At 39.8% G+C, this 144,179-nt stretch overlaps 6 protein-coding genes across 8 annotated transcripts in view; 2 read left to right on the forward strand and 4 right to left on the reverse strand.

Annotated features, from left to right (window-relative positions):
• Positions 1 to 15,128: 15,128 nt before the first annotated feature.
• Positions 15,129 to 30,674, reverse strand: bckdk (branched chain ketoacid dehydrogenase kinase). Its single transcript, XM_071505931.1, has 11 exons — positions 30,289 to 30,674; positions 28,132 to 28,200; positions 27,918 to 28,028; positions 25,563 to 25,610; positions 23,690 to 23,809; positions 23,253 to 23,351; positions 22,749 to 22,822; positions 21,751 to 21,879; positions 20,041 to 20,130; positions 19,683 to 19,838; positions 15,129 to 18,531 (listed from the first exon to the last, which is right to left on the reverse strand). The coding sequence occupies exons 1-11, from the start codon at positions 30,532 to 30,534 to the stop codon at positions 18,387 to 18,389; spliced, it is 1,287 nt and encodes a 428-aa protein (XP_071362032.1). The 5' UTR covers positions 30,535 to 30,674; the 3' UTR covers positions 15,129 to 18,386.
• Positions 30,675 to 31,565: 891 nt separating this feature from the next.
• lrwd1 (leucine-rich repeats and WD repeat domain containing 1) lies at positions 31,566 to 43,894 on the reverse strand. The gene is made up of 16 exons (XM_071505930.1): positions 43,817 to 43,894; positions 41,940 to 42,026; positions 41,319 to 41,553; positions 40,284 to 40,403; positions 39,910 to 40,056; positions 39,729 to 39,821; positions 39,026 to 39,412; positions 38,007 to 38,121; positions 37,725 to 37,831; positions 37,054 to 37,264; positions 36,386 to 36,458; positions 35,936 to 36,079; positions 35,236 to 35,342; positions 34,906 to 35,067; positions 33,769 to 33,878; positions 31,566 to 33,441 (listed from the first exon to the last, which is right to left on the reverse strand). The coding sequence occupies exons 2-16, from the start codon at positions 42,017 to 42,019 to the stop codon at positions 33,289 to 33,291; spliced, it is 2,244 nt and encodes a 747-aa protein (XP_071362031.1). The 5' UTR covers positions 42,020 to 42,026; positions 43,817 to 43,894; the 3' UTR covers positions 31,566 to 33,288.
• Positions 43,895 to 44,434: 540 nt separating this feature from the next.
• Positions 44,435 to 47,967, forward strand: alkbh4 (alkB homolog 4, lysine demthylase). Of its 2 annotated transcripts, none has more exons than XM_071505861.1 (3): positions 44,435 to 44,591; positions 45,773 to 45,961; positions 46,210 to 47,967. In XM_071505861.1, the coding sequence occupies exons 1-3, from the start codon at positions 44,478 to 44,480 to the stop codon at positions 46,729 to 46,731; spliced, it is 825 nt and encodes a 274-aa protein (XP_071361962.1). In that variant the 5' UTR covers positions 44,435 to 44,477; the 3' UTR covers positions 46,732 to 47,967. The 2 variants fall into 2 exon arrangements, with proteins under 2 accessions (XP_071361962.1, XP_071361963.1); XM_071505862.1 differs by having other exon boundaries at positions 44,448 to 44,558; positions 46,210 to 46,876.
• A 1,091-nt stretch (positions 47,968 to 49,058) lies between these two features.
• Positions 49,059 to 63,396, forward strand: LOC139637281 (E3 ubiquitin-protein ligase CBL-like). The gene is made up of 15 exons (XM_071505858.1): positions 49,059 to 49,630; positions 51,501 to 51,748; positions 53,350 to 53,496; positions 53,831 to 53,987; positions 54,902 to 55,023; positions 55,246 to 55,383; positions 56,671 to 56,758; positions 57,092 to 57,223; positions 58,149 to 58,358; positions 58,609 to 58,725; positions 58,856 to 59,145; positions 59,721 to 59,888; positions 60,707 to 60,813; positions 61,285 to 61,464; positions 61,721 to 63,396. Exons 1-15 carry the CDS (start codon positions 49,487 to 49,489, stop codon positions 62,065 to 62,067), a joined length of 2,595 nt encoding a protein of 864 aa, XP_071361959.1. The 5' UTR covers positions 49,059 to 49,486; the 3' UTR covers positions 62,068 to 63,396.
• Positions 63,397 to 66,852: 3,456 nt separating this feature from the next.
• mcama (melanoma cell adhesion molecule a) lies at positions 66,853 to 118,172 on the reverse strand. The gene is made up of 16 exons (XM_071505860.1): positions 118,013 to 118,172; positions 86,812 to 86,945; positions 85,814 to 86,042; positions 85,617 to 85,687; positions 85,401 to 85,488; positions 84,732 to 84,911; positions 82,926 to 83,053; positions 80,246 to 80,390; positions 79,809 to 79,924; positions 79,443 to 79,584; positions 78,459 to 78,589; positions 77,392 to 77,533; positions 75,881 to 75,916; positions 70,820 to 70,949; positions 69,514 to 69,631; positions 66,853 to 69,382 (listed from the first exon to the last, which is right to left on the reverse strand). The coding sequence occupies exons 1-16, from the start codon at positions 118,077 to 118,079 to the stop codon at positions 69,380 to 69,382; spliced, it is 1,860 nt and encodes a 619-aa protein (XP_071361961.1). The 5' UTR covers positions 118,080 to 118,172; the 3' UTR covers positions 66,853 to 69,379.
• Positions 118,173 to 143,081: 24,909 nt separating this feature from the next.
• tmem120aa (transmembrane protein 120Aa) overlaps positions 143,082 to 144,179 on the reverse strand; it is a 7,148-nt gene continuing 6,050 nt past the window's right edge. For both annotated transcript variants that reach the window (XM_071506362.1, XM_071506363.1), the window contains exons 10-12: positions 144,087 to 144,151; positions 143,891 to 143,959; positions 143,082 to 143,631 (exon numbers count right to left, since the gene is read on the reverse strand). In XM_071506362.1, the coding sequence (XP_071362463.1) occupies positions 143,518 to 143,631; positions 143,891 to 143,959; positions 144,087 to 144,151 (248 nt within the window). In that variant the 3' untranslated portion in view covers positions 143,082 to 143,517. The remainder of the gene's footprint in view (positions 143,632 to 143,890; positions 143,960 to 144,086; positions 144,152 to 144,179) is intronic.

Consider the following 144,179-nt stretch of genomic DNA (forward strand, 5'->3'; position numbering starts at 1 on the left):
GACTAAAACAAAACAAAAAAATTTAAACATTTCATGTCACAATTCCTCCTTTATGAAAATGTATTTGCACAACAGACATGAAATAATGGGACTATTTTTCACTGCTGCAAAACTGGCTGCTAAACTATAGATGGGTGACAATTTTTTTTTAATGAAAAAAAGGAGAATCACACTGAATGCAGATGCTTCCACAGAGGACAAAAATGTCCACTGAATGTTTAGATGAGTCTAAAATGATAATGAATCTGCTATGGCCTTCATCATTACCAATTCTCAATCTAACTGAGCAAGACTGTGGGCAACGTGCTCCTCCATCAGACTTCCAGAGACTTATGTGAAGGAGCATTAAAGCTGTTCTGGAGGCTGGTGGCTCAACACATTACCAAGACACTTTATTTTGGTTTTTAATTTAATTTGTTACCCACCTGTAACTTGCAAGGGCGCACTGTGGATTTGCAGACAGACAAATCAGACCGTAAACATGTGCCATGCTGCTCAGACATTTAGTTGGACAGATAGCAGGCCTGCACACTCTACAGTCTGAGACCTTTTATTATGGAGACGGCTCAGTTCTGTAGTGTAGCAAACTATTTACTTTAGTGTGGTAAGAGTGTAAAAATGAGCTGGGAGCTATGGGATAAAAGGACCATAAGTAACTGAGTGAGATAGATGATCTAAAGGGAGAGAAAGAGATTAAAAAAGAGAGACACATTACAAAGATAAAAGGTTTGAATGTGACATGAATGCAGCAGCGAGGGAATATGAGAACAAGGTGTGTGAGGACCACAAGGGAAAGGCAGGGATGGCGTGACAGTGAAAGATGGAGGGAGAGTTTGAAACAAAGAGGAGAGAAACTTACAGGGAAGGGTACTAATTATTTCCAGGGCACTGATGTGAACGCACAACGGGCTCAATGTTCTCGTGATGCAGACGTGAACATGCATATCAAGCACCTTGATAGTGTGACAGTTCAGAAGAATACATGAGGTTCGTAGTGAATGTTTCACAGTTCACACAATTTGAGGAAACTGGGATTTGATTCATCTTTATAGACTAGAGTGTAGGCAGAGAATACATCTGCCTCTACATTGTTTCCAGGTGCTGACAAAGAGAGAAATAAAGGTCTTTGGCCATCATGACAAAAAGATTAACACTTGAAAGAGCATTAGTGGAAAGATACTGATTTTATACTAGTTTATACTTGATACTTCTATGTCACAACATTTTAGGAGACAATATAGTACATTTTTCTTTGCTACATTTATTTAACATATCATAAGTTTATACAATGTGATGCAATGAAACAAATTTAATAAGTCTTGTCATGCATCAGATACTTCAGATGGTTTCATCTGAATAACTGTTTAAATGGGAACAAATGGATTTACATATCAAACAGCAGAGTATATAAAGTCGTTAAAAAGAGCTACAACAGTAAAATGCTGTTTTCACATTAGTGCATCTTTATTAACTCACAATGTCATGTACATGTCATTCAGAGACAAGGAGAATGACATGCAGTAAACAGTCGCTGCCAGGACTTGTCTGCTTGGTGTATTAGCGTCTACATGGTGTGCTCCTAACCACTCAGCTATTGGATCACCCCTCTGTTAGATTTGATCCCTTGGTCCATTTGTCATGGAGAGGAGGACGTTTCTGTGGATAATTCAGCTGCCTGTAAAAACATCCTGAGCGTCTGGTTCATAAGTTATCAAAGAAACAAAGATAAGGAGTCTCAGTTTCCAGCCATTCCAAGACGTCACGTGTCCACCAAGAAGCATCGGTGAATCACTGATTTTTAAAGTGACACAGCTTTATTCTGTGTTTCTACTGGTTTTAATCCACTGGTCCATTTGTTTCGAGAGGACATCTCTGCGGATAACTCGGCTGCCGGTAAAATCCTCCTGATCGTCTGATTCATAAATTCCCAGTTAGTTAGTTAGATTAGGAGTATAAATGCCCACGCCTTCCCTGATGTCCTGTGTCCGCCCATCAGCATTGCTGAAACACTGACTTTAAATGTGAAACTGGTTTCAGTGCTTTTAAAGGTTATAATCACCATCATACAGCTGCAGTGCTGTACATAAATAAAGTTCCTGCTCTGAGCAAGCATTGCCAGGTAACATAACCCAGGGAGCAATATCATTTAACTGCAAAATGTAAGTTAGTTGTATATAATTCCAAATATAGATAGTTGTACATCCCCCTGATCCTCAATTGCAACAATCACCAGAAAAAAATTCCTTGTATGTGAAAACATACTTGGCAATAAAACTGATTCTGATTCTGATTCTGATAAACATAAACACATAAACATTTTAGAAACCCTCAGTTTAATAAGGACCTCATTAAAATCTTAGTTTCTTACTTACACCATTGTATGTAGATAAAATATGATGGCTGAATAAAACTCATGACGAGTTTCAGCATTTTAAAATAAATGATGTGTGCGATTGCCTGCCTGTGTGCAGTCCACTAATGAGATATTGACTCCATGGTGAGTGTGGTACATTGTTTATCCCGCTTATTTATTTATGAACATTTGATGTGTACGTTCAGCTGAGTTCTTACAAACACACGCGGTGACTGAGCGAGGCAGAGACACAGAGAGATCAATATGCAACATTAACACAGGACTGTCTTTAATGTTATTTTCATTTGGAAAACACAGATCCACTGTTTATTTCCATTTCCACAACCCTCATTCTCCTATGATTGATGCCAGCAGTACTCCTTACCTCTTGGTGTAGCCCCCCCCCATCCAAACACGCACACATCACACCCCACCCGGCCGTCTCTTTTCTCTGTCTTTCTCTCTCTGGCTGTGTCAGCAGCAGCACCAGCAGTACTTGGGTCTTTGTGTCTCCTTCATATCATCTTGTTAAAAATTAAAGTGATTCTACATCCCTCCATCGTTTTCTGTCTCTCTCTCTCTCTCTCATGCTAATCTGTTCCCTGTTGGACCAGTATGCAGATGAGACGCAAATACGGCGCAGTCTGATGAATAGTGATGAGGCTACAACACATATATACACATAGACGCACATACACACACACACACACACACCTGAGCAGCCTTGGTATGCCCTGTGGTTTACCTGTCTGTCTGTCAATCAAACCAGTGACCGAGTGAAGGAAGGTTTGAGTGTGTCTGTGAGCGAATCCTTAAAATCAGTCCTCCAACTGTGAAATTAAAGTGAATTAATGATCCGAAAAGAGTAATTTTTTCAATATATATAATTTTATTATGGCCTGTGCTCTTTGGCTTAAGAGTGTGTTTCATCTACAAATGAAAAAGTGTTGCAAGTATTGTTTTACCATAAGATTTAGTCTGAATGTCTTTGTCTTTAAAAGACACTTTACATATGGTGCAGATTACTGGACACATGAACTAGCTGTTTAAACAGACTTATTAGTCATTTCATATGAAAATCTGTTAACCATGAACCCCATTAATGTGTTTTTCCTCTAAACATTTCTTCTCTCCCTGAATATCTTGAACTGAGTAGGAGGGAAATCCCCTTCGCCCTACTGGTAGATGTATGGTTTCCTGCATGACTGACCGGGGTTTGGGTCTATTACATAGAAAGACTGAGAAATGCCTACAGAGTCAACATGTGCCAGAATCTCAACCGATGATAGTAAAATTATTACGTTTATTCACAACCAACATTGTCTCCTGAGCTGGGGGCCCCTACAGTACAGGCAGAATATGCATTAAACTAAACATAAATATATTCGATGTATGCAGTGCAAGCCAAAGAGTTGTTGTAGTGTAGCAGCAGCAATTAGGTGGTATTAGTCATGACTTAATTACTGAGTGTCTGTCAGTGACATAATGTGCTGTGGGATGTCAACTATGAGCTGGTGAATGAAGGTACTTGAAACACATGGGTCATGTGGGTGCACAAAGAATCACAGATATGCAGAGAGCAACTAATATGATCATTTAGAAGACAATGCTCAAATGGCAAATGTGCAAAGGGGAGCAAAGAGCACCTGAACATCTTAGAAATAAATCTAAAAATCAATAATCACATCTACATGGAGACCAGTGAATAAAGGATCTGTTATAACATCAAGTCTTATTTTAAATAAGAGTCAGCAGCCACATTAACAGCTCTGTGTGACTGTATTTAAGCTAAATGCCAACACGGTATTGCACAAATTACAGTTTTTACCTGGTGAACCTGAATAGGGATCATTAAAAATGATCATGTTAATATGACATTTCACAAAAGCACTGAGACATTTCACTGAAAAAATAAAAGTGTCAAATTGGCAGTCAGTCACATGAATCATCTGGGAACCATGTCTGTCTAAACAACATCTTGTGCCAAATCATCCAAGCAGATGTTGAGATAAGCAAAACCTCTGACCTGCTGGTGGCGCTAAAGGTAAAGTCAGAGGATTACATAAGTCATTAGGATTCATCCTCTGGATCAAGGATATCTGTACAAAATGTCATGGAAATCCATCCAGTTGCTGAGTTATTTCAGTCTGTACCAAAGTGGTGGACTGACAAACACTGCCTGTCCTAGGAAAAAAAAGAAAAGTTACTTCAAGCAAGGGCATACTTTAGTTTGGTAGTTTTTCCTATTTCCTACCTCAAAAATCTTCTCACAACCCATTGTCAGTGCCCAAGTTTTCTCTTTATACTTTAAAATGTTCCAATATTCATTAGATTTGTGTGCAGTTAATCTTTTGCAAGATTGTGGATTTCATTTTTTCAAATGATGGATATGGTACTTTGGAACAAAACCCATCAAATAAAAAATTAAAGATAAATGCCATAAATATTTGTTTAAGAGCAGCAGCCAGTTCTCCTCCAGTCTTGTATAAATAAATCAGGTGAAGAGACAATGAGAGAGATACTTAACGTTTTTAGTTGCAGCAGTGTATAGTGCCACCTAGTTCACTTGACTGTTACTGCATTCCTCTAATTCCTCTTCTGTATATAAGGTGCAAACTGAACACACATATAAGTACACACACACACACACACACACACACACACACACACACACACACACACACAGCTGCAGAGTGGGCTGTTTCCTGTATACCGTTCTCAGTGTGTCCACATTACTGTTCCATCTGCACAGGCATTTCCTGTCCGACCTTGAAATCAGGCCTTCACCCACCACCGCCATCACTTAACACACATACACACATTTTCTCTATTTCCCCAAATGTTCTGTGCATTTTGAAGAAAATACATTCTTTTTACACAACATGCACACATGTGTTCACAGGCTCTTCCACTGGCCAAACACGCAACACCCACATAGTTCACTCAAGCACTGACAAATGTCCAAATTAAGAAATGGACTTGGCAAAAACAATCACCAGTGGAAGAGAAATACGTAAATGCCTCAAACCTGTAATTATCAGTTATGAAAAATAAACTCCTATGGGAGAAGATCATGGCATTGTTTTCATGACCAGAAGCTAAAATACAGCACAAACTCCAACTTTACAAGCGCCCACAGTTACTCGAATCTGCCACTTTCACACCGGGGAGCTGTGATGTCATCAATCAGTAACCCAGTGTTCGAACGGCGTCCAGCCTTCCCCGATTCGGCCACATGTGTTTCTATTCAGGAGGAAAGTTATGGCAGAAAAGGTTAGGTCACAGATAGTTTACAATAATATTATTCATGTAAAGGAAAGTGGAAACGATCCCTGCATGTGACTTCACTCTATTTACACAAGCATGCCCTCAATACATTGATATCGCCAGCCAGTAAAACTCACCATGAACTGGATTTCATGAGCTGATGGAGAGGAACCAAGCCAAAGTCTAACAATTAGCAAAGATTTAAAATAACAACTGAGGGCCTGAGGCGTAGTGTTAAAGCAGAGAAGACATAATGAGAGTCAGAGTTATGATTCCAACTCACAGGAGAAACAGAGACACTGTTGTAGTGCTCACATATCCAATGCCAAGCGGTTACAGCTCTCGGATTAGCTCTGTGGTTGTATTTAATACTGACTTGATGAGGAAAATATTAATTAACACACGGCCCATTAAATTTGTGGACTCTGCATTTTGTAATTGAATGCTGTTGGCCATGTTTTAAGACCAGGGGCAGGAAAAACTAATGATCGGACCCAAACGAAAACTATAAACTATGAGTATTTTGGCTTCACAAAAACTTGTCTAAGTGATAGTGTGTGTTTATTGTACATTTAAGATTATGTAATCACATTGCAGGTACATAAATCTCTCACATAGTCACATCAGGCCCAGTTCTAGGGGGGATATTAAGAGATGTTGACTGGTCACTAACTGCCAGACTTCAAGACTTGTTACTGGGGTACTCACTGTTTTATTTTATCTAAAACTAAAGCCAAGGAATCTAATAATGCATAAACCTGTAATGTATTTAATTTTAGACCAACCTCCACCCCCCCAACCCCCCTCAAGGAGGACTTCATTTATATCTAATTATCTATTTTTACATGGACTATATTTAAAGTAAGCCATCTACCTTAATCCAGAATATTTTTCTAGTGTACTAATGTATTTCCTATTTAAATGGGACATTATGATGTAATTGGCAATGTCAGTTTTGAATAGCAATAATAATACATTTTTAAAAAAGGAAATTCTCACTGGAGTCCAGTCAAGTGTGAGCAAAGTAGGCTGGTAACCACAGTAAGCAACTGAGTAGTGATGAAGTGAAATGATAGTAAAGTAACTGCTCTCCCTGCTGTATCCAGTTTACATAAGGCCAGACAAACCAATCACATATAAATAAACTTTAATTGTTTGTATGTGGCGTGTTTGTGATTGGTCAAATCAACAAGGACAAAATAAAATATTTTTCAGATATTTTTTGAATTTTGGGATGAATGGGGACGATTTGGTGAGACAGTCATGGGACATGGGACAGTCATGGATAGTCATGGGACAGTCATGCCCAGAGACTGGCCCGAGTGACATTATGATTCTTCGGTTAAAGGTTAAGGTATGTCTCCAGAGGAATCATGCAGTTCATCACCTCCTGAGCAACAAAAAGCTGATTTTGTATGTTACAGTCATTGTTTCTGTGTAAAAAGAGGACTCATCATCAGAGAAACAGGACAGAGCACCAGTCTTCCCATGGGAGAATACAGCACATAGCAAGAGAATAAGAGAAGTGGTCAAGACTCTAAACAACATTCACTTGGCTGTTGGCTGAAATAAATGGTCAAAACCATGTGTCAGAAAAAATTCCTTCAGCCCTGTTTCAGGTTTGACTAATTTTTACCATTTCCTTCCTTCTTAATTGTGCTGAAATCGTTTATCCATGTGTTTCCCCATGGACAGATATTTTAATAAGGTTTGCAAACATCTGTAGAAAACACTAGTAAATATCAATTCAATCAACTGATCATTATGCGAATAACTCTATCTGTCTTTAGAACTTAAAGCTGCTATACTCAATAATAAATGTGTTAACACTGGATCACATGATTAACTTTTATACATTGTACAACTCATTTGCAAAAGCTCTGGATTCAAGCTCTGGATGATATGTCAGTGTTGTGTTTACATTCAGTTTCCTCTGCCTCCATTTGGCCTAATAAATCATTTACAGGAGGTTTAACATCAGTTTTTTTTTGTTTGTTTTTTTTTCCCCACTGGAAATAAAACAATCAATATTCTGTCGTGCTCTGCAGAGATGTATAACTAAATCAGTCAGTTTTAAAAACCAAGCAGAACACAAATGAGGGCCTCTCATTAGCAGTTACCGCGGGTAACAGGAGTGTTAGCTTTATCGCTCATCCCAACACCAGACCTCCTTTGTCCAACTCGAACTTTGCAGACTCACGTCTATCACCGTTCAGCTTCCTTCAGCTGGCCAGACTTTCTTTTAAACACGGAAGACACCAATAAACCCATAAACACACCCATTTCCATAAAAGATCGACCTCATGTCATCTTCCCAGTGGACTGCAGCATCTGCAGCAAATCAGCCTCACTTTCCCCTCACCTCGCTCTGTTCTCTCTGTCTCCCACTCACTTCCCCTCCTCTTCCTCTAATTTTCCCTCTATGCATTTTTCTGTTATTAGGACCAAGTTAAAGTTGCCAAAAACTTCCTTCCTGCCTATCTCTGGAACACACACACACACTGGCTGGCTTCTAATGCATGTTTGCTGTCGTGCACAGGTGCTTGTCTTCAGCCTGTCTGATCTCATCAGTCACACAGATGCAACAAGACTCCAGAAAGGAAAGGAAAATGAAAAAGTGAACTTCCCGTGCTCTCTTCAGAGCTTAACTCGTTCGGTTGCATCATAACGTGGTATTACTGTAATCCCTGTCACCCACTGTTTCTGTGTGTTAAATTGTACGTTTTCCTTGACATTTGTTCTTGAGATGTCACCTCACTGATGCCAAATATGCAGGCGTCTCATTGTTTCCTCATAAACTGTTAGTTTTTATCTAACCATTAAAAAACTGATGCTTTTGGGTCTGTTGCACAGGAACAGTAAAAGTGTGTTATTTATGTGTTTGTGGGAAAGAGAGAGCTACACATAAGTAACTTGACTGGTTGGCAGTAGTATTGGCAGAAACTCCATTTATACTCTATGTACTGACTTTTTGGTCACTCCTACTGTTTAAGTTCCTAGTTCACACAGTGGAAGTCCCCCCCCCCCCCCCCCCCGTGCGTGCAGTTAATGACCGGACCTGTCTATGCAGTGCAGGGATACATCTACTCACTGGAATTTCCCATGGCTGATCATCATCTATCGTCACAGACACCTTCCACCCCCGACATCTCGCCCACTCTGCGTCCCAGCGCAACAAAGAGGGAAAACAAATCAAACATTTCACAGTTTCCCATTATTCTCTCCATCTGTCAACATGTGGTTCCAATCAGCAGTGTGTGTTTGTGTGTGTGTGTGTGTGCGTGTGTGTGAGAGAGAAAGAGAGACACCATGTGAATGTCTTTATTTTCCATACATTTTCTTCTCAGATACAAAGCTCTTTGTCCACACTCTTTCTTCATCTCTTTGGCTCCTCCTTCCTCTCACGCCCTCTCCATCTTCCATCTCTCTCACTCTTTCTCTCTCTCTCTCTCCTTCCCCCTCTATTTTAGTCTTGCTTTTCTTGGCTGCTGGTCAGACCTCAGACAGACCTAGAGGTCTTTTTCCCAAGCGATCTCCAGGGTGGACTCCAGGGAACAGAGCGCATACACACACACACACACACACACACAAACACAAACACAGACCCTCCCCTCACATGCTCTGTCCATTTCCTTCTCTGTTTCTGCTCTTATCCCATATCTTTCTCTGTCTGCACCTCCTTGTTGACTCATACAATATTGCTGCATTACTTCTGAACTATGTTGCAGTCACAGTTTATTGGAAAAACTGAGAACACAATGTTCAAAATCAAGTATTGTGTTCTGGGCCCAGCTGAACTCTCTGTTCCACGTACACCCATTTGAACATTGCACACTTGGTGGGTGTTTTCAGGCTTTATTTATCCAGGTTAGTACCACTGGGATTAGGGATCTCATTTACAAGGAAGACCTGGTCAAGACTGCAGCACATTTCAGTTACAGCCAGAACAACCGCAAATACAAATGCACCCAGAAGGTTGATTCTGCACTGTAGCTTCTCAGTGAATGAAATACTGAATATTGATTAACACAATATGCAAGACCTGTGAAAATTGTGTTTCTAATGTGAGTTTCTGTGAAAATTACACTAAATGAAATTATCTTAGCATTAAAATTGGCCCCAACTCATTTAAAATAGCAATAATAATCTGCAGGCAGTGGTGGAAGAAGAGCTCAGATCTTTTGATCAAAATAAAAGCAGCAACACCACAATAGAGGAATACTGTTACATTAAAAATTTTACTGAAGCACATAAGAATTACCACTAAATGACAAAGAGTCCTCACAATGCAGACTGAGCCATTTCAGAATAAAATGTATCACTTATTGGGATTATAATTAAGGATGCATTAATGTGTAGGCTGGTAGGTGGGGCCAACTGTGACTACTTTACAGTGTGTTGGGTAGTGTAATGTATAATAATTGTAATTTGTAACTAAAGCTGTGGAGTAATACAATATTTGTATTTTATTTTTAAAGTACTGTATTTTTTTTTGCACCACCTTCTGCAAACCATAATTGGTAAGCGTGTTTCAACCAGATATAAAACATGTTATAGTGGATCTACTGTTGATAACCGTAATGGCTGGAGTCAGGAAAGCAGGCTGTGTTTTCTGTGAAAATATTTTGTGTTTCAGAAAGGTTTCAAAACTGCTGCCCAAACAGACAATCCTTCTCTGGTCCTAATGTGACATAACCCTGACACCTACTGTACATGAGAGCACAGCTCACCAACCAATAATGGCAACAGCAGGATTACAGTGCTATCTAGTGGTGAGGCAGGGTAAAGTGCTACACGTGCTGCAGGAGTTGTATGATTTGGCCATTAGCAGGGAGTTACTGGTGCTGTCTCCACTGTGTGGACTGTTTGGTTAGATGTGACAGATCTTTTAAAGATGTTTTTTTTAATTTTCCTATTTCTAACTCAGCCCAGTAGATGTCAAACCCTTAACATAAAGCAGCAAAAAAATCTTTTCTAGAACCAATCTGCTGACAAAGTAAACTCAAAACTTGCACGCAGTTGGACTTAACTCCAGTAAAGACAGTAGATTTTCTTCTGCAAACAGGATCCAGCAGCCTGGGTGAAATTTCCCGCTTTGCTGATTGAGGTCTGATTTGTTTGGAGACCTGTGAGGTGAAGTTAAGGTTAAGTGTGGTCTGACTGGTGTCCCATGTCCAACAACCCACAACCAAGCCTGGAGAAGGCCCATTATCAGTTCTGGTGTTTGTTCATTTCCCCATTCCAACCCTCCCCTAAGATGCAGAACAGAATCAGGTTACATTGAGAAATGACTATTTTTTATCTCGTTAAATAACACATTCGCACAACAGTACTCATATTCTCATGGACACACAGAGTAAACCAGCAAACATGAAGCAAGAGTCCAGAAAAATATGAGCTGCAACTGAAATATAAACCATAAACTTCAGCTGCCAGAGAAGGAAAGTGGAAAGTTCATAAAATAAAATATCCATAAACTGCAGTTTTTTGACCAACAGCAGCTGAGCATGAAGTTCAAGTGAGTAATAAATACTAATCATAAAAATACAGTTCATTCATTTCAAAGCAATTTAGACTAAATAAAAGGCCTAAATGTCACATGTGATGGTTAAGTCTGTATTTAGAAACATGCATCACTCTGTCCTAAAGCCAGAAATCGAGAGAATCCTTAAATCAGGATATTCTGTATGCAACACAAGAGACACCGTCTAAGTATCAGTGGATGTTCCATAAAAATAAACGTCCTAAATGACGAATCAAATGGTGAAATGCAGTAACTGCATCAGTCTTTTTAACTGAACCCTCCACGTTAAGAGTTATTGAGCGTAAATGTTGACCAATACAGCAAAAAAAAATTTTTTTAAATGCGATGTAGAGTAGCATGTAAATGTCATATTCTTAAAAAAGCCTATGGCTAGGTCTCAGTCAGCCTGTTGAAGTTATATAGCCGAAATTACTTTTAGCCACTGGGGGAAAGGAGTTACCTCACTAACCCCATAATCTACAGTAGCTGTGTTTTGTAGGCTACAGCCTAACAGGTCTCATCCAGATTTTAAATATAAAAGTTTGAGATTCAAAACATGCATTTTGGTGCAAGAAATTACACAAATGTTGTACTGCCTCACAGCATTCTTTGTTATAGAACATAACACATTTTAAGGTTATCCCTCAGGTCTCTAACTTTAGGGGAGAGAGCTGCATGTTCACAAATATTGACCAAACTGCTCTGGGGAACAGAATTCTTAAAAAGGGTTGTGTTCTCCTGTAAAAGCACAATCCGTGATTATATCATGGTGTTTCCACCCTCAAAGCATCTGATGCAGAAAAATAACAGACTAAGATTATAAATGTTAAGGTTGTTATAGAAGCCTATAGAGGACTTTGATCAAATGATCTTGTAAACTTGGAAATGTAATTTCCCACACATGTATGTGTTCTAGGATTACACTGGACTGGACTTCAAGAATACGAGCAAAGCAGGAGAAGCAGACAGCAGTTTCCAGTTGAAGGTATTTAATCTTTTACTTGTAGTCAGTCAGGTTTGAGTGGTGACAGGTGAGTGGTTATATTTCTACAAATTAAGGAAGCATACATACAGGTCAAATTCTATCATATTATCTTGAATAAAGCAACAGACAATTCAAAATCAGAATCACTACATCAATATAGTCTCACTTTAAATATATAACCATGTGAAAACAAACCAAGGAGATTCGATGTACTGCTTAAAAACAAAATAAACATGACTATAATATAAGGATATAAACTACTCACTTGATGCACTGGAACAAAGGTGAAATGATGGAAGGGAGCAGCTAAACTGAAGGTTGAACAGAGAATGAGCTCAGGACACAGAACAAAGAAAATGTGTCACAGTAAGTGATAAGATGCTGAGAGACAGGAGTCTGGTAGTTATTCTGCTCCCAGTTCACAGCACAGATGCAACCAGCTGTGTGTATGACTCTCCTCAGCTCGGTCTGCTCCCTCTGCAGCTCCTCCTTGATCCCTGACCTAAATGCATTCTTCTTCTCAGTCAGCAGGGCCTTTGGATCTGGAATCTGTTTCAAATATAAAATGTGTAAAAATGATATCAGGTTGATGTGTATTTGAACACTTCTAATGGTCTTCCGCACCCAATCAGTTTTAACAAGACAAGTCCCTCCCATTTAAACATGCATTTTCTTGGAGATCATGTACTCAAATATTAAACCAAGCCAACCATATAATTTGAATTATTTTTTTGGTGTGTGTTTGTTGCTAAGGCTGAGTAATATTAAGATGTGTGTGATTTCTTTCCCCACGTGATCCAAAGACTAAGCCCAAGCTAACTGAGCCTCCTTCAAAATAAAGAAAAGTCCCTGCAGCAAAACAGAAACTCATCTGCTTTGGACTTGAGAAAAAGCTCTGAAAACAGCAGCTGTGGTTGTCCTGGATTCCAGTGGCGTCCAATTTTTACAGCAGAAAAAAAGCATCACAACATCTATTTAACCTCCTCAAAACACCCTGCAGTGTAATCCACCCCTCCTCTGTCCATCTGTAGGAATATTGCGTTCAAAACATTTAGACTTTTACTCAAACCTGGGCTGCAGTCAAAAAGTCCTTTTTTGCTCAGGAAGGTTCCTAACTGAGTGAAATGACGGGGAAGTGGCAGCCATGACAAGAGCAGGATGAATTCTCTGAATCAGGGGTTTTCAAAGTCTGAGATTGTTGGCTTCCTGTCAAACAAACCTTGGAAAGAGGCACCCCCCTCAATCTACTTTAGTTTAATTGCTTTGTTACGCTCCGTTGCTGGATGGGAATCATAATTATGTTATTTGATCCCATAGACACTCAACAATTGAGCCAAGATAACCAAATACATAGAAAAGGTCTGTCCCGAGGCTTTTTTTTTATACACTGACTCAGGGAAGGTGGGAAAAACTACTGTATCTCTGAACTATCTTTTTAACCAAAGCACACACATTTAGGATAATTTACTTGATCTCCTATATGTTATTATGATGAGGATCAGGAAAGGAAAGGTATTTACTATTTGTATTTGTTTGGGAAAGTATGCAGCTTGGAATTATTGGTGTGTTCAAAAATGATGATGCCTGTTCATTTGAAAATGTTTAATAAAGATTTAAAAAAATATATTCTTTCCACCAAGTAGTTCCGTCATGTCAGCTTGACATTTATACACTCTCTCTATTCTAACTAGAGAGACTCTAAGTAACTGAAGATAACACTTTTTCCCTACTCGGCATAGATCATAAACCCTTAAAATCGGTTGAAAAATGAAAACGTTATCATGCTTTTATCCAGAAAAACCACAAAGCTCCCATTTACTAGTCTTTTTTTTTTTTTTTTTACAGGCCAGTCTTGCCAGGTCGTTGGCGGCAACGTTGACATTGACATCCGATCCAGTGGTCAGTGCGGAGTCTGGTGAGGAAAATGCCCAATCAAAAGGGCTTTGCCTGCTCCCTCTTCCATCTGCAAACAGACTGCTGAGAAAATGAGGAGCTCAAGCCCTGATGTGTTTTTCAAAACTCTTTCCAGCAGGCGTGGATGTTGTCCCATGATGAACAGGCTGTGTCCCAACAGAGCTGTCTGTATGTTGTTGTCGCCACCACCACTTTGACTTAACTTCATATTATTTATGTATTAGTTCCCCCTTTTTTTTTTTTTTTAAATTTTTTCTCCTCTGTGCAGATTTTGTTATTTTGTCCACTTAACAGTGGTCACAGTCGGCTATTATTCCCCTTTTCATGTTCTTAATTCCCTCTGGCCTATTTTCTTTTGTGCTCTTTCAAATTTTCAACTTCCGCTGTTTTAATTGCAGAATGAAAACCAAAAACTACACAATCTTATTGTGTGTGTGTGTAAAAAGTATGAAGTCCTTCTCCTGGTGAAACCTCGCTGTTATTAAGGCCTCCTATGGAACTGCATGGATGGTCCTCCCTGTCAGACTGGATGTACCAGTCCCAGCCACTCACCTGAGAAGACTCTCCACTGCACAGCTCACAAAGAGACAGTCTGTAAATATTTGCAGATTTTCCTTCAGATAGCTGCAGCACTCCTGTGATGGCACCGCCCTGATATGAAAAATACTTTTTGTACCTGTGAGATACTTTTGATGTTGGGAATGAAATGAAATATAACTGATCATGTAACTTTTTTTAGAGCTGCAGCTAAACTGTAGTTGGTATTCCAGTTAATCCCAAAGGTGTTGGTTGTGGTTGAGGTCTGGGATCTGTGCAGACCAGTTAAGCTATTCCACACTAAACTGGAAAAATCACCAGAGGGTGTTCTCTTGTAGTCCCAGGGCAAACACACAAAAGAATGTGGACAGGCCCCATATTTTTGGCTATAGTATATGTGAATCCAGTCTAACAGCGCAGGCTAATGTTTGTGATACACTGTGCATAACGGTTCAAGCGTGTCTTTATTCTTGTAAAATCTCCTGAGTTGGTGTTTGGAGAAAATTCAACTGATCACACGAGTAAAAAAAAAAAAAGATCACTCAGAGTTTCCTACCAAATAAAATTTAATGTCTAAAGAGTCTTTGACATAAAGACAGAAGAAAACATGTGGGAGAAGCTAATTTCAGTCTAAGAGACAAAACACTCCATGGCAGCACATCTTGTCAGTAACACGACTCCAATATCTGGCTTTGTACTAGAGATGATGTTGAAATGATTTTTTTCTTTGTTGATCTTGCAAAAACTACCAACCTGACAACAGAAATAATATTTTTTATGTTGCTTATAAAACATTTTTTATGACTTCTTCCTCCTTCAAAAACCATAATGATGCTCTTAATTATTAGTCAGTCCTTTTGCACTTTTCTTTTTAGGCCAGCAGGGGGCAGACAGTGCACATGCCATGCTTCATACAAGCCACAGGTGCCAAATCCAAAATTTACAATCCACCTTTATCATCTTATCAGCTACATTTTGGAATAGAAAAAAAAAATCTCTGAACGATGCTGATAACCTGTTTATGTTCCTCAAAAAGCACAAAACCTTAAACCATGGTTACCAGCATCTGGCAGCTATGTGGTGTTAGGCCCCCCCCCCTCCCCCACTTCACATGCATAAGCTAAATATATACTATATCTTCACAACCTTCAAAGCCACAGTAAAACACATTAATTCATATACTTGGCCTCGGCAAGAACACAGGTACAGATAATCCTGGCCATTCTTTCTTATTGAGAAACTGTGAATTTTACAGGGCTATATTTCTTTAATAAAATGGCAAAATAAATATGAGCCCTTCACAGATTAAATCAGATTATGTTTTGATATCTTACAACCGAAATAACTGGTTCACTCATATTTTCACAGTGTCTCCTGAGCCAGAATCTCAGGGAACTTTTGTCTGTAAACTCAATGGAATAAAAAATAAAGCACAAGAGACAAAACCAAAAGAACCTGTTACTTAACTTGTAAGATATAAAACACTTCAGAATCTTATATTATTCATAGGTTTTCTAAAACAGAAAAACCATCTCATTTTCACATTATTGAGTCTATACAATGTGATTCTAAAGCTTTTAAAGATACAACTTCAGAATAAAAAGTACAACTCCAGGCCAATGATGCGACCAATAATAAACAGGTTTGAGTCAAAAATGAAAATCAGTGCAGAAGAACTGCTTTGAATGCTAACTTCTGAACAAGTTCATGGATTTCCTATCCTGTTATTAAGAGCTCAAGATTTCCAATGATCTTTCAGATAAAAAGATAACAGTATAAGATAATATAACATCTGCTCCCAAAAGATTTAAAACTGTAAGTGTAAAGTGTAAAGTAACTGTAGTATCCAGGCTGATCTGTTGGTGCCAATGGGGGAATGTTGAGTGAATGTGAGGAGTGCTTGAGGTGAAAATCTGTTGTGTACAGGATAAATTTCTAAACCTCATGACTTGGCTTCAGCTTCTTTTTCTGCTCTGGGTTATTTGATTCACATGACTTGAAGCAGACACTCAGAGTGGCCAGGGTTGCTAATCATTTTCGGCAAGATCACAACTTGAGCTGTCCGTCGCTTCTCATGGATGCAGCCAAGCCCAACAACATGAACGCTTTACAGGAGACTGTCCAAAAGTGTGTGCCCCTCATTTGTGAGATAAATTGCGTTGTGACTATAAAGACGAACAAAAGACAGAGGGAGGTTACAATGGCAGGCACTATCTTCAAGTTGAATGTATAAGCCCTTCTGCCTTTAGATGGGGTCAAACAACACATCACACAACCTAGTTCTAGTTCATTTGAAGCACACTGATACACAGGTGGATAAATACAGACCTGTGTTAATAGAAAGAAAAAAGGTCCTAAAATCCTAAAATAAAATATAAAAAACATTAGATATGGCCATGAGTTGTCTGAAGGTAATGACATGTTCAAGTTGTCATCTGGAGATAATGGTGCTAAAAATGATTAGCAACCTTCGCTGATCTGAAAACAGATAACCCTGTTCCTGACCCATCCTGAAACGTGATAAAAAAAAAAACTTGTTTAAAAAAAAGACAGCGAACTTGAAATATGACTGACACTTTCTGAACAAAATCTGAAGTCAGATAAAACTGGAAAAGAAAGAACACAATATTATATAATACTTCTCTGGTATATTGTTACTCTGAAAGTTGATACAGTAAAGTCAAAAAACTGCTATGATTGGTGCAAATGTTGAGCATTACAACAGGAAATCTACTCATTGTGCAAACAATTCTGACATCAAACTAATGTAACTGACTGAAATGGTGTGCATCGGTGTGAACCCGTGAAGGCAACGCAAAAGAAAAGCAAGAGTGAAGTCAAAGTTGAAGCGTCACGCAGTAAGGCAACTGAACATCTCGGTCGACTCTCCTGCCTGAAAGCTCCGCAAGTATACTGACGTTCAAAGACGTTCACTTCGTCGTGTTGTTCTCCAAACAGAACAAGAGAGAAGTGTGTTAATGAGCATTCGGTGTTTTGGCAGTTTCTTGTGCAGCCGCAGCTGAACTCGGAGAAGGTTGTGTAGAATATTGTCAGAGGCTGAGGTTTGCAGAACATGCTCGTGTCGTCTTTAATATGAGGACACTGAAGTTAAACTTGTGTAAAACTGCCAAGATGCGCAATCTTCCCTTGTACATGTTAGATTTTGAAACAAACAGCTGATAACATACTGGTAGGATCTATTCATTCAAACTATGGTTGGACTGATCATCATGGAACATGTGAGCAGCTTTGCGCACCCTGAGGAGATTTTGACAGGGTCGCTGGAGTGTCTCAGAAGATTCTTTTTTTTCACGTTTATCCATCAAGATGTCTGCTCCTATTTTGAGGCTAAGTAACATCAAAGTGAACTTCTTTAAAACTGAAGCTCTTTTTTTTTTTTTTTTTTTACCTCTCCTTCCTCTCTCGTTAATATCAACGTCCTCTATCATGCACAGTTTGTCCCATTAAGCTAAACATTCAAGAGTTCATACGCTCCCCAAAAAACTTCAAGACGACAAGCCACAGGGTACAAAACACATGGGAAAACAACTGAAATCATCAACTTGACAGCTAACATAGCTTATAATCAGTCTAAGGCGAAACAAAACAAAACAAAACAAAACAAGAAAAGAAACAAATAGTGGGTTGGTGAGATAAGGAGCTGTCTGACAACATACTATGTATGCTCTCACTCTGTGGACCAAAGTCCTGTAGTCCATGCCATCCTTCCTTGTGGAAAAAAACACTGCACTCCTGCATGGCCTGATTCCTAGGTTGGGATCTACAAGGATGACCGGTGGGGAGCTTCACACTCTGAAGCTCTCTCCTTTGCCGTCAATGTGGCGCAGACGCAGGTAGACGTCCGTGCCAATGCCCTGCATAGACTGTATGGACAGAGAGCCGCCCAGGTACTCAGCGTAGGCCCTGGACGTGGGCAAGCCGAAGCCGAACCTGCAGGACAGAGAGACACAGCCAGCAGGTTTAAGATGACAGTGAGGCAATCAAGTTATACCCTTGCTGCACTGCTAACTGATCCACGCCTGGCTGATCGTGATCTGTTGTCAGCATAACATGAACACAAAGTGGAGATGAAAGAGCAAACGACCGCATATGGGTGGTCACGGGATCCAGTAAGTCAAAAATCCCTCACTGTCGCTGCCTCTGTAAGTTTGAAAATGTGTTTATCACTGCATTGTGACTCCCATTAACAGTAAGAAGCCGTTTCCCAGCACCAGAGCCTGCTTTTCAGAAATCATCTCACAAGAGGAAAAATGTCTGCTGGGAAATGAAGCTTTTCACTTCATATTTACACTTAAACACGTCGTGCGTCATGTGTGACTGAACAGCTATCAAAAGATATCAAAGGAGCTAAGTGGAGACACGAGCAACAAGCATTAGAAAGAAAGAGAAACCCGCCTGTTCAGCTGCATCACCAGCACCCTGAGGTGGGGTAGGCCTGACCTAGTTTTTTTTTTTTTTTTTTTTTTAATGTAGCCCAGGAAAACCACTACAGTTGCAATTAGATAATGATCCGGCTAACAGAGACATGTGTGTGTAGACAAGTACAAACGCAGATGTGTTAAATTACATCTGGATTTTATCCAGACACTTGAGGTGACAAGTATAAAGGCCTGAGGCATGATGACCTACATTTCACAGACATGGATAATAATAATACACAACGGCTGAAAAACAACTTCAATAAATTAACATTCTGACTCATACAAGTGAGTGACAAAGGAAAGTGCTCACTGGCAGAGATTCCCCCCGTCTGTGAGGGATGAAGACCATTCACTGAGCCCTCATTTGTTATAAAGGAGCCTTTCTTATGTTGCTTCAGGTTTATCTTCTCATATGTCATCTGTCTGTATATGTTAATGACGACACCTGTATTGTGTTCAGTCATACTGAAACACTTGAAAGTGACAGAGCAAAGCTTTATAATGAGAGACTTTAACCAGAAGGTGATGTTATTGCAAAATCTGCTGCAACATTTTGACAAAAAAACGCTTAATTTCAGTGGTAACACCAGGCAGGTTAAGAGCAGTTTCCTCTATTTCCTCTGGTAAATACTGAACAAAGACATTTTTTCACGTTCTTACCCATGCATAGGGCTGGACTGGTTTCCACTGTTGGTAATGTTGTTGAAGAGGTTGCTCATGCGCGGATCCTGTGCACTCTCCTCCGCCGTGCTGAAGTGATAGTCCATCACCTTGTCTATTATATTGTGAGGGATGCCGCCACCACGGTCTGAAATCCTACCAAGAAAAAGAAGCTCTGAGCACAACAACACGTCCTTTTCTTTGACGTAAACGCTGCTCCACCGAAACCACTCTAGCAACAGTCTTATCATGTTACAATGTCACAATTTGATTCCTCTGTTCATTGAAGGCTTTGAGATTCAAACTTCATGTTGCTGCATAAAACCAGTCACAGTGTAACAGACACTTAGCCACTCACCTGATGACAAAATCAATGTCATTGTTGGCAATGGTGACAACCACGTCAGGCACATTGTATGGGGTGTCCAGATGGCTTTCCATGGTGGCCCTGAAGAGACAAATAGAGAGACGTCAAGGGGAGCAAAAACGTTGACGGTGAAAACTGTGCTCATCTTTTTAAAAGTAATCAACTTTAGATTTTTAGACATTTGAACTATCCCATGTTGTGTTTTTATTTTATTGCTGCAACTAGTCACATTGCAGACAATGTGACTAGTTACAGTTGATGAAAGAACCCTTAGTTCTTCAGATGTTGGCCAAACTATTTCTGTACTCAGTTTTCACTAAACAAAAAGGAGCTGGGAGTACGCCGACATGGACTCTGAGTGCAGACTGGAATTATCTGCAGTCTCTAAACTAATTACAATCTAAATCAGAAGAAAACAACCTTGCCTCTTCAGCTTCTGTCCTCTAAACCACTACCCAAGCTGAATGACAGGAACGTGGCCAACATACAGCCAGCGGCTCCAGCCAAAAACTCTTCCCCCAGCTCTGATCACAGGACTCACTCAAAACAGGAAACTTTACTGCTCGTCCTCAGAAGTCGAAGACAGAAATGGAGATTATATTTTACTGTTGGATATTTCTGTACAGAAAAAGACTCAAGAGTCAACTCTTACTTCCAGAGGTTTGGTAAGATTGATTTGTAGCCTTATTCTTATTGGTGGATTTGTGGCCGCCTTCTGATTGCTCATTTTTAGCTGCATTCAGAATAGGGCTACCAACGAATCAGAACACAGCTACAAATCACCCAACCAGAATAAGGCTACAGACCAGTGACCTTGACCTTTGACCTTTAACCACCAACACGGACAGACGGACAACCTGATAACGTAAAGCCTCTGGCCCTGGCTGTCGCCGGCGTGAAGGCATACATACAAAATTAATGATCAAAAATAATCACATGAGCCTAAATGAATGAATTCATAAATGAATAAATGACCAATTAAAAATAGAAACGCATGCAGACTGATATGGGTTTGACAGAGTCCCCGTCACCTTGAGTAGCTGTATTTCATGTGATAAAATGTAAATCAGCTGTCACTGCATGTGATGCAGGTTGTTGTTGGCTGTTGCCTAACCTTTCAGCACTGGAGTGACTCATGCATTTCAACCAAGGTTATTTTAGTTTCACTTTAGTTCCATTTTCTGTTTTATGATTTAATTGCTCACGTCCATGAACCGTGCAGACCCACTAGCTGCTACTGGTCAGCAGCGCTGGAGGATTTCACTTTTCCATTTTCTGTTCATACTGTTCGGCTATTTAATATGTTTTTTTAAATCTCAACCTCTCATAAGTTTCATCGCATATAAATAGTCATTTCATTATCACAATCTTTTGATGTATTAACATGAGATGAGATGCTTATGCTTGTATTGAAAAACTGTTTCTAGTTCACACATCTGGTGCAAATTCCTTATGTGTGAATATGGTTAAATTGGGCTTTGTAGTCTCAATAAAACAGCAGTGATGGAAGATGTTACTCTAAGCAAGTTCAGATATTGTTGTTAATTCTCATCTACATATTTTTTAGTACTTGTTAATCTTTATGTAGAAAAAAAATTGTTGATTTATTTCATAATTTAAAAGATTCAAGGTGTCAAATTACTCTTTGAACAACAGGGACAGAGAGAGAAGCTGGAGATGAATAACTGCTGGCATGGTCACCTCATGGCGTTCTTGAGGAGCTCGGGCAGGATGTAATCCAGAGGCAGAGGGATGAAGGGGAAGCGAGCTGCCACATGTCCGTTGATCCTCACCCTGGGCGAGTTACCATACTGGTGCTCACACAGACGTCTGGTGGACAAGAGGAACACATGAAAACTGAATTTAAGAAGTGCCACACATGTTGTGTTTACTGTTACTGTTACTGTTTTTCTCTGGATCACATAGATTTTTACAGCTTTTCCTGTAGTTGTTAACTCCCCTTCCACATCTAACCTCTGGCCTGTCCTTCTAGCCTTGATGCATATGACTTACCACTACAGATATCTAATTCATATTGATGACCGTGCTAGTAACAAAGTACAGCTAATGCTAATGGGAATGTCATTAGTTTTGCAGGTTTTTGGTCATAAACCGAAGTTCTGCTCAAATTTTAAAAATCTGTCCTGATGATGGTGCCAAATAAAAAGTAAAGAGCTCAGCAAAATGATTACATTTCATTCCCACACATTCACACACATTTCATGGTAAACTATGGCCCTATTATTTGTTGAGATATTTCAGTCAGGAGTAAAGTGATGGACCAACAAACTGACAAACATCATGATCCCTTGAGACACACTGCTAATATGTCTGAAAGTGCAGCTTTTATTATATCAGTGTGTTGATACAAATGTTCTGTAATTAAAATTAGATTTTACAGGTGCTGATCTCACGGCCTTAAACAATTACAACAGATAAATGCATTATTTCCTTTGTGAACTTTCCTTTGAACTCAGCAAAAGTCACTGACCCCAAAAAGGTCATTAGATAAGATTAGAAAAGGTAAACAAAAGTGTTGGCTCATATCTCAGTCACAGCTCCTGGTGCTAAAACGTGTATGTTCCCTGAGAGTCTATCAGATGAACTCTGACTTCCCTCAGTCAACAGAGCGCTCATACAGAAGCAGGAAAGTCATCTAAAGGTGATAAATAAACAAAGCCGTGTGGCTGGGCACCCACCTGGCAAAGTCCACCCACTTCTCTATGATCTTTTTGGGAGACAGACGTCTGCATATGATCCCGACAAAATCAGGCTGAAACAGAAACATTTTACACTTTAGCCAAATCAAAGAGAATGAACTGACTGTAATTTCTCTCACTGCGGGGAGGCTTTTTCTCCCCCCTCCTGTACACTGTGGATCGTGCTATTTAATCAGCAAAATTCAGTTGCGGTTCCATGATTTTAACTGCTTAAACAAATGCACCACTTCCTCCTGTTTGAGTAATATTTGCTAAAAGCTCTTAGCCCAAAGCCCTGTGATACATAGATCTTTGAAAAGTAATAAACCACTTCAAAGTATTGAGTGAGATGGTTTTGGCCATGCTTTGACTGGGAAAGGTAACACATAGAATAGCGGGACAACAAATCACTCACTCCTTGGCTCACCATACGTCATGCTCTAGGCAAACAACACATTTCAAAGATTTAAAAGTGATTTGAATCATAGAAACAGTCAGATGTACATTATCTTCATGGAGGGCGAGGTGGTGCGTGGCCAACATTCGGATTCCCAGACGAGAGCACAGTGTTGTATCCAGGAAGCTGCGGATGAGTGTCTCATCCTGAAAAATGGGAGGGAAAAATTCCAATTCATTTCCAACAGTGGTACAAAAAAAAAAAAAACAGAGAATAAAAGCTAATACATAAAGACTAATATAAAAGAAAACTCTGGAATATTAAGATTACGATATCTTTTATTAGTCCCACAGCAGGGAAATCTGATATACTGCTACAGAACAGATAAGCAGCTTTCATAAGCAAACCAGTTGATACTTTGTGCAGAGAATTTTAATTCTATGTGAAGTTTAATGTGATTGGGTCATTTATATCCTGCAGTTTCAAGCTGGCTCTTCAAGCATGAAGTCCAAACCTCCGTAAAACCTGGAGGGGAGGGTCTTACCTGCATGTGTCTGCGACACTCCCTGAAGCCCTGGGCGAGCATGGTGACCACATCTTTGTGGTCGTCCAGCAGCTGCTGCACCAGTTTACAGAAACGAGCCTCCACATCCTGATCTTTTATCTGTGAACAAACGGGCACACTTCATATCAAACCTGTCACATGTCATCTGCCATAAATTCTTATGTCACCAGCAGAAAGAACCAGGCCTGTGCTGACTTATATCAGAGAGGCCTTAATGTCCTTTCTTTCTGTTCAATCAGCAGTGGTTACAAAATATGCAGATGAAAACTTTCCCTACAAAAAGAGTTATTAAAAGCTGCTCCACAACATATCCTATATTATCACACATGCTGACCAAGGTCATAATTAAGAAAACTTCATGATCTTAATTATCATCTCAGATCTGTATTACTTGCTTGTTTACTTGCTGCAGTTCCTCTTAACACTTAGGAAGAAAAGGCTGCTGAAGCAATTATCTAATGTGCAAGTACAGTTTGTACAAACATCTGCACATGTGTAGAAATACGCACAGCAGGTCTGTCATTGTTTGCAGTCTTGCATGTATGAACACAACTGGACACATTTGCCAGCCTCTCCACAAAGACAAAGCAGTGAATTAAGAAGCCGAGGCCTGGGCTGTTTACCGTCACCGTCAGCCAAGAGATAACTGACGAGGCCTGACCCACATTCCACACTGTGCATATGTTCTGTAACTGAATCCACACAGAACCTTAAAACTCAGATTGTTGCTTTTGTCAGCTAAAAATGCAGAATGATCACAGTTCTTAGTATTAAACAGTGATTTAAAGCCTGCAGCTACAACATGAGTGACACCTGAGCAGCAAAATAAATTACATTTAAATCAAATATTATATACAGTTTAGTCCTGCAGACAATCCAAACACCTAACAACCAGCCAGCACTGACTGACACACAGGCATATATGAAGCTTGTTATTGCTTCTTGCACCACTTTTATTGCTGCCTTGCAGCTTGGTCGGTGTGTATTTATCTCTCACTCTGCCTGCCATATGCAGCCTTATCAGTATTCAAACACACATCGGATTTTTTTTATTGCACTTAAGGTTTTCTAATGCACTCGAGCACAAGAAACAAGGTCTCATCTCAGCTGAACTGACAAGTGAAACTTCAAATCTTTCACTCAATCCACGTAATGTCTCATTAATTAACTTCATAAAAATCTGCTGTTTTCTATGTCTCCTAATTACTTTAGTGTAAATTACTATAAACTGTAAATTGTAATAACTTTTTTATTGCAGTACTTCTTGCAGCAATTGCAGCATCATCCAGTATATTAAGGTAATTATGTTATTTAATACTCTTTTTCGAATGGCTGGACTGTTTTGCTGATCTAACCAGTCTAATGGTTTATTAACACAGCAGTGTTACAGCAAACTGAGGTGTAAATGTTTGACACTTTGCAAAGGGAAAGCAACTAAGTTTCCAAAGGATTTAAAGAGCAAAATAATCTTCTTTCAAGTGTGCCACCATGAATATTTCAGAATGAATTAAAGACAATTTTCAGAATCAATTGATTGTTTTAAGTGACCTTAAAAAATAATGTTACAAAACATAAGGCGGCTGAAGCTTGTCATATGTGAGGGTTTGTCTCTTTTCTCTGTTTATCTGTCCTCTAACTCAACAACACTTTCAGGATTGGCTCATTGCTGAACAGATCAACCGATCCTGGAGTTGCAACATGCAAGACAAGCAAAAGTCTTGCCAGCAAATCTCCACACTTCCTGTTTATGTTTCGTGAATAAACCTGCTCTGTAAAAAATGAGGAACTTGAGCTTATGATCCAGTGTGTGCGTGTGTGTGTGTGTGTGTGTGTGTATAGGTGGGACACTCACCAGGGGAAAGTCACTGAGCATGTGGTAGGCCCTGATATACAGTTCATGCTGTAAGAAAGGAGAGGAGAGATGGACGCTGTAGTTAGACTGATTCTCTGTGATTGTCCATCCAACCAGAAATCATCACACCACCAGCACCAGCCCCTGACTGGGCCCCCACAGCCCAACTGACAAGTCCACATGTGGTTTACGTTTACAAAGCATTTCATGATTCTTCGATGTGATGAATTTCTCTGAGTTACCAACAAAGCTGGACAACTCCTCCCCAGAAAATAAGCTGTGCTCCTCAGTCACATTTGAGTTTCAATGACCGAATGATAAAGCTTCCATTACTGATCTGAACCTGTATCAGTTGAAACTCAAAACCTGCTCCAGCCATTGTTTTCCTAACGATAAAGGAGCTGTTAGAGTGAGTTAAACCACCCTGACCTACATTACAACCGTAGGCATTCAAATGGAGCTGTGCTTTATGCAATCGGCACAGAGGAGCTCCGTGATGCCAGAGAGGAAGGAATCTAGGTGAAAGTTCATCACCAACAAGACGTGCAGAGGCGGTGAATTAGTTTTGAAGAGCCTGCTTGGAAAAACAGAGAGAGAGAGCACACTGTTCCCACATTAAGGCCCAAAAGACAAACGAGAAACTGACTGAAAAACAAAAAACATGGGGCGTTGATCCAGGCTCTGGGTGTATTTAACTGCTTGTGTCTGCATTCAATAAAATCGAATGACTACGTTGCTTTTTCAGAGTCATATTTTTGAAGCTGAGCACATTGTTTTCTGGGTTTAATTAGCTGAGGGATGGGGATATGTGTGTATGAGGCTTGTGAGACCTCCATACACGGGGGTTTAAAGGAATTTTGTTTGTCCAAAATGGCATCTGAAAAACTCAACAGCAATGTGTCTTTCCAGGAACAGAGCGCTGCTGGGTCACTGTGAACTACTTACTTTGGAACGACCTTCTATCTGTTGAAAACAGGAATAGTTCAGGATGGGCAGCTAAACATTTCAACAAGTGTTGTCCTCAAGTGTCACCAGTTCACATGACAGGCCTGGACTGCACTTTAAAAAGGAATTTCTAAATATAACAAAATTGGTGAATCAGATAAATTCACTACAGTCTCTTGTTTTTGTCACTAAAAGCCAAGCTGATTCTTGTATGATGCACATTGTGAATCAGGTTTTGTGTATCCAGTGCAATGACGCCATTTCATTCACAAGAGTTCTGTGAATGCTTTGTTGTAATGTTTAGATGTGGATGTAATTTAAAAAATATATATAGATATTAAAAAAAAAAAAAAAATCAGACATATTTATGGTGTTTAGATCTATGACTTTGTAAAATGTGGTGCAGATCCAGATAATAATCTGGATCACATGGGACATTGTTTGACCTTAGCGGAGGTATGTGATCTACTGAGCTCCATTCTAGTTGTTTTTTGTGATTTCAATGAACCAAACCTTTCAAATAAATAATCTCTTTGAAATAATTCATATATTTTACATTGCTTATTTGTATTTCTGTACGTGCTATATAGAATGTATTATTATTTGTATCAGGTGAAGCTTATAATTCCCTAAATGCTGAATACTGACGGTAACATCCATTTCCAGCACATGTAATATGTCATCTATACAAGTGCTTTCAGACAGTGAGTCCCATCACACAGCTTTGTAGCTGAAAGTAAAGCGAATGATTAACAAATGAATTCGCAGTGTACTGGACCAAACTGGGTAAGGTCAGTCGAGGCACTCGTGTACGTTCACTGCTTGTGAAAATGTGTGTAATTCAGGATACTTTGAGCTGCCACCATCACCCAGCAGAGCACTAAGAAGAAGATTTGATATATATTGCTCACTCTCATCAGCAGCTTCCCTCCCTCTTCCTCTTCCTGCTATTCTTTACTTTGAGTATATGCTTAATGGCTGCATTTCTATACTTCACAACTTATCTATCACTCAACCGTTCGCACACACTCACACACTGATGGCAGAGAACCACATGCTGAGTGCTGCGCTGGGGTTTGGGGTTTGGGGTTTAGCGTCCTGCCCAAGAACACTTCAGCGTGTGGAGGGGAGAAGCTGGGGATCGAACCGCCAACCCTGTGGTTAGTGCTTGACCTACTGGAGCCACACCCGCCTGTTCCCAGTGGAAACAATGGAGGCTGCAGCAGTAACCGCTCGCTGTGTGAAAGCACTTCCCTCCTTCCATCCAAAGTTCAGTCAAGACTCTCCTGTGCAGCGTCCTAGTTGTCACTTTCTTATTATAGCACCTGCTGCAGGACCGATGCCCCCTCGCTTCACGTAGAGCTTCACACTGTGGCCGGGAGCAGTGCTGGGTGATAATTGTGTTCTTACCACTTGCAGAATGGTGGGGTTGCAACCAATGATGAAGGGCAGACTCCGGAAGCCCTTGATGCGATGAGCGATTCGTACAGGCAGCTCCTTGTGTAGGTAATTGGCACTGCTCTAAGATCACACATACACATAGACACAGCAGAGTTACAGAAATCAAACAGCTTCTCAGTTCAGGCACACTTGGCAGTTCTCTCGATGTGGCTTAAATGTTTACCAAGATGTGGTGGCCATCCGGAGACTTCCCAGAATACAGCAGGGTCGCTAAGGTCAGTCGTACTGAGGCCTAAGGAGACATTAACACATACAATCAAGTACACATTAACTTTTAGAAAAACAGGTCAAGTAACACCATGGGACACAGAAAACTTTCTACTGTACACGTTTTTTATTTAACAAAAGAGGCCCAAGATCTGCAATCTTAAATTTTGTCTAAGCACAAGCAGCTGAACAAAAAATAACCCCACATACATACAAATACAGTCAATTTCTTGGGCTTAACTGTTTAATAACCAAATTCAAAGAGACTTTCATCAAAAATGTTGCTGATGTTGATGTAGTTCAAATAATCAATATCATCTGATGTTTTATTGTCAACTCTCAAATGTTGATATTGGCTTTGACAATCCAGAAATGGCCAGACTAAAAATAACTCTGTATGTTATCCAATCCAATCCAGTGTAAAAGGTCTAAAAAAAAAACAAACTGCAATCTGCATCTGGATGCAGAGTGAACTCAGGTGGGACCTGCCAGACCACATCTGGTATTGGGATCGGATTTCATGTCAATACCAGGTGTAAACGGTGCCTAAGTGGTGCACCTTAGTCAAACAGCTATTAATGTTATAGGTCGTGTTTGCCCTGCTACCACAGTGTGAGAAGGTCAGCTCAAGTGCAGAAAGGCAGAAGTGTGCGTCTGTGCAGAGCTAGAATGTAAATGAGCTCAAGGTACAAGTGGAAAATTTGACCTGGTTATGGAACCAGATCATAAGGTCACCAAAAATGTTAGGATTCATTCCCTCAGGACCATGAACACCCACAGCACATTCGCTGCAAGCTTATTTAGCAACTGCACTGTTCATTGTTTTGTCTTGTTTCAGTATTAGATCACAAAGAACAGCTGCTCATTCCTTCCTCATTTTACTGTGAAGAAATACTAGTGTTGTTGTTTTGTTTTTGCTCCATACTACGAAAAAAAAAAAAAAAAAAAAAGATGAACTTTATGCACCACAGCTGGTAAGCGTTTGAGAAACTACTGAGGCCTCCATGTTCTCGCCAGGAATAAAAAACTCTTTGAGAATAATTGACGGAACAAAGAAGAGGGAGGAGTTTATGCAACAAAACAAAGTCAGCGGGGGGAAGGGGTTTTGTTTTGAGAGAATGTTTGTCAACATATTTCCTTCAATATTTACAAATGCCGCGCATTTCCGTGTAATTTCTTTCGACTAAATGTGTGATCTATAATGCATTAGAGGGGGAAGAAGAATATCAGAGATCAAGCACAGCAAGAACGGATGCGGATCCATGTTTCTTTAAAATCATTTGCAATAGACAGAATATTTTAGAGACTGGAAAAACAGCGAGATCGTTACACCGACTTCTCATCGGGTCAACCTGACCTCCGTCGCTGAAACTTAACACCATCAACTCCCTACTTGTTATTAAGGCGTCTCTCGTATAGTTCAAATGACAGCTTTCTATTTACATATTTTCCTCAACATCGGCGAGAACAAATCATTTGGTTGCCGGGATTTTCAACAGTGTGGTGTTAATTTGTCAGAGATGAGCGATTGTTAGCTAGCTAAACGTTATGTCCTCATGAAAAACCGTGATGGTGCATTCCAACCCCCGAGAGAAAATCAGTCAAATAGCGGTTTGTAATAACATAACGGGTTTGGGGACATTGTTATTATAAATTGTTTTTAAAAAAATATTTATAATCGTACACCGTCAACTTTCTTAACAGTGTAATGTCTTTTTTTTTTTTTTAATCCAGAAAAATCAAAAAGTAGCTACTTGGTTTTATGTGGCCACATCTTCCGTTTTGTTTATTGAAAATTAAGAAATAAATACATGTATTATTCGCAGATGTTTCGTTGTTGGTGACAGCTGGAGAGAGAAATCGAGGTTCATCCACTATCTCGAACCTGAACTTATTATAGATTTGAGTTGGCTTTGAACGCTAACTAGCGTGAACCGGTCATCCAAGTGGGACAAAGATGTATTTACTGACTTTTTTTGTGTCCCTGAACGCAGCACACACTGTGCTAACAGCTAACGTTACTGTCAGGCTACAGCTAGCTTGCGCCCTCGTTTCCACGGCAGGAGGAGCGGGGTTCATGCCGGAGTAAACTGGCGTAAAGTAGCGTTCCTACCTTTTCTGCGGAAACGTCAATTGCAGACTGGTTGTAAAATGACGTGACCGTCTTCGACCGCTCTCTTGCCAGCTCTGAAAATCCCTGCATCGAGGACGTGGACCGAAATCTGTGGCTCTCCGTGCTTGACATCGGCGATACTGTTTTGGTGACGGGGGCCAGCAAGAGGCTGCCGAGCCTCGGCCTGGCCCTGCAGGTAGCACCGCTCAGCATCTCCACCGCTATACCCGCCAGCCCAGGACGCATTTGGAGACAAGCTGTGTGTGTGAACAGGGCTGCCCTGTTCCCGTACAAGCACTACGCGTTATGGCTGCTATGAGGCCATTAGGGTCGAGTCGTAATGGTGCACAAAGGCACTGGATGTGAATACAGTAGAGACAGGGTACAGAAAGGGCTTTGTACGCATTGGCCAGTGGGGGAGAGAGCAGGGGCGACGACATGACAGCTGAGCCAATCAGTCAGCCAGAGGCGGGGCGAAACAGCATCAACACCCCCCCACCACCCCATTTCACCTACTGTACTGCCCTGCAAGGAACAGCTGGAGCTATTGGCTAACAACAATTCTGAGTATTTTGGCTGACATGTGGCTCTTGGGGACATGGGGAGGCGCAGTGTAAGATGCAGTATGTTTGCAGGTACACATTTATATTTGCAAATCAAGTTTGTTTTCCCTCAGGCGCGATCCTTGTATCTAAAAGCCGCTGTTGCCTTCAAGGGGGTGTTAATGAGTACATTTCTTTTTATTGCTCTATATCTCAGATAGAAAAAAAAAAAACAATGCTTGTCTTTTTTTTCTCTGTCAATATTTTGTCAACAGTCAAGAACACATTAACCAGTACAAGTATTTACTTGAAAAGATCATGCTCCATGATATTTAGCCCAATGGAAATATAACAAATAGATGACACTGTTTTTTGCTACGCTTATATTCGCTTGTATATAAAGATTGTTTTACTAAAACCCTAAATTAAGAGGAAAATGATCTGCTGGTAAGTTGTACAGCTGTCCCTGTAAGCTTGCCACTCACTCAACATTATAAACATTTTGTTATTCTTGGTATTAAAAATAAATGTCATGCAAACTGGTCTGAGTCTTTAAATTATTCACAAGATCTCTCAGGGTATCTGTACTCAGAAGCTGCAAGCAGATGGTTGTCTTACTCAGGGGTGAGGAACACTTGGACACAAAGGTATTCATCCTGCCCTGTAATGTATTACACAGCCTACTGTATATGATGCTGGATGCAGGAAGTAGAGAGCAGTTTGCAGAGGAAATGATTAGGTGGTATTGAAATGTAATTTATTCAGGCATCTTGGTAGCCTAGTGGTTACATATCCCCAGTTTGACTGTGGCCAGGGAGCTTGTAATATTGTGAAATTAAGGTCAGATCTCATTACAGTTCATGGTACAGTTCAAAAAATAATAAACCAGTGATATCTATGGTCCATTCGTGAAATTCAGTCCTTTTATCCCCCAACATTAAGTCAAAAAATGTCCTTTTTTTTTTAATTAAATGAAAACAGTTCACATACAACTTCACAACACATCAAAGCATGGTGGGTTGTAGACATAATGGAACTACTGTGGGATATAAATGCCTTGTATTCTGTTCAGATCAATATAATTAGCAGGCAGGAACATGATGTACTGCATCCATTTCCTCAGCAGTCAGTCGTCAGGCTGCATCTCCACTTCGCCTCTGCAGTCCTCACAGAAAAGCAGATACTGCTGAGCTTCTATTCCTTTATATAATCAAACATTACAAAGTAACATTGGACAGTGAGGTCCAGGCCTGGTCTTTAAAACTGTAGACAAGGTTAATTCACATACAGTTATTAAACATAAATGAAAAACATATTTACAATGCATAAATTGCACAAAAAAAACAACAACATTGACATTCACTCATTAAACCTGCATTTATCTGCAGAATGCACCATGTTCACCAGCCAGTTGCTGTTTGGTCCCTCTGCAGGCTGTGTACAATGGTTTTATCAGTGTTTTTGACATGAGGTTGATGAGAGTGAACCAAAACAATTAAAATGTAGGCTGTAAAACCAAAAGCTCTACAGTTTTAGCTGCAACATGCTAAAACTGTAGAGCACTACACACAACACCTTTCAATATTGTAAGTATCTTAGATTTCTCATCCAGCCATCTTGGTTCTTTAAAAACAAGTTCAAAAAAGTTTGTGGTGAATTGAATTATGCTGAGGGGCTTTGTACTCTTTACTCATCAGTAAAAGAACAACAGTCAGCAGTTTTTTACTAAAGCTGAGTTGAGGATAATTTAATAGAGGCACACAACTTAAGTCATCTTAGAAACATGAAATTAAACTGTGCCAAGGACTTTAGTCAACCGCACATTAAAGAGACAATAAAACAAGATCTAACATGAAAGTTTCTGAGGCCAGTTACAGCTGCACTTGCAGCCTAGGTTGCATTATTTTGTATAATATGATTTAAAAGCAAATTGAATTGTTATGTGGAATGATTACTAAATTTTGGAAGTTCGAATTTTTTGATCTGAACTGGATCTTTTTAAGAAAACTTCAAATACATAAAAAATAATTTTGTCACATAGCAACAATCGGTGATTCTTTTCCCTTGTTGACACTACTACTGCCTACAGTGGGGAATCTTCAGTATAGAATTCTGCAAATTAAAAGTTTTACTTCTTTGCACAACTCAACATGAGATATCTTCATACAGAAAATAAAGAATATTGTTAAAGTACGCCTTCAACAACCTATCCGGCTGTTACCTCCTCTCACTGCAGTCTCTGTTAAGACAGAGCGACATGTTGGTGTTATCAGAAAACATCATGTATGGGTGTTTACTCTGACATATGAATTAGGGGATGTTCCATCATTTTCAGTGTATCTGAAGCACAATCTCACAAATACCAACATTTGGTACACTTGTTTACCCAGAACAAAAAACCCTGGGATCAGTCTGACTTCCTTTAAGCAGTTAATTTACAGTCTCATGGCTGTGCTGCTCAGGATGACTCCTCCCGTTTCCAAACTATCACCATATTCTTGTCACTGAGGGCCACCAGGTAGTGTAGCTCAGGGTCCATTGCTACACTGTTGATGGAGGGGCCCTCTACTTGGCTGAGGCCCTTGCGTACCGGCGCCGGCCACTCCAACACCTGTCAAAGCAAAGAACAGTCTGTAAATTGTAGCAGATGATTACAGTGAAGATTTTGGGCAGTAACTTCGCTGATTGTTTTCTTTTTCACATTATTTGGGCTGACCTGGGGGTTTACTAACAACCTGTCTGACTGCTCGTGTTTTTCCCCCAGTCTGACTGCTTTTTAGTTTTGTCACCGTGTTCACAGACATCAGCACATAATTTGCTGAGTACAGTATTATCACAAACAATAGAAAAAACAAAACCACACAAAAAAGTGTCTGTTATATAATGTTCCCTGACAATATTTAATGTAAGCAGAGTTATAAAATAACGGGACATGTACCTCAGTGGGCAGTATGGGTTTCCCCATCTGGAAACTGTTTTTCTGGAGGTTGGTGACGTGGTACGTCCACAGCCTGCCTTTGTCGTCACCACACACTATGTAGGCTTGGCCTAAAGAGAGGGGAGTGAACACAAACGCAGAAGTAGATCATCAGACTAAGTTTATACAGGCTTTTTCCTCTGCTACTAAAACAAAGCTAAGGAAGGAGTTAACTACTATACTGGTCGAGCCTCAAACTCAGACACTGGTTGTGGCTGGACTGAAGCAGAACAAACTGTTAGAAAGCTTGAAGAGGACTTATGTCCCTCTGCTGACGTTTAAAGGCAGTGTTGCACTGGGGAGTGAACAAAGGAAACCAATCAGAATTTAAAGACATTGTTCAGCGCTCAGTAACATGTGTTTATACTGAGTTATAAATCTCTTTATCTGGGTCACCTCACACTCACACTGCCTCAGATCATGTAAAAAAGGTGGACCACAACTGAACTACTCATATGGACCAAACTATTGTATCAGTCCAAGTTTTTTCAGACCTTTGTGCAGCAACTACACACAACACCTGACATGACACTTTAACTTTAAACAAATTTATAGCATATTCATCAGATGTGGAAAATTAATTTAAGTATAAACATTCACAGAAAAATGTAAATGGAAAAAATATCAAATAGTCATGTGCCACCTTTGTGACTCACTGCCCTCCACCCATATCCAAGAATATGACCATCTGCCTCCATGTGCAGGACAAATTATTTCTTACTAGAACTGCAGGTCAGTTAATTTGACTAGAACAATGGCGCCCCCTCTCTACTCCATGTTCAATGAACCTTTTAAACTCTGCAAGATCTGCTTAACTCTTTTATATTTTTATGTCCCACTTTTATACTTTTTGTATCTTCTCATGATGATAAATTACTACTATTTATCTGCTTCATATTGTAACATCTATTTTGTCTTGGTGAGCAAAAAGCCTTTTTCCCCCATCTTGGAGTACAACAACAGGGACTGAAAAAGCATTTTTCTTATCATATTAAACAGTTTGAAGTAAGGTGATTGGAGAATGAAAACAAAATGATAAACAGTTCTTATCATCTTATCTCTTGTCATCTAATCTCTGATTAGATGACGTAGACTTACCTGGACAGGTGTTGAGAGCCAGGTAGGGAATCTCAGTGTTGGCCCACTGCAGCTCAGCGAGAACCACAGCACACACCGTCATGCTCTTCTTGTCAGGCCGCTGAGCCTTGGTCCTGGTCCAGCTCCACAAGTAGATGGAACCATGCATGTAGCTCTTGGAGGCTAGAGGACCATAAAAAGTGCAACAGAAGAGGAAAAAGAAGAGAATGAAGTAAAATTAGGCACATGAATTTAAAAAAAAAAAAAGAGAGCTACAATGTAAGCATGGCTAAAACCTATTTTATTGGTCCTGTAAATAGAAGTACTGTGGTATACTGTAAGATCACTAACCCACTATGTCATCAGTAAGAAAACTCAGGCCGTCAATGGTGTGGTAGTCATGGTCTTTGTCTTCCTTCTCATATATTGGGAAAGTTATCTCCATCTCCTTGGACCTACTGAGGAAACAAAAAAATACAAACCATCTCACACCATTTGCTACCAGCCGTTTAGTTTTATACAGTCAAGAAACCACTGTCAGAACCGATCAACTCTCTTAAACCGTATGTGTTAGTATTGGTATGGAGCACAGAGCCACACCTCAGGATTTGGGCGAGACAACAGTCTCATGTTTCTCAGCTGACAATTAGAATTGTTTTTCTGTATCAAATCAAAGACTGTCTCCATCATACGCTCTACTGTAATGTCAGTAATTCATTGTGGTATTCTATACTCATATTCCAACATGTTTCACCTACAAAACAAAGAGGTTTACTACTATTCTAATATGTCTGATACCAGAGATACACAGGATGTTGTTATGGAGCCCTTTTCAGACATGAAATACGTGGCATCGATGGCTTTGTTTATCTGATAAAGCAGTGGCTTTTTGTCAGTTCAGACATAGTTATCTGTTAAATAAATATTCATTAACTTTGTTCATTCATAACAGGAGCTTTTCAGTATATTTGTCACCTGGTGTGCGCACGCGCACACACACACACACACACACACACACACACACACACACACACACACTTAATGCCTTTACCTCTTTGTGGTGTTGTTGGCACTGAGCTGTGTGTTGAAGCAGTGCAGGCCATCCTCACAGGCAGTCAGTACGTGAGCGCCGGGGGAAGTGGGAGGGAGGCAGATGTGCAGGGGGGTGGCACTGATTTCTAACACCAGCAGCTGACTGGAGGGTGACACAGAGCAGAAGTATTCTCAACATCACAGCCTGAAGCTCTCACCAACCCTGCTGAACCCATTACATCATCTTCAGCTGAGATCTGTTCAGACTTCAAGCAGAGAATCCAAAGTTTTTTAAGATACTGAATATATATGACCAGTTTGCATCAGTAACTCATACAATACCCCTTGGTGCAAACTGAAACTAATGAAGCAACAAAAAACAACACTAAATACACAATTTGAAAAGAGGCAGTGCTGACTTTCTGATTAAATGTTATTCTGAAGACAAATTTCTAGCAGAAATACTCACGCAACTTTGAAGTTGTACTGGCTGTCCACTCCACCGATGTCCCACATCACGATCTTGTTATCGTATGATCCAGCTGCGAGAGAAAAGGTAAAGGATGAATTAATGCTTGGTTACTGCACTGAGAGTAAAGCATGGAGATGTTTGTGAAAGGGCTGTTCAGTAGGCCAAGTCAGGTATGAACCAACTGTGACTGCTGAAAACTTCACAGGTGCAAAAAGGAAGACAAGGAAATATGTTTGGCCTCAATGTAGACTCTGCTGGGTAAATAGTGTGTCCAGAATGAATGTACCTTGATTTAAAAAGGTAAAACTTGAAGTGAGCACAAACTGTAAACTGTGACAGATGTTGACATCAGACTGTGGTTTATAATTTTACCATTCATCTTAGTTTTCTCTTCCAAATAAGTTAATACCAAACTGTGGCTTACTTACAACCTGCCCGATTGTGTTTTTGTCCCCATTATAGCATTGTCACTGTGTTCCCAGATCACCAATTAACTTGGTGTGTACCATGAAATTATAACTGATAGAAATGACAGCCAAAACTATAAAAACAGGACTCAAGTTGTAAATAAGTAGAACTATCCTGTCATCTGTCTAAAATGGGAGGCTGCACATCAAACAGTAAGATCTCTTCATCAGATATCTTTATCTGTAAACATGACTCACTGAAGAGGAAGTTTCCCTGCTGGTGGTTGAAGCGGAGGACAGACAGCGACTTGCGGCTGGCTCTGAACTCCCCGTAGGCCACGTTGTTTCTGGGGTGGATCAATTTGACCAGACCTCTCTTTCCACCTGCTGCCAGAATGCTGCAATGTTGAGCCGAGGCCCCGCCTCCCCTGGACATCAACACTGTGGACCAGGCCAGGGAGAAGAACTCCTGTTGTGAAGAAAACACAGACACAACCAGCGTCAGACAAAAATTTCACACTTAATTTACAATATGAATAGTCAATTTTAGGCACACACAATCAGAGGCTTTCTGACATTAGGCCACCTGTGCTGCATCACAGTTTTAAAGCACCTGCCTCAGACTTAGAAATACTGACAATTAGAAATCTTAAACCTAAATTGAAAATTAAAGAATATGAGCGCACAGAATTTACCAAAGAAAAAGATGAGGGATGATTTCCTGCAATTATAAATTATGTATCTTGTAATGATGACATGCAGTTATTGGACACCTCTCTCATAACTACTATACAAGAGACAACTTTCGAATTTTTATTTAAAAAGACAGAAAATGCAATTAAATTCAAAGACATCGTCTGTTTTTCTTCAATGCAAATTGAGCCCAAGAAGCAAAGTTAGCGTAGACTCAGAGAATAAATGGAGCAGACCTCCCCATGAACTTTGTACTTCTTCATCACCATCCCTGTTTCACAGTCAATCACACAGAGAGAGTCTCCACCACAGGTTGCAACCAAACGGCTTCCTCCACCACCACCTGTCAATACAGGAAGAGAAGATGAGTTTATTTCTGTTTTCTCCCTGTAAGCATAGTTAGAAGAAACCCTTTGAAACCTATTCTAATTTTGATCACTTAAACCTCCTTTAAAAAGGCCTTGAAGCTGCCCTGGTAAATGTGAAGGAATGGTTTCTCTAAACGTGTTCAACTGTACCAGTGGAATCTGGCAGCGGCTGAAAAGCACAGGCCCACAGCTGGGTGGAGAAATCCTCCGAGTTGTCCTGTTTACTGTGGCACTGGAGTACATGGAGAGGCTTCAGACACACTGGCTGCAGGGGGGAGGAAATGTGGACAAACAGGAAGATGGAGAAAGGGAGATAACAGAGCGATGGGAGGAAAGGGACTTTAGTCACATGACATTCTGACAATACCAATATCTGGGCATTCAGTGCTGCTGTGCAGATACAAAGCTGAACAATAAAGAGAACATCACTTACAGTCAATTTCAATATTCAGTTTAAAGCTGCACTAGCGACTGTGAGGCTGTGCTTAGGCACAATGTTGCTTTGAGCTAATGTTAGCAGCTATATTTCAATCTTCATCATCTTAGTTTCGTGTGTTAGCATGCTACAATATGCTAATTAGCACTAAACCCAAAGTACAGCTAGTTTTACAGGTATTAAGTCACAAACTTAATTACTAGACAAATTATAAATTTTGACCTGATAATGGTGCTAACTGAAAAAAGATCATGGAAATTATTACAATTCATCCTGAGGGGGACGTGCATGTCTGTCATAATACATCCAATAGTTGTGGAGACATTTTACCCAAAACGACAAATGTGGACCTCATGATGGCACTGGAGGGAAAGTCAGAGCACCACCAAAGTCATTAAGATTCATTCTCATAGTAATCCAACTGTTGTTGAGATCATTTAAGTCTGGACCTACATGCTAAAAACACAACACTATAATAACTATATTAATTTTTTTTGTGTTAATTTTAGATGGACTGTATGGACAATGTATAACCTTATGCAGATCCCTCACAGTCTTTTCACAGCCTATCATAAAGTATATAGATAATTAAAAGATTTAATCATAGAAATTTAAATGATTAAAGTTCTTGGAGCTCCAAAAACAGAACACTTAGTTTTGTGGTCCTGCAAACGTTAATGTAATAACACAGGGTTTAGTAGTTATGGTTAAGTAGTTAATATCTGGACATTACCTGTGTCTTGCTGCAGCTTGTTACTGTAGGCAACATGTCAGTGTCTCTCTGCAGCTTTGTGGCTTTAGAATCTTTTTTGTTGACATCTTCCTTCTGTTTAATCTGAGCTCCATCCTCTTTGGTCTGCAGCACTTTGGAAGCTCTCCTGGGTGTCTCTGTCCTCTTCTGCCCTCTGGTGGGGGTGGATGGAGGCTGACTTGTTTTGCAGGGGCTCATTCTGATGTTGCTGGTCTGGGTTAGTGGTTTGAGGCGGAGGCTGGATTTGCGAGGACTGTCTTTAACTGGTGAGGCTGGGGGGTCTGTGCACAGCTTTTTGCGAGGCGTCAGGTTGATGTTGGTGTCCAATTCTGATGTGGTTTTTTTCCTCTTGGTAGGAGTTGAGATTTCCTTGGGGGGGGGGGCAAATACATGGTATGAACTTTAAACCAACCTCATGACTAATCATTAACAGATTCAACATCATATTTCTATATGATTCCTTAAATAACTTATGCCCCACCGCTGTGGATAATCCCAAAATCGCCACAATTAACAGTGGTTCTGGATCAAAAACAAAGAGGTTTGAGTATTGCCCTGTGACCAAAACACCGGATTAGATCCATCCACAATCTAAAGACACTGTACTGTTTGAGAAAGACAATGACCTTCAAGTCAAGTTTGGTACAGACACCTTGTTTAAACATGTCATTCTTTAAATACTTACACAGTTGTCTTTTTTATCAATAGACTCGCTGATCTCCGGTTCTTTCTTTGGTTCTGTCAGAGAGCGCAGGAACTCCTTAGCAATGATCTCCACCTGGAGACAAAGAGACAGTTACTAAGTGACAGAAGGCAACATGAAAAATAAAATCTCTCTCACAATGTCTGTAACATCCTGAACTTACCTTCCATTTGGTGAAGTCGGTGACTGAACTGGGTCCAAATTTAATCTGCTGACGGGCCGTGTTGACAAAGTTTGTCTCCAAGGTGGAGAGTTTCTCTGCTGTGATGGGATCCGGGAGAGCGAAGCTCTTCTCCCAGAGTGCAATTATCTAAAATAACCAAAGACAGTTTGTACAGTGACAGAAGGAAGAGTCTGCACAGTTGACGCTGGTGTACTGCCACATTTTCAGTTGAGATATTTCGCTTTCAAACAGTACAGAGACACTGTAACCAAACTAGCTGTATGGCATCATTGTTACGTCTTTGACATGACTTAGTACAGAGTGTAATTGTAGGTTACTGACACAGGAGTCAAAATAAGCCATCAGCATCATACCCTGGTCCTCAGGACTTCACTGTAGTTGCCGCGCAGGTGGTGGGCATTAGCACTGACGTCTTTACCATTGTAAATCCTCAGTTTTGGCAACAACACCATCAGCTTGTAATTATCACTCACCTGAGGAAAAAAGGCAAAATCAACTGTCAAGCCTAAAGAGTACAAGGTCAGTTATTTTTCATTTCCATCCTGAAAAACTTCCCCGAAAAAAAAAGGATTTTACATTTCTGTTGTGGGTGATAAATAACATGTATCAGTGCTGCAAAATATGTTTGAGATGCACCAATTTGTAGTCTAGCAGTGTGAAAATTCACAAAATATAGTGATGGCACATTTTTAGAATACTAACTTCTGAATTTCCAAACAGTGCAGAAATTCTGACCTTCATCTTTTGACTTCAACACAGAATTGACAATTAAGAGTTGCATTGTAGGAAAAGTAGTAGCCAAGTGTTTTTGGAGCTTAACCCATACTAGGGACTAAAAATATGGCTCGAAAAGTCTGTCTCTATTTTGTTTTTGAAATCCATCTTATTGAAGCACAACACTAAATTGCGCATTTGGACGAAATGGTGTACGTGTTTATTTGCGTATAGAGTGGGGAAGTGAGACACATGTTGAGACGCATCTTAATGCCAGGTGTGAACTGATGTACTCAGAGCTGTCCACTGGTGATCTGATCACCCGAGACACATGTAAATGCCACGTACGAATAGAGCCAGAGTTGACATAATAGAGAAACTACCATTCACACTCACATTCACAGCTACGGGCGATTTAGAGTGTCTAGTTCATCTCATTTGCATGTGTTTGAACTGTGGAGTGAAATCCACACTGACACACCCAGAACATGCAAATGCAAGCTGGAATTAAACACAGAAACTTCTTGCGGTGAGGCGACACTGACCACTTACCCACTGTGCTACATAAAGAATTTGGGGTGAATGAGCTAGCACATTGGTATGGTCCCTTTTTAGAACACAATACAGAAAACAAGAAAAGTGCGAACACAACATTTCTGCTCCTTGGCCCTCACAGTGATATAAAGGTTGTCCTCCATCTTAAGCTCTTCCAGACTGCTCAGAGACTCCAGAGTTGTTACATCCTCCATCTGGTTGTCGCTGAGGTCCAGGTAGCGAAGTGCGGGCAGCTTCAGGTTCTTGGGCAACGCCTGCAGTCTGTTCCCAGACAGATCCCACCGCTCAAGGGACTGGAGAGAGGACAGAAGCCTGACTGGCAAGTCCTGAGCCTTCAGCCCCAGCCTAGATAGACTAAGGAGCAGAGAGCAGAGAAGTTAGTGTTTCCACACAGCATGAAATCAAATCAAATCTAGTGTTATTTAATGATTAGCTTATGACCTCTGTAGCAACTTTTCTTTTTATCTCACTATTATTTACTTCAAAACTGTAGTTAACACTGGGGTCCTTCACCACAATAAAAACAATATTGAACAAAAATGTAACAATAATTCCATGCATTAATGTTATCTTCCTATTATTTCAGAACTTCACTTTCAAACCATGTTTTAAGTTGCACTTTTAATAGGGCACTTCTTGCTGTCCATAGGCATTAAACAATGCAACTTTAACTGCAAAGGGTCATGAGCTGACACTTACAGAGCAAACACTAATATAATGTGAAAAAAAAGCGTGCTTACTTCAGTGTCTTGATTTGCTCCAGTTTGTTGGTTTTTGGAGAGCCTTTCTCCAGTAGAAGTTTCTCAGTTATTTTCTCCATTGATTATCTGTAAAAAGGAACACAACTTAAAAAAGAGAAACAACTGTAGAGCAAGGATGGAGTATAATAGAGTTAAAGAAAGATTCCAGTCTGGGTGTGAACAGGGATTTAACAGACAGCATCAGAAGTGTCCTCTGTTCCTGTACCAGTGATGTCAGGGTCTACTGACCACACCTTGATTACACTTCTACACTGCTGCAGCAAGGTGTGAAATTCAATTCCTAGAAGTGAGAAAAACTGGTTTCTTGTAATTTGCTTTTTGATTGTAGGATTGTAGGAGCATTGAAAAATACCCCGCAGAGTATCTGACCACTAGTGACACTCTGGAGCAATGTTTTGATGAGCAGATCTCTGTTCACACGTAACAAGGACTGTCTGTATGTATGTGCCTGTCTGTATGTAAACAGGCACATGGGTGAGGCACCCACTCCTGTTATTGGTTTCACATAATTTCGCTGATCAACAGATGGTGGCAGTAACGCACCAAAAATAGCAATGGAGAAGAAGAACATTAGCTTGCAAACATGAATGTAAGCAATTCGGATTTAAAACATCACGACTGAAATAAATTCATTACAACTGTTAAGCCTATAAATACATATACCTTCAACTGACTGAGGGCAGTGGTTCCTAACCTTTGTTGTACCACCACAGCCCTATTACATGAGTTCAAAAACCTCTTGATTTATACTAGATGTTACTTAACATTATTAATTATACAATAGTGAATGATACATGGTTACAATATTTTCCTTTAACACAAGACACAGCAATCCTTGAACTCTTTATGCTGTTTAGGCCCGATCACTTTGTCTCACTTGGTTTCAGTCAAGGTTTCATTTAAACTGCCACAGGCCATTGACCTCTCAGCTCATTTGCTCTCTTGTTTTCACAGTTGCAGCACATGGTGTTAAAGCCTGCCAGTTAGGTTACTGAAAGGCATGTCCTGCAAAATCTGTCTATTGTTTGTGCTAGTTTGTGTATTATTGTGACTTTGAGATCACCCTCACACATACCTATAATCATGTTTGTGTGAATATGATCCACCTGATAGCAAATATGTGGATGAAATCAGACTTCAAATTAGCAGAGCCACTACTTTTCCACATGTCCTCTAAAAACTGCAGAATTACACCCTGGGCCACAGGTATCCCTGACTGAGGAATTACTAGGCTGGGGGTTTTAACACGACATGCATGTAAAATGACACTGTTCATGTTTGCTTCAAAATGAGTGCCTTGCATAAAAAATACTGTTCTCAATCTCTTTTCAAATCTCCTTCCTCTAAATACATGTAATGGTTACAGTAGAGTGTGATTGTTTTCCTTTGTATTGGTATGTATGGTACATTAGTTGATCCTTCTGTCAGGTCCTTTTCTTTGTTTTATTGTTTTAATGGCATAACTTTCTTACAATGTTTATCTTATTTAATCTGTTAAATGGATAAAATATTTCCTGCAATAAAAACACACCTTCAGAGAGTGTACATCAACACCCACAAGTTTCAGTCATGATTTCAGCTTAACAATAGCCTTTCAGATAAATATATATACTCTGTTTTTAGGTTACACCAGGATGTATTTGTTGAGGTAAACGATATTCAATGCGACATGTTGTTCTCATAGAAACAGTGCTTAGCTAGCCACGCTGGTAGCACCGACTGCCATTTATTTTGTATCTTTATGCTACTAAGTTAACATTTGAGACGATAAACCAGTTATTCTTGACTTTTAGTAACTTACATAAGAAAACATCAGGTTCAGGATTTTTTGTTTTTTCGTGGATAAAATTACTTACCGATACTTCAGCGACTCCAGTGAACTTACTGCCCTGCAGAAACTGAGCTTTCCCGGGGAAAGTCTACGTACATCCGGTGGGCGTGGTTTAAGTAATGTGATTTTTTTTTTTTTTTTTTTTTTCCCACCCTCTCTTCATTGAATACGGTCTTCACCATGGAGCCTCTGAAAAAATAGTTTTGAGACCTAAACTGTTTGAGTTGGGCACATGTGTTTTGTTATTGAGCTTCATCAAACTCCTTCCATTTTTTCTGTGTATTAAAATTAAAACGTATGAAAAAAGAAATTGTGTGTTAGAGCGACTAAGAATTGTCAGTTGCTATAAGTAAATCTTTGTCCTTACACTGTATTATTATTTTATATTATGTTGTTCATTCTATCAACTTATACATTTTTATTTTTATTTATTTATTGTTTTATAAGATGGTGCTGTTTTTATAGGTGAAATCTTGGTGTTGAAATGTTGGCTAGGTAATAAAAAATACTGTTACCTTTTAAAAATACTCTTACTATTCACCTTTTAATTTTCTTGTCGAAAATCCTCAAAAAGTTAAATAATCTTCATACAATTGATATTGAATAAGTCCACGGGCTCCGTTAGGTGGCGATATTGTCCCGTTTTAGCAGGTTAGCCGACTATCAACAGCAGAAGAAGCCGCAGGATGATGGCACCTGATAGCAGTGGCGGTGTGACTTGTGCTTGTAAAGGCATTCGGCGGTGTCTCATATGTGAAAAGTTTAAGGTAAAAGGACAGTTGGAGGCGAGTGAACCTAAGGTAAATCTTTCTGGTTGAAAACTATAGACTATTACATTGTTTTTATAGAAGGAAAGGGACACAGCTCCTGCTAGCATCTGTCTCATTTTGCTATGGGTGCCCTCACAGGACAAACCATCCTTCCTCAACCACCGTGATTAAGTTCTAAAACAAAAATGCCTTCTGAATTAGCTCGTTAACTACAACCTTTTCCCGTTATAACAAGACACACTGTATGAACACACTGGTATGTCAGACCACCCAACAGTAAGTAAGTTAATTATTAGTTAGTTAATTATTTCCACATTTTTTTGTCATGTGCCCACTAGAGAGCAGTGACAGAGGAAGTATTCAGAGGTTTTACATAAATAAAAGTACTTATGCTACATTGTAAAATATTCTATTACAAGTAAAAGTCATCATTGAAAATATTAAGTAAGTAGAAATATGTAAGTGTAATCAGGAAATCAAAGGTAAAAATATTCAATGTAGTAAAATGCCCCCGCTGACTATTGTATTTTTGTACACTGAATAATTTGATTATCACTGATGCATGAATGTGTAAACAGCATTGTACTGTTGCACCTGGTTTAGGTGGAGCTCATTACGAACTATTTTTGCGGAGAAGTGAAACTAAAGAGCTTTGCTGATCTTGAAAATAATGAGAAATGGACAACACGATGATCATTAAAAGTTGTTTCTCTGTCAATTGACAAATTACTGGATCACCTAATGGTTTCAGCTCGATTTGTACCATTGTGTAGTTAAATCTTTAACAAAATTTATTTTGTAAGCTCTTCAGTTTTTTTGTATTTCAAAAATCTTAATCTGTAAAGAAACTTGGAACTAAAGAAGTCATATCAGTATAGAGGAGTAATAAGTTAATTGAAAGGAAGATACTCAAGTACAAGTACCTAAAATTTGTACTTAGTTACATTACACCAATGCTATGGATCATTTTTGTTTATGTCAGTACACTTTGGACTTATACTGCTGCACTGCTTGACTGTTTGACATTGTACTTCCTAGACTGGAAATGCCTAAAATGACACACCTTTTTTGAGAAGGACATTAATTCAACACTGTAAAATTGTGGTTCATGATCAGAAATGGCAATACGAAGAATGATGTGTTTTTGTAATGTAGAGTTGACTTAACACAATTATTATAACAATAATTACTATTTTTTTTTTTATGTGGAGGTTGTGCATCATTTCCTCTACAATCCTGAAACGAGGCTTGCCATTTGTAAAGATGCTGAGGCTGCATCCTTCCCCTTTCCTGGTGTCTTCCTGTGGGAGAACTTTATATCAGAAGAGGAGGAGAGGGCGCTGATAAGCACGATGGACCAGGATGTGTGGAATCAGTCCCAGTCTGGTCGAAGGAAACAGGTAATGAGGTGCACACACATGGTGCAATGAAAATCAACATTTGCTTGCAATCTGCAGATTGTAACATGTAAATCCAAATTATGATGGCATATTCAATATGTGAGTAACATTAATACATCTTAAAACCATTTTAAATGTGTCTCTAACTTAATGTCAGTTTGCCACAATTCATATCCAAATTCTTTAGGGTAATCGTAATTTAGTCAGTGACATGAAATAAACAAAAGTCTCCTCTTTCATTGTTGCAGGACTTTGGTCCCAAAGTGAACTTCAAGAAAAGGAAAGTGCGTGTGGGCGGCTTCAGTGGACTCCCTGCCTTAAGCCAAAAACTAGTGCTCAGGATGCAGCAAGAGCCAAGTCTAGCAGGCTTCCAACCAGTGGAGCAGTGCAATCTGGATTACCATCCTCAGCGAGGCTCTGCCATCGATCCACACCTGGATGACTCCTGGTTGTGGGGGGAGCGCCTGGTCACCATCAACATGTTATCAAACACTACACTCACCATGTCGCTTGAACAGGGTCTGCCTGAGTTGGGAATAGGAGGGGAGGTCCGTGTAGCTGTGCATCTCCCTCGCAGGTCTTTGGTAGTGTTATATGGTGAAGCAAGGCATAGATGGAAACATGCAATTCATAGGGAGGATGTTCACGAGCGCAGAGTTTGCAGCACTTACAGAGAGCTGTCTGCAGAGTTCTTACCTGGAGGGCAGCAAGCAGAGCTGGGAGCTCAACTGTTGAACATTGCTTTGAGCTTTCAAGGGACTCCAATATAAAGTAATCTGATGATGCAGAATAAAAGCTGTACCACCAGAGTTGTCCAGACTACTTGGACGTGTTTTGAACTCTGTCTCATTTCTGGGTTTCTCCTTAACCAGAATGAAGATGTGTCCTTCAGAGGGCTGAATGCTTGTAGGCTGACCCTGTGCCTCCTCCCCAAACATAACAGTCTACAGAGGACTCAGAGTACTGTCATACTCCCCACTCCAAAATTGACGAGTTGACCAGTGCACGGTGGATTTTGGAAAATGCAAGACTGCAAAGGACACATTGGCTGTGGCTCAAAATTAGGGAATAAGAAGAAGACCACACATCTTTGCTTCCTTTAGTGCAGCCTTTGTCTTAAATTGTGGACGTAAAAAGAGGTGGATACTGAGATGCGACGCACTTTGGTTCTTTGGCTATTTGACTCATTTGGTCCCAACTCATATTGAAACTCTCATTCTGTGTGTCAAAAACCTGTCTGAGGCAATTTAAGGGACTACAGGTTCTGTTAGACCTGTGAGTCTACAATGCTCCTGAGACTTGATAAACTGAGTCAAAATCTGCACAATGAACAGTACAATGAATGTTAACTAGTACTGAGGAGAACTGGGTTCCAGAATTGGGTCAAAATGCTGTTGTTCACCAGACAAATGAAAGAAAAAATAAATGTAAAGTGTCCTTGAAGTGTTGTTGCACCATAAGTTTCCAGAACAGCATCAGTGCTCCTTCATTTAGAGTCTTTGGAGCTCGATGAACAGCTTTTTTAAAAGTATATTTTCTCATTTGGTGTTTTGATGATGGTGTGGTGGAGAACGCTGTATAAGATATCAAGATCTGGTGAGTTTTAAAGGCCAAAAAATATGATTCACATAATTTTCATACTCATGAAACCATTCAGTGATCCCTTGTTCCCCATGTCTTTGAAACTAAATGAAATGGAATAAAAACAAAAACTTTCAAAGCTGCAGAAGTGAATCAAAAGAGGTTCTGTCACCTGAAACTACTCTGAACTGCAGTTGTTCTTGTTTGTTTTAAATTGTGCTCATATTGTTTTATTTAATTATTAGCGGCCGTAAGCCATAGATCTGAAACCCTGCTTGTACAGTTCCTCACTTCTGTCAGGCACAAAACAAGAAACACATGCAGAAGGAGGTCCAAAGACTCCAGACCAGCTGTCTTTACAGACAGTATATTCTGCAGACCTCAATCTTTTTCACTGTTGTCTTTTAATAAAAAAAAGAAAAATATTTTCAGCCCTTCACTTTGTCATTTATTTAGAATGTGCACTTACATTTACTGCAGTTGTGACTGGGACTGGGAGTCACAGATTTCATCCCAACATACATCTCATGCTTGGCTGTGACTCGTTTAGCGGTAATGTGAGGAAATGACCACCCAGAAGCACTGCTGGCTCCAGCTGGACCGAGGCCGAGCTGCTCAGCCGCTGCAGCCGCTGAGATTCATCATAGTAATTAAGTGGTTGTTGATGTGAACACCATCTCTGCTGTGCTGCTGCAGCTCACATGTCGTCATGCACACCTTTAAAGGCCCATACCAGGGTTTTTGTTTTGTGATTTAGGTCTTTTAGTGCTAATAATGTATCGTATATGACTCACTGCTTTTCAATGCTTGTTGTGGTGTTTTACGGCTCTGACTGTGTCTTCCAGGATGCAGCTGCTTTCCACTGAATTCACTGCACAGTTTACAGACAACCATACCCACAGTCAAATTAGTCAGCAGTTCACCTGGTCTGCAAAATAAAATATTTGATCAAAGATGAACTTATTCTTATATTTCTCCCACGGCATTTTTATTGTCATTAGTATTATCAACAGCTTACTTAACAGATCATAAATGAAAAATCCATTTAATTAAAAAAAAAGCTTTTTTCTGGTAAATATCTTCTCAGAGCAGTGAGGGGTTCGTTGGGAGAACTTGTTCCTGGGCTACTCAGTTTTTCTTTCTTGGCATATAAATTTATTAAAATGAGTTTCACCAACATATGCTTCAGCCACATATGCTGCTTACACGTGAATGCACCAATAATAGTCCAGTGTAATATAAAAATAATAACAATCAGAAAGAGGTCATTCTCCATTAATATACATTTACTTTTGATAGTATCTCACCAATGATACTCTATACTAACATGCATTTTTCGAATTATATCATGTCTACTTTAAAAAAAAATCTAAATATTTGCACATACCACTCCTGCAAAGACCTATTCGACGGGTATTTTAACCGCATTTTCCATCATAACATTGCTTGTTCACTGGCCATACCTTTATTTTGAAGGTTGCAGCCGGACATCCTTGTTTACTCTAGCTGCTGGCTTGTCGTTGGCTGGAACTACTGCACAACCTGTTTGTTGATCGCTCTATGAGGCTCATTAACACCCTGAGTCTATAATAAGCCGGGTTGATTTCTCAGGGGGGGCTCAACTTGCCGTCGCCAGGAAGAGATAGCTAATTGCCTGACAGCAGACACAACAATATAACGACTATGTCCTGAGCTTGTATTTGGCGACGGAATCACACAGAGAGGCTTTTCAAATGTAGCTTGTTAGCTAGCTGCGTCGCGTACAGTGTACACACAGCGTTTTTTGTTCTGCTCTTGGACAGCCTCTGCATGACAAATTATTACCAATGTTAAGTAGAAAGAGGGCGCAAAAATAGCGGTTGTTTTGCTGAAAAACGTGTCAAGGGTAATACCTGGTTGTCAAGCCTCAGCCCCGGGGCTAACCCCCGGTCGCCGACCGATTTAATGGCCGGAAATCCGAGGAGGGGCGCCGGTCTCATCGGCTTGATGAAGGACGCCTTTCAGCCCCACCAGCAGCCTCTCCAGCCTCACCAACCTGCTGTGGTCGACAAGAAAATGGTGGAAAAATGCTGGAAACTCATGGATAAGGTATTGACAATGTTTTTAAAGTACAAAAAAAAATCGTTATAAACATGAAACATGGGACTGAAATTGTGAGTATTCATTGCCACGTCCCTCTCTCTCATGATCATGACCGTCAAAATTGTTCAGACTTGACCATCTTAGACCTGAACTTTTATGTTAGTTATACATACATTTTTTTCCCTTAACCAGTTGTGGAACTGACATGACATTAGATTTTGTTTCAGACATCCATACACAAAGATATTTTAGCTTTCAGTATTGGCAATTGTGGAGCTGCCTGTTACCTCTATGGGAAAATTGAACCCCAGACAAGCTGAAAATGCAATAGAAGAACTGAGGTACAATGGTGTCCCTGATTCATTATCTCCTTGGGATAGATTATAGTGAATTAGGTCACAGTGACAGTAATCTGTTGATCTTTTGCCGTGGACTTTGTGGAAACACCAAAGGCCCATGGATATCCCTGGGAGAATACCCTATAATTGGTATTATAGAGAGCTGTGTGTGTTGCGAGGGGAAAAGCCTTGGTTTTGAACTGTATATTCCTTTCTGCCTGTCACTCTAGTTTATCTTTAACACAATCCAAACTGTGCTAGACAGAAGAGAAGAAAGTAGAGAGAGATGAATAGACAAGAGTTCACAAGAGATTAATCCAGGAGGGCTGGATTATAAAGAGAGACATCAGATAAAGACAGTGTATAACATTGCATGCCTGTGCTGTGCAAAGACGTGGCTGTGCTGCCTAATTTTCACCTACAGTATGATGTGTCATCATGTCACATGGTATGGACTGATCCCTTTTGCTGTTTGAGGTTTAAAAACTTTTTATACCTGGGTTAAATTCTTTGTTTCCTCTAGGGCTGGGTGATAATATGGTATTAGTTTATTGCCTTGCAGTGAAACTGTGCTGATAGTAGGTTTATATTGGAGGTTTAATGATAGGGGTTTAGCCAGGTTTTAATGCATAAAAATGGAACAAGTTGTTGTGTTGAACATCCCTTTAAGTACTTTATATGATTTTTGGATACATTTTCCAAACTGTTGCATATTGTTACCAGATATATTCTTAGAATCATCATTTTGCTGTTTCAACCATATCTCCCAACTCTGTTCCCTCTGCCCCTGAAGTATACAATAAACATTAATATCATGTTAAAAACTAAAAAAAAATTGAGCGTCAAGTCAATATTTACACCCTTTATTCAACTGAACTAAACATGGAAGGTGTGGAAGCTCCTGGTTAAGTTGTTGACATGATGTTTGGTGAAGTTTGACTTAAAGTAGGCAGAATCAAAATGTTGGTATTTTAAATACCAGCATGTCTGGATTTGTGTTTCAGTCAGCAAAACGCTTTTTGTTGCCTTATTATTACAGTAGGATTTGTATCCCTCTGGTGCTGGGTCTGGCAGGATAATTCTAGTGTATTACAGCTTGGGTCTTGTTTTCCAAGCACTGAGCATCGTTCTCGTCAGTAATAAAAACATCGTACTCACCAAGTCAATTGCTGAGCTCAAGGAAAACGGCAGTATTGCTATAAACCATGACCAGTGGAATTACTCTTACCTGAACTGTCTATTGTAAACATCCATCACAGTTCACTGACCCAATTCATGTTCCAGCTTTGATCTATCTGTCACTGTGTTCCCAGATCTCAGCAGTTACTTTAGTAAGTGTCATGTCATCATGACTGATAGAAATCAATACTACAGAAATTACACTTCATGTTGTAATAGACCAAAATTATTCTTTAATGATGGTGATGTCTGTTGGTCAAGACCAAGAATTCTCAAGAACTACAGACCAGGGTATGTTGTCATTTCATTTTGTTTGCATCTTAAGATAGTCTCAAAGGGCCATTGTGTTTCCTATCCAGGTGGTGCGTTTGTGCCAGAATCCCAAAGTGGCATTGAAGAACAGTCCACCCTACATCCTTGACCTGCTTCCGGACACCTACCAGCACCTTCGCACCATCCTGTCCCGATACGAGGGCAAAATGGAGATACTTGGGGAAAATGAGTATTTTCGTGTGGTCATGGAGAACTTGACCAACAAGACTAAGCAGACGATGAGCCTTTTTAAAGAGGCCAAGGAGAGGATGTATGAGGAGAACTCCCAACCCAGGTAGGCATCACAATCACTCATATCGCCATGCAGCAAAGAAAAGAGCTGTACAGCAGGGAAATTCAGTGCGAGTCGTCTGTCCATTTTATTTGTGTTACTGTTTAATTTCCACGAGACTATGAGTGTAGAAATGTGTCAGAGTAATTTTTTTAAAAATAGATTTAGGTGGCCTAGTTTTCAAACAGCAGTTTTTCTATTAGGCCTGTATTAAGTTGGCAGTGACCTATTGGCATAATTATAGTTTGGGCTTTAACCACTACATCTAAGGAAAGAAACTGAAAGACACTGCTCGTATTTTTAGTGACGCCACAACAAAGTTGCCAAGAAGTTTTTCCACGCTCTTTTTTTACAGTTTCCATGATTGTGATGAAATGTAACCTCTGACATTTGGCAAAAGTAGATCAGCCATGCCATCTGAAGTAAAATCACTCAACTGTATGATGAAGGCGTGATTAGACTGTCGCAATCACATCTACTTCCTCTGTTTTGAAGAAAGCCATTACTAAGCGAAAGTTCATCCTTCCTCTGATGCACCCTGATTTTTATCGAGCATTTCCACAGAGATTTTGCATCGGGGTCAGAGCTGTATTCATGTTCAAGATGTTTTTGTTTCCTCTCTATGCTTATATGATTGTTATTGTGACTATTTTATAAGGTGAATAATGTGGTTATTATGTAAGACTTTTAAAAACTGGCTTGGACTAGGTCTAGTTTAGCTAATTTATGTGCTAAACCAAAAGTTCAGTAGTTAGTAGTATTTATGTTTAAGGCCTACAGTATACCAGAGGTGTAATCATGCTACTCCATCCTTGTGAGTTGTTTTCAAACTGGAAAAGACTGGGCTCCCTGTAGCTGAAAAATAGTGGTTCATTACTTAAGAGAATATAGAAGTCTGAAATCACGAGCTACAAATGTAAGGCCAGTGGACTGGTAAAGGTCAATGGGCAGATCAGCATTTTTTCATTATTTGCGGTATTTTTGTGGTTAATCTTTGTGTCTGTAAAATTACAGAAAATGTCAAACCCAGTTTCCTAGGGTCCAAGGTGACACTCTCAAATGTCTTGTTTTGTTTCTAACCAACAATCCAAAATCTGAAGATATTAAGTTTACGGTTATATAAAAATCAGAGAAAAATTTAAGAATGTGGTCAACAGATGTTTGACTTTTTGCTTTCAAAGTATAGAAAACGTTTATCAAGATCAAGTTATTTTCTATTGACTGACTTTTTTCTCTGCTTTATATTGGCAAATTATCATGAATCATAAAAACCACATTTTAAAAAAGTGCAAAGTCTAAAGTTGGGTTTTAAAGTAGAGTAGGTTTTAACATTATATTGTTTGACTCACATATTAAACGGTTTGAACGGCGTCTCTGTTTGTTGAAGAACAGGAAAGTTGTGGTTGACCAAAAAGCATTTGGAGGAATAAAAAGATCTATACTGTAAACACAAGTGTAATTTGTCTTGTTTAGTAATGGATAAGCACATACATGCTTGCCTGTTAAATGACTTTCTCACAAGTGATTAGAACTTAATCTGGTAATGTCCTGTACTAACTTGTATTTGTTTCTTTCGTTCTCTCGCTTCCTCCCCTCTCACTCAGGCGAAACCTTACCAAGCTGTCTCTGATCTTCAGTCACATGCTGGCAGAGCTAAAAGCCATCTTCCCTAATGGCCTTTTTCAGGGCGACAACTTTAGGATCACCAAAGCTGATGCTGCTGAATTCTGGAGAAGGTCGTTTGGGGACAAGTGAGTTTCTACTCTATCTACAGGAGAGGTTACTGAACTAATTGGTATTTAAAAAAAATAATATCACAGGTTTGAGTTATTAAACTTCTTTCTGAAACTAGGTATTTTTAATTAAATCTCACCTGTAGTTCCTTGATTAGAACTCATTTTGTGAGTTAAATTTTACCCACCTTCTCTCTGTTGTAACCTTCCTTTCACGGTGCTTCTTTTTGATAGTTGCTTTTTGAGCTTCAGGTTTTGAGATTATGAGAATGATGTATGGTATTCAAACCATAGTGACTGGTTAGGTTCATATTATACCTGTTACTTCTGTTACTCCCTCCCACCCATGAAGGACCATCGTGCCATGGAGGACATTTCGTCAGGCTCTCCACGAGTTTCACCCCATCAGCTCAGGCCTGGAGGCCATGGCCCTGAAGTCCACCATTGACCTCACCTGTAACGACTACATCTCTGTCTTTGAGTTTGACATCTTCACCAGGCTCTTCCAGGTAAGGCTCATAACAGTAGAGCGTTCTGGGGATGTCCTGGTAAATATCATGATGGTATCCACAAGTGTATGTTGCAGTTCAGTGTAGAGTTCTCTACCATTTATATAGCTGTGGTCTGAGGTGTCAGAGATTACCCACTTTGCTTTGACACAAGAGTATCAGTTTAGATCATCACTCATTTAGTGAGTCTGGCTGAAATCTCTGTTGTGTAGATGCAGAAGTAGAAGTAGATAGACTCTGCATGGAAACAGAAAGTTGGGACATTTTCATCAAGTTTGAAAGCTGTTGTGTTTCAGAAGTTTGGAATTGTGCAAATTTTTTGCATCAGTGTCTGGTATCTGCAGCTCTGTGTACTATGAACCTCTCAGTTTTGATTTCTGCACCTCTTATTTTCATAGACTTACAAGTGACTTTTAATGATTTAATGATTATTTATCATTAATGTGTCTAATGATTGATTATTTTTCTTATATAAATGACTAATTAAAGATGCCCCGTGGAGATGTTTTCTTTTTTGTTTTGTTTTTTTCTGCTAAAAGTACTTTGTTGGCACATTGTTGCATTTCTTGGCACATTACCATCACTTGTGAATCTGTGGAATAATGTAGAAGCATTGGAAGGAATGTGTTATGTGTCACTTGCAGGCATGTGCGTGCACGAGAAAGTCTTTAACAGTCGTGACCCACTGATGAAAGCGTCGCTCTGTAGTGCTAGTAGCTATCAAAAACTCCACAAGATACTTTTTATGGCTTAGAATGATCAAGTTAAATAAACACTTACTAGAGACTTGTTGAAAGAATCAGATTCCTCCCTGGATATTCCAAAATATGTTTTTGGCAGTAAAGCTGAACAAAAAAACAAGTGATAACTGTATCATGAACATTCATTTTTTGTGTGTTTGCACGTTTTTTTAGCCGTGGTCATCTCTTCTAAGGAACTGGAACAGTCTGGCAGTCACACACCCTGGTTATATGGCCTTCCTAACCTACGACGAGGTCAAAGCTCGACTGCACAGGTTTATCCACAAACCTGGCAGGTGAGACACTGACAAACCCTCAGAACCACAGATAAACAAAATACACTTCTGAACACTTTTTAAAAGAAACATTTCTGCGTCATTATCCTTTGTGGACCAGAAATACATGGAACTATGGAAATAAAACTATTTTGGATTAATCCAACTGTCACATTCCCAACTGCATAAAATATGTTATTGCAATTGAACACCAACTGGTTGACATTGTTGTCTGTCTTTCAGTTACATTTTCAGGCTGAGCTGCACCCGGCTGGGCCAGTGGGCAATCGGCTACGTGACAGCTGATGGGAACATCCTGCAGACCATCCCCCATAACAAACCACTTTTCCAAGCCCTCATTGATGGATACAGAGAGGGATTGTGAGTCCCACTGCAGCACAGTGTCAAAGCACTAATTTATATATTTTGGGATATAGTATTTTCCAACCCATTCTATATGGATGAGTTAGGAAATATTAGAGATAGGCATTATAACGCCTGAATTTTTCGTCTACATATTGAGAGAACGTCATTGTGTTTTTACTGCATTAATAAAGGGATTTGGGGGGGGGGGGTACATTTAAGTACCTGACTAGCACTCAAACCAGCATCAGTTTATTTATTAAGTGTATCTTGTTAAGCATGTCTCTATTTCCTGGAAAAAAATGTATTTATATTCATTGATGGATGCAACCAAAATAACAAAATGCCATATCAAAACTGAAGTTATTAAAGCTCTGTGATAACTTGGCACAATAAGGATAGAAGGCCAGAGTCACAGCTGCAATCTGTTGCACTTACACAATAGCTGAGTGTGTGCTAAACCTGGCTTTCAAATTTGACTAAGGAATCCATGCAGGATGGTGACAACATTGTTGATATCATTTGTGTTCACTATAAACAGAACATTAGTCACTTGAGCTCTACAGTTTCACTCCAGTGTACTAACTACTATACTAAGGTTTAGATCAGGGGATTCTGAAGAGTTTTTGGTGCACTCAGCAGAAACACAGACATCACTGGTAAATAATAAAATAAATGTTCAATGGAGAAGTCTGCACATAGAACTGTGGCAATGAGTAAATATTTTGTAGGCATGTATTACAGCATTCATTGTGTGCAGCATGTGAGGGACGCTTCGCTTAAAATATATCTTTAAGTTATGAGGCTTTCCTTCACTGTTGCTGTAAAAAGTTTGCAGCTTCCTCCTTGGTGCAGGACAGCAGCTGTTTTCAGTTTGGACTCAGAACAACTACAACAAACACATCAAAACATCTAGAAATCACTGCTGCAGTATAAACCACTTCTTTGCTGTTGATCAATGTGTTCATTGTGTTGCAAATTGTCACTTGACATATTAATTACTAAATATATAGTGTGGCATAAAAATAAGGCACTGTATGAGCATTTAGAAGCAACATCTAGTGAACTTGAGAGGAACTACAGTTAATTTTAAAGCTGCTCTACTGAATATTTTAAATGAACAATAGAAAAACAACTGTAATGTGCAAGGGGTCTCCTGTAGTGACAAACCCACAGAGAATTATTCCCAACTCTTGGAGCGTTTTTAGCAACTTTCAACTAATTGTTTTGGTGTTACAACTAAGTTAAGACATTTTCTATGACACTGAGCTGTGTGTGTGATTAATGTATGTGGTGTTTCTCTAGCTATCTGTTCCCAGATGGCCGTGCACAGAACCCAGACCTAACTGGGCTGTGCGAACCTTCTCCACAGGACCACATCAAAGTTACTCAGGTTTGACCTTGTTTGTTTCTCATCTGAAAGCAGAGCCAACCATTTTTTTTATTTCTCAAGAAATCTGTTTTTAGTACAAAGCACATGAGTCACTCTGCAGAAGGTGCATAATGCAAATTAAGGCCACCATGCAATGCTATGATAAATATAGGCCATTGTACTGCCTGATAACAGAAGTCAGACAAAAACATTCATGTGAAAGTAAGGAGTTAATAAGATTTTACTGATAATAATGAATTAATAAAAACCTTCTAGATTGAGAATGACATGACCAGTAAGTGTTAACAACTACGATCTTCCATATAAACAGCCTGTGTCTCCTCCTCCCTATAGGAGCAGTATGAACTGTACTGTGAGATGGGCTCCACTTTCCAGCTTTGTAAGATCTGTGCAGAGAACGACAAGGACGTGAAGATCGAGCCCTGCAGGCACCTGATGTGCACCTCCTGTCTGACTGCCTGGCAGGTGAGGCTGTCTGCTACACACTATAAGGTTTAATCACACTGGTTTGTTGGAAGGGAAGTCTTATATCTCTTTTCCTTACTGGTCAAAATATTTATTTAAATTAAGCTTAGGGTTGGATTCAGCCTTTTTGTGCTAAAATATTCAAATTTACTGCAAATTAATATTGACCCCCCAGTTAAATTTGCTTTTAGATGTTAAAGCAAACTCGACATTTCCTACGTCTTTATTTGTTGTCCTTGATAAATTCATAAAAAATTTACATTTCCAGTTTTATTCAGTAATTATTTTCAGTTGTTTCCTCTTTGCCATTTTCAAGTTATCATCAATGAAATGCAGTACTTCCTGCACATGTGTTTCACAATAAAAGCCCTCCAGTTTTTCAGTGAGCATAATCGTACCTGATCCTCAGAGTCTTTTCATGTGAAACATATGATTAACATTAACATGCTTAACATGGATGGCAGAAAAAAAAGAGAAAGGGGAGGTGATTGAAAATCAGCATCAGTGCACTAATTATGAAATGACTGTTGTTGTATTAATGGGACATGTTCCGTGGGATATACATTATACTGAAGATACCTTGCGTGGCTGTGGCTCATAGGATAAGTTCAGTATAACATACATTTCCGCAGCATTATTTCCATAAATGCATCATCATAATGTAGCAGTCGGTCTGGAGAGTGATTTTGCTGCACTGTTCTAAACATTATCATTCTTATATGTAACTTAGGGGATTTGAACAGTGCTACTTTTTGTTTTTATCATCACTTCTATTGCTTCAGCCTATCTAGCTGTTGCTCATTGTTGGTTTGAAAGATCCTTGTGTCTCCTTTTGAGTGTTCACACTGTAAGAGAGTAAAAGTAAAGAGTCTCATACCTGACGAAGGCCTTACTCAGCTCTTTGCTCCCTGTGTGTATGTATCAGGAGTCGGAGGGTCAGGGCTGCCCATTCTGCCGCTGTGAGATTAAAGGCACAGAGCCCATCGTGGTGGACCCCTTCCACCCGAAGGCCAGCGGGGCTTCCTTTGCTGGTTTCCAGGGGTCCAGCAGAGCAGAAGCTGCTGGGAATGATGAGGAAGAAGATGATCGCTTGGAGGACCAGCACCTTGTCATGAGCAGGCTGGCCTGCACCAAGGTAAGAGGACCACACACAAATGGTTTATATGTCAGGAAGCCTTAAATACTCAAAAAAATCAACCCAGCAGATACTCACCTGATTAGATCTGGTCTCAAGTATCCATGTGGGATCATTTGAGTCCCTGCTGACTGAATTACCAGCTGTAGAACCCTCTTTACTCTACTAGTTTAGATTATAGTGGCAACATTTAAATCTCACTGCTGGTTTCATGCAGCATTTTAAAGAGTGTTGGTGTGCGTGTGTGCAGGTTGAGCGTCCACCATCTCCAGTGTCTCAGCTGCCTCCAGTGCCCCCTCGACTGGACCTCTTGCAGCAGAGACCCTCCAGCTCTCTCAGTGCTCTGGGCCAGGGAGCCACAGCCAAGGTGTGTGTGTGTGTTGACAGCGCTCTCCCATATCCTACTACCTTTGAAGATATCAAACATGTACATTTGACTGTCAAACACCCAATGCTGGTTAATAACATCAACTTCATCATTCCCACCTTCTCCCCAGATGGCAGCCACTCACAGAGACAAGCCTCTACCTCTGCCTCCAGCCCTGAGAGAGCTGCCCCCTCCTCCCCCTCCGGACCGCCCCTCTTTAGTCAGCCAGGACTCAAGACTCCAGAGGAGACCCCTGCCCTCCACCCCCGACCAGCCCGCCTGGGCTGCCAACTACATGGTCCCACGCCCTGCAACCAAGGCCCTGTCAGCCCTGTCCTCCACCCCTCAGAGTAACGAAGCCGGTGGAGAGGGAAGCAAACCCCAGTCAGCTACCAATGCCGTCTACTGTCTGGCTGCAAGGTATGGAGCTGTGGTGCAGTGAAAATAGATGGTAACACCATGAGAAATGAACTGAGGAGGAGCAAATGGCTGTAAATGGATGAATTAAGGTTATGCTGTCATGATGACAGAATTTAGATTTTGATACCATCACTACACAAAGAGGTAATTCGAGAACCCTTTAACCAGCCTCACTGTCACAGACAACCACCTTCATCCAACTGGATTAATTGCAAGTTATGTTTCATATTGCAAATTAGAGAACAACAAATGTTTTGGCACAGCACCCCCATTTTCTTAACAAAAAAAAAATGCGGTATTGCACTATTACCTGGTCATGTGCAAAGAACAAAATTGATGTAGAATAGAACAAACCACACAAAATCCCTTCACAGATAGTATTTAAACCTAGCAGTGTCTGTACAAATGTGTTTGGACATTTTAAGTTCTCTGTCCACACCGCAGGTGATGCTGTCTAACACAGTTGTATAATTTCAATTTCATACTTTTTTTTGTCCTCAGATTTCTTGTAAATTAATCTGATTTATAAAGTTAAGACAATGCCTCCATGCTTTGTGTCGTCTGTATATGATCAGGTCTCTGCCCGCATCAGCAGTGATAAGTGGGGAGAAGCCATCGTCTGACTGTGAGGAGAATGAGTACATGAGTCCCACCTCTCTTCCAGTCACTGGTGCTCCCTGGGTCATAACAGGCTCCTTAGTGCCTCCGCCACCGGCCCAGGGAAACCAACACAATGACGTCAGGTAAACAGATTTGTCAGCTGCACATTCATGCTGCCAGTCTCCTGTTTTACCACATCCCTAACCCTAAACAGTTTCAGAAGCACTCAAACCAGCCAGTCTGTCACCAACAATCACGCTGTGGTCAAAGTCAGTAAAATCCCATTTTTCCACACTCTGATGTCTGATGTGAACACTAACAGAAGCTCCTGAGCTGTATCTGCAGGGTTTTATGTGTTGCACCGCTGCTACAGGAATAAGCAGGTCTGCAGCTGTTCCTAATAAAGTGCTGGATGAATGTGTATGGCGACAGGACGTTGGAATAAATGCTGCAGTAATGTATCTGGAGCAGTAATTTTTATGTCCACCAGGGAGCTCTGGAGCTTCAGTTTTGTTTGTCCAGTGATGCCCCATTCTGAAACCCACTAACGTCTCCCCTTTACTATTTTTACCCCCCTTGAGGGAGACGAAGCAGATGCAGTGCTTGAGAAGAATTTCTCTTTGATGAAATGATGACAGAGTTTTAAATACTAGAGCAGATACCACACGCCACAGCCAGAATGAGTAGAAATACTCCTAATGTGAGCTGTATGATATGTCGTGATCCTAAAATCTGATATTATTGAGGCAGACTTGGAAAGAAAAAGAACATTTCTCATGTTGTGTCATTAGAGGATGTGAAAAAGTTGTGCTCTTATTTTATCATGTTGCAATTAGAAAAGATTATTCAACATTTCCTGTTTTACTGATAAAAAAGACACATTTCAGATATCTGGATCATTTTTAGACAGGACTAGATTTTGTGCAAATAAAGAATAACTTTCTCCGTCTCTTTGTCTCAGCATTGAGGCGGCTGAGAGTGACTCTGAGGACCCCCAAGTCTACGAGTCCATGTGTATCATCCAGGCCCAGGCTGGTTCAGCTGAGACAGCGCAGACCTCAGATCTGGGTAACAACACACCAAAATATCACAGTCTTATGGGAAAATAAAAGAATATTAAGCATTTTACCCTTGAAGTCTGTTGTTCGTATTTTTTTTTTTTTCTCTTGTACCATTTTTACCCCAACACTGAGCCCCTAATATAAGGACTCAAATAAACTGATACACTGCAGTTTTTAGAATTGGTATTACTAATTATTTACTGTTATCAAATTACTTTCCCATTAATGTTATACTGGATGCTTTGATAAGAGGAGATAACAGTGTTCACATGACTAAATAAGTGATGGGTTAAAGCAGAGATGCAGCCTCAATATGAACTGAGCATTTCAAGTAACATATGGCTTATTGCATAGATATGATGTTAGGTAGTGCAGGTATTTCTGTTTTTCTGTTCTCTCTTTTGTCTTCTTCACCGTATGTGAGCTGTGTGTTGTATATTGACTACAGGCCGTCATCATTGCACTGTTTGTTTTTCAGATCTCCCTCAACGTTTGGCCGTGGATTCCCAGGACAAGAAGGAGGAGACCAGTGTGGAGGATGTTTACGACTGTCCCAGACCGGTCGTCCCCCCGGCCCCCACCAGAAGAACCCTCTCAGATATCAGTGCTCCTTCTGCTGCCTTCAGCTCCCTCAGCATGGATGGTGCAGTAGAAACAAGTATGTATTTCTACAAGCTTTTATACTTTTAAAATAATTCAGCTAGTCCCAGATTTAAAGATGATCTGTGCAGTGGAAGCTCCTAAATCATGTTGTCACCTGGGTGGGACTTGTGTCTCACAGTAAACAGGTATGGAACCCGTCCAGGTCCATGGCACACGTGCTTGAGTGTTCCCTGCTCTGTATTCCCTCAGGTGCTTAAATTTAACACAGTTCTCACGTTTACTAACTCGTCTACTTAACTGTGTGTTTCCAGGTATGTTTGCCCCAGTTACTGACCCCCCCATCTCCCGTCCCCCCAAACCTCTCCCTCGGCGAGCCAACTCCGACCGACGACCTCGGCCTGTAAATCGTGATTACTCTGCTCCACTACCGGAACTCCCTGGTGCCTCCTCTGCCTCTTCCCCTCCCCCTCCCCCACCTCCTTCTGCGGGCCCTGGAAGCCTGGCCCTCAACGGGGAGATTGAATGCCTGATGTCCCAAGGCTACTCCATCCAGGACATCCAGAAAGCCCTGATGATCGCCCAGAACAACCTGGAGACGGCCAAGAACATCCTGCGCGAGTTTGTCTCCATCCCCTCCACGGCGCACATCGCCACATAATCGTTCTGTGACGCTCGTCCTCTCTGTCTTGTCTCTGTCTCTACTCTGTGCCATTATCATGGATAGCATTTACCAAGCACTTTCCTGCAGGGCCACAAGTACTTACCGAAAGGCTTTACTCTGAGGAGTGATGCTGCGTTCACGTCAGATCAAGTTTTTAATTCTTGAAATACCCATAAAAAGGTCTTTTTTTTTTTTTTTGCTTCTCTAAGAGGAATTTGAGGGTGAAAATATTATTTTGATTAACCTGGACTATTGTTATGCCAAGTAGTTGACATTGAAACCTCAGAATCTCAAACCTTTAGTCCAGTCTGCTTGAAGGAGCGGCTAGACATCAGATCTGATATGACCTGAACGCAGCGTGGTTCATGGAGAGTCAAAGCCTTGAAGATGTGCTCTCTGTAGCGAAGCTTTGACCTTAGCTTTGTACATAGCTGAGGTCGACTCGTGCTGTGGCAGTGTTTCCCCCTCAGTCTGAGTACCTTCTCTCATTAAGCTATGTGTTGTTGAACCGTGGAGGCATCGCTGTTGACCGCTGTGTTTTGGACTCGGTGTCCCACTGCTGGCAGCCGTTCAGTTTGGTGCTTTACAGGCTTCTTGGCAAATTGTGGCGTACGAATATGTAGCGACACAAGTTTGGTCAGAAATTTAGTGATTAACTCCGTGCCGTGTGTGTGTGTGTGTGTGTGTGTGTGTGTGTGTGTGTGTGTGCTCAGGCTGAAGAATGTGAATGTTCAGTTGCAGTGCAGTATTGCAGGGCTTCATGTCGTACGCGTCACTGTGGCTCGCTCTGTTTTCAATGGTTATTAGACAAGTTGAACACGACTCCATATCTCCTCGCAGCACCCGGATCAGTGATGGTTCTATAATGAAATAACAAGTGTAATGTTTCAGTACTCTCATAACGTGTTGTGCTGTGTGTGGTACTAACAATGGCTGAATTTTTGAGAAGTTAATTTAATTCCCTGGTTTCGTGCCGCCTCTCGAGGCGGCCTGTGACTGAAGGCTGATTTATTTAGTCAAAAGCTTATGTATACTCGTATAATTTCTTACTAAAAAGTGAAAAGACTGTAACATGAACTGTTTATGAATCACATTTATACCCAGAACAGCTTCACTGGGTTTTAGTGCAAAATCACATTGAAGGGATTTACACTGAGCTCTAAAGCGAACCGACTGAAGGTGGCGTGTTGTCATGTGGACTCAGGTACTCCGCATTAACCATTTGGTTGTATGTACTGATGAATGAACAGGTGCTGAAAGGACACAGAGGGATGATATAATAATGTTGGGAGTGTTGTGGACTCATGACACATTCTTACAGAAACATTCCAGTGACTGAATTTTCTTGCTTTTTGTTACCTTACTCACATCAGATTTACCATATGACCTGCTATATTTCATATTTTATATGAGTTTTGCAATTTTTTTCCCCCCAAGATCATTGACTCTGGAGATTTGGTTACAATAATCCACCCATCATACATGCTACAGCCATCTCACTGAGCTCGGACAGTTCAGTCACTCAGCAGCTCACAAAAAGTCATTACGGGATGAATGTCGAAAATACCAGCTCACCGGCTGCTACACAACCTTCTAAGCTATTTAAGCTGATGTGATTAGTTGATTAATCAATTAGTTGATCAGCAGAAAAGTAATCTGCAGCTATTTTGATGACTGATTTTTTTAAGCCAGTTTCCTCGAAGCAAAAACATTCCATAGTTTCAGCTTTTCACTTTCATATTCAAATATCTCTATACTATGAAATTTCACGCAAACATTTATGGTCCTCAGAGGATGAATTCACCATCTCCATCCTGCTTTGGTTTATGACCAAATACCTGCAGATCTAATGACACTTCCATCAGCTTCAGCTTTACCTTGTGTTTAATGCTTTTTACATTTAATATTGGTCTTGTTATTGTGAGCATGTTAGCATATTGAGATTAGCTAAGATTAGCAGAGCTGCTAGCATGGCTGTTCACTTTGAAGTCTTGTTTAGTTGCTGAGAACATTGCTGACCATCAGGTGAGATTTTATCATCATCATCAACATTTTATCATCATTCTGTAAATAATTTAATGATCTGCTGAGCAACTGAAATGTCAGAGTTGAGTTGGATCAGGACTGGCCCGAGTTTCAACTCAATTCACAGCCATCAAGTGGATTTCACTTCATTCACATCCATTCTCCAGTAGAACATCCAAATTAACACCAATGAAACTGAGGAAACTAAACACTCCCCTGAAGTGGTGGACTTCACTCAGGTGTTCAGATTTGTTTCCACTGGACCAACAACGAGCAGCTGTCACTCCCAGGCACCACACCTTTACCTTGATGATCCATCACCCTGTCAGTGGGCTTTTGATGTCATCTACATGAGGGCTTGTATATTAACCTAACCACAGGCACATTTAGAGCAAAGATGAAAAGATGTCATCAAAGCAGGGAGTCTGATCTGAGTGCAGGGCTACATCAATGCAGAATATAGATGTATAGTAAGAGAAGCTCCATTCACTGTCAGAGAAGGCTGTTCCATATTGATGTGCACATTCAGGAACACAGCCAGATACAAAACAGGGCTGAGCATCTCGTTTCTGCTTTCACATCCAAACAGGGAAATGTGTCTGAACTTTTCTGTATAACTATGAGTGCGATTTCTCCTTTTTCTTCCCCAAAATAGATCTTCAGTGGTCACATGATCTCTGCAGTAACACACACAGTAAATTTGCCTTCTGCCAATCACAACCTGCACATGACAGCAGAGAACCAAAACACTTTAACTCCGCATTTACTGCTGAGATAAAGTGGAAATCTGCACAGCTTCACTTTCACATTGGAGCCGTTTTCTGACAGAGCTTTGGTTTCCAATAACAAAATATCAAGAGTTTGGAGTTGGTTCTTCACACGGGGTCATTTGACACACAGCCAGATTCACAGGAGGAATTAAAAACTGATAATTAGAGCCCAATTCTTTTTTTCAGACCAAAATATTTGAGAATAAAATAAATACAATTGTTACTGACATTTCTGATAAATACTTGGTAAAGACTTCACAAAGATATGTGCGAAGTTGGATATTTGACAATTGAAAAAGAAACATCTTAGTGCCGCCTTGTGGACAAACTATGTAATCGCGACAGTTTTTAAATATCTTTAATCAGGGTGTCACTGCGTTCATCAACAGAGGAAGAAAATCTGACATTATCTTGCAAGTATGACTTAGTTTTCTTGCAATTATGAGGTACTATTTACTGATATATACACTCTCTAATATATGAGTGCAAGGTGCTACTGTAATTGGGTATTACTGTGCTGCAGTTTCTCGTTACTTATTGGCTGTTATAATTTAAATTTGAAATATTTTTCTTCTAAATCGGTTTCAAATGTGTCAACAAGTCCCTAGAAACCATTCAGGGATGCCTCCATACTCTTGAAAAAAGAAAAAAAAGTCTGTCAGAAGTCATTAAAGGACTTTGGGTACATCCATGTAAAACAAAAAGTAAATGCAGTAAAACGAGTTGTGAAGTGTAGACTGATCACATCTCTGCTGACTGAGGCTGAGGTCGGTGAATCTGGCATCTCAGTTTTCTGTCAGGCTGTGAGTCCATAGAAATCTTAGTTTTAATTGCCCCAGACCAAAAGCATTTCAAAGCAGCAAGCTGCCCCTTCATGTTGCCCCCTCAGCTCGTTTTGATTTCCAGAGGATGTGTCGTCAGTCCTTTTGGCTTTGTGCTCTCTTGATCTCAGCGTTTGAACACTAACAGGGACTAACTCTTGACCATCAAAGTGCCGCTGTGTGAGGATACACTTGAGGCTGACATCACTGCCAGAGGCTCTACTGGTTCACACAACACATACACACACACACAAACATTTCCCCTCAGAGTCACTGGTTAATGATTTTTGTGGTATAATCATGTTAACTAGCCTTTTCAACAGGAACTTGCCTACTAAAAAGTTGTCTTCATGGCTTTGTTATTGCCTGTGTAAATATGATTTTATTTATTGTCTTTTTAATATCCTCAGCATTCATTGTGTTGCCATGTTTTCATGCCTAAGCCATTAAGATTTTTAATTAAACAGTATTTTCTTTAATGTTTGATCTGTGGTTTGTCAGGCTGTTGTATATATTGCAATGAAATTCACTATTTGCACACACTTCTTTTAAGTCTGCAAAAGTCTAAACATATCTACAGTTACAGTATTAAATATTATTACATACATGTAATGTGACGCTTTAATAGACATCCTGGTGTAAAGGTCTTACTTTGATGATGTGTTATTAATATGTAGAGGACAAGGCAAACATTTCAGGTGCATGTCAGCTTCATCAGTAAAGGCTAAAAAGTCAAATTATATAGCATATAATACCAAATTTCGTCAACTGTTTTCCTTCATCTCAAGAGACTAACACTGTCTTAACCTGGAGTTCTACACTTCATGCTAAATGAACAGAGGAATGGCTGATTTGTTTTGCAGTGAGACGGGCAGCTCGGAGCTTGTGGTGCCTGAATTTGTTGCAGATGTGAGCTGTGTTTTCTGTCCGTCCTCCTCCTCCTCCACACTCCAGCTGGAAATCTGAGCTACTGCTGGAGTCATTTCCAGCTCGTGCTGACAGCGGTTTGGAGGCAGCGCTCCTTCCTGTCTCCTCACTGTGGGACTGTGCAGCGTGAACACTGAGCACACTGAAGTGGCTGTTGTTCTGGTTCATAAGAAAAGCCCAACAGTGATTATATTCTAACTACTCCCTCACAGCTCTGAAAAAAAAGATAGAAAAAACAGTTTCTCTTTAAATGAAACATTTTTATTTGGCATTATTTTCTTGCAAAAAATATAAAAAAACAAACAAAACGCAAGCATCAAAGGATCACATGTACAGTACTTAATTTACACACATTTAGAAAAAGAAACATAACTGCAATGTTTACTTCCAAACTTTTTCCCACTGATGAAAAATCACGAACAATAAACAAAGAATGTCATATTTAAAGTTAAACTGAAAAGACGAGGTGCAGATTTACTGTCAGAGATATCAGCCTGCACACAGGAGACGGTTGGTGTTATGGCTTTGTGCAGCTTTTCTAAACCGTAATGACAGCATCACACTTCACAGGAGGACATTTCTTGCCTGAGGACATCCTGAACCTGGGTAATTCTACAACTTGTACATTTCAACTCAGTGGAAAAGAAGAAAACAAAGAAAATAAGATTAACAAAAAACATGTCACTACTTTGTTAATGTTGCAAGTCATCGGGGCAATGTGGTGCTCAGCAACAAAAAGTCAAAATCTGTTCACAACAACCTAAACAGTAAGCGATCAGTACATCATATTCACAACACGGGCCTGAAGGAGCACGCCAGTGTTAATGCAGGTTTTGGCCAGTTTACTGTAAATGATGGAGACAAACTTTTTTTCTCAACATGCTGTGGATCAGCACCAGTTTGTGCCTCTCATCCATTATAACTGTTGAGTCACAGAAATAAACAGTCATTTTAATAAAACAGAAACCGCTGACGAGCTTTTAAAAGCCCAGAATGTCTTTTCTAAAACACTTACTGCTGTTATGAAGGTGTTTAAAGACTCCTAAAAAAAAAACAAAAAAAAACACAAGAACATTAGAAAAAAATATTTAAAAATTATTGTGTATTGTATGAATGAAAATACAAGGAGCACAGAAAAATGCAACTTAATTTTTTTTTGTAATTCAGGCATGTTTGTACTTGGGAATCTGGAAATGTCTTCAAAACAGCAGTAAGTGGTTTTTAATGACCTTCTGGGATTTTCAAAGATCATCAGTGATTTCTCTGTGATCACCCACTTAGCTCTCTGAGTCTAATTTCGTGATAATACCAACTGGGAGGAGCTGTTGATTGACATTAAATGTATTCCTTCCACAGCCGCAGCTTTACATTAGTTTCATTTATTTAAAAAAATCACCTTGAGACTTGCTCTTGCGGTCGGTAATCGATCACAGTGATTCATGACAGTTTCATTGTAATGCAGAGCAGACCTTTCTAATCAATCTGCAATATAAACTGCATCAACATGGCATCATATTCTAACTCTAACTGTGATGGATTATCTCAGTCAAGCAAGTTTCAAGTTTCAGCCTGTTGATTCTCAGACTACAAACAAAAACCAGGGGCTGTCTGAAGAGGAAGAGAGAGGAATGACTGTAAAATCTGGGCTGATTGTTATGTCTAGTAAAAGGCTTAAACATGCCAAACACTGAAACACGTCTTCAGGCCCAACTAGCTCTCAGTGGAAACACAAGAAAACACACAGAGCAAACCGAAGAAACAAAAAAACAAATTCAGTGTATGATGCATTCTCAAAACAGGCACAGCAGATCACTAACCTTTGACCTTTTCACCTCAGTAACAGTCCAAGGCCACCACTAGCAGGTCTGTACACTACATGTATTTACAAACAGTACAAGGGCTTGACAGTAGTTTGCAAAAGAAGGCAGCCAGTGTGTGATTGACAGCTTTTATAGATTTTATTAGTGATGTGGTTTTCCTGCCTTTCAAGCTTTAGTGTCTCCTGATGATTTAACTATTAAGCAGAAGATTTTCCACCAAAACAAGACACTGATTTTAGAGGAAATGTCTCAAATTTCAACATTAATTTCTACAAATATTGGTGTCAATCGAAAGTCGAACTGAAGCAAACACACTGACAAGCCTTCCCTCAGTGTGACTGTGAGCTGCCACAGAGGAGCAGCTAGTGTTTGGTCTCTGACGTCATGTCCCGTCCTGAAACTCACCTGGACCCATGAACACGGATCAACATGCACATGACCCAGACGCTACCACGAAATGAAAATCTGAGTGCCAAAATATCTTAAATAACAAAATATATATAATATATACACTTTCATAAAAAACAAAAACAAGAGCTGGCGACGCGAAGGCGACGTCGTCAGACACACACTGCGAACGACAGCCAAGAGTTGAACATATTTCGAGGAAATAGTACAAAACAAATGGAGGAACTGAATGTTTAAGGAAGCAAACATTCATCTGAAAGAAAATACACATCTGTACATAAATACCTGTGTGTTTGTGTGTGTGTGTGTGTGTGTGTGTAATGTGGGCATGGATGTGGTTGTGTGTTCCTGTGTAAATCTACTGAATACTGCTGAGAACAAAGCATGATGGGGAATGTCCGGACTGTGGGGTGGTGTTACCCTGCAGGTCACAGATCAGTGGGAGCGTCCTCTGCCTCCTCTGCTCCAACACACTGACTGCTGGCTTCATGTGTCCTGCCTCCTGCTGCACAACGTCACTGCTGAACGGCCAGGGGCTTTACTGAGGGAGACAGAGGAGGTAGTGAGTATGGCAGCCTCTAGGGGACACTAGCGAGTCTTTCCACTCTTTGAGTCCTGTTTTTTTTTACATTGTGAAATAATGACACCCTATTCATCCACCACAATAGTTACCTTGTCGTTTGGGCCCTTTTTGTCTCCGTTGACGGCCTTTAGGAGGACAGCTTCCTCATTCTTTGTGGTGGTCTTCATCTCCACAACAATGTCATCTTTGGTGGTCTTCTCTTTGGTGCTGTTGACAGAAACAAGAGTTGGCACTGAGTTCTACACAGCTCGGTTCTGAGGAACTGAGGCCGACCCACCGTGAGGTTCTCAGTCAACTGCAGGGGGACTTATTATTATTTTATTTTAACATTAGTTCAAGTTTGACATTGGACCACTGTGTTTAATCTTTTCTTAAGTCATTTTGTTTTCACCATGTCTGCATCAACGTCCTGTGAGGAGCTGACATGTACACTGAAATGATTTTAAGGTTTTGGGTGCAGCTAAGGGGGGTGGCCCCAGAGTCACCAACTTCATTAAAGAATAAGGCTGGTGATATTCAACTCTCAATACTTTCCAACTTCCCCAGCGTGTCTGTGACACTCAGATCTTTAAAAACACATCACAAATATATGCTTTTATTTAAAATAAAAAAAGCCTGTTGCTGTTAATGAAAAACATGGCATCCAGTGCAACAGTTTGGCTCATTAATGTGTTTATGGCTCCACTGACTTGAGTGAGTGAGTTACTTACGTGATCAAGTTTCCCTATTGGTTGCTGCTCTTTCAAAATAGTTTGGCATGAACATTTCTCAATTTTTCAGACCCTTTTTCCTTTTCAAAAAAGCACTTTGCCACAAATCTAGCAACTATGATGAATGCACGGCAGCCGGCGTCATTGAGCTTCTAATATTTTCCAAGTGATCATTTTACAAGAAAATCTAGCTGAAATCACCACACAGCCGTTGTCTTTCACTCGTGTATGGAGATTCTGTCAAACCAGGCATTTAGCAGTGCAGAGCAGCAGCTCGTAAGTGACTGCTGGTTAACACGTGCCGTGGTCTTAATGTGCGACATTTCAGTCACTGTTTCAAAATTGTCCTGATGTCTGACAACAGAAACAGGAAAACTTGTGAATGAGAACGGCTTTGGGAATTCTTCTGTATTAAAATACTGTACATGTGAGCACAGAGAGGAGGAGAGAAGCAAACTGTCTGACACCAGGCAGGATGCAAATCCATGGCGCAGAGGAATGAGATATGAGAATATCAGGCTTTGGCTACACAGACGACACTTGTTCAGAAGATCAATTCATTGCTGCATTTGCTCTTTTTAAGGTCTTTGTTGCCACTATGAAAAATACAGCATATGACCAAACTGAAGTGTTGTTGTGCAGTTCAGTAGACGTTATAGACAGATTTAGGAGAGACAGTACTCACATCTCCTGCTTCCCTGAACGCCCACAGGGGATCTTTCCCTTCTTATGAAGGAAGTAGAGGACACTGCCGAGGATGGCCAGCAGCAGCAGACACAGTATGATCACCACAATGATCACTCCACTGCCCTCAGCTACACAAACACACACAGACAAAACAAAGACAGCGAGACAAGCACATGTTAGTGTCATTGCATCCAGTAATAGTACTCATTATAGAGCTGCTTTGACAGCAGTGGTGTTTAGAGCTGATTGTAGCAGCCACAAACAACAGTGACCAGCAGTGTGGGTAAAGCCTTGACTTTTTAGCAGACAAATAAACTACTGAGTTCATGACTCTTCTCACAGTTTTCACTGTAGTTCAGTAAAATGTCTGACTGTACTGCTTCCGGACAAAGTTATGAAGGAAAACACTGGACTCTGTGTATTTTTAAGGGAGCACTTCACCAATTTTACACAGAAAAGTAATTTCACACGTCTTGTGTCTGTGAAAACAGTTGCAACAGTTGTATAATAGCTTCTGTGTCTCTCAGCCTGGGCTTAAATGTGTAGGAGCCACAGTTGACCAACACACTTCCCAATCTTTTTAGTCAGTCTCTGGCACGTCTCTCAACTTTGGGCAATAATGATACTAAATTGCTGAAGTGCCCTTTTTAAAATAAGGAAAAGGTCAACTCCTCACCTTCAAATTACACCACTTCAACTATATTGTCTCTTAAGAAGCTTAACAAAGCTTTAACAAAGTCCATTTCTCATGCATAAGAAATAATTAGCCAAGCGTGAAATTATGTGCGTTATATTTCAGCGTAATAAAGGTGCAGCAGGGCTGCAGTAAAGTGTGATTTATTTTTCTCAGCATCTCTGACCTTGAGCCTTAATAACTGACCTTATTTAGATCTCATTATCAATCCAGATTGTGAAAAGGCTTCATTTTAACATTTTATTCTGATGGTAAAGTTTGTTTTAGAGGCATAAATATTAACAAGCAACAATTTTTCAAAACTTCTCCTGTGAGTTCACTCAATTTATCATCTCAAGCCTTGTGTAATATTCTTATAAGGACTGAGAAGCTGGACAGTTTAGTTACATCGTAGTTTAACATAATTAATTCACTTTTTTCACCAAACATCTAACATCACTCAAATATTTTTATATATATTCCTGTAATAATTAATGATATTTTCTGTCATTCGTCACTCATGAAAAAGTTGCTTATTACATGTTTTGTTGATTCCTGAAGTGAAGTAGATGCAAGCCCTGCAGCAAATGGACATTAAAAAATTATTCAAATCTTAACACTGTCTTTTTATTTCATCAACTTTAACATACACTATGTGTGACTGGATGCTTCAGAGTGTGCTAGAGTAACCTGACTGACCACCACTAAAATCAATAGTGCAGATCTCTGCCCCCTTCAGAACATCTACCCTAACTCTACCCTGACCCTGAAGAGGGTTGAGTCCATCATCAGAGACACTAACCACCCAGCTCATGCTCTCGTCTCACAACTGCCAGCCTGCAGTAAACTTTGACAGCCAATAAACTCTTTTGTCTAAAATCACTGTTGTTAAAGATAAGTGTAACTGTTCTCCTTCCTGGAAACCTAAATACCACAATTTATCAAGTTGCCAAGGATATGTAAACGTATGAGACACATGGGAAATGAAAAGCTAATATATTATTTAGACAAAAGTGCTGACTTAACATTTCAGTTACTATTTTACAAAGCTTGTTGAGGTGTTGAAATACAGGCTCACTTTGGTAGCTAGTCTACTTAGTAACTTATCAAGTGGAAAAAATGTACTGACTGTCTTCCTCGCCCCCAGGACAGAGCGCCACTCTATTGCTACTCAGTGGCAGTGCTGGTTGAAAGCTTTTATGCAGCTACTACTGATTAAAACAGTACAGAGTTGCTACTCAGTAACTCTCCATGCTGGAGATTTGCATTCACAGTTTGCTAATATTTAGTGGAATCCATTCTTCCTTGTATCCGTGCAGTGTCTCCTGTGCCAACGGCTGCCACACGGCCCCAAGCCAGAATATTTCCACCCCCATGCCTAACAGTTGGCAAAGGGGGGGTTACTAAGTACTGACTTAGTAGGGTGCCCAAACCTTTGCACATGACACAATTTCTTTAATGCATTCATTAGTTTAAGTTCATTTAAAGTAGAACAGCTTTAATATTACTTTGCTGCAGCTTGTTTTGACTTCAAAAATAAACAAAACATGTCATTTGTCAATGGGTGCCAAAACTTTTGCATAGTCATAGAGTCCTGTTTGAGATTTTATTTTGCTAATTCAGCCTGTGCATCCTGTCCAAAGGTTCTCCAAATACACAGGAAGAGATCTGTTCACCATTTGTTTGAAAAAATATGAATTGAATAATTCATTCATTCATTCATTCATTCAATATTTAATATATTAAGTGCATTCATGACCCACATCGACACTGCCACAACCAACACAGCAGAAACTAATGCTGCAAACAGGAGATTTCATTCTAACCAACATGCAAACGAAATGCTGGGCGCTACTGGTCAGTTGTGCTGGTTCGCTGCTGTTAAACTAGCGTTAATGTTTCCATATGGCAAAGGAGTGTGTCTGTGGTGGTGATGATTATAGAGTGAGTTGAAATATTAAAAAATTAGAAGTCATCAACCACATTGCTTGAATTCAACAAAACAAATTAAAGGTTTCCCCAACTGTTCCAGCCTCTGCATGTAGAGCCCCCTCAGCCTCCACTTGGCCTGCTGTCTAACCCCTTAAGGTTAACCTCCCTGGTAAACCCTGGTTAACCCTCCTAACCATGTGAGTTTGTTTGTTGTTGTGAATATTTTGCAGAAGATAAAAAACAACAAATCAAAAACACATAGAAAACAAAACAACAGAGCAGAAAATTGTGGTCATTTGTATCTGTTATATTTATGTCAACTTCTCATCGGTAAGATCATAATTGGAGCAGTACTGTTTTGAAAAGCCTGTGGATTTGCTTTGACGCAGTAATTAAGAGACAATTCAGCTGTTTGGTACAGCTGGGAGTTAGTTTTACATTTAGTTTTCAATTTTCTTTGGGCATTTTTTGCCCTTGGTGTGATAGGTGAAGTGAGAGAGCGATGGGAAAGTTAGGGGAGAGAGAGAAAGGTTATAGCATGCAGCAAGGGGCCTGGCCTGGAATCAAACCTGGGGCACTTCAGTAAGGTGAGCTACAGGGGCTCCCCGAGTTTTGAACTTTCAAACAGAGCCATGAGCAGAGAGGTGAACAAAAGAAATACAGTATGTCAACCTTGTTTTTACCCCCAGATTATGTTTCTCTTTGAGGCGGCACATATGATATATTACTGTTCCCTCCTCTGAACCACAGTACAACACAGGCACAAAATAGAGAGGGTAATATATAGTACGTATGCATCATCCACTGATACTGCAACAATTTAAACCCAGTGTTCAGGGGCCTTTTTTTTACAGCAGACATTTTGACTGGTCACAGTAGGAAAAGCACCGCTGTTACAAACAACAGTAGGGAAATGTCCCCGTGAGAGATGACAGTGTGGCAGCGAGCCAGCAACCTAACTCTGCCATCGTTCACTTATTTACAATTGTGCTTTTTCCTCTGTGACATGTCAAAATGTCTCCAAATTAAAAACAGGCCTATAGAGTAACATCAGGCATAATATTAGCTTCATATTAAGCTAGCCTCTGTTAGCTAGCCGCCTTGTTGTTTTTAAATATAATTTAATGATACAAATGGATTTCTGGCCACAACCCCACAAGATGATGTTCTAAGATTTCTCCAAACGTAACAGAGGTGCTTTATAGCCTGATTTATTTGTTTTTCTTGCAGATCTTTCATGTAATAAAAGAAAAGTAATTGCTTTTTCTGCCCAGACCTAAAAACGCATGACTCTCTCTGCCTAGACTAAATGTACAGTTGGAGTGAAACCTCACAGAGAAGACACAAAGACCGAGTCAAGCTTTAACTCTGCTTTTAAGCTTTTATCATCTTTTAATGTATTCTTGACTTTCTGGCAGAGTGGATGATGCTGCTCTAGTAGCTGCTTTAGTTATATTAAACTATATATATTCACTCATATACATTTATCATTTATGATCAGCTTGAGCCAAAATTATTTTTAGCCTTTACTGACAAGAGATACCATTTCCTGGATTTTATTGGCGTTTGCTGCTTTGAATTATCTAGATCAGCCTTTTGAATACACTGAAGGCATGAAAACTGAGAAACAGACTTAGACAGCGCCATTCATTTTCTGGTTCTCAGTGTCATAAAACAGTGATGTAATTTATTATTAAAGTAGATCTTCCACTTCTTGTTAAGTGTGTGTAGAAAGCCTCTGCCCTGAGGGACTGTGGAAGTGTTCTTAGTCCAGTCAAACTGACTGTGACTCCTAAAAGAGATTCTCAGTGAATAGAATTGGGGAAGCAAGCAAATATTTATTTCCACTCTGCTCTAGATGTACTTCACACTGTTTTTTTATGTTTTTTTTTTTTACGGGTGCCCATTGTATTCCCTATGGGCTAGTGAAGATTTTAATGGTATGAAGTGACGGCTCAGATAACGTCAGAAAATTGCCTCATAATAATGCCCCTCTCCATACTTAACTGCAATTTTTCCTGGTATGTAAAAATCCACCATAAAACACTAGACTGTCTGGAAAAGTCAGTAAACGTGAGTCATTGTTTTGTGTCGAACGTGATTTGTTTGTTAAAAAAAAGTCGGATATACAAATAATGTTTGCACCAGTGCAGAGCATCTAGTCCAAGTCTTATGATAACTGTTGGTGAGCTTGAATTTGCTGCTGTTATGATTTTTCACTCTTTATCAAACAGAATATTCAATATGCCCACAGGCCATTCTAAAGATCTGCCAGCAAACCAAAGACAGTCCTGTTACAGAGTCTCTGCATGAAAATCATGAATAATGGATGCAGTCCTCCAACCCTTCATTGTCACAGACAGAACTCAGTCTAAAGTGGGAACACTGAGACAGACGAGACCTTGAAAGAGGGAAGATTTTTAACATGAAGAGACGTTAGGGCAACAATCTTACCAGGAGAGAAGGGAGCAGTTGTGGTGACTCTGGGAACTGTGAACAAGTAGAACAACACTTAGAGTGGGCAGCTGTCCACCAACATTACCCCAATACACACACATACACACACACACACGTATACACACGTCTCATATGGTGACTGTATGTGTAATGGTGCCTACAGATAGTGAGATTCTACATTTATTGTGGGCCACACTGTGCGACGTGGTTTTAATGAACTTTGGTACGACATCAAGTTTGATGTATGTTGACAATGATAATACCTACTGAATCATAGGCTTACACCCATGGAGAAAATATGTTAATAAATATCAGAACCTTTAAAACTTATTTTGCATTTTAAGCCTTAATTAATAACTTTCATGTTCAACCTGCTTCACATTTAGTTCCCTAATAAATTCTCTCTTCAATATTTGTCACTTATTAGACAATACAGTTTATCGTTTTGCTTTTATAAAAGCCTCATAGTGCCCACATAAAGAATTACAAGCCACTAATTTGGGACTTTATTTGCTCACATGCAGCATGAAAAACCTTTTGCTGCATATTCAAAATTCCATTAAGTGGATGGCTGGATGAAAATTAAAATATTATAGAGGGAGAGCTGCTGTGTGGTTGGACTTTTTTAACCTCTTTTTCCTGCAACATGAAGGGAGATAATAATTTTAATAGACTGATCTGATATGATTAAAATTAAAATTGGTTAATTCAAAGCATTTACTGTTTATTTTTTTTACAGATCAAACTGTCTTTGTCCATAAGAGATGATAATTAAGTGATTAATTTATGACAGAGCTCTTAGGAAGGCGAGCCACACAAGCATTTAATCTCTTTCTGTGTGTATGTAACCTTGTGCTGCTGCTGCCATTACGTTAATTTAAAGGCGTTCAGTTCAGACATGTGCAGAGCCTTAGGGTTATAGATACGTAGATAAGATTGTGTCTTGACTTTTACTGAAAACCGTCTTGGTTGCTTAGTCAGACATGAAACACGTAAAATTGCATCATGTCATAGATTATAACATAAGCAGTAGAATTTTCTATCTAATAAATGACAGAATTTACAAATTTATTTGGGGGGTTTACTGTGTGATGCTAAGGTCTGTATCCCTTGTGTTTACGACAGTCATCAGGGAAATGAGAATACTCTTTTTTTCCCTTCATATTATTTTCCAACTCAACAGTGATGTCAACCTCAACCTGTGTACTAGGTGCCAAATATCGTGCGAGCATTGTAGTTCTTTTGGTCCTTTCATGTCTGAATAGAGCTTGAGTTGAAAAACACTGGTATGGCCCCTTCACATAATGTAGGGATTTTCCAAACTAGCACTGTTTAAATGCAAACATTAGATAGATGATGGTTTCTTTTCTAAATGCCAAGCTTGCATGAAAACATACCATTTCGGAAAATTAAAAAAATAATGGTTCATTTCAACGTGGTTCCCTCTCCATCTAATTTACGCACATCATGATCCACTCATGCAGTGACAGTGAGAGAAAAGCTCTTACTGGCTTTGATGCTGAAAGCCTTGACCTCAGTGCCCATGTCATTGGAAGCGTTGCACTGAGCGCTGATGTCTGAGGTGACCTTGACTGAAACCACGCTGTGGGTCATGTGCTCGTTTGCCCTGCTCACCACCTCATGCCAGTTCTGCAGAGACACACACAAACGCACTTTGTTGATGGGGATAACATGCACATTTCTATCTCTACAACACTGGGCATCAACTGCTACTGGCAAAATGAAGCTCATTAGACAAAGCATGCTCCAAAATACTGCTGGTCATCTGAACTAGAAAAACTACATAGAGTATAATCTCTGGTTGGCTGAGGAGACGCCCGATGTCTCGAGCTGCTATATAATACTGAACACTCATGTATGTGAAGCGTTTTACTTTTTAATTTTTAATTTTATGATCTAATAACTTAAAAAACAGAATTCAGTCCAGTTTCAACAGATGGCTGCAGGTGAAAAGACACATCTGCAAATCACCAAAACCACACTTGCAGTGTAGTGCTGTGACCAGCTGCTCCAACAAAAACTTCCACCAGAATAGAAAAAAAAAAGACCATGAACCACTAAAACTTGAGCGGTCTGCCTACACAGCCAGAGTCTGCCTGCAGATCTACTGCTGCCTAGTTCTGTGACTTTTAGTTTCACTTATTTCAAACCTTTATAAAATGATGTGATGTGATCTCATTTGACTACAGTGCAAAAGATCATACAAAGCATAAAGCTACACAAGAAACATGACCCAGACGCCTATGAAACTACAAAAATCTTTAGCAATAATCACACAAAATATTATCATATCAACAGTTTACTGTTGTAAAAAATAATTTCACTATAAAATGTAAGAAATTAAACTACAATAATAACAGTTGAGTGTACAACTGCAGTGATGGCAGGACTTTAATTCAAAATGTTGCTTTTGTCATCTTCACATATCAACTGTTAGCATTACTACAAACAAAACTAGCATCTTCTGTACATGAACACTGCACAATGTATCTCCTGCTTTACTCTGTAAAGGCCTTTTGTGAAGTGAGTTGGTGCTGTGAGTTAGACCAGATACCTGGCTGCCAATGATGTTCCAGGAGATGCTGGGCAGAGGATGGCCCTGAGCCTCACAGCTCAGGTTCACCATCCTGCCTGTTGCCTCCTCCATCTGCACCTCCTGATCCACTCCCACCAGCTGGGGACCACCTATACACACACACACACAGACACACACACGCCATTTAATGTGCATACCATTAATTCTCAAACTATGTTTTGATTTATAGTTCATCATATTTTAGTAAGAATCCTGTTTTCTGATCTGCCCCTGTTTTAATTTTCTGTTACTACAAACACTGCCTCCATGTTTTCCTGTTGACTTGACTGATTCAGGATCAGGTACATTTCCACAGCCCTTACTCCACCAGTACAACAGCAGGGTCATGCCATGCTCACCCCTCTGCTGCTATGAGTTTAAAGAGAAATACTGAGCCACTGTCAATGCAACTCAACACTTCCTGCACAGATGTTACACATTAATAGCCCTCCGGCAGCTTGAAATGGCACAATCCACCTTTTTCCTGATGGGTTTTTAATGTAAGAAAAAGAGGAGGAAAAGAACATGCTCTCATTACTCAAATGCTTTTCTTACTTCAAGTTCTAAAGATCAACTCTTCAGCCTACTGCCTTCTTCAAAAAAAAGCCCAACAGTTACCTGGCTGACATTTACAGTCACTTGCACAGGTGTTTCAAATCAGAAATAATCACTAGAGAGGCTATTCATGACCAAAGTCATGACCATGAGTCACACAACAAAAACATAAGAACCAGAAAACACAAACTAGAGAAAACTAAAAAAACGTTTTTTAATTTTTGCTTTTTCCCATGAAGTTCGGTCATTTTCATTCTTTTTCTTGTGAACAAACTAGAAATGCACAAAAAATGGATATAAAAAATACCTTCGTGATACAATATTCAGCTTTTTCATTTTGGCGTTTACTGTTTGGAAGCTTCTCTTGGCATTACAAGTAAGGAGAAGTTGGTGCAGAGGAGGACTGACCTTGGACGATGATGTGAACGGAGCCGCTGGTGTGCAGGGCGGGCAGGGAGGGAACGGTCACCTCACATATATACTCTCCTGTTGTTTCATAGGTGGCGTCCTGCAGGTGCAATGTGTTCCCCTTACCCACCTGCTTCCCATCCTACATGCACATACACACACAGACAATTGATTCTGAATTACTGCCAAGTATTTTGTACTGTGCTCTATGCTCTATTGAAATGAATGACATTATACCTAATTGATGCAACTATTCATGAGCCTTCAGCTAGTCTGAACATTTTTTGTAAAAGTTTACTGTTGTCTCCTTGCAAGATTTTAAAGCTGATCTAGTCTTTTCTGTACTAAAGTCTAATGTGTATGTACCTTGTACCAGACGGTGGATGTTTTCAGTGAGGACAGAGCGTTGCAGGTTGCGGTCAGATCCTCTCCTTTGAGCATGACCTCTGAGTCTTTAGGTACCACCACGGCTGGGTCCAAATCTGAAGACAACAAAAACAGAGAAGAGTTTGGGTGGAATTAATAGTTCGTATTTCTGAGAGAGATATGAGATGATCAATATAAAATATGAATATGAAATCATGTCAGCACATTAAATATGGAGCTGGAGCTTCAAGCTTCACAGCTTTGCATGAAGGCTGGAAGCAGGGGGAAACAGCTCGCCCACTGACACAGCTTACTAAATAACACTTTTTATTTCCTTTATTGTTACTGTCTCTAAGCCTGTTTCAGATATACTTTATATTATGTTATGTTATACTTGTATGTGTTTGTATGTTTTTCTGTATGTGATTGGTCCTCACAGTGGACAGTGAGCTGCATTTCTCCTTTGACTTCGGTGTATACTTCAGTGTCCAGAGGACGACACTGGTAGATGCCGCTGTCTTTCCGCGACACTGGTGACAGGATCAACACATCACTGCTGCTCTCCAGGTCAACATCCGGCTCCTGCAACAAATACTCTGTTTGTAACCTGGCTCCATACTGTGATCATAGGAAAGTGAGGTATGTTAGCATAACTTTAGCATTACATTGAAAAGGTGATTGAGTTCCTTCAGTTTTGTGGAGAAAGAGTTTGTGGGTGGAAAACAGCTGATGAATCAAACCCACCCACTTGAGCATCATGTAATCTTTGGAGTCCTCCAAAAGAGTGATCAAACAGGGTGAAAATCCTGCTTTGGTTGCCAGCCTAAAACCATAGTTTTCCCAAATGATGCATGGTTTCATCACATTCAACTTTAAAAGTAAAGAGCTGATGACATCTGAAACTTATGCCCAGAAGATGATGTCGCTTTCAGGAAAACTTTGTTTTTTGAACTTCTATTCCTAATCTCGGCCATCATGGTAACACAGCTGAGATCTGGGGACGCAGCTGCAAGTGCAGCTACAATTTACATCAGAATCCATTAGGGCAAGAACCACAAGTGGTCAGACTCCGACAGTGTTTAGGCAAATTCTAAATATTTAAGCCTAATATCTAAAACTGCTTACTTTAAAGTAAAAATGAAGTACACAACATGCCTGTTTTTTTGTTCAGTGCACTGTAATATTGTGAGTTTGTACAACTATGGTGAGTATGTTTGACAAAACTGAGCCACAAATTAGATTTCAGATATCTTAGGGTCATAAACAACTGACAGTGTGAGTAACAACTTGGTCCAGAGTGAAATATCTTGACAGCTACAGGATTGTCATAAACTGACTACAGTCATACATCATCTCCACAAGATGAACTGTAATAATCTCCTATAGCCTGATACTGTATATACAATGTCTCAAAATGTAGTTGGTGGAATATAGCAGTGGAGGATGCTTCTATTGTGGATTTTCTGTTACAACACTGGACACAGGCACAGAAAAAAAAGCACAGAAACTGACTGACCTGAAGATTAATGAAAGACTATTACTGCTCAATACGTGGACAGGACTCACACAAAGTTAGTGAGCAAAATCATTCCTTGTTCCAACAATACAGAGTCAGCCTAAACTTTTTATAGAACAAAGAACAAAGAAACGAGATTGGTTGGTTTTTTTTTAATACTAGTGATTACAACCAATGGCGAACAACCACGATACACAAGAAACCTAAAGATACACAAAGACCCTTGACCCCTTTAAGCATGAAACTGGATGAGGAGAACAGTGGGCCTCTTCAGCGAATAACAAGAGCATATTCATTTCTAATAACACGCTCAGTCTCATAAGACAAACTTGTGAGTGCATAAGTGATCAACTAATGATTTTACTTCCACATTTTGGCATTAAAAATGATAAACCAACCATTTAATCTTCTATTACTTTCACACCCCCTCTAGTGCCAGTGTCTAAGGTCAAATAAAGCAAATCTCTGAACATTTGCACACCCACAAGAATCAAATACCACAACCTGGTTGACCGAGAATCTTCACATACTTGTGAATTTATGTAATAACACAATCCCATGTCAAACTAACCCCACTAAAAGCCTGGTAAGTGATGCCACAAAATTCAATTCATTGATTCATCATCTTTGCAAAATATGTTTCAAGAAGCTTGGTGACTAGTTCTCACAGGACTAGTCCTTAAACTAGTAGCTTACAAGCCTCTATTTTCTCACTACTCAGCCATTTACTCCCCCTGCTGTGTTGTTTTCAAGATTGTATATCATTTAATGCAATAAAGAAATAATGAAGGGTTAAATAAATTCACACAGTTTGTTCAAAACATGTATTTGTTCCAACAACTGCATACTATGTCATACTTTGTTATACTTTGTCAGAACATATACAAGTGGATGGTGCCACACATCCTCCTCCACGGGTCAGCACTGTCAAGACAGCTTGCACAATTACAAGTCCACTAAAAATGATTATGACGCAAAAAAGAGGCAGTAATGATCCTATAACGGCAAAACTGTCTCTCCCTTTTCATCCATATAACAATTGTGTTTTCTAGTGTGTAATGAGCCTCACAGATTTACAGTCTTGACAGACAGTTTGTCTGGTTAAAGCAGTGTCTAGCTCATTATTGTGTCTCCAGATTTTAGCAATATATTTTGTTAGTGGGTAAAATATTGTATCATAACACAAAAATCTCAGAAAATAATATTTTTTTCCTTCATTGTCTGTCACCACAAGTAGTATAATTTTAACTTGTGTCGAGTCGCGGTTACAACAACCACAAACCAAATGTCCACGACTGCCCAGTTATGAAAAGTTAAAACGGCAGTCAGCTGAGTTTCTGTATTGTCCGCACATACAATGGATGTGTGTCTGACATGGGAATGAGTCCTACCCATGAGCCCTGTCAGCGTGGCCTCCGGTCTCAGACCCCAGCCTAGATCTGCAGGGTCAGAGCTGACAGGGCCTTCACAGACCTTGCACACTCATGTCTACATGGGGCCCTGTGAGCTCTGCATATCAAAAACATTCCCTACATGTCTCCTGTGTGTCACCCATTCTCTCTTGGGGAGTTTTAGGGTGAGAAAAGACCCTCCATTCTTACTTGTTCTCTGCTGAAAATGAAGGGCAGCGGGGGGTTGCCATCACCCTGGCAACGCAGCTCCACAGTATCCCCCTCTTTGACCAAGCCCTGGGGCGACTCCTTCCACAGCTCCACCATGGTGGTGGGGTCTAAACACACACACACACACACACGCACAAAATGAAATTAAGCAGGCTTATTGAGCAAGCTGCTAAAGTCACTTTAACAAGGCCATTTCCACAGCACTGACAGACTGTGTTTGGCTCTGTCTGCCAAAGCGTCCCTACAAAACAGTTTCAAACAACAATGGGCCAACAGAGGAAAGAGGAAATAATGTGGCTGTTAAATGCTTGTGGATGATGGGAATTTAAATTAATATGTCATTACTGACTGTTACAAGGCTTAAAGAGGTATTCCTGCGATTTAGCTTTGTGTCTCCTTGAAGTTGTAGAGCTCAGAAGACGCAGATTTAAAGAAGAAATGCAAGTAATAAAGATAATCTGACATTTTGTTCATATTATGGGTCAAGCTCCAAAAATGCTTTTTGTCTGACTTTAGAAAGCTGATCCAGAGCTTTAAAAGACTTTACACTCAACTAATAAATTGGTAAAATTGGTGGAATTCCCCTTTAAATGTCAATATCTTGTTTACATAACAGGTTAGGAAGAAGGAAAGTAATTTATTTTAACGAAACAATGCTGGAGAGATGGAGATGAGTCATGGGGAACTAGGGAGTGACAATTTTCCCCCATAACAGGGCACTGGCATCCAGTTGGAAGGCAGCAAATTGACAGAATAAATAAGGATATAATAAATAACCATGAACCTCTACCTAGCGCTGTGTTTTCTTAAGTTTTACATAGACATTAAAAAGTTATCACTAGCACTCTCATGGATGCGTGGGTTGTAGTGTTCCTGTTGTGGCTTATGAATATTCCAATAACAGCTTGCAGGTTTGACCAGTGCATTAACATCTGCTACAGTCCACTGAAAAACAAATGTGTTTCATCAACAGTCACGAATCAACACACGTTGAAATGATCCAGAGAAAATAAAAAAATTCACAGTAACAGCAAGTATAAAACAATAGATGGCGGTAAGATAAAAAACAGCATTAAATTCAATTGTCACATAAATTATTTTATATTGACATTTACTATATTTTGTATAGTATTGTTTTAAATATTACAATGATGTTACCAATTTGATTAAAGTGTCTATCAAATAGTAATTCTATAGAAATATACAAACTACAGAGTTAAGCCTGTAGGTGAGCAGAATTATATTTTTAACATTCCTGTTTATAGAGGTATTTATAAATATTTTACCAGTTTCATTTACATTTCTCTGCAGGAAGATTTAGAGACAAATGTCTGTTTATCTAATTTCAAGGCAAAGGAGAAATGTTTCTTTATTTTTCAGATTATGTTGTCCTCAGTGGCTTCCTTCAGGATTCACTGTCAATACGTAAGTTGCTTGAGCGAATATGATTGAATCTGTTTTGTTGCTGTTTTGGTGCAAAACATGTTATGTAAAAATAAAAAATGGCAAAAAATCAATTTGTCTTAACTTTAGCTTTTATGTCTCTTAAACAGACACAATAAAGAGAAAGGAAAAGAAAGCAAAATAGATTTGTAACTAAAAACCTGAGAGGTGGAACCAAAACTGAGGTAGGAATTCCCAAAGATGGGAGCGCTTCGGAGGAATTATTTTGCCTACATTCTGGGACAATTGTTGTCAACTAAAGATGTGATACAAACATCAAACATTGGTGGTTTAAATCACTCCATCAGTCAGATCTACATGACGGGCTCAGTGTTAACTCACAGTGAACGGTGATGTTGATGTTGTTGGACTCGACTGTCCTGATGGCTCCCGGGACGAAGAAGCTGACTTCACAGGAGAAATGGGCATCCTTGTCCTCCTTTACCACCTTGTACTCCAGTGTGCTCTGGACGGAGTAGAAACCACTGGACTCCCGGGTCACCAGGATCAACACATTCACATCTGGAACATGGAAAAGATAATATAGATATGTAGTGATGGACCACAGCCAATCCTGATGCTTTAACATGAGCGGTCACAAATAAGAAGACATGAGCAGGTGTTTGACCTTCACATAACTGTAATCATGTGATCCAGAGACGACTGGAAAGCACGCATAGTATGCTTATGTTCAAGACTAACACTCTATAACCATGCTAGAGGCTCTACTTAGACACTGCAGCACTTGAATGCTAACATCAGTATGTTTACAATAAACACATGTTTAGCAGATAATATATACCACAACTGCCATTTTAACTTAGCAGGTTGGCTAACTAACATTTACTACTTAGCACTAAACCCAAAGTACATCAAAAGGTATTAAACATCACCCTGTGGAGAACACCTGAATTCAAACGGGGAAAAATCATGGCCTTTAATTAAACCAGGGGAAAGATGGGTTATTACATGGCAGACAGGCACAGTTGTGTATCTACTGTTTTCACTTACGTCCTGGTGAGGTCATCAGTGGCACGCTGTTTCTGTACCAGGTGATGTTGGGTTTAGGGAAGCCGTTCTGAGCCTCACATGATGCAACCTGAACGGAGAGTCACATTGACAAATCCTCAGCAGGACATGGGAACACAACTGATTTGAAATTTAACATGGTGATCCTGAAGATTACTTTGTTCGTTGGTCTCAGTATCTACGACTAAGCAGACCCACCTTAGACAGCCCCTCGTTGGTCACAGATATTCCAGTAGGGACACCCTCGATCACTGGAGCCTCTGGAGGAGCTGAATCAGGAGAATAATCACTTCAGCTTCATGTATCAAAGAGAAATCTTAATGGTTTGATTAAGACTTTATACTTCTTTTTTTTTTTTTTTTTTTTTTTTTGGAGGGAGGGGGGTGCTTCCTTACCAAACACTCTGAGGTGGGTCTTGCCCTCAGCACTCCCAGCAGCCAACCCATTAACCTGGCAGAAGAATTCCCTCTCATCAGAGAGTTGGACGTCCTGGATGGTGAGCTGAATTCCCTGCTGATCTGAAGTCACCTGGATGCGACCGCTGTAGTCTGTGTTGTTGTCCACCATCTGCTGATTGCCATCACCGTAGAAGATCCGCATCCGCAAGCTGTTACCGACACCTCTCTGTGGGAGAACACAGTCAGCTTTTTTTGGAAATTTTCAGCTCTCTGACATCTTAGATATACAGTATTTTAGGGTTAAATCAGTGGAAACATTTGTTCATATATGTAGTTGATATTGGCCAGTTTTGCTTACAGGTATGATGGGTAGCTCATTATTCTCAAGATAACTTAAGCCTTGTGTCTGATGAACGATTTTGTCTCGTTATCAGTGCTAATGTATCAGGCAGTTTAATTCGAAAATAGACATAATAATGATTTAGATAAGGTTCTAGATTTTAAATGTTTTTTTTTTTTGATGAAATGACATTCCCTTTGTTTTCTATACCCACAGGAAATTCATCATTGTAAAGGGAGAGTTGAGGCACAATCAGGATTTGATTGAGGACAAATTTAGGCTGTGATCATTGGCCTTAAACTAAACTGGATGTAAATTTGTGTTTCCTCCTATATTTTTATCAACTATTATGGATAAAAACTATTATTTTATATTGTATGTGAGCATGCATGTTTTGAATTGTATCTCTAAAACATTAAGACGGGGGAAAATGGTTTGTAGGTCCTTGTGACCAACGTTTACTCTCTTATTTAGCCTGTTTGGACAATTCTTATTTATTTGTGTGTTCTTGTTTTCTGTGGGCAGCGATACAGAAATAAAAAAAGTCTGGTGCTTCGACTAGAAAATAAGCTGGGGTTGACTATTCAAATTATTGACTCTGGGGGGAGGGGGTGCGCACAGTGTCAGTTTTCGCAGTGGGTCCAGCAGTACTCACCACAAACCACTGGATCATGACAAAGCTTGGCTCATTGTTGGCGTCAGTGAAGCTGTACTGGCAGGGGATCTGAGCCGAGTCACCCAGGTACACCTCAACACTCTCATGCGTCGTCAGCTCCACCTTGGCCCATGCTGAAAAACATACAGACATGCACATAAATCAATGCCATGCCGTCAGCGGCTGCTGCATCATGGTCCCCTTATTATTCATGAACCATTCAAAGCCATAAAACAGTATGAAGCTCAAAATGAAAATGGCATTTCACTGTGACTTGAACCCAGCATGGGTTCTTCCCTAAATTCACGTCTAACTCTAATTTCAACCCTCAATCCTAATCTAATTCTAAACTGCATTGTGTTTGGCGGATGACTGACTGTCTTGCCAGGCCGACCTGGAGCCAGTCGGCCATGTTAGCAGAACATAGAAGAAAAGGCTTCTTGTCTACAATGGCACAATGTTCATCCCCTTCTGCCTGGCTGACTGTAACCACAAAACCACATCTTGGCCAGAAAATCAGTTCCCTAGGCATCATTGGGGGAATGTAGGCATAGGAAGGCTAGCCAGTTTGACACTGGGCTGTTGATTCAGAGAGCCAAGAGCTTTCTTAGCCATGTTGGACTTGGCTGCTGTTATAAAGGGGCCAGCTCACACAGTGACAAAAGAAAACAAGATGGCACGAAAAAGTCTATTTTCTCGGTTTTATCTGGTTTGGAGTTATTATGCATAATGGTAAAGGATACTCCCCCTCCCCTCCTCTCCCCTTACACTGCCAGGTGTCACTGTGTGATATTCAGTGGATTTAATCTGCCATGTGTTGCTAGTCATTGCCATTTGATTTCTCATTTTTGTCTGCAGAACTTCTGTTTTTAAGCACAGAAAAGTACAGAAGTATCTCTGTATCTGTATCTATATCTCTACATGTCTGTAGTCTGGCTCCACTGGGATCTGCGTAAACTCTTAAATTTCCTTCAGTGATATCACTTGAATAAACCTTGGTTGGGGCTGAAAATGAAAAATGGGGATCTAGACTTAGAAAAGAAGGAAGCTTATCAGACCTCTGTAGCCCACTCCTCATCTCTGCTTGAGGCTAGCAGCTCGAGGCTGTATTAGCTGCTGTTAGCGTAACATTCCCAGATCTCTGACCAAACTGACAGTGGGCATGTTGCATTGTGGGAACTTACACACCAGTTTTTGACAAGGAGGAAGCATGCATTGTCTGGTTCTGCTGCATTAGTTTTGATCCTTCTTTTAACTGTCCACTGTGAGTCCAGCAGTGTTATAGAGATGCAAGGAGACATAGATGGAGCACTCTTTTACAGTACTTGAATGAATGTGAGTGACAAAATACAGTAGGGAAACAAAAAAAGAAAAGTGAGAGGCAAGCTTTATTGTCTTAAGGCAGAAGTATTCATATGATTTTTTTCAGTTGTATTGTGTTTACTGTTATTGGTATAAGCCAAATTCTTGGGGCACTGTGCAGCTGTATTATGTGGGTAATTATACATTTAGCATTGTCAAATACACCGAGGAAAGAAAAAACACAAACAAAGAAAAGAAAAACAATCAAAGGACATTCCAGTTTTTGTTTTTGACTATTTCATGGTTTTCAAAAATAAAGAAAAAACAATTAGCAAGTGCCAGACCTTAGTGTACTCATATGTGTTTTCAGCGTTGGTTGAAACAGACCAAGCATGAAAAAAGCTTTAAGAGTCCAGTTGCCACCCTGCTGCCCCCATTCAACCGGCTGCTCCCCCATCACCATCACCCCCCCACCCACCAAGCACCAATCATTTTCACAACTCATTTTTTTTCAGTCTGTCCCTCCCTCCTTTGCCTGGGCCTATGCTCAGCCAACCATTCCTTTTAAGACAAGCCATTGTTCCCCCACCTGGGTAGACCAGATCCCCCCCTCACACTCATACATACACCCACCCACTAGTCAGCCAAAAGATGCTATTTCATCCCCAGAGCTTCAAAACTGTTACTCCCTGGAATATCTATAACCAAAGGTTAAAATCAGTTCATCATGTACTGAGGTTGTTGTTTACTATGACAAAGATAATGTGAGACGGCTTTGAGACAAGAAGCAGATTATGGAGACTGCAGAGCAAAATATGTCACAGAAGTCAGTGCAAAAACTGTTTTGTCTCTTTGGGGCCGTGCTGCTAACTTTTCAGCTAATCCGATTAGCACTGGGGGGCTGCTGGGGATTTGGCTTCCAAAGCCAACCTGGGACCGGTCTTATCTGTTCCTGTTGTGACTTTATGCTGCATGGACTAAAGCACAAACACACACGACCCATGATCTATGGACCCTGACAACCAAAACTGCTGCCTGTGGGTGTGTGTGTGTGTGCATATATTTGTGGCTGTCTGCTGTCTGTGTCTGGATGATACAGAGCTAATTCATTCAGAAAAAAAAACATACACACACACAGTACTCCAGAATATTTGAATGTGTTGACGGGATCAGGCCTGTGACTGGACAGGACCCCAAATGACCTGTCAGAGGGATGAACAACAGAAGGGGACAGAGTGAGACTTTCCCCGCTCAACAACAAGCCTTTTACATTTCAAATTGCAGAATAACTTCTCCGCTAGTGGTAGAATTCTTTACAAAACGCTGCTGTGACTTAATCAATTATTCAGTCATTATTATGTCATTGTTAAAGTAACAGTAACTGCAATTAAATAAAACATCCTGAAAATCACTGCCATCATATGGTTAATACTAGCGTTCCTACATCCTTCTTTGTGATCCAGAAACTGATTTCACCGCTGCCATCTTGCCAGTCATTAAAGCATGGCTGGGTATCATCTGAAAGATCTCAAAACTAGTGTCAATAAAATATCTTTTTTTTATTTGTTTTATGTAACATCTCTTTGTTCACTTGAAGCCAAACTTCAAAAATGAATCAAATGATAAATGTTGATGTCTGAACAAAACCAGAAAACACAAAACACAGAAACTGGCAAAATTATCATTTAACAACTCAAATGTTTCCAAAAGGCACCTCAATAGCAAGAAACTCGTCCACACCCACATTTCAGCATATAACACTTTTTGAAGGCTAATGCACAGCAGCATGAGGAAACCTGCTGGTCTCTGGCTGCTATTTAATCAGGGTCACACCTACATGGTCTCAGACGCTGAAGAAAGCCTCAGGCTGAAACACGTCCCTTTCTTCCTGCTGCTGTGCATTCGCCTATTAAAAGTGTTATATACTCATTAGAGAGTGCTGATGACTGTTTTTTGCTAAAATTATTATTCAAATCACTTAACTAAGTAAACAAGATTACAAATCTGACCAGACATTCAGTGTCAGCAGTTACCAAGATTTTTAGTAATGAAAGCCCCACCACTTTGGTCCGCACAGAAATTTCTCAAAAACAAGCGGATGGTTTGCCAAGAAAGTTTGTACAGAAATTCATGAGCCCCAGAGAATGAAACATAATCAGTTCAGTGATCCCCCGCATTTCCTTCAGGTCAAAGTGTTCAGTTATTCTCTCACTGTCCATTAGTTAAATTGGCACAAAACTGTACAGACATTCATGGCTCTCAGTGGATCCTCACTAACTGATTTTGCTGATCTTCAAGTTTTTTTTTTTTTTTTTTAATGACAACTAGTGGATGGGAAGCTGTAGACACACTCATGTTCTTTATACACGTTTGTGCTCGGCTCTTGGAAGTTATGTTGTTTGAAGTTATGATCAGGCCACTAATTGTGTAAAAGACGCTGACTTTTTGTTCACTTCTGTCTCCTTTCCTCCCTTCCTTTCCTCACATCCCCTTGGTTCCTGGAAGGAGACAAATTGTACTGGAGAAGAAAAGGAGCACGAGCAAAGCCAAATGTAACACAACCAGCGTCCAAATTAAGACCACATTTCCCAGAAATACCTGTGGACAGAGGCCACAGTCCACAGAGAAGAATAAAGGATGTTGCTTCTCACCCAAGAGCAGTACCTCTTCCTTTCTGAGCAGTAAAACAATCTCACCTCATATCACAATTCAACTGACATGACAGATCTCACCTGGTGCTACAAATATTCTATTGGGAATGATTAGTTATTATTGTAAAATAAGTGATTAGTGATTATTGTAAAATTATTGTTATGTAGCACTTTTATATATTTATAGAGAAGACTGAGTATGCTAGAGGGAATACAGACAGAATTAAAAGCACAAAGGCAGAGAGATGACAAATGTGGGTTTTTTTGTCCTTTCATTCAAAGGCAAATACAGACAGACTCGGACAATACTTTCACAATGCAAATCAGACAAACAACAGACATAATGAGGGGGCTACTTCCAGGGCCTCCTCTGCATACAGTAGCTCATTATGTGCCTAACACGCAGACAATACCCTGAGACGCTAACTAAAGTGGTCACCATTATTACCTTCCCCATTCGATTAAGGGCTGCCAGCTTAGGCCTCCAGTAGATCTACAGCTCTTCCACTGATAAGAGTCCAAATCACCTCTGACACATCAACCTGGCCTCATTTACTTACCCTAATCCTTCACATGCCTGGTGAACCATGAAATGAGACTGAATGCTTCCAAGAACATGAAAATCTCCTGTTATAAATGTTCTATAAACCACTGGACATGTAGAGATGTAGATGAGCAGAAAACAGTAAAAAGACTGGAATATTTTCCTTTGATGTAAAGCTGCAGGAAACATGGTGCCTGGGATTTGAATATTATAATATGAAGATCAAAGACATTTTGGAACCAGTATATACAGTGGGGTCCCAAAGTGAATGGACAGTAAATATTATGCATACCTAATGTTAAACATTTTATTCCACACACATTTTGGTAAAGAAAATCTCCTTTTAGCGATGAAATGTAAGAAGCAATCAGTGTTCCGGAGTTTCTCAGGGCTCCCTGAAAAAAAGTTGTGCGTGGACACTGAGGGTCCCTCAGAGGATGGAGGGTGTAAAAAGCTAGCATGTAAGTGTGGATGACAGGGAGGAGGATTTCTCAATATGCAACCCTGGTGTGGTGTCGAACACCTGGGGGACACAGTGTACTGCCTGACATCAAAGAGCACACACACTCACACAGTGAAAGCACACAGCCCTACAGTGGAGATGAGAGTTCCTCGTCCTACTGATGTGGCAATGGTTTCAGAAGCAGCATCTGGCACAAATCTCCCAGCAGCCTGGTCCCTCTGTGACAGGGAGTGGCAGTGAAGGGCCCAGCCTTTATTCTTTCACACAGAGAAATAAGGAAGTGCTGCAAATCTCCTCAAAGACACCTTATGCATCAGTGACCTCTTTTCATGCAGCAGAGCATATAGCAGCTCTAGGCCAGGACTTCGCACACAGCCCTCCAGCTCAAGACAACTATAAATGTATTGGGGCCAATACTGACCTTTGATTGACAAGATTTTGCATTGTGCAAAGTTTTTGTAGGACAGTAGTCAATTTTTGCACCTGTTTTTATGGTTCCAAATAAAAATCCCCCATGGACCAAAGTGGTTGGAGTGGTTTAACTGATGTTGTGTTTAAGCAGATGAAGCAGCGCAGTGCAATTCTGGTGCTCATTTGGCATGATTACAGACCATCTTTGGCAAGTGAAGGTTTTAGTTGGAATCAATCAAAGCAAGACCCCGACCTCCAGCCATAAAGATGACCATAAAAATGGCGAATGTTTTGACGAAATTGACACAGCTGTACAAGTTGCTGTAAGTCAACATACAGAAATAGCACCTCTTAGTCATTATATTTCTTCAGTTGCTGTGAAATACTTTAACTGTGTCTGACAATCAATACTACAGCTTCCATGTCAACTGACTACTGTCAATGACGAGGGTTTAGAACAGATATGTTGCTCACTAACAACTGGTAAGGCCAAAATAGCTCCAGCTCTGTCCAACCTATATCAGCCAACTGAACATGTCAGGTTGAACAAGTAAAGTCTAGCAAAATTGGTAATTCAGTCCAACTGTCAGACTATGACAACAGTATTAGAGTAGAGCAGAGCACATCACAGTACAACTTGAAAGGTTGTAAAGAACCTGTACATAGGTTACAACAGTGAGTGATTCTGACCAGTATTGTGTCTGCATGTCATGAATGTGCCATTTACCTGTTAGGTTTTGATATTTCTTGTGTACAGTTTTCTGGTAGTCGTTTACTTATTGCAACTTACTGCACTCAGAAAAAGAAAAGACAAAATTTCTCCATATATTTCTTTGCTGTGCTTAAAACACAGGGAGATTTTGACAGCTTTTGAATGCACAAACACTTTTTGAGTTTGCTGATCTTTGGTAATTTGGTTACCACCTACATTTTTATCTTTGGTCATTTCCATCTATATTTACTTAGCAAGTCATCTAAAATTAACATGTTTGCGTTATAGTGTCCACAAAATGGAATCTGTGTTTCTTAATGCTTTGAAGATATCTGTTGAGACCCCCCTGGCATCTAAACTCTCTTTCTCAACCTGCATACCCGTACATGACAAAAACATGTTGCCACGCTGAATGTTCTTCTACTTGTTTTGTGGGTTTCACTACATCTTCCATCCTCTTGCAAACAGTCCTCCAAAACCGGTTTTTAAAGAATTGCTAATCATTCCCGCTGGTTAGCTACTTCTTCAGCAGCCACATTAATTTTTCATCATCACACCCAGTGGGTGCAATATCATTAAAGGAGCAACATGTATGTTTTATTTATGCTTGTATCTGATGTTCAGCAGTGAGTGCGGCTTGTTCCTCGGCATCCACTACTCATCAATGCCCCCCCCCCGGAGCTGCTGGGCTCTGGCACGCAGGTTGCTCCACAGCCACAGGATGGCTAATTAAAGGTCAACAGGCTAAACACTGTATCTACATCACAGGGCGGTTTCCTTTGGGCATCAGCAGAGAGAAAACAGATTTGGAGAATAAGCCTGAGGAAACATAGTCTACTAGAAACTCGACCCCACCTCAAAAAACATATAAGTAGAACAAATATATCATCTACTGTTGTCATTCTGCTGGCCAAAAACAGAGCAAATTCAACTTTAACACTTGTGGATGTGTAACTGTCTACTACCTGAATACTCTTGTCTGAACAGTCACTGAAACTGGACTGGAAATGAGGGCAAATGCAGCCCCACAATCCAGAAATACCCCTGACCACAATGCAGTTCTTGGGAAACACTGAAAATAATTTTGTTTGGTTTCCATTTCAAACATAAATATCAATTCAAGGATACATGATTGGATTTCCTTGCTCTAAATGGATTGGTATCTTTGGACAAAACACTAACCACAAGTATGCGTCCTGACCTATCAAAAAATGTGTTAAACCAACCACCCTTGGAACCATTCAGCTTGATTAACCTAACATTCATCAACATGTCAAGTAATACGACTTTGCTGAAGGTAGGCAGAAAATGACATTTTGAGGTCGACAGAATCTGGAAACGGCAGTGATTCCTTCTTTGTCTCATATTAAAGTGTGTGAAAGACGAGACATTAAGGTAAGAGGGGCCAGGTACGAAGCCTCAGCTGTTATTCTTACACTAAAAATAGGAGACCTTTTTTCCAATCAAACCTCTGACGACAGCACTCTGACTCGCTGCTGTTCTCCAACAAAGGCCTTCTTATCCCAGCCCCTGTGGTCATCATCGCAGTGCTGAACATCCCTGAAAGCTGCAAACTTGCTGCCAACTAAATCAGCTTTCCCTCAAACTTCCAGCAGAAAGGGCTGGCCTGAGGTAATCACTTCCATTTCAATTCCCAGAAACCAACTAACTTTGAATAAGACAGCTACTGTTATAAGAGCATCAGACCTGTTCAATAGTAGCCTATTTCTTTTGGCACTTTTGCTTTTATTGAACAGTTGGCATGTAGATACAGGCAGGAAACATGCAGAAAGTGAGGGTTATGAAACAAAGGTAGCTGGCCAGAATCAAACTGGTCATACGATATGCCTTTTTATGACCAAACTCCAAGAAGGACCCCTACAATCAGTATTATTTTTCTTACAACCACCAAAACTCCATGATATGGGGTATTCGTGAGGTTTTTGATGCAATGCACATACACAGAAGCAGCACATTAAACACACTACATTTACACAAAGAGAGTTGGTAAAGTCAGTGAGAAAATTTGAGTTTAAACTACTCACAAACTTCCCAAAAAAAGAAAGGAAACAATATTGTGTATGTGAATATACATAGTACCCAAAAAGGTTCATGATTTATAGAGAGCTATAGTCCTACGGCTAGCCAATGTTGTAAAAGCTTCTGCAACTTGGCTTTCCAGTAAACTCCAATCTTCACATGCTTCATGAATATGCTTCACATCACATCAAAGAGTAAACACCAAAGTCTTTTTTGGGTCTAACCTCAATAAATATTGCTAAAAATTGATCACTTGCTTTAAAATATTCAAAGAGCTGTCATACACTTACTCTGCAGCAGAAAGCAAGCACGAAAGTCTACAAAAACAACATTATGGATGATTAACTCCTCTGGTCAGAATAATCACTTATGCAAACAGGCTGAATTGATTTAGTTGGAATGATATGTGATACAGCCTCCCATTGTATTTGATGAGTCAGCTGGGTTTTTACAGAGAAAACTTACACAATTAGCTTTACTGATGATTGCGAGCTACGCCTCTATCACGGACACTCCGAGAGAAATCACACTTCCTTTGCTCTGAATGTGTGTCTGTGTGTGCATTCATATTTGTCTGAACTTTCTGCATCGTTGTGTAGTCCATGTCTGTTTGTATCATCAGAGTTTATTAGCATTCGAGCAGAGCCTGGCCTACAACAAAGGCCTGTTTGTGCACTCCCTCTCCTTTTATCCCATCTACCAGACATGAGGCGAGCTGTCGGGCGAGCGTGCCACACCTAATTCACTGGAATCAAAATGGCGAACCCAAGCCCCCCCTCAAACCCCCCGCTGAGAACCTTAATGCTCTCAAAGAGAATATCAGAGTGATCACAGGTGCACTGCTGTGTTAATGAGGAGAGGCTACTCCCTGTGCTCAGGACAGTCCTACTAACAATGATCCACACACACACACACACACACACACACACTGTTGTTTATTAGGACAGTAATAAATAATAATCTCAATTGTGAGACACCCACAGGTCAAAACCATGCATGGTTTCTACTGTGATAGGCCAGGTGTGAAAATGGGCAGAGTTCCAATTTCTCACAAACTGTGAAGTGTGCTTTCAGAAAGGATGGCAGAAACCTGGACCAGATACTGTACAGATGGATATTCAGGTGAAATAGCTAATTAAATAAATGGCGGACCATACAGTAAATACAGATGCATGATAGCAAGGTTCCGGGGGGTATCGTGGTTCTGTCATCTGGTATCACGACCTGAATTTATGCACATTTGTTTCACAGTTTCTGTCTCGGTTTAAGAATTGTTACACCTCTATTAACCATGTGAATTAAAACAGATTGATGATTTTTGATTTCTCCATTAAATGTGCCATAAATGTAAGTATTTGCTATTGCTACAAAGCTAACATTAGCTTTAACAGCTATTTACTCACAAGTCTAGAAGAAATTGTAAGTTCAGCAATACACTTCATTCCTCTAGTCAAGAGCTGTCTCCAGCAGTGGAAAACAACTCCAATGCTAACTCTTGTTTTGCTTTTGTTTCTCCCACATGGTTTTCTTGCCATTTGGGCAGTGCTCCCTCTTCATCTCGTCATGTTAGACTGAGGGCAGACTAGACGCCACAGACTCACTATTGGCCTCTTGAAATACAAAGTGGTAGTACAAGGACAGGAAGGCTAGGGCTAGCTGGTTACTATGCTAACTTCAGTATCTGTGCAACACAACAAGTACATTTCTTCACATTCTATTGATAATTTTAGTTCAACTAAAATACTTACATAATAGCACATTCAAACCCTAGCAAAAAGTTATTACATATACAGTATGTTTTCTAGGAATTATTACACTGAGTGGTAAAGAATTTAACTAGGTTTCTCCTGAACAGTTAGCCTAATTAAGAAAAACAAATTCCTGGTTTACAGGAGATTTAAGCAGTCAGAAAGCAGAAAAGCCAACAGCAGTTTGGTTACTTGATTAAAATTTACACCATGAATCATAACACAAACGCAGGCATACTGACCACTGAAAATATAATTAGTTAATATTAACTAACTTATATTAACTTAACCTTTAATAGTTAATATTAAAGGTTAATATTATAATATTGCCAATAAACTATTATGCCACTGTCCATTATGTCTAAAAATCATGACTTGCTGTTGTAAATGAGAGGATTTATCCATGTCTATACTTCAGAGAGCAGAGCTCAGTCTTGCTTGCTTGCATGCATGCCTGCAGCTGTTCTGAAAGAAGAGAAAGATGAAACTGATAGGGGGGTCTGCGCATGTATGTGTGGGTTTGTGAATGTATGCCCGTACTGGAATCTTATCAACCAAATCACCCAGTCACTCTCCAGCTGCTGGGACCACAGCAGAGATCACAGCAGATTCACAAAAAGGAAAAGATTTTAGGCTCAGATTAGACTTGAGGATGTCAGTGTTTTGTGTTGTTAATCAGTAAAATCATTTGTTTGCTGAGCTGTGAGATGTTCTCTGGCTGGGTGAAGGACAATTACTTGCAGGTTGAGGAGAGTGTAGCCCAGACAGTGGCAGGCATCACAGGGTGGGGGAGGGAAACTTGTGGAAGAGGGTGGGAGTGGGAAGCAAACAAAGCACATGTGGGCTTTAGCTGCTACTGGATAACTGTAGGAATTCAGAAACACTGCACAGACTTTAACACAACTACAAGACAGGATTTTTCAACTCTGGAAAGTTTTCAGTGCAGCAATCATTTCATCATCCATCTCCATGATCACAGCAGAAATACAGCACATGTGACTAGCCAGTGCAGTGCCTTGCCGGATAAATTTGCATTGTGCTGCTGCAAAAGAAAAACATATTTGTCAGATAAATGTGAATTTTTCTAAGCACCAAACTGGGGCTGAAGGCTGCACTTTTTCATGCAGTCAGTCCCAACAACGGCCTAACCCGGCTGGTTATGAGTTCTGAGAGCTGGACTCGTACAGGTATAGGAGGCAGATTAGAATAATGATATACAAGCGCCTTTGCTGCCACCACCACAACAAGAGGATTTCACACAGTGCACTGCTTGCCACAAATAAAATCAATGACATATTTCTTTTACTTAAACAATTGATTGTTAATCATTTTCTGTTTATCTACAAGTTAATTACTCAACGAATCGTGTTAGCTCTGCTAATTAAATTACTGTTCTTCCTAAGACAAAATGTGCAGTGCATACGAACCTGTTTCCCCATTTTTTTCCCCAATAACCTTAGCAGTTGTGTGCATGTAAACACAGTCTGTGAGAGTCAAAGGTTCAGAGCATGTTCACCTTCACTGCAGCCTTATTGACACGTCTCACAGATCTAAAGCTACTGTATTTTCACAACAAACCTGCCCTGTATTTCACGTCAAAACACAGTCCTTGCCTCAAGAAAGTAATAAACACTTTAACCATTTTCTGCAGCACGAGTCAGATGCTTGCAGTCGGTCAGAGACAATGTCAAACACAATGATATATCTGTGTTCAGAGCTCATAACCAGCTACATTGTTTGATATGAGAGCAGCGAGGAGCTTTATCTTGATCTCTAGACTGGGAGACTCCAGTTCTCAGGGCTTAGCAGACAATATCCACCGCTTGTTTTATTCACTTGGCCGCAGCGTGCCAAGACCTTGAGCCAGGGCTGCGGTTATGACTGGATTCCCAGTCGTCGGGTGGCAGTGTGTCCCGCTGTGCTAGGGAGGATGGAGGAGGTGGGCATGTCACGTTGACACAAGCAGCTGTGAACAATAGGAACGTCGCCCCCATTCCCATGCCGTGGAAGACGGGGGTGGCTGGGGAGGGGAGTGCCCGGACAACACCTGTGGGCAGCCCATTTGTCAAGTGATTTGTGGGAAGAAGCGTATGAGCAGTGAGAAGAGAGGAAGGAGGGCAAATAAGGGTGTGTGTGTGTGTGTGTGTGTGTGTGTGTGTGTGTGTGTGTGTGTGTGTGTGTGTCTATAGAGGGATGTGGGGGATGGGGGGGTAACTTAGAAGAGTATTATCACAAGACCACACACAATGAAATGTCTGTTGATCTCCCCCTCTAACACACCTGTGAGCCTATAAATAATCTTGCACTTCCTCTCCTAACTCATGCCATGTTCAAGTACCATCTAACTGTGGGGCATCTCTATTTTCGTTTTAGTAAGTTTACTGGTCAACACAATTATCCCTCACATTCACAACTGACCTTCCAAAGCCCCCAATCCCATCTAGCACAGGAGAAGTGTATGTGCACAACTATGGTAAATAAGCACAGGATTTGTGTGGAAGTTTTCAACGAACATTTTGGGTAAAAGTTTTTATTGTTCAGTTCTATTTTCTCTTGAAATGAATATTGACTAACCTGGAGGGCTGTCTGCCTCTTACTACTTTCTAGCAATGTTGTTCCCACATCTCAGGAATAAACGTGCTGAGTACAATGTCACCAGTGAGAGGTATAATACAAAACTACAAAAATATGAACACAATGTGACCACCATGATGGATATGCCAGAGACCACAGACCAACAAACAAAACAAAAGATACAATATTAGTCCTCAGCTGTGTCAAAGACAGCAGCTTGGTATTTAACAAGAATCCAAATGAGACAAAAGTTAGATTTTATGCTGAAACATGTATAAATTAACTTCCACAGACAAGCACACCGTGAAAATCCTCTGGTGAGAGCACTCCTCTTTGATTAGGCGGTTGATCTTTTAACAGCATCCAATATCAGGGCTGGGGGAGTGGAGAAGGATTTGATATTTAAGCATCTCTTTATCCTCTCCCTTTTGAAATGTCAAGTTCAAAGATCCAGACCAGTGGCCTTGATCTGTGAGCTAAGACGACCCAGAGACTTACCCGACAACTCCTAACCGTCATCGCACTGCAGAGACGAGCACAGCTTTGTGCCGAGTCGCAAGACAGTACACATGGAGTATTATTAACTCTAATTATATTAAAGCCTGTAAACAGGCTTTTGATGTTTGTTCCTCGTGCTCCGGTCAGACCTGCTTAATCGAATCAAAGCAGTGTTTTCTCTGTAATGAAATGCTCATTGGATGCTTGAGCCTTTTCTAATCAAATTTAACTTATTCAATTAGGACACTTTCCCAAGCAGTCTCTCTGATGTAACACTCATATACCACAGCATGTAAAGTCCTGTCAGTTTATGTGATTTTTAGAGACAAATATGAAAAGGGGTTTGATGTCTGTGATGAAGAGAGGGGATGGATATGCTGCTCCACAATTGTGAGAGGAGTTCCAGTGTCAGTGAGTGAAGCACTGCCAGTTCATTTAGAGCCAAACGGAGCCTGATGTCCTGCTGAACTGGAGCCAAGGCAGGCAATGCACTGAAAATAACACTAATAGGCCAAAGATAGAGCCGAGCCAATACTATGTTCTTCACCTTAGAACCCCATCACAGTGCTATAAAGTTATGTTAACACTTCACATTTAACCATGCCTTTCTAGCATCTATAAGCAGTACATAAACATTTCATAAACGGGTTTATAACACACTTTTATGTACTTATACACAGGTATTGGTGTCTACAGCGATAACTCCTCCTGTGGAAACCTACAACTTGAGGCTGGAGTAAACAAATAATGAAAGAGCACATAAACACAGCCATAATACATATATATAAATTAACTGTCAGATGAAGGCCATCTTGGACAACACCAGCCATCCTCTCCACATCATCCTTCCAGGCCAGAGAAGTAGTTTCGGCAGCAGCCAACATCTTATCTCTCTGCGCTGCAGGACTGAGAGATTTGGCAGATCCTTTGTTCCCACTGCCATTAGACTATTCAATAACTCAGACAAAGGCAATGGATAATTACACAGACTCAATCATAACCTTAATGTAACTAAATACACGAATGAGCTACTGGATAATTGTGAATTTCCCTATAGGGATAAATTTCTTATCTTACCTTATCTTAAAATATGATTTAGCAAAAGCCACTGAACAATGGTTACTGCTTACGTAAGAAAAGACAAGGTGAGAACACGAAGGCAGTATAACTGAAAATACTGAATCAGTGTTTTTTCAGTGAAGTTTTAAAAAGTTATAAAGTAGGTCAAAGTTGATTCAGGTGTATCAGCTCATTTTCTGAGGCCAGGCTACATCTTACACTACTAATATGTCAGCACTGTGGACATTGCAACTGTCTCTTATTAAAGGGGCACTGCAATGATTTTACACATGAGAATCAGTTGACTCACCATGGAGAGTGCAACTCAACCTGTGGGAACAGCTGAATAATGTCTTCTGTGGCTTTGGAGGAGCTGGAAAAAACTCTTATAATGTCATCTCAGCTCAGGCTTAGTGAGGAGATTCTTTTTTATATGAAAGGCTCCAATATAAACTGGAGCTGTGGAGTTTAAAAGACCAGTCAGGGAAGTGTAGGATCCAGAGTTTCAGAAGCTTGACCCATACAAGGCACTAAAAGTCAGGATACCTCGATATCTCACTGCATCCATTTTCATCATTCTTGTTTTTCATTTGTCTCTTACAAAATCACTGCAGTCTTAAGACCAAATATAAAAAAAAAACGTTAAAGGGTAAGTGGTGATATTCATTATTTGTCTTACTGTCAGTCAATCCTGTTAAATCACCAAATCCAACAATGAACTGAGGCTTTAACAAGTATTGTCTGTGTAGCCAAAACCTGATAGAGCTTCTAGCCACACAGATGGGAACTGTGGTTTATTTTGAAACACTGCACTAATGCCAAAATAATCACTACAGCACCACATGTGTATAAAACCACAGGTGAAAACAGCCTCCAGCAAATCCACTATTCTCTCTTGTCTGAGTAATGTTTGCTATGAATGAAAGTATACATTTCTGACCTCTGACCATAAACATGTATGTTTTAAGTTCCACAGACAGGGTAAGGAAGTCTTTTCACGGGATTTACAACAAAAATATAGAGTATTGCCAGCCTTAATCTTTAAATTTAGGTCCTCAGAGATTTGATCCTGTTTTTCTCAAATAATTTTTCAGATTAATGAAGGAAGCGACATATTGTCATCTAAAACATGATTTTATTCTTTTAGCTGAGGGCTAATCTCTGTGTCCCTTACTCTTTCTGTAGCTCCGGGTTAGAATTAGTGATGGAAAACCTCTTCAATGTGGCACTCAAAATCAGCTGAGACTCACTTACACCATCATCTGCCGACTGCTAACAGGAGGGGGTGGGGAGGTGAGGTAAGAGATGTATGGTGTTGTCATATAACATCTTTGCCGCTGGGTAAAATGCACAGCATGGTGGTTTAGTTTTGCCATTAAGAACCACCGATCTAAATGACAAATCCCAACGGGTGGTGAGATATAAATAACAAATGCTCAGAACTGGCTTGAAACTACTGTTGAGAACATGACAAATGGATCACAGTCTAAATGATTATCTACAGCCATCTACAGCAGCAATAACTGTCTGAAGCATCTCTTACTTATCCACTATTAACGGCCATGTGTTATGTACCCTTTAACAAGCACCAGCGTGTTTTTTTTTTCAGGCCTGTCGATATCAGTGTTCCTGGTCTCTGCTGGGCAGCAGATGCCAAGCTGGCTGGAGGCAGAGGAAGCCCATGGCGTCATGACTTCTCCAGCCCTGCGGGGGGCTGTGCAGAGTCAGAGATTTCTTGGGCAGGTTTGCTGCTCATCAACGTCATTTGAGTTTTTTGGGACGTGTTTTCCAAAAAAAAACTAGTTGAATTTACTTTTGCATTCTTTTAATTAATGTATGTGGCTAGCTGACATACTGTATACAGTGAGGAGCCTTAAGGAACAGAATCAAGCAGCTGATGACTACGCTCAACAGGAGCCATCATTTATTAAATGGGACTCTGGATGTGGTCTGGTATATCAATACGACTGCATATTAGGTAAGTGTGACCTATGAGTATGACATATGCTACAACTTAAACATGGGGCTCATCCATCCTCCGCCTGGGTCTTAAAGCTGAACTCACTTTTATGTAGCAGTTGCTAGCTTCAAGAAAGAGTAAGCTGGATTGTCATCATTGAATTTTTTTCTGCTATAACAAGGTATAATAACCCAAAAATTCAGGCATACTGCATGCATTTCATACTCACATTTTCAGACCAGAACATTTTTAGTTTCACCTTAAATACCTGTTAAAATGTAACTAAAATACAAAATAAACACTCACTGAATGAAAGCTGCCATTCAAGAGTCAGAATTCATAAAAATATTGTATAGTTCCTCAGTTGCGCTGCAACTAATTTTTGTTTTTTCAAATTGATTTATCTGTCAGTTATTGTCTCATCAAGATCTTCAATTGATCACTAAGCCAGTAAAACATCAGAAAGTAAGAACCAAAGGAAACATCATCAAACATCTTCTTTTGTATGACCAACAGACTCAAACCCAAAGATATCCAGTTCACTTTCATGTTAAAGAAGCAAAAACATTTTGGCATTTTTGCTTGATAAATGACAAATAATTAATTGACCATAAAAATCCTTGTACAGTAGTTTTCTGTTGATTGATAAATTTATCAACTAATTGTTTCAACTCTATTTCTCAGCATTACAGGTGTAAACTATTCCACCCACTTTCAGCAATTATTTAGGTCAGGGTCACTTTCAGAACAGGACAAGAAAAACATCTCAGACGTCTGTTTCCCTGGCAACCTCATCCACCTCCTCCCACCTCCATGGGGAGTGGGGGTTGTCCTTGCCAGATGCCCATACCACCTACAGGTCGCAGTCTGACACCAGGGTCTGCTTCTGTCACCCACTCATGATGTCAGAGGATCTACAGGGAGACTGGCTAAGATGACACTCATGTTCTCGTCTCCACCTTGGGGAGACTGAGAGGTGCTGTTTTTGCTGCTGTTCAGTCTGCTGTCACAGCTGAGAGGTGCATTTAGGACAGCCAAAGGTTCATTTCCAAGAACTTTTATGGGTTTGCTGCAAGTTTTGTCAGGTTGTAAGTGTCAGCGAGTCAGAAGTCACACAAACCATCCTGCAGAGAAACATCATTCTTGTCCAAAGTGTGTATTTACTGTGTAGCTCATGCAGTAATTCAAGTCCTGCTCAGTGCTTTTTGAGATGTCAAATCTGACATTTTGACTTGAAAGTAACAAGAAACAAAGGTGCCCAAAATGGAAAATGCTCATCCTCAAACACAGCAATCTTCATGGTTATCTGGCCATTACTTTTTCAAAACACCTTGTCATTGACCAAAGTGAGAGGGGACATCATATATTTTTCACTACGCAAACCTGTTCAATGCGCAAACAGACAAATGAGTGAGTGAAATCATGAAGTGATAAAATTCAAGTAAATCTTCCAGCCAACCTGCACAGACCACACCAATAAAACCCAAATGTGTTTGGGGTTTATTTTGGTCGCACTTACCGTTCTGCCTGCGATAACACCACAGATTTTAATTTGCTTGGAGCACAACGCTGGCTGCAAGAGAGCTGGATAATCCATCACAGTAAGCATCATGTCTTCCTTTGGTTTTGATTCAAGTTTTTTTGTGTGTGTTGACTGTTTTCCGGCTACGAAATCATTCCTCACAAATATGGGCTTGGTACAGCTTTATCACGTTCTCATTTTTAAATGATCAGAGAACTTCCAGGTCAGTTTGATACTGTATTATTTTGTACTTGTAATGAATTATATAAAGCCATTACAACTTTTGAACTAATCTTATCTCACATAGAAAAGACAGTACAGTCATTAAATCATCCATCTCCAGCACTGACTGACTTTGATACTCAACTTTGTGGCTCACATCAACCAGGAAGGTGCTTTCCAACAGTTCAACACAGGCTTTACATTTATCATCCTGAACCAATGCCAGGCGATAGTTCAGAGAGTCTTCAATCCAGTTTCTACAGTTCATGGGGTAGTATTAGTTTAGCTTGGAGTCTTGACACTTCTTTATTGTTAAATTGCAGTTGTAGAAGAAGAAGCCCCACAGGGCAGATTCCAGACCCTAAACCTGAGCTGCAGAGGTAGATCACATTTCAGCTTTCATGAGACACATCTTCAAAAGACACTGGCTGTGTCTGGCAGCCACTAAATTGCCCCAAAAGTCAACTCTGCACCACGGCTCTTTAATAAATCCTGTCTGCGATTTGGACATCACCCTTCAGCTTCTGATTCTTATCTGTGAACAAAGCCTGTTATCACGTTCCACGTCATTTCAAAATGAAGCCCACAAGACGTCACCATCCAAACTCCATTACAACCAAGCATCTGCCCGCATGTTATTCCATCTGCAAACTGTGGACACATTTGTTTGCTTTTAGCAACAAATGTTGTTAGCTTTTCTAATTCAAATTCAGCTCATCTCACTTGAAACTGCCAGGCATCTGTCTAGAGTTTCTCCCACTCATCTACCCTATGACTTCTGGTAGCTGAATGTAGAGTGAAAAAACGCATATAGAAAACAAAATACAAGGTTCTTATTCTTATTAATATAAATGAGAATCTTGTATTTTTAGAAGCTTAAAATCAGTAAATATATGTCTTTCTCAACCCCAATCAAATTGGATAGACTAGTAACAAGATCTGGGTATCGAATATCAATACGGAAATGTGTCTGTAGCAAAAAGCTGTCAAACTTTAGCCAATTATAAAATGTTTTATTGTTATTGTATGCTGCTGAGTGTTGGTTTCTGAAGTTAAAAAAAGAGTAAAAGTTCATCCATTACCTTAAGGTCCATTTACTAAGTTTTTTTTGCTGAGCTGGATTTTCCTCACATTTCATTAAGCATACACCATTTGACTGTATTAGACAGTAAGATTCAGTTGAAAGCCTTTGATAAAACTAGTAAGTTGTCTTTGAAACAAGATTTTTTTTGTCAAAGAAAAAGAAAGTTGAGGAGAAAAACAATTTATCAGAAGTACTGTTTTAGTATCAATACTGAAATTCAGGTATCGTTTGGTAATAGTGCATCTTAAATGAAAATCTATTTGATTGAAAGAATCTTAATCAACAACAATTTAGATAATTTATTATTTAAATTCGGAAATTTTTTAAAGCAAAAATTTCTGAAATTCTCAGTTTCAAACTTCTGAAATGTGAATATTTGCTGGTTTTCATAGTCGTCTATGATAATAAACTGAACATCTGGACTGTCAACTTGAACTCTGTAAAACTGTGGCAGGCATTTTCTGATTAATCTGTGAAACTACAAAACAATTCACAGATGAATAGGTAATGAAAATGATCAATATTAGTATTACAATGATGTCAAGAAAAAGACAGACTGGAAATATTCCAGACAAATTCCACTGTCCCATCAACAGTTGCTGTTGGTTTTCCTCCACTAGCACATTTTCTGCCTGTCTTGGTCCTCCTGGGGGACACTTAAACAAAGAGATCAGCCCTCTGGGGAATTTGGCAAACAACTACCCTGAAACCACAAACTGAACAACAGAAAAAGACAAAAATAATTAGGCCTGCACTATGAATCAGCTGAGGGGGAAAGTCCCACACAAAGCATGAAATGTGAGTTAAATCTGGCCCTCTACCATTGCACTGATGGTTGAGCCTCAGGGGCTGGGATAGCATTTACAGACAGCACTGACACAAGACTCTGTAATCCTGCTCTGTGCATAATATCATACACAGACCCCCCCCCACCCCCCCATACAGAGCTTATTTTACATAAGCACATAATAGGGGCAGTTTTCATTTTAACTAAGGGAACTGGGTACGAAGGATTTCTAGAGTGCAGAGTTTCACTAAGATAGAATATAAAATAACATTTGAAAATCCCCCTATCTGAGATAGAGGAAAGTGGATTTAATTTAAACCTATAGCTGGTTGCATAGTGTATAGTAATAACAGACATCAGAAAAAACAACACTGCTAGATGCACATATGCCATACCCATTGCATGGCACAGCCCATTAGCAGAGAGAGGCAAACACCATGAAAGACGCGCTGGTAAGCCCTGAGGTCATCATGAATATTCATACGCACATGTACACACTGATCTGAGGGAGATGTCTTTTCATCAAAGTCGGTCTGGATTTAAAAACTGACTTCATTTTAATTTGACAACAGATGTGAATGGAAGTTGATGTGACAGGCAACTGTTTGGCACGGTGCCAGACATCCTGAGCTTTATCATTTCATCTGGATGGACTTGGAAGATATTAAATATGTACACTCTAATAATGTAATGGCAAGTACATTCCACAACATCAGTTTTTCTTTCCTGATGAAATGAAATCATCCCAATCTCAGGTAAAACTGGTTAGCCTGATGGAGAAATGCTTGTTGAACTAATGAATTGTATTCATACGTTTTTTGTGTATGTATCTATATATCTGTTTTGTTTTGCTTTTTGGGTGTGTATTTATTGTGGGAAAAAAAAACCCAAAAATCAATAATTACATTCAACACGTTCATCCAGAATAAAATAAACAAAAGTAGCAAATTGATCATTTTTAAACCCCCCTGAACTAGTGAAAAATGTAAAAAGTGGCCCATCCACACAATTCTTTGGCCCCAACCTAAACGTAAAACTGTCTCAAGTCTCTTTGGTTGAAAAAAGTCATAATAAATCACTCTCACCATCAGGTGTTAACGCAGCGTCTGTGCTCTTTTCCCCTTAAATGTCAGGAAAGAAGCGGACATTACCTGCTGCATTTACTATTTTGTTACTTCCGTCATAAGCTCATGATATCACTGTGCAACGTGATCCAGGTGATGAGCGAAATACTACGCACTATTTATTTTTGCAGGCTCTTGAGGCATTCCCCAGGTGACACTTACACATTGGTTGGTTTGGCAGTTTGACATACACCCTAAGAACAAAAGAAATAAGAGGACTTGGCATTCCTCGGGACAATGACGTGGTCTGAGGGGATGCCTTGAGCAAATGCTGAAGACGAGCTGGTGGCATCTGCATTGTTCCAAGAAGAAACATATCTCCTATTCATTACAAGAGAGGAGACTTATAGATACAGGTGAAACCTCTAACCAATGACATAGTGCTGTGGTCACATTTCACACACACAAACATCAACCCCTCAAGATTTAAAGGGGAACTGTGATTTCCATCTACCAGGAGTAATCTTATTATGGACCCTTTTACAGCAAGTTATAACTCAACAGCCTTCCTAATTAATGGGTAACTTTGCTTTGACTGTGCTGTACTCCAGGCACTCCAGTTATTTAGCCCTGGGGTCAGAGTATTGGATGTAGCTGCCAGATGTACAGACAAGTTCACAAGTATTTTCAAGACCAGCATGCAGATCTTTCGTTATCACACTTTTAATATAAATAAATGTAAATATATTTATATGTTTGAAAATTGTCTCAATTTCTCTATAATCCAGTTTCATTTGGACCCGCTTTTATGCTTGTCAAAATAAGAGTCTGCGTTTATTAGCGCTGATATATTGGTTGATAAACAAGATGTTGCAGTAGAGAAACGCCGCAGACTGTGTCACCATTCCAGTAGTTGAACTGCAAAAAAGTATTAAATAAAAAAATAAATTTCCCGATATTAAGAAAAATATTGCATATGGTGGGAGATATCGTGATATTCGATATTATCAGATATCGCCCCAAGCCTACTTTGCACAGAGTGATGCTAGCTTTTAATCCTCCTGGGCTTCCAGTCTCATGCTAAGCTATGCTAACCGGCTGCTGTTGGTAGCTGCATATTAATCATGCAGACAAGAAAGAGAATAACCAAATTTCCCAAATTGTTCAACTATTCCTTGAATAACCAAATTAAGGGATTTCTCATCTATAGTATTAAGACACTCCCTTTAAACAAACTACAGCATCTTAATATTTGTCATTGTTTTAAATTTTCACTTTCATTATTTTCCAGCTTTTCAACATCAGCTTTTTCCGGGTTTTATAATGCCAAAAAAAGAAAAAAAAAGAAAAACACCTTTAGAGCCAAACTGAACTGGTCTGAAATCAAATTGTGTTTGTTTGGCATCAGGATCTCTTGTCCTCACTGATTTGGAGACTTAGGAGGTACAGACATCCAGCCTCTAAGAAACTGCTCTTGAAAAAAATAGGCTCTCCATGTGGGTGGTATGTTATATAGTGCCAGCTTTATGTGCTGATGCTAAAAAAGCTCACATGACATTTACTTAAATTTAACACAAAGATCCTTGTACATGCTCCCAAAGATCATAGTTGTTTGAAAATTAAACAGACTAAGGATGGTGAGCTCCACACATTTATTAAGTTAATCTCACTCTTTATCTGCATACAACCCTTTCCTGTGTTCTCCTGCTGTTTCAATCAGGACTGAGCAAAGTAAATATTCCCAGGCTCTGTCCACTGCACTTGAAAAGAAAAAAAAAAACAAAAAAAGCAAAGGAGGGGGCATGAGAGAGGTGTGTGAGGAGACGGAGGATGGGGGGGACAAGGCTCAGAAAAAGCGGGAAGGAGGCTAAGACCATTGTGGTGTACAATTTCTCTGTAACGTGAGCCCCTGCTTGTTGCCCCCATGCCAGAATGGGCCTTGTCCGATGGATTGGGGCGTCAGGTGTGTGCAGCTGCTGGTTAAGCTCTGTTTGCAGACCAAAAGGGAGAGAAGTGGGAAAAGGAGGAAGGAAAGGCTTCTCAATGAAGGCGATACTGGTGGTTTTTTGTCTCTCCCTCTGGCACCAATGGGACTGTTGCCAAGACTTGGATTGTGGCCCAAGAGAGTGCCATGTGTCCCACAGATGGGCCTTCTAAATATGAAGGGGACGTCATGTACAGATGGCCAATTTTGCCCAAGCAGAGTTTGGAGACAAATGGCCAAATCTGCTAAAGACTGAAATCCTCCTAATGAACATCTTATTTCAAAACAAAGAAAACAGAACTGTCTTCCTCCATATAGATGTACACATCCACATGCATGGTTTCACCAAGTCGTGCATGTAACTGTAGTATATTTAGCCCGAATAAAGAGTGACACAATAGAAAGCAGGACAACAGATGTCATTTTAGTGCTCTTGCTTCTACAGAGGAAACAAATTTAATATAAATACACTCAGGTTATTAAAGATAACATGGCCACCAGATAGCTTCCCTGCTTACATTTTTACTCCTTCCTGTTATGTATTTATCTTTTAATCTTCTCTGACCAGAAGTTACTTATTGTTATCTGAAGACAGAGACAGCTCCTGAGTGTGTCCTGTGCATGTGCTGTATCATATTGCTCCAGATATGATCAATATAATTCTTAATGTGATAAAAAAGGTCATATCTTGATATTAACAATATTGCAACGTGTTGACATATTTATGTCATGACTAAATACAACAGCGATACACAAGGTTGAAAGCCCAAGTGAGTATGTGAAAGTGGTTTGATAACATTAGCACCCAGAGAAAAGGAGCAGAAGCACTAACATCACACAACAAATCATCTCATTACTAAATTGATTACAAGACGAGACACCTCAGGATCTGTCTGATTCCGCTGAGGTGACAATGACTGATTGATCACCTCGTTCAGCTTGTGGTAATTAATCAGCTGAATGCTTTTAGTGAGGATATTAATAATTCAAACTGAGTTTTGTTCACTCACAGCAGGTATGAGGCTGAACATTCACTCATGTACTGACCAGTGTGAAGCGTTTTATCCAGATGAGCGTTTTAGCTCCACATCAGATATAACCTCTGTCCATACTAACACACCTGAAAACACAAATGACCATTCACACACTGCTAAGCAGCTTCTTTACTCTGCATCTGGTTGTCAGTTGCAGAAAATACTATAAATGAGGAACAGCAACGACAAAAAGTAAAATTTCTTTGGTTTGACTGACAATGAGGTGAAGCTGTTAATGAATGTAACAGATTGGGAGTGTCACATGATAGGAGTGTGACAAATCAGTGAAGGATTCATCATTTCCAAAAGTCCAAAATACAAATATAAATAAATTAAAACATTTTTCTAAAAGTCTCAATTTTAGGGGTTCAAAAAGTAGTATCAACAACAGCTGTAAACATAGCAAAACTGATGCCTTTTAAAACCACAATGTATTAGTGTGGATATAGTCCTCCAATAAGTCCTACATTCATGACAGTTATAAAGTTGGAAGAGAAAGCAACACTGATTTCTCAACCAATACTAAGTTTAGGAGACAATTTAGACCACCACAACAAACTGGGGTTGTGTGGCATTATATGCTGCAAAAAGCTGACATGCCTGTGTGGCAAAATTAGACTATCCAACCAGGCAAAAACATACCTCTACATTCATCATTCTGTTTTTACAATACTGTATACAAATAATCAATCCAGTGCAAGTGGTGCAGCAAAATCCAATATTTGGGATTCAAAGAGGCTTTTAAGTACCTAACCTCGCAGCACTCTCACAGCACGATGATGTGGAGCCCTGCAGCACCTCTAGCACTTTTAAAAAAAGAAATACCAAAAAAATAAAAATCATGAACACATGAACAACTGCAGCCAACAAATGCTGGAGACATTGCACACGTTCCTTACACAACGTGTGATATGTTTAGTGCTCTGACACCACTCCCTCATGGGCTCTTCACACCCTGAATGCACATGGATGTTCCTCCCTCTCACGAGTAATTTCCTACATTCCTCCTCTCGATTGAGTCTCCTTAAACAGCCATCTCTACCTACTGAAACAGGTCCTATCTTCTCGAGAGTGAACTGTTCATATAGATTTTTTTGCTGTGTTGAATGATGTGCTTTGAGTAACACCCCAGTGAGGGATGTTTTGGGCAGTTTTTCAGCACCAGAGAGGCAGTCGATACAGGAGAAATTCCCTCCCAGAAGGCCAGAGATCAAACTACAGAGGCAGCTGTTGGATATAAAATCCCACTCAAACATCCACCATCCACTGACTGCAAATACACTACACATGCAAGACAAGGCCCTTGAAAACCCTTCAGTTTAGGCTTAAGGGTGGATGTCAGCTCTGCTCCTGCCAGCTAAACAGCTATGGCTTTGATTTTCCAAAACATGTCTTAGATCTTCAGAGCATGCACAGGCTTTAAACCACAGACTGAAACAACAAACACCAAAAAAAACTGGGCTTTTAGAACAAGGTCAATGCAAAGAAAATGATTTTTTTAAACAAGAGAGTCAGCAGTGATAACCTTCATATACAACTCATTTGCTTTACAGAATACTTTTTATGCCACTCAGATTTCATTTTTATCATCATAATGAAGAAACGTAAATATTGAACGTATCTGCAAATTGTTCACTGCCAACAAAACATGTTCATACCAAACATATATGTAAAATATTTCATCTGTTTTTTTCTAAAGCATGATGGCTGTTTTTCTAGTTATGTTGAGGTAAATGAAAGCACTTCGTTAAAGGGTCTCGTACTTTTTCTCTGCTCCTGAACGTGATTCTTTGCTGGGACCTGGTGTTGGTGATGGTTGCTTTCCAAGAGCTTCAGCCATCATTGTGTTTACAATACAAGAGGTTATGATACGCCCTCTGAGCAGTGCTACTTCTTTGAGGAAGAGCAGACACTACAGTGACTCTGTACTGGAAAGTGACAAATACAGTCCAGCCAAAGCGGGGCTAGCTGGTTAGCATGCTAACTTCAAAGCCACTTCTGTAGACAGCTCTTGGCAAGTGAAGGAATGAAGATGATGCTGAACTCACATTTCTTCTACCCTGCTAAGAGCTGTTAATGCTTAGGTTGGCTATGTAACAATAGCAAAAACTTATATATCTCCTTTCAGACTTAAGACTTGAGGTGTTGACTTTTTCAATATTTTACCAAAACCACAATCTTTCTGTTGACCAAGTGTTTTAATAGTTAGTTAGTTAAACCTAACAACAGAAGGGACTCAGAAATGAAAGCCAGTTGAATATTCAGTGAGTTCAATGAAAAGAGTTAATTCAAAAGGATCTATGGTATTTGAGTGCTCACCGCACTGACATACATGTTGGCTGAATTAGTTTACATATGCCTTATGTTATAGCAAGGTGCTATTATAATACCACAGGGATCAAACAGCGCACTCTCTTTAATGAAAACAATGAGCCAATACATTAGATTATATGGCTGTCATGCCGGGCTATCACTCAGGCAAATGCACTAATCCCACATGAACAACTGCAGCCAACAGCTGCACACTTCCTGCAACATCCAGACATGCCCAGCAGCAGAGGACTGCAGGCATTCACAGGCATTCAGCCACAGAGACAGATGAAGAAGGGGTCAGGGAGAGCACCAATTATTTACAAGTGGACACTGACTCACTTGGAAACCTTCTGACTCATTTTTGGATACTTCACTATGACTTTACTGGGTACAAAAACACATTTTCCTATCTCGCTAATAATGAATGACAAATGATGTCTAAGCACTCAAGGCCAAACAAGACGTTTTCCTAAATATAAGCAAATACATAATCTGATCAAAGAATTAGTAAATGAGACTAAGAATCAGACCAAGACCAAATAGCCACAGCTTGACAGGTCTAAATAGGCTGTGCAACTTTGCTGTAACTCAAAAAGTATTGTGGTTCCATACCCTGCACTTTTATTGCAAATTGTTATAGATCTACACATTTATTTTCACACTGAAATATGAAGTCTGACCTTGTGGTCAAAAACTATTTGAATATCTCAATTCTAAGATTGATATTTTGAGTTGTAATTTAATGGTCTTGATTTAATTTTAGAATATCAATAAATCTACATAAATCACAATAAATTAATAAACTGAATTGGTTTCCCAAAACGTTCGTTTTCAAGGACACCACGCATTTATATGATGCAGTGTAAAGCTAAAAAATATGTTTAATATAATGTTTACTTTCATAGTTGATTAATCATTTGAGTTAATGAAATTGTGAATGTCAAAAAATAGTGTGAAATGGCTTTAAATGTCCGAGGGCCCAAGCTTACGACTTCAGATCACTTGTCTTTTTGTGTGCACAGATATTCAGCTAATGATGATACATGATGAAATAAATCAAAAGGCTGAAAGAAGAGATGGTTCGGTCGTTTTGTTTGATCAATGTCACATACTTCTGAAGAACAACTTCCAGGCTGTTAAAAATCAGTGTTGGTGCCGATCTATCAGCACTGAAATTATCAACAAGAAACTCAAATATGTGCAGAATTTCAGAAGTTGTTACTCGGGATCAGTTCTGGAGCTTATTTCACAGCAGAATACTTTGACATCAAGAAGGACGTGAGGTGTCTCTTAGAGGTTTGAGACTGAACAAGGTGGTCGGCCACAAAGTCCCTTGGCTCTAAAACAGCTTGTTCTCATCCATTAAGAGAAACTGCTGGAGTGTCTTCATATACTACAACTCTATGAGACACAGGAGACAGGTTTTGTTCTGAATGTGCCACAAACAGCAAAATCAATACTCCAAGTCCTTAAATAAGAGCAATGTTTGTTTTTGAGTGATGCCAAAGCTGTTTGAAATGACGTCAGTCCAAACACCATTGAAATGTAAACCTGTCTCTATATGATCTTACACTTAGCTTCTACCTGAGGTATGTGGCTCAATTTGTCTGACAGAGGGATTATCCTGGTACGGATACTGTATTTCTCTAGAGGTGGACAGATTAACTATTACACTGCTTTATCAGAAAACCGATAGAAAAGTCAGAGATACAGCTACATATAACATAACTGTCAATGAATCAAGACAGAGTTAACAAATGTCACAAAGCAGTGACCACATACATGTTGAAAGTCATACAACCCAAGGTTTATGTTTGATAGTTAATTACCGTAGTTTCTACAAGTGTCTGTGTCACGCTTGTCTGGTAATTGGCTCATAAATCACAACAAGGTATTAGCTGAATCAATTCTATGTTAGTTTGGGTCTTTTCATAGGATTTTATGAACATCAACCTTTTACAGGGAATTAGGCCATAAGCTTGAAGAGGACATGTCCACATATTATGCATATATTACTACCAAAAAAGTTACCCCATGTATCACTGTCCATGATACCTATTGTTGGTGTGTACTTGAAACCATGCATCTAGATATGGACTAAATCATCTAGTTAATAAGGGCTGCCTGGGTGCAAAGGACATTTCACACAACAAACAGCTTTAAGGATCCCTCAGAGCGCTGAAATGCACTGAAGGATAAAGCCTTGTTTGGTTAAAAGTATTTCATAATGGCATGAACTAAGTAAGCCCGTCCTTCGTGTCTACTTTGTGTTTTGTAAATGTCACCGTAAAAGCTGTGCCGCTGCCCTGATTTACTGCACAACACTGGCTGGACCACTTGCTCATTGCTGTAACACAACATGACCATCATACTGATGAACACTGGTCGGTTCAATCAATAGATGTTGCTGTACAATGCATCAACGAAGCTACATGTTTGGGTTCCTTCTCATACTCAGGATGGGTTTATTTCCATACAGCAGAAATGCTTTTAGCCGCAAATTGTATTCGAGCAAGTGCCCTTCAAGGCCCATTAGGGAAGAGGTCAGTTTTGACAGAGCCTGGTTTCGAAGCTTTTTAGAGGGCTGGGGTCTCTATCAGGGGCCAACGATCTAATCCAAAAACAGACAGCTTTACCCTGCCTCCACAGGAGGTGGAGGGGAGATGAGGATTAAATAGAAGTAACCCAATTAAGACAAGGCTGATGGAGTAAAAAACAGGGATTTAAGAGAAAAAGAAGGATAAGGTTCGGACAGAGTGAGTGTTGTCCTGTTGTGAGATGCTACATGGAGAAGAAGGAAGGTTTGCAATTGTTTATGTACAATAAAGCTTGCCTGAGTTCGGTCATCCATCAGAGAACATGACATCTGCTTTTACTGGTGTAGGGGTGGGGAAAAGCGACTCACATAAGATTGGCAAGTGAGCATAATTTGGTGGCTTAATAATTAGCTTTGCAAGACAAAGGTTAAGTATTTTACTTCAAACTCCATCACCCAGAGTACTCGGGAACCAACAAATGAGATGGCTAACCAACCCACAGTGCACCACACGACAAAACTAAACTACTGGAATCCAAAGATATTCAGTTGACAATGGGAAACTGATAAACACTACACATCATTTGAGAAGCTACCCCAGTGAATGTTTGACATTTTTGCTTGAGAAATGACCTGTATGATTAATATCATTATTGTTATCAAAATAGAAACTGGTTCTCTGTCTGTGATTAATTATCAGTATTGCATTAGTGCTTAGAAATTACGTTTCCTAAACCATAGCAAGTCATTACCAGCTGCGACCGCATGGCTTTTAATGTTTTTGTTTTCACATTGTGAATCTGTGTGTGCGTGTATGTGTGCGTGTCATCTAGGCATAAATGTGGTCTTGAAGATACCTATTGTAGTAGGAACTATCAAAGAGGTGAGTTAAGTGTTATAACCGAGCAAGATACAGTCACGGAACTTCACTGGTGCAAAGTTGAGATCAAAACAAAGGTTAAGTTCAAAGATGGGTGTGGTCCAACCCATGAGTACTAATGTAATACAGTAATGACTACAGAGTATTCATGAGTCAAAACATCAACCTGCTGACTGGCACTGTGGCTGGTCTGATTCCACAACAAGATAGTCATGGGTTAACAGAATTAGAATTTAAACAATTTGTTGATTAAGTCTTTACTCGATGGGCACAAATTTTCCAAGCAAAATCAACAAAAATGTTCTGGTTCCAGGTACTTGGTTGTGACAATTAACTATGTTTCTCTGTTTTACATCATCATAAACTCATCTAATTTCTTTTCAGGTATTGACTATTGGTCGGACAAAAAAAATACCAATGAAAACGATAACACCTCCATACTGGATCCACGCTACAAAATTGTTTAAAAAAAAAACAAACAAAAAAAAAAACATTTCAATCAAAGTTGGATCCTCATTGGGTCAAAAAGCTTAAAAATGTTTGCCTCACCCATAAACCAACTGGCAGACAGTCCCTATGATGACAGGTGTGGCTGCCCATCCAACCCACCCAGGGTGGTAAATATCTCAGAGCCATTAACAGCTCAGGAATGTAAATCTCAAAAGTTAAACTTTCAAAGGCAATACATCATCACATCAACAATACAAGCATCAGACAAAACAAGGTCAGATGCTTTTGAAGTTGTGACGAAAGACATTTGGAGACGTGACCTTGGACTCTGGGAAACTATGATGGGTATTTAATGGATTAATCGAGAAAGTAATCTCCAGATTAATGAAAATCATCCAACCTTGCAGCTCTGAATTTCTAACTTTGGGGACACGCCTTAGAAAAACATAACCAAAGTCTAAAGGTAAAGTCAGACTGGTCCTCATGAAGACGAAGAGATTCAGGCACACACACACACACACACACACACACACACACACACACACACTGCTCTGTCCTGTGGTGTAAAACCAGCCTCCTCCATCACGTCGCTTTTATTGTCTGGTGAGGAACATCACCAGGATTCAGAGGTGACCGCGCTTCTCCTCTCCGGAGAAGTGGGACTCTTCGCTAACTTTGGTCCTGCGGTTCACATAAACTGCTGTGGTTTTTTAGATGTTCGCAGCAGTCGTATTAAACCTTATAATGACTTATCCAGACTCCAAACACTTTATGACACAAGCCTTAAAAAAAAAAAAAAAAAAAAAAAAAAAAAAAAAATTACCCTTCACATCCCAATGCATATCTGTGCTCCCCACACAGGCTGCGTGTTGCTCGGTTAATTGGTCCGTTAACAGCTTTAATTACGCGGTAATTAATTACACCTTTATATAATGTGCAACGGCGAGACTTTCGGCTGAAATCATCCAGTAATAAGGGCTGAGGCGCTGGAAAAAGGTGTTCAATTTGTTAAAAAAAAAAAAAAAAAGCACACAACAATTCAACATGCGCAATTATTCCAAGATAGGTCAATTAGCTTTCCAACTGCGTACTTAAGCGAAGAGCAAGTAAAAGGCACAAAAAAAAAAAACGCACTTTCAGGGGAGAAAACTGTGCTCTAATTATCTAAAAATAACTTTTAAAATGTCAAACATCTGGTGGGAGCATCCAAGAAAAGCCACGCGTTATATACTCATTCAAACTCAGAGGCTATCCTCCTCCTCCTTCACTAAACTTTCCTGCTAAAAAAAACAACAAAAAAAAAAACAAAACAAAAAAAAAAAAAACCGACAAAAAAAGCGAATGCAGTTTGGTGTAAACTCACCGCTCCAGCTGAGGAGGCAGACGTGAAGGGCCAGCGGGAGAAAAGCTCCGCGCAGGGAAGAAGCCATGTCTTCTGCTGCTTTTCGTATCCGGTCCAAAACAAACTGAGCTGAAGTGGTGTGTCGACGAGAAGTTAGCCCGCAGCCCGGAGGAGACTGAGGAGGAGGAGGGGGGAGGGAGGAGGAGGAGGAGGGAGGAGGGAGGGGGAGGATGAGGAGGAGGAGGAGGAGGGAAGGGGGGGGGGGGGGGGGGGGGGGCGCTCAATTAGAGTCTCAGCCTGGCGGGGTCCTCCTATTGTGGGGCTTTCTGTGTGTGTGTGTGTGTGTGTGTGTGTGTGTGTGTGTGTGTTCAGCCTCTCCTAACTCACACGCAGCACGCATTGCTTCTTGGTTGAAAGTCCTTTAAGGTCATGACTAAATAAGCACCTTATCATGCCCCCACACCTTTTAGCCGAAATCACATGGCCTGTTGGCTGAATTCAACCGAACTGGGACACGTTATTTGCATCTTCATAGTGGTTAAACGCTTTAAAATTTAATTTCTAAGGGGAATAGTGACGAGGGCGGGTCACTAAATAACCAGGGCCTGCATAGGGAAGCCCCCCCCCCCCCCCCCCCCAAATTGCCTGAAAAACTGGTTTGTTTTTCTCCTTCATTACCATTATGAATTATTACAGTTGAATAAATAATTTATTGTATCTAAAACCAATATAGAGCCTCTCGCTTTCATTGGTTCTGCTGTTGTGTTTACAGAAATAAACCTTCAGCAGCATCAGTAAACTTAAATAGTTGTTATTTAACATTGCACCTCATATGAAGCCCAGTCGTCCAATTTGGAGAGTTTTTAGTATCTGTTTGCACTGCGCCTTTAAGTTCTTAAAGTTTTATTATGCCCGCTCTGTTCTGGGGCAGAATGGGGCATGCGGGAAACTAATTCACCTTCCTTCTGCAAATAAAGCATGATTCAGCTGAGGTTGTGATGCAGTAATCCTTTCTCAGCGAATAGGTCACACTAAGGTGACTTTCTCCCTTTGTCTAATGCCCCAAGTATAATAAAGACCTCAAAACTTTGACTTATGATGTTCTTCATAGATAAAGCTTTGCACCACAGTAATTATAGTATAATATTATATATTATATAATTATAATTATAATGAGAGAACATTCTGCAGACTTTCTTAAATGTGTTTTAAACATTTCATTAAGAACTACCACAGATGCTTGGTGTACAGGTGTGATAATGGATGTATCAAAAGGGGAGGCTGCTTAAGCACTGGGCCCAGATTTTTGTACATCACTGATATTTTCATATTGTAGTGGTGAAAAAAACTATACAGTTAGTTCTTAAAGGAATCGTTTGGCATTTTGGGAAATATGCTTATTGCTTTTGTAAATGGGACTCTCATATCTACAGCCAGCAGGCGGTTAGCTTAGCTCTGTCCAAAGGTAATGAATTCCACCCATACCAGCACTTCTAACGCTAACAAATAATACAGACACAGGAGTGGTAGGCTTTTGATCCTGTCATTTAACTTTCAGCGAGAAGTTTTTAAGAACAATTTTGAGTTATCTGTAGTTTTCAAGTCCATTACTTTTGTTTTATTCTGCTTTATACTTTTATGTCACTATGTTTCATAGGAGTAAATCCAACTGAGCTTCGAGCAGCTACAGCTTTAAAATACTGGTCACATCAGTTATAATAATACAATACTATACAGTAATACAACACTGAAAACATACATATCATGTTTTAATATACAATATATGGAACAGGCTAATACAGATAGTGTTTTTATGTATCATAGATTTTAAAGGCTTATTCAAGTCTTTGCTAAACCTCAACCCCGTTTATGAGAAGTGTAAATTGCCCAAATACAGGATTGTCAAAGATACACAACACACATCTTCGAGTGGTGAGCATATCTCACTTTCTGAAATTTACCCTTAAGTCACACAACCAAAGTCATATCATTACCTGCATTGTTATGGCAAAGGACACAGAGCCGCCTAATTCAACATTAATATCACAAGTATAAAGCACCAGTTTAAGGTGTCCCACAGTGGAGCTCGTCACAGTGCAAAAACAATGAGCTACTGTGGCTGTGAGACACTGTTCTCATGTTGTTCTCACTTTTATAGATCTAGGTGTTAACAGTTGACTGTGATTAACGAGACAGCAGCCTAGTGTTTGTTTGCTTGTTAGGCTGATGGCTGAGACAACAACTAGTGTCAACACCACTCCCGGCATGGATTTACTGGTTTGCAACAATTTCTACTGATGTATTACAATTACTGCACATTGAACTTACATCACAAGAAAGATTATTTTCACTACGATTCCTAATTACTACTGCCACTGTCATTACTCCTTTCATTGTAGTATCACTGCAAATTGTAGCTCCACCTTCCACATTGAGTAGTATGGGAGAGCAGTTTCCACCAATCAGGAGCAACCTGTGGTGATGTCACACAGGCATATCAAGCTCAGTTGCATGTGCTGTTACTTAATTTTAAGAAAGATTTTAAAACTGACATAGATGACAATTTAGGTAAAAATGACTTCATCAGAAGGGACACGATATGATATGTGAGAAGAAGCTATATACTGACTTTTTGACTTATTTACTGACTTATGGTCACTTTCGGAGCAGGGTTGGTCAGATGCCTGCTTAAGAAGCCACTGCAACCCTGTGTCACAAGCTGGTCTCTAATCTTGTGATTCTTTTTGGTTGCACCTTGCTCCAGGCTTAAAACCAAAGGAGACTGTACCTTTGAAGTTGTGACTTCTAAACTTTTGAGCTCTTGACATGTGTGAAATACAGCTCAAGCTCCACTGGTAGACTTGACTTCGTTTCATTTGACATATGCCTATATGTGTTTTTTTTTATCAGGCTTATATTTTAAGTTTTCTTTCTGTATTTTATTTATAGTGAAGCATTTTGTGGGACGTCTGCTCCATAAATCTGCAGCATAAATAAACTTAACTTAAAGTCTGCATGTTAATGTTACAACTGAATTCTCCTTAACCACAAACTCACTAGGCCACGTTTGAAATCATACGGTACGTTTAAATCAGAGAGCCACTAACGAAGACCATAGCAACCACTTTTGATGATATATATCAGTATTAAACACCTTAGCAACCATTTAAATATTACTTTTCCTAATATTTCCAGAGGTTCCTAACAAACCCACACATTTTCTAATTAATATTCTTCTTACTCAAACGCAATCAAGACAATATCAATATTAACACATCTTTCAACACAGCCGTTTTGCACACAGACAGGGTGAGGACTGAGGAAAGGTTAGGTACACTGGACCTGTTCCAGTGACGTGAGCAAGGTTCCTTCACTGTAGAGCCACCTTGGCCAACAGCTGCAGCAGAAAAGCTTCCTGGAGCTGGTTACACAGCTGTCCAGCCCCCGTCTTACATGAGCGTACAGCTGCGGACACGGCGCAGACATTAGACATGGAGACGAAAGTCTTGTGGTCACAGAACGCTTAGAGCTCGCTATGGGTTTACCAGAGAGTGCTTCCAAACAATGTTGTGACAGTCTGATGGACTGAAGTAAAAAAAAAAAAAAAATCTGTGTACACTGTCACCTCCGATTATTATTCATCAGCAGAGTGCACATTCAAAAATAAAAATAATTCTACTTAATGTATAAGCACAACTGTTAGTCCTTCAGTGTGTGACTGTATCATTGTCCTAAATTCCTGAATTTGTGACCCACTGCTGCATGAGGCAAGTTTTTATATGATCGCTTTGCAGATTATCAAAGGAAACATACCTTGATCTTGAATTATATTGAAGACAGCTGTGACTATGATTGCTAGGATAAATGAATTTTGTCACAGTGATATGAAATTAAAGTTAAATAAATAAAAAAAAACAAAATAAAATATTTGTTTGTTTGTCTTGGAGTAATGTAGAGATCAAATGTCTATCTCAAATGTATTTTAGCCCAGTGGTTCCTCTGAAAATGAAGCAATCTCTGCTTGTGATACCTCAGGTTAACATGGTCTTTTTTTTCCCTTTAATTTGAAGAATTTGTTTTAACCCTTGAATAGGAGAAAGTATATAGTATTTTGAGACAAAAAAGCAAAAATTAGATAAAACTTTTAAAAAGCACAGAACTTTGTTACGTCTCATTTGTTAATGCAGACTGTGAAATACAGCTGAGAGCTCAGAAATAGTTATTATAAGGACCAATGGGTTAAGATTATATTGTCACAAAATTTTGTGTGACAGACCTTTACATTTTCTGTGTAATCCCTTTAATCTTTTTGTGACCATGTGACTATTTATATTAGGACACCGCAGGAAGTCTGGAGTGCAGGTTGGGAATCACTGTTACTGAGCATTAGAGAACATTCCTGTCTGACAGACCGACCCAGCACCTATATGAACCATAACTCAACCAGCATTTGTCACATCAAAATAAACCTAATGTAAGCTTCATGCTGAAAAGAGGACGACAGCAGCTGCGCACATGTGTAAAAGTCTATCTTGCACCTCATATCAGGGAATATTTATTCTGGAGTTGAGCCAAGTTTGCTCCGCTCTGGAGGAAACCATCTCTCATATGAAATCTATCTACCCCTTACTCATGAGACATGAGTCTAACCAGGCTCCTCATGAAAAAGGGTTTTTGCAACTGTTGGCCCACACATTTTCTCCTTTGTTAATGCCTGGCTCTTTCCTCCTTACCTTAAAGCATGCCCTAGATACCACATTCCTAAAGAAATCTAAGCTCAGGCCCCCTTTGATGTGTGAAAACTTGTGCCATTCAACTGTTTAATCGAAAATCTCAAGATACTTTCTTTATAATTAATTTCTTTGTTGAGGCTTTATTTCACAGGTCCATTTTTACAAATAATTTCTTGCAATTTTCTTGGAAAGGACCATGTAGGTTGATACTGATAACAAGAAAAATACAATTCTGAGACTGTTATCATAGTTATTTCAGTTAGTTGTGCTAATTTTATTAAGAAAGAAATCACTCCATTTAAACCCAAGTTATTATTTATAACTCTCAAGGTTTTGGCAGCTTAGAAATAATTGGAAGTGTCATCTTTGAACTGGTGAGTGATAATTCATATTAAATTATATGGTTCTTTCCAAGAAACTTCCCCAGGAGATATGAATTGGAATTCACGGACCTGTAAAAGAAAGTGCTTCCATTTGTGCTATCAATGTTTAACATACTTGAGAATTTCAGTATGGACTGCAACAGCTGTTACTAAACACTTAAATGCACTTTGCTCTTCTTATGTTAATTAAGCAAAATTTCACCCTATGATATTTGTGAAAATTCACCTCAAACAGCCAACGTACTGCATGTTAACACACCCGGACTTAGTCTGTTGGAGTGTTTGTGTGTTTGACTGAACTCAAAAGTCACCAGTGTAGCCAGTTCTTTCCCTTAGTCTTAAGCAGATTTATGCCTGAAAAGATTTTTTCAGTCAAGTTGAAACATTTCCAACTTAATTCACACCACTTGGGTGAATTTGTATCCACTACCTCTTTCTATTATCTCTGTATGCAGCCTCTATAATACTTGAGGTTTTCAGAAAAGCTCTCTTGAGTAGGTAGATTTGAAAGCACTGTTTGGCGTAATATGGGCAGAACAGCAAAACCCTTCCAAAATGATGACATAGGTGTTGTGTAGTACTCATGTTAAGAAACCTCATCTTGAATGTCGAATGCTGTTGTCGTTAACGTGTACTGATATATATGGACCCAGAAGAAGTGACGACTGGTAAGAAACAGGAGTCTGCAACCCTGGGACTGAGGATCAACTGTTACTAACTCCTGGCTCAGTGCTCTTAATGTTTTTTCTCTCGTTTTCTCTTTGGCCTTAAGTACAACTCCCTCTGCACTGAAGTAATTTCACAGCTAACTCCACTGTTGTCCCGGGGAGGGTGTGGACAGGCATGTGCTGCATCCGTGACAGATGGTACAACCGGCCACATCTTCTCACCTGCCATCAGAGAGGAGCCTCACCAGGAGCAAATAACATACCGGATGTTCATGCTTTCCCCTCGAACCCCCCCCCCCTCCCACTGTGGAGGCACTCTCATAACTCAACTTTGACTGGACTCATTCGGTCACTTTTGAAATGTTTTGCCAGAAGACCTCAGGCATCAAGTCAGTCTCTTCTTAAAACCTCTTCTCGTATCGTTCTTTTTACCTGCTTTTTAAGAATTACTTCAACTTTTGAAACAATCCAGTAGATCTGAGAGTTTTTTATTATTGTGCCTCATCTCATCCTTCTGCACCTCGTCTTAAAGGCAAGGCAAATTTATTTGTATAGCACATTATCACACATACACAGTGGTCATTCATTGTGTTTAACAGAAAATAAAAGAAGCATAAATACAGCGGTAAAAAGCATAATAAGAAAACAGTTTAAAAACGGTTTAAAAAATGATTATAGAACACATGAAGTAAAGCATGTTTGACTACTATTTTGAAATTGCTACACAAATGAAATAGTAACCTAAAAAGGTAGCATAAATTATAATACCATTACCATTATTATTATTATTTTTTAGTTATACAGACTCATAAGTGGGAGGTGTAGCATCAATATTTTAATGTCACATTAATGCAACCAGAAAACAAAACATGTAGCAGAATAAAGCAATGTGAGCAGCGACATGTTTGTTGAGCCATTATTTTTGTGCAAGGAAAGTATCTATTGTTCATATTTGATCACTGAAGTAAATATTCCTCCCGCTGCGGGTGTAGTGATATAGCAGTAGAACTCTGTACTTGTCTCTTTAATTCTTGGCTCACAGACATGAAGGCTGGGCCTCACAAATATCACTGGCCTTTGGAAATGAGGTCTGTTTTATAAAAGGGGAAAGAAAGTCAGAAGCTTGTGTGAAAAAGTCTTTGAAGTGGGCAGTAATCCCAAACCCCATCTGAACTACTTCTTTTCGCCTGTAATGGAGAGAAGAGGCAGAGAAAAAAAGATGATTCCCCTCTGCCAAATTTTTCTTCTACTGGATTTTAAATCAGCAGCAACTCTTTGTTATATCCCTCCCCCTCACTTTTGTTTTGCTCCTTCTTTCTCTTTATTCCACCCATCTCTAGTGCTGCTGTGCAGAGGAGGAGGAGGCCATGGGAGGAGAAATAGTGGTGTCAAGCTGAAGATTTAATGGTCAGACGTGATAAAAACACACAAATGTTGTGTACACACATTAAATCAAACCTGACGGAAGACAGGTGTCAGACGATATTCACTTTCATGTCAACTCAACTTGTCACTAAGGTCAACAAGTATCCCACAGGTTTTCCCTGATCCATCACGAGGTCAGCTTTGCTTTTCAACTATTTACCCATATGTTTGCTGTGTTTTAAATTGTTTAAAAAATGTGGTTGAAATGAGGTCAAGTATAAACATACAAACACGTTGAAAGTGGAGATTCAACCTTTTACCCACTGATGGGTTGTAATATTAAAAGTTGGTTGCTGTTTTATAATGTTTTAATGTATTTTTTGTGTTTACTGTAATTTATGTTTTTTCATGTAAACTGCAATGTATTAAGTATATGTCAAAGGACAATCACAATGTTTTTTTATGCTTATGTTTTATCTATGTTGATCTGTAAGTTTGTATGATTCATCTATTTATAAAGAAACTGGACACAACTACAGACTCCATTCGAATTAAAGCAAAACAGGAATTATGGAAGAATGAAACATGAAACCTTGTTTCTTGTGATCCTGAAGTTAAAGTTGGAATCGTCATGATTTTCATGATATCAGACCCTGCTTTTGATACTATTTACATTTAAGTATTTACATTGTGTAATTACCTAATTTTTCTTAATTGCTTTCACTGATGAGAGTTCGTCACTTCAGCGACAGCGGATGTTCACCATGATAAATGTCTACATCTACGTTGTTGACACCAGATAAGTTTTTTATATTGCAGGAAATAATGGAACATGAAATAAGAGAAAGTCACAGTAAGTTGTTAGATGACGAGCTGCAGGCGATACACACCCCACACTGCGCCCTGATGGAAAAAAAGGCCAATCGCTGACTTACTTTATTAAAACAATGTGAGTTTGTTTGGCTGCACTGTAAAATGATTCACTAGTTGCTCTTCTGTTGTTGTATGTCTTACAAAACAGCTTATCAAGAAGTCTGTCTGGAACCTGTAGAATTACATCATTGTTTTTGTTAAGACCAGTCACCACAAGTGTTGCGAAAACAACCATGACCAAAACCTTTAGGGTTATAAACATTCATGGGATAACAAGCTTCTGTTCTTATTCATCTAAGCGTTTCATCATTCCTCTCCTACCTGGGAGACAAAGGAGTAAAGAAGCAGTGTATACACAGACTTAAAGGGGTTACTATTTAAACACTTCCATAAAGTTGAGAGTTGCAGGAGATGGATGAAATTCATGATGCAGAAACATTCAGACTGAGCTCCAAGAGCACTGGGTCCTACATTTCCCATCATACAGCCTGTTAGTGTGTATTTATTAGACCCTATCTGCATGTACGATCAAGGACACCTTTAACATTATTAACATCATCTAACATTGTGAAATAAGGATGACAGCTGCTACTGTGTAAATCAAATCCATCTAACACCATCCTTTCTCAGTACTCTTCAGATCAGGATGTAATGTTAAGAAACAAAGGGTTAAATACAGTATATGCAGTGTGCCATGTACATGAATACTACACAAGTATAACTGTAGCGGCTTAGAAGAGTTCAGAGTAGAAATGAAATGCAAATTGAGCGCTTGTGTTGGCCGACAAAGGGAAAACGGTCCAATGGCATGAAAAAGTCTTTGAAGGGAGACTGTACTCAAGTTCATCATCATCGTCAGCATCCATTTCCCTGTAGCCTGCAGTGAGCCCACACACTGGCTGCTCTGCTCACACAGATTGGGGGCAGAGTGTTTCACCACGGGGGTGCCAGACGAAGTCAAGGACCAATGGCTTGAACAGACTCTGTCAGAAGAAGGGGTGGGATTGTAAGAAATGATGCCATTCACCAAAAAATATGCCAGGGGGCTTCAAGGGCATTCTCCCAAATTTGAGAAGCGGATTAAAAAATTTTGTTTGTGCTGAACAAGGAAGAAAGATTTATGTCTATAAGAAAATTACAGCAATCACACTATTAAGCCTTCAAATGGGAGCAGGGGGATTGCTCCGCCAGAATCTACATCATTGAGGATTCTTGTGTGCGTTAACTATTTTTACTGCCCAAGCTGGTGTTAAAAAAAAGAATTGCACAAAAAAAAAAGAGCATGCCAGCAGAGCTCACCATGTAACAACACAATACATCACCCAAAAAGACTTTAAGTTTGGCGAGAGACAGTAGAAAAGAAAAGTGATAAAATCTGCCTGGCTGGGCCTTTAATGAGTATATTACCATTCCATTCATGTTTATTGCCGTAGTGATTATGGCTAAGAGAAAAGACCGTATGATGTGGCGGTCTCATCACTGTTCTAAATTAACCTCATATGCGCAAGGCTTCTGGTTTCAGCTGCGACTGGGCCGCATCTTCTCCTACTTGTTGGAGCAGTGTTAGTGCAAACTGGCCATGGGATGAGAGGAAAAGTCCAGTTTAACTAATTAAAACTCATCTCCATCCCTAAGTTGTACATCATTTTACAGTAACTGCATGATAGGAGTCGTTCTGCTTCAAAAAAAGGCTGTGACGGCACAGACATTTCTTTGGTTTTTTCACTCTTTATTTTGTGCTTTGTGCATTACATACATATGTGTGTACCCAGGAACCAAAACTGGACACCGATGACAAAACAAGAAGGAAAACAACAATCAATGTCAATGGAATGAATGCAATAATTTGACAATATGAATTTTGTTATATGAATAATTCAGCCACAACAACCGGCGACTTCAGTTTCTACTACTATAATAAGTTTGTATTGTGAATTTATTGAATTTATTCAAGGTAGAAAGAATTACCATGTATGAAATCATTATTAAAGATCTGTCAGGCCCTGTATTTGTCTTATTCTGTTTCATCCCCATATGGTTTGTTTTAAGATCCAAGTTCCTCTACATCAACCAGGTCTATTCTATGTTCTGTTAGTGCGAACTTTGTTTTTACATCCACTTTTCCAATGTCAAGGAACATGTGGACACATGAGTCAGTCTCTGCATGCCATGCGTGAAATTCAAGACAATATACATTTCATAGTAATATTGTGAAATTGGGATGCAGCATTGACACAATAAAAAATGTAAAGATATATGACTGATGCCTACCACCATCCCCCCTAGGACTGTACTCCCACACACTCATTCATACACACCAACTCAGGGACCTCATCCACCTCTGCTTATTGCACTACCACACTACCTCACCTTTAACTGCCATGTACTGTCATGATTATTTATGCACTGTATCACTGCACTACATCATTGCACTACATGGCATTGTCCTTTTGTAAAAAGCTGTTTACATTACATTTATATTGTTTACATTACATTTATATTTTATATTTTATATTTATATCTTTATATATATATATATATATATATATTTTAATCTGCACCGTGGGTCAGAGAGGACTGAAATTTCAATTGTGCTGTATGTCCTGTACGTCTAGCATAATTGACAATAAAGCTGACTTTGACTTTGACTTGACTTTGACAATAGTGGCAACAGACTTATTCAGAGTTGTTAAAAGCAATGAATTAAATCTCTTGATGAATATGAAATGTATGTTTATTACGGTAAAAACAAACATGGTTCATTAATCAACAAAAAATATTTTTTTTATTTAGAAATTTAGAAATTACTCATTACTCATCCATTTTCCTCTTCAACTGACTGAGCCTTATAGGCCGACAGTATACAACTGATCCCATGGTGCAGGAAAAATGAAACCATGTGCCTTTACCTTGCATTAGCAGTAGTGAAGTTTCCTGGGCTGGAGGCTTACTGGAACAATACGAAGAATCATTAGATATACTACCCAGAATTTCTGATTAGATTATAGTTGCAGTATTGTGTGTGCTTGTGTGGAGGCGTGTGTATGTGCACATTTGTGTGTGTTTTTGCAAGGCGGAGGGCATAAATGGGTTATGGGACCCCTGGATGTTTTGGGGGGAGGGGTAACTGATTGTAACTCCTGCTATTGTTCTGATCTGGTGACAGAGTTTGCCCTGAAGGGGGCTGTCGTGTTACCATTGACCCCTTGGAAAGATTGTTGCCATGGCCACAAGACGCCTTAATGAACCAATGAATCACTCTGGCACACCTCAGCTCAGACACATCAGTGTCTCGTTGAGGGCACAGGGGGGAGGGAGGCATGAGGCGGGGCCACGACTCCATAAAGACACAATACACAGTTTGGTTAAAGCACTCTGAGGGACCCAGGTGGTCAATTGCTCCCAAATGTAGTGGATCAAAATTCTGTCAGGGCAGCTCTTAATCACCAGCAGACAGCACACTTCACATTCACTCTTCTCTGATTACATTAACAAGACATCTGAGACTGTGCCATCTATTTTCTTACCCACATAATCGAGAGACTGGAACCACTTTTGCGTGAGCTATGCTACAGTATGTGCAAATCTTCCTTGACTTGTAAGACACACATGTCTTGTCCTAAACTTCATGAGTCATGTAAAAGATCCTATCTGGCAATAATAATCACGTTTCACATTAAAGTTCGACAGTGTTGAGATGAGAAGGTTGATACCATCCCTCATGGCAGAGCAGGAGTCAGGATGTGGTTAGCCACAATATTCAAAAACCTGGGGTGGGGGAGCGTCCGACCATTACTGTAACTTTCTGAAAGCTTTGATACCTATGACAAGTCATTCACATCTGTGTCACACCACCACTGTGAAAGAAACCAAGACTCCTCTCTTTCTAAGATCTCCTTTTTCTTAGCGAGAGAAGTCTTTTTCTTTTTGTTCCACATCTATTTGTGTCTGAAAATATGCAGCCATTCCCATTTTTAAACAATATTATGTCTCTCCCTCTTCTATGTTTCTCATTCGGCCTGTGAGCGAGGCCATTTGGAACAACTACAGACACATTTGATTTCCAACCTGGTCACAGAACAAGTCATGCAAAGTAGTTGTGATCGAGCAGAGGGAACCACTTAGACTGGGTCTGTTCAAAATTTTAAAAAAAGAAAAAAAGAAAAGAGAAAACTAAAAATTTCTGTATCTTATTTGCTTAACCTGTGCACAAACAGATATTTTAAAAATGACAATTCATGTTTTTTTGGCGAGGTTACATACTGGAACTGTTTCAGCAGGGTGGAGCGACCGTGTATCCTGATGTTTCGTCATGCCTGATTGTGCCTGTGCAGAGACATACGCCAAAACCTGTGCTCACCAACCATATCTGGGAAAGCATGTGACAGCAAGAGAAGCTTCAAAGAACCATTTCTAAATGAATGCTCGTCAAAAAGAAGTCACATCACATAATTCCCTTTAAACCACAAGCTGTCATTTTTACATTTCTGTTGTGTACAAATCTGGAGGTGTAGTCTGACCTTGATTGTTTCTTTGGCGAAGGAAAAATAGGTACAGCCCATATAAGTGCTAATTTTTGGGAGACTCTTGGGGGACTGCCGTGACGTACAAGATGAGGATCACATTCTGAATTAGACTCTGATTACCTTCTTATAGTATAAGTAACTTCAGCCTAATCAGGAAGGCTACAGAGACGCAACCTTGCAGATGCCTTTTACCGTCTTGGCGTGTCCACTACCTCTGACTTCCTAATTTGCATATTGAGATACCATCACAATGCTTGCAGAATTCAGATAGCAAGGAAGCTTATTAATACCAATTTTAAATGCAAAGGCCTGTCGTTATCCAGATAACATATCCAGATACAGATCACATGTTAATAGCCAGGTGGAAATGGGGTCATAAAGTGTAACCTCAAGATTGTGCTATAGAGCAGTGGGAAGGGTTTTACACTGCAGGGGTTCATGAGAGCAGAGAGACTCCACCATACAGTCTATGATGCACAGGAGAAAGCTGGATGTTATTTCCACTTAATGCAGGTTTAACACTTATTTCGGTAACTATTACAAGTAGTCCTCTAAAGTGCATTAAAACAAGTAAACCCAAAGGATTTTTTTTTGTTTTATAAATATGAATTTTTACATCCACATCTAACTTCTCCTCTAATACAAAATACAGACAGTTATAGTTCAAAGACTTCTCTCTAACAATAAACAGCGTCGCTTTAATGATGGGGCTTTTGAGTATTTACACATGTTCAGTAATCCTTGTGAATTGTGATTCAGAAAAAAAAAACAGCGTCTGAACTGAAGAGCTGGAGGCTTCAGGCAGCTCTGATAAGGCAGCTTTTGACTCCCTCCCTCCCTCCCTCCCTCCTCAGCCACATCATGTCAGCGGCCCTTTCAGCTGTTTACAGCTCCACGGACAAGAAGTAAGAGCTTAACTGCTCTTTTCTGGGGGGTTTTCACAAGCTGAAAACCTGCACTTCAAATTTGTATTCACAGAATGTAAGCAATCTCTTCAGCAGGCCCAGTTACAGACCTTTTACCTTCTCACACTGATGCGAGACACTGTTTCTTGTTTATGCATTAAATGGTATATTACAGAGGGTCAAGACTGGCCCCTTGAAACTGGCCCCCTGCAACTTGATTGGCAACCCCAAGTGCAGTTTCTAACACCATTAACCTTAAACCATTCAATCATCCAATCACATAAAAAAGTCAAGTGTGTAGTATTCCCAGTGCTGTTAACTATTCTGGTTTCCCTCAAAGTGCAGGTCAAAACTGTGTGTGTAGGTTTTTAATCCTCACTGATTATCTGACAGTATTTAGTGGGCTTGATTACACACAGTCAGCCCATTCTTATTCAACAGTGGTCCTGCTGCGAGCAAACACGCACCCTCTTTAACCTCCTATTACTGGGTTAGCTGAAAGAAATTGTTATTCTCGACATTTACAACAAACCCCATGGGCTGGTTAATTGTTCCTCTATTGTACTGTTGGTGCAGTTTTTTGTTGTTTTTTTACCACTGAACTGCGACAGCAAATACATTTTGTTGGAAAAGTTAATTGCAAACAGATATATTTTCTATATATACGACTTTGCAAATCTGCTGCCATCAATAAATGTAGCTTTATTCATCAAAGAAAATGACCTCTGAATGTAATCCAGCCAGCAATTACAGATCCTTATTTCTAGGAGACAGGGTCGACTATTTTGTTACCCTCCCTCTGCATCACAGACAGCTGTGAGACAGCAGTGGCCCTGCGGTTGCTTCGCCCAGCACGATTTTTATAGTCTGAGGCATCTTGAAGCTGCTAGCTTTAGGTTTGTACTGTTTTATTACACTTTGTTTGGTGTTTTATTTATGGGGAGTGAGCAATTCTCTGGTTGCAATGTGTAATTCTATGTTCTTGTGTTTATGTTGTGCTAAATTTTGCATTGCTGTTGTCGAAAGCCAGAATTACAAGAATTTGAAAGACACTGGCATTTGGCTTAAATAAAAGTTGTCTCTAAATGTAATTTAGGGTTTTATTAGGAACACCATACTAATATGGGGTAGGGAATCTCGTTGCTCTCAAAACAACCTCATTTATTCATGACATTGATTTTGGAAACCTTTGAGATTCTGGTCCACTTTGACATGATTGTCTTCTGCTGTTGTTGCTCATTCACCTCTAGCTTGGGTGTGTTGTGCACTCTGAGATGCTTTTCTGCTCATCAAAGTTACAAAGAATGATTCTCTGAATTAGGTTAGCCTTTCTGCCAGCTCCAACCACTCTGGTCATTCTCCTCTAACCTATAACCTTCTAAGTTTAGTTATACCATTCAGAGTAAACTCCACACTCAAGTGCTGGGTTAAAAAATGACCCAGTCTTAACCCCACCACTGGATAACTGGGGACAGAACACGCACTTGGTTGGTTTGACCCAAGTGCAGGTTCATTTCACTGAACCTGGTGGGTGAATGTAATGATTGCTGGGTTGCATATTACCGATACACTGGGTTATTTCCTGTCATAACAAATCAGCTCCAAATCAAATAGTTGGCTTCTGAACTCTAGTAATCTCTGCAGGACCAGAATGAGTGAAAGCAAAAAATAACAAACTGTGAATGTAAAACAAAACCCATACATGAGAAAATTAAACTGTAAACATAAACCAAGAACAAGGATATTGAACTTAGAATGAAAGGACTGAACCATGAAGCGAAGAAGAGCCTCATTATGACAGGACAGCTGATTTCAATTGTCGTGTTTCTCATTTAGATTTCAGTCCTGGTTTTTGTTTTATTTGTCTTTTAAACAGATGTTTCCTCATTCACATTCTTTGTCTCATTTACCATTTATTTTTCTCGTTCTCGGGTTTCAGATTAGACCAGCAGCTGTGTTGTCATCACCAGAAACCGACATTGTCTCAGATAAAAAAAAAAAACAGAAACAAAACCTAAAATGTTATTTAGTTTCCTGCTTTTGATTTGATTCTTTTTCATTGAGACATGAATTTCCCATACCACATTAAATTCAAGTCAACAGCTCAGTTAACAGCTCATTCTAACTTTCCAATGTTCAAACTTTATCAACTAATGCTACCCTTGCAATTTCCAAAAGTAGCTATAAATGCTAGCCTTATTATGTCCAAACATCAGAGGTTTAGCAGCTAATGCCAGCCTTGTAACGTTGAGACTTTATAAGCTAATACCAGCCTCATAATGTCCAAACATTAAGACAGCATGTCTGATTTATGTCAGTGACACTGCACTGCTTAGCTCCATGCTAGCCTTGTTTTCTATAAGTTAGCAGCCAATGCCAGCCTTATAATGTCCAAACTTTAGAACTTTAGCAGCTACTGCTAGCCTTATAACATCTGCTTAATGTAAGTGACTGCATTACTTAGCTTCATGCTAGGCTTGTAGCAGTTAGCAGTTAATATTACTGGCACCGTGTAGTGTAATGCTAGCCTTTGTCCAAGCTAAAGCTAGTTTTTTAATATTCAGAGGTTAGGAGCTAAACCTATCTTTTAATTGTGTCCCTGTTTTATGCTCTTGTTGATGCCAACAATGATGCCACAGGTAATATCATGACAGTGGGGGAGGTTTCATATAATGTGTTAATAAGTATTAGTCTGATATATAGCAATTAGACAGTTTGTTAACAAACTTATAATTTTATACTGTCCATGTTTATTGATAACAGTAAATGTTTATAGATGAGTCTTTTTAAATGAGATAGACTTAGAAGCACTGAATGAAGCTTGGTTCTGCCCAAGGTAACTGATTAGTAGAAAAAGGGACTACATAAGCAGGTGTGTGAATGTACGGTGGCTATGTCATGTCCAATGCAACTTTTTTTTTTTTCATTTTGACAGGAAAATGTTTGTTTGTTTGACCGGACGTTGTTTAATGGCCAAACCTTGCAATTATCTACATAAACAGATCTTTGATGACCAAATTACCTGCTGATGATAATGACATTTTTAATTCTATCAAAATATTAGATTTGTGGTGGCCAAAGTTAGCAAATAAGGTTACTGACTTTTTATCATGTTACATCCTCTTTAGAATCAGTATATTGTCAACTTTGTTCTTTTTACTTAACTAAGGCAACGCTGAAAGGTAGTATAACCGTTGCTGTTTCATTGTATAGCAATATTAATTTTTTGATGGCCATAATTAGCAGCGGATGGTACAATATCAATTAATGCTATAAAGTCCTGCTCACAATGTGTCTTCAGAATTCCCAAACACAAGCTGGATCACACAGCTTGACACTGGCAGACAGGGAAAATGAATGAACGAGCAGCTGGGTCAAAGCAACCTAACCAGCGGGTCAGCCACAAATGAACCCCTTTAATTTTTGAACCAACATAAGCAAACCAATTGTGTGATCATATTACCCCAAATAACCCAGAATTATGAACCAGCATCATCAACCCAACCATGTTTTTACAGAAACAACCCCAGCATTTTTGTAGAGTGTAGAGATTATGTTGTTATTGAATGTGAAAATCCAGGGGAGTCAGCAGGTCCAGAAATACTCAAACCAGCCCATCTGTTACTAAGAACCATATTGCATTTCTTCCCCATTTTGATGTTTGCATTAACCGAAGCTCCTGACCTGTATCTATAGGATTTTATGTATTGCACTCATGCCACATGATTGGCTGATTAGATTATTGCAGCAGGTGCACAGGTATTTTTTTTGTTTTGTTTTGTTTTTTTACACTACTGACCAAATAAAGTTCTGTTTGTGTCGCAGTTTTGTTTTATTTTCATGCTATTGTATGATTGCTTTTCTTTCTGTCCTATTAATTCCTGTTTTCACCTCATCTGCAGAGGGAACACAGGTAGAAAGAACATGAAGCATCATTTGCATTTATTTAGAGCCTTTGTTACAAATGTGTCTATTCGCATTGCTGCTTTGTTTCATTTTATTTGCTTGCTTACACCTCAGCTTAGCGTGGGAGCAGATGATGATTTAAAAGGGAAATGGTAACCAGGGGAAACTGGAAATAGCAGAAACCAGCATTCACCGACAATGGCTGTAGTGAAAGTAACAATGGCAGCCGCAGCAAATGGAGGCTCTAGATACCTTTTTGTTCTTTTTTGTGCTGAAAAAAAAGGGAAACAAAGACAATAAACAGGATGTTGTAAAGGAAAGCTTTTCAACAAGGCATCACAAGCAGTGATGTGATATTTCAAACCTGTCACAGTTGGGAGCTTCTGTGCTCCACTCCAACCAATTCTGTGGCTCAGCTTCAATGGAAAGCAACCAATCCATCCTCATTATAGGTTTTTTTTTTTTAAATGTTTGACAGTCAGCCTCAATATAACCCTGTCGGGTCAATTTAGGTTTTTAACAACCTTAGGATGAGTTTACATTACACATAAAAAGATTTTGCTGACTGTGATTTTGATAAAGATTTAGCTGTCTTTAAGCAAAGACTATTGAATTTTCACAGAAACACTGAAGCACAACCTGTGGGAGACACCACCATCATCAAAATGCCAAATGAGTTCGTAGCTATCTTTGTTCATCCTCCGGTAGAGTTCAAGGACTTGGAGAATCTGTGCCAAGGAGCACTGACTCTGCTCTGGAGGCTCATGGTGGGTCAACACATCACCAACGCACAGTGAAGTTATATGACTCTTGTCTCAGAAAAAATGGGCACACACACACACACACACACTAAAAGTATATTGCCACACTTCATCACAAAATGACAGCTATACTTCCACATTGACAATGCGAGGGTTTCCCCCTGTGATTCACAATGGACCACTGTGCATGTACTTGCTCAATGAACATGCTGCGACTGATATGCTGATTGCGCACTACAGGGGACTGCGGGGTGTTTATTCTGCACATTGCAGGGTGATTTTGTTCAATCAGACGGAGGACAAAATGTGTTGTGATCAGTTTTCTTTTGGCTCAGACCAAATTGGCCATCTGGCTTACAAGAATACACAATGTGTGTGGGAGTGGCCCTATTGACCCACTTCATTGTTCATCGTTTGGCCCCTGAGGGCCTAATATTTCCTATATGTGGGTCAAGGACTCTGTGGGATGCAGTTGTGAAAGATGGTGTATGTAAATGTTGACTTCATACATTTATATGGAACAGTGTGTTTTAAATTGTGTGTATTTGCTGTGTGATATTGACTTGTCTTTGTTTTCTGACTTAAATAAATTTGTCCTCATTAGAACGATTTATGGTCATGGTCTTGACACCAAAGAGGAAGTAAAGTGCAATACGATCTCCATATAATGACAGTTGTATGGAAAACCTTGTATCTCCTATTGTTAAAAGTGAATTTTGTGGATAATATGGTGCTTTGGTTTATACTTGGATCTCAGATTGCTCCATCAAGCTCATTGCTTGTGATCTTTGATTCATATCTCAACTTTAATAAGAATTTCTAGAGAAATATCATCCTTTCTTCAGCTAAAAACTATCTCCACAATCAGATCATTTTTGTCCTTCAGAGATTCAGAGGAAAAGTTTGTAGAGGTGTGTGAACCCTCTCCTTCAGACTACTACAGCTCCTTCTGTTCTGGCCTCAGTCAGACACCAACTCCTACACTTCCAGCTAGAACGAAAACACAGCTGATAGATTTTCTGTTACCTTATGAACCTAAGTGTGGTTTTTGGACAGTCTCTTTCTCGCTGGCCGCAGGTTCACTATCTAAGGCACAGGTTCACTTGGTGACATCCAAAAGGATGGATGCCACCAAGGGAAGTTTGGATGAACCAACCTTTTAAATTTTGTTTCACTTTTCCAACTTATACTGTGTTAAGGATGACTCCTAATGACTGGTGAACCGCCAATGTTTCATCTAGCGCCATCAGAAGGTCAAAGATTTAATTAGTACAATACTTCAGTTTATGACAACATATGTGCTAAGCTAATGTCATTCCACTCAGCCTCAGCCGTACTCTGTTTTTACTGCTAATTAGCAAATGTTAGCACATACTCTGACACTAAACTAAGATGGTGAACACGGTAAACATTCTTTCTGCTACACATCTCAATGTTGACATTGTGAGCATGTTAGCATGCTGATGTTAGCATTTAGCTCAAAGCACCGCTGTGGCTTAGCCTAGCCTCGCAGAGCTGCTAGCACAGCTGTTCTTCGGTCTCGTAAAACAGTGGATATGTGTTGAAATAAATGTAGCCTATTGTATATGTGTCAAATTAATCACTTCCTTTAAAGTTAAATAATGATATCATCATATAAAATAAAGGACAAAAAATGTTAAAAATGCACATATAGAAATAATGTAATGTAGACAATGATTCAAAAGATTTGTATAAATAGAAATAGAATATAGCACACAATTTAATAATTGTTTAAGATACTGATATTAGTTGAAGAGGTGAAAGTTGTTATGCAGTATAAAAGATATTGTTGTCATGCATTCATAAAAGCATGATTATATCTCTACGTTGTATTGGATGTGATGTGGGCTACTGTAAAAGTTATCATTTTTTTCATCAGCACTGTGCTGGAGGGATCATAAGGTCTGACTCCATTGTGACAGAAAAATATTTTGAGCTGCAATAGACAGTTGGCAGCTCATAGCCTGTTCCAAAATGCTGTTTGATGGTTCAAAAAGAGGTAAAAATGGTAAGGCGCATGGCAAGCAAGTCTACTCCTCACTGTCTGCTTTTTATGGTTGCTATAGTAACATGCAGTCCAAACCCCTAGAAAGCCAGAATGTGTGTAATCAGCTCTACAAAGTGGGGGAAGTCCTGCTAGGGTTACTCCCAAAGAGCCGTGTTAAAATAAAGATGAATTCTCTTTTTTCTTTCACACTCTGCAGGCCATGAAAATCTCACTCTCTCTCTCTCTCTCTCTTAGGTTTCTTCATTCTTCATGCTCTCATTTAACAAGTGGATGTAATCATGTTCCTCTCTTATTTAATATGCACATTTAATTTGGCACTCAGTTCATACATCATGAGTGAAGGAGTTGCTGTCGTGGGGCTAAATGTACTAATGAGGAGGGAAAAGATCGGACTCTCACAGCTCTAAGAGCATAGAGCTGTATAGGGCCCTTATTTTGTTTCACTTACTCAAATGATAGGCACGTATTTCACTTCCCCTCCTCTGATTGGGTATTCACTCCAATCCATATACATGTATCTTGAAGAAGAATCTTACAGACTGGCTGCTGCTTGTCTGGATTATGACTCCCCCTCTCTTCTACAGACACACAAGCAGGACATGTGCCAGATTTGAGTCAGGGCCTTAGGACATGTTCGCACCTGCTTGGATTTATCCAAACTTCCAAGGATATTCTCCTTAAGCTCTTGTGATTTTGGCAGATGAGGACACCTTGTTTCAACATCAGGTACACACCAATTAAATGGACTAATGCTAAAACTCTGATGTATCTTATAACTCACCTCTCTGTCAAAATATGTGACTTTATTTTAAACTCTGTGAAGGGGCAAACTTGTAGCACACCTGGAGCAGGCAGCCGGCAGCAGAGGTTGGCTTGCACAAGAGCATAAATTTTAACGCTTTCACTCAGGTATTCACAGTGAATAACACCCAGTTTCCCCTTTTTTTTAACCTTACATTTACAGTACAGTCGCAGATCTTCTTTTGTTGTCCTCATCACTTGTCAAGAAACAGCTGCCACATGACCCCCCTGCCCCCATAAGACCACAAATTGTTGTTTTTACACTTGGGTTTTTGTATGAATTAAACAAACAACATCTGGATTGTTAATTAGTGAGCTGAAGAGGTGCTGGTAAGTGGATATCTTTCATTTATTTATATATAAACATATTCTATATAATTAATTTCTTTAATCTTTAATTTTAGATTTCTGGAGAATTATCTGACCTCTGAAGCTATATGTCATAGTGACACACATACTGGATATCAAACTTGCTTACAAATACTAAAACCCATAAAAAGGAGAATGAAAGCACCACAAAATGCAATCTATCACCAACATAATATAATAAATCAGCATCACTGTGCGCTTTCCAGTCTAAGACCACCATGTGTCCACTCCTGGACCAGCTTCTTACTTCAGAATCACCTCCTCTGCCTGATGGAAGCTCATCAGCAGCAATGCCTCTCTCTTTCATCTACACTCTCTTGAGAGAAAGCTTGTGTATTTTGGACCTACTCAACCACAGACCCCCCCCCCCCCCCCCCCCCCCTCGCCCTTCCTGCTGCTGCTAAAGTTGTTCCCAGGCCTGGGAGAGAAGGTGAGAACAGATAAGAGGTCTTTATCTGGGTCCCATAGGGAGGCAGGTTAAGTTTAAGGTGAAGGTTTGACATGGCGGCCCGTCTGCTTGCTCTGGCTGTTCCCTCCCTCCTTCTCCACCTCCTGATGCGAGTCTCAGGCTCAGTCCCCAATCCCCATGTCCTTGGGCTCATTCTTGACGGCCCCCACTGCTCTGGCTTTAATGAGAAAGATGAAAGAGGTGCAGGCTGGGAGAATACCCAGCCCTCCTCTTCCCCTTCTACCACCCCATTCACTTTGCTCCTCGTCACGTTTGTTCAGCCCAGCCTCGCTCTCGCTGGCCCTGCAGCACTAACTCATCCAAGACTTTTTGCTGGGGTGGGAGAGAATTTCTACTGTAATAAATTGGAAGTAAGGCTGGTTTCCATTTTAAATTTTTCAGGTATTATTCTCTCTGATCTTATGTGCAAATTTCTTTTCATCCTGCTTTGTGTTCTGGCACTGTGCCTCTACTGTAGTTATGTTTAAATCATAGAGCCCAAGAAATGCAGCTTTATTGAAGCCTTTTCATTCCTCTTTTATTATAAGATCCCATATTGTAAGTAACAGTTTCACACAGGTGAAGATAATGATGATGCTGTTCATGAAGTTTTTATTATTGTGTCATCTGTTTAAATATTTCTGAATGTCTTGCAAGCCATTAAAACCAAACAACCAATTCAAGTTTTATATCAGTATTCTCTCAGTGCTAGTAACAGTCATGCACATTATACTCTGGATTTGAAGTCATAAATGTCTTTGGCAGCATGAAAAGGTGATTGATTATTTTATGCACTAAATTACATTCAAAAAGTTCAGCTCTGTTTGCTGTTTTGTCATCAAGTCTCCTTTTGTTCTGCACGCACATGACAATGTGTTAACCACAAGTGTTCCTCTCCAGGTAAAGGTGAGGGCGGGAGTACACCTGTTCATGTATAGTAGATGAGCTCTGATGAAATGTCACAATGTTATCTGTAAATAGGATGCCTGATAATACAAATGTGATGGGTGTATTGGGTCACAACAGTGCAGATGTTTGAGCAGGACTGATCTATGGTCATACTGGAGCTTTGTGCTTCGGTGTGATGAGGTGTTTTGATTCTTAAGGTATTTAATTTGGTGACTTAGACAAAAACGGACATCCCTGTCTCATTATTTTATCCATTAATAACTTAATCGCAATTACACTGGGATGCCCTGGTAGCCAAATGAATAAGGTGCATCACATAGCTACAATGAGGCTGGTTCTATTCTCGCTGGGAACCTTTGTTTAATGTCGTTCCCACTGTTTCTACTGCCCTCTGTCAAATAGAGGCACAAATATAACAAACACATTTTCACAAGAAAAGTGCAAATACATACTTAAATCACCTGCTATATTGATATATCTGCATGCTTTTAACTGAATACTTTCTCAGAAAAGACAAAGACAAAAGAAAAGTAGTGCAATAACAATGACAGTGTCCAAGATCAGTCTAGATATGAAACAATTGAACATAACTGATCAATCTTGAATGTTAAAGGAAATGTGAACAAGCAGGCCGCTAAACATTCCTATTCGTCTCTAATGCCAGTAGCCACCACCCAACCACTGAAACGCAAAAGGGCGATGCCACTATAAGAAGACCACAGTTCATACTAAATTTGGGCATTGTGTGCTCCAATCACTGCAGAGACAAACAACAGCGCCCCCACCAGGACTCTCCATTAGGTACAGGGGTGCAGGTGTAAAGCTCAACAAGGGTCCCCTCTCCCCACTGATCCTGCTAAGCTCTTTCTCTTGACTGTGGTTTTGCTGGATAGTAGGTGAGGAGAGTGGGAATCATGTTCATTCTTCATGTCTGTCACTAATTAGCTGCAAACAATCCCCTACACCAGCACTACCTCAAACACCCCGGTCCGACTCACCCAGCACTTGGAGCCAATCCCTATACCTCAGTTATGGATCTTATCTGCTGACTTCCATTGCCTGCATGTGGCACTCAGCCCCCAAGCCCATTCATATGGGTCACAAATGTATAGTTTGATCTTTAAACAGGGCTAAATAATTTCTTAAAACAGCTGGTGTACTTTTAAGCAAATATCACTTAAACTGCAAGAAAAATAGCAATTATGTGGATCTACTTGGTGAGTTTTTATAGCAGCAGGATGATGCATGTGGGATTGCCTCAAAATTAACTACAGTGGCTGCATTCACTGAAATGAAGGAACATGTATTGTATTAAACATGAATTATATTATCAATTACCTAAATCACAGGCCATCTATTTATACATGTGAGCTCACACCTTCACCTTTACCTGAGATAGACTTAAGAATAGACATTAATGGTTATACTTTGTTCAAGTAGAACAAAGGAAACACTTTTTTTTGTTTTTGTTTATTTTTTTTGTTCTTTTGTTTTAGTAAATTGAAATATGGATAAACTGACTTTAGTTTCCATTATAGTATATATTTTTATTTGAGTAGGCTGGGCCACTGCCTACATTGAGAACCTACTCAAGTAACATGAGTAACCTCTTACTCTTTCTTCCATCTGCTTTTGTTGTCCAGATGAATATTAAAAAAAGTTAGGCACGAGTCCCAGGTCTTCCCACTGAGGCCTGGTAATAGCCATGTTTACATTACAGAAATGCTTCTGAACCATTCACTGATTAGTAACATTGACTCAGTGAAACTGGTGACTGACATTAATGGCATTTGAACAATACTCACTATGCTTCAACACCTCCTCATCACTCAGAGTCCAGCAGCGCCAGATGGCGGAAGACCGTAATCACCCTCAAGAGATGTGACCCATCTGGAAAAATGAGTCCCAGATTCCCTGCAAAACAAGATTTCAAATAAAGAAAAGTGTGACAAATTTTGTCCAAAAATAAAGAAAAGATCTGAAGTTTTAATGAAATGAAACCTACTCAGTGTGTGATTTTTTTCCTCTGTCAGTTATTACAATTCAATGCTTTCACCTTGTGGCCATTTTGATGTAATCCAGTAATGCACTGAATGCTTTAGATACACTTCAGAGTACGTTTTTGCATGGGTCAAGGTTTACATTTACTGGAATCATCTTAGGATGGGACTGATTATTCTTTAAAGAAAGTCTTGAAAAACTGTAAACCTATTCCTTAAATGTACCTTGTTTCCTACAGTAGGTGAGGATGAGGTTATTCCAAAGACACATTATATGCAGGTATAACGTGTTAGATCTTAGCTACAGCAGAGCGACAAGTGATAAAATGTATTCACCAGTATGAATACAGTTTCCACCACCACCGGTATCAAGAAGTTACCTGCTGTAACAGAGAAGACAAGAACAGGCAGGGATTTCGAGGAGTGTTTTATTAAGCACTTTCTGACAGCCTAAAATGTGGAGCAGCTGCTGAGCAACAAACTGTATATTACCTTAAATAAATATAATGCAAATAACATTATTTGTTTATTCAGTAACACTTCCTAATCAGAAATGTACAACTCTGACCAAAACAGACAATCCTACTGAAACAACCTTAAACTGTTTCTTTGTAAGACCTGTCATTTGTTCTTTGTTTTTTGACCAGTCAGTCAATAATGTCTTTGGCCTAACCACACATTATCTATGCAAAAACAAACAGACTCGAACAGACTCGAAATGAAAAGGACATAGATAAAAGTAGCAGTGCATATAAATGGTCCACAAGGACAACAGACGTAACATTGACAAAGAGCCCTAAAGAGAATATTAGAGCTATGGTAACTGTTCCAGAAACAGATTATTCCAGTCTTATAAGGTCTTGGACTTGTCTTGGTTGTTCATGTATTTCTGGTAAACCACTCCCAGCGTGGTGAAGAAGTTTCCCATGAAGAGCACCATGTAAGAGCAGCCGCACATGGCAACCTACACCACAGGAGGATAAATAAAGAGAAGAACAAACAGCTCATTCAGAGGCTTTTTGTGGTCTCACAGAGCTCTAAATACACAAAGTACAGTAATGGTATCACTATCTGCATCTGTTCACTCCATCAAAATATCTGTACACCAGAAGCTGTTGTTTTCGATGCACACTCTTCATAGGATAGCATAGCATGACACATGAACATAAAATGAGTCATCTGATTAAATATTGAACATAATGACTTAATGCTCATTAACAAACCTGCCACTCTTTACACTCTGGGAGCTGGAACATCTTGAAGAGTGTTATGCTGTTGTAAAGCTGCCAAAACTGCGAGAGGAGGAACAGTCAACAGTCTTCAGTATGTATATGACAAATTTTCACTTTTTAAAGAAATAAATGAATGTGCCCTTGATGTAAGTAAGCAGCGAGCACTATAAAGTGAGACACCACTCACGTGACCAAAGAACAAGAAAGGAAGGAGGAAGGTCAGGCCTCTCCACATCCAGGACTGGAAACCCTCTGAAGACCAGGAGAGGAGAGAAGAGTC

The sequence above is a fragment of the Trachinotus anak genome, unplaced genomic scaffold (genome assembly GCF_046630095.1).
Source record: "Trachinotus anak isolate AG129_WGS33_773 ecotype Australia unplaced genomic scaffold, CSIRO_AGI_Tana_v1 ptg000020l, whole genome shotgun sequence".
Classification (NCBI taxonomy): domain Eukaryota; kingdom Metazoa; phylum Chordata; class Actinopteri; order Carangiformes; family Carangidae; genus Trachinotus; species Trachinotus anak.

Bases quoted from the DNA above. Each gene is read 5' to 3' on its own strand.
- lrwd1 (XM_071505930.1), bottom strand. From the start codon at position 42,019: ATGGAGAAAATAACTGAGAAACTTCTACTGGAGAAAGGCTCTCCAAAA. The intron at 39,822-39,909 runs GTAAGTTCAGGA...CTTTGTCTCCAG, and splicing joins CCGACTTCACCAAATGGAAG to GTGGAGATCATTGCTAAGGA. The intron at 39,413-39,728 runs GTAAGTATTTAA...CCCCCCCCCAAG, and splicing joins TTGATAAAAAAGACAACTGT to GAAATCTCAACTCCTACCAA.
- alkbh4 (XM_071505861.1), top strand. From the start codon at position 44,478: ATGATGGCACCTGATAGCAGTGGCGGTGTGACTTGTGCTTGTAAAGGC. The intron at 44,592-45,772 runs GTAAATCTTTCT...TTTTATGTGGAG, and splicing joins TGGAGGCGAGTGAACCTAAG to GTTGTGCATCATTTCCTCTA. The intron at 45,962-46,209 runs GTAATGAGGTGC...TCATTGTTGCAG, and splicing joins AGTCTGGTCGAAGGAAACAG to GACTTTGGTCCCAAAGTGAA.
- mcama (XM_071505860.1), bottom strand. From the start codon at position 118,079: ATGGCTTCTTCCCTGCGCGGAGCTTTTCTCCCGCTGGCCCTTCACGTC. The intron at 86,946-118,012 runs GTGAGTTTACAC...TATGTTTTTCAG, and splicing joins CTGCCTCCTCAGCTGGAGCG to CATGGGCCAAGGTGGAGCTG. The intron at 80,391-82,925 runs GTAAGAATGGAG...TATTTGTTGCAG, and splicing joins TCATTTTCAGCAGAGAACAA to GAGCCGGATGTTGACCTGGA.
- bckdk (XM_071505931.1), bottom strand. From the start codon at position 30,534: ATGCGTCCTGGGCTGGCGGGTATAGCGGTGGAGATGCTGAGCGGTGCT. The intron at 23,810-25,562 runs GTGAGTGTCCCA...GTTTGTTCACAG, and splicing joins TGCTCAGTGACTTTCCCCTG to ATAAAAGATCAGGATGTGGA. The intron at 20,131-21,750 runs GTGACCATGCCA...TTGTCTCTTCAG, and splicing joins CTCCTCAAGAACGCCATGAG to GGCCACCATGGAAAGCCATC.
- LOC139637281 (XM_071505858.1), top strand. From the start codon at position 49,487: ATGGCCGGAAATCCGAGGAGGGGCGCCGGTCTCATCGGCTTGATGAAG. The intron at 56,759-57,091 runs GTTTGACCTTGT...TCCTCCCTATAG, and splicing joins ACCACATCAAAGTTACTCAG to GAGCAGTATGAACTGTACTG. The intron at 58,726-58,855 runs GTGTGTGTGTGT...CCTTCTCCCCAG, and splicing joins GCCAGGGAGCCACAGCCAAG to ATGGCAGCCACTCACAGAGA.